Raw genomic sequence first — 144,179 nt, forward strand, 5'->3', positions numbered from 1 at the left:
GGCAAAACGTTTGGATTTGTTTCGTAACGTTTGTAAACGTTTGGTTAAATCGCGAAAAAGGCGAAAGTTCGGACTTGTTCCGTATCGTTTGTAAACGTTTGGCTTAAACATTTGGATTTGTTTTGTAACCTTTGTAAATGTTTGGCTTAAATTGCTAAAAAGGTGAAACGCTTTGATTTTTTTCGTAACATTTGTAAACGTTAGGCTTATATTACTAAAAAGAAGAAACGCTTTGATTTGTTTCGTAGCGTTTGTAAACGTTTGGCTTAAATCGCTAAAAAGGGGAAACGTTTGGATTAGTTTGGTAACGTTTGCAAACGTTTGGCTTAAATCACAATAAAGGCGAAACGTTTTGATTTGTTTCGTAACGTTTGTAAACGTTTGGCTTAAATCACTAAATAGGTGAAATGTTGGATTTGTTTCGTAACGTTTGTAAACGTGTGGCTTAATTTGCTAAAAAGGTGAAACGCTTGTATTTGTTTCGGAACGTTTGTAAATGTTTGGCTTAAATTGGCAAAAAGGTTAAGCGCTTGGATTTGTTTCTTAATGTTTGTAAACGTTTGGCTTACATTTCTAAAAAGGTGAAATGTTTGGATTTGTTTCGTAACATTTGTAAGGGTTTGGCTTAAATCGCCAAAAATGTGCAACGTTTGGATTTGTTTTGTAACGTTTTTAACGTTTGGTTTTGTTTCGTAACGTTTGAAAAGGTTTGTCTTAAATCGGTAAAAATGTGAAACGTTTTGATTTGTTTCGTAACGTTTAAACGTTTGGTTTTGTTTCGCAATGTTTGTGAACATTTGGCTTAAATTGCTAAAAAGGGGAAACGTTTGGATTTGTTTCGTAATGCTTGTAAACGTTTGGGTTAAATTGCTAAAAAAGGTGAAACTCTTGGATTTGTTTCGCAACGTTTGTAAACGTTTGCCTTAAATTGGTAAAAAGGTGAAACACTTGTATTTATTTTCGTAACATTTCTAAACGTTTGGCTTAAATTTCTAAAAATGTGAAACGCTTGGATTTGTTTTGTAACGTTTGTAAACGTTTTTCTTAAATAGCTAAAAAGGTGAAACATTTGGATTTGTTTCATAACCTTTGTAAACGTTTGGCTTAAACCGCTAAAAAGGTGAAAAGTTTTGATTTGTTTCGTAACGTTTGTAAATGTTTGGCTTCAATCACTGAAAAGGGGAAACATTTGTGTTGGTCCAAATTGAGCGCAATGTATGGGAGAATACATTCATGAGGCCCAGAATGTGAAGCATATAACCGTGGGCCGGACACCACATTAAACCCAAAACCCTAAGGTAATGGGTTAGGTAGTCCATCCCACTTATATATTCCACATTCTACTCATATCTTTCCAATGTGGGATTTCCATCACACTTAATATTCAACAATCTCCCCCTTAAGTGTGATACCCTTCCACATTAGATCGCTTAACTTACCTCGGAACTAGACTCCAACCCTTTCGGGATGGCTACCCGGAGTCACCAAGTTCCACCCAACCGAACCGGGCTTTGATACCAATTGTTGGTCCAAATTGAGCGCAATGTATGGGAGAATACATTCATGAGGCCCAGAATGTGAAGCATATAACCGTGGGCCGGACACCACATTAAACCCAAAACCCTAAGGTAATGGGTTAGGTAGTCCATCCCACTTATATATTCCACATTCTACTCATATCTTTCCAATGTGGGATTTCCATCACACTTAATATTCAACAATTTGGATTTGTTTCATAACGTTTGTAAACGTTTGGCATAAATCGCTAAATAGGTGAAATATTTGGATTTGTTTCGCAACGTTTTAAACGTTTGGCTTAAATCACTAAAATGGGGAAACATTTGGATTTATTTCGTAACATTTGTATACGTTTGGCTTAAAGTGCTGAAAAGGTGAACTATTTTGTTTTGTTTCGAAATATTTTGTTTTATTTCGTAATGTTTGTAAACATTCAGCTTAAATCGTTAAAATGGGGAAACATTTGGATTTGTTTTGTAAGTTTGTAAACGTTTGACTTAAATTTCTAAAAAGGTGAAACGCTTGGATTTATTTCATAACGTATGTAAACGTTTGGATTTGTTTCGTAAGTTTGTAAACGTTTGGATTAAACCGCTAAAAAGGTGAAACGTTTGGATTTGTTTCGTAACGTTTGTAAACGTTTGGCTTAAATCACTAAAAAGTTGAAACGTTTGGATTTTTTTTGTAACGTTTGTAAACGTTTGGCTTAAATCGCTAAAAAGGGGAAACATTTGGATTTGTTTCATAACGTTTGTAAACGTTTGGCATAAATCGCTAAAAAGGTGAAATGTTTTGATTTGTTTCGTAACGTTTTAAACGTTTGGCTTAAATCACTAAAATGGGGAAACATTTGGATTTGTTTCGCAACGTTTGTATACGTTTGGCTTAAATTGCTGAAAAGGTGAAATATTTTGTTTTGTTTCGTAATGTTTGTAAACTTTCAGCTTAAATCGCTAAAAAGGTAAAACGTATGGATTTGTTTCGTAAGTTTGTAAACGTTTGACCTAAATTTCCAAAAAGGAGAAACACTTGGATTTATTTCATAACGTTTGTAAACGTTTGGCTTAAATTACTAAAAAGGTGAAACGCTTGGATTTGCTTCGGAACATTTGTAAACCTTCGGCTTAAATTGCTAAAACGGTGAAACGCTTGGATTTGTTTCGTAACGTTTGTAAACGTTTGGCATAAATTCCTAAAAAGGTGAAACGCTTGGTTTTGTTTCGTAACGTTTGTAAACATTTCGCTTCAATCGCTAAAAAGGGGAAACGTTTGAATTTGTTTCGTAACGTTTGTAAACGTTTGGCATAAATTCTAAAAAGGTGAAATGCTTGGATTTGTTTAGTAACGTTTTAAACGTTGGGCTTAAATCACTAAAATAGGGAAAAGTTTGGATTTGTTTTGTAACATATGTAAACTTTCGGCTTAAATCGCTAAAAAGGTGAAACGTTTGGATTTGTTTTGTAACGTTTGTAAACGTTTGGCTTCAATCGCTAAAAAGGGGAAACGTTCGGATTTGTTTCGTAACGTTTGTAAACGTTTGGCATAAATCACTAAAAAGGTGAAATGCTTGGATTTATTTCGTAATGTTTTAAACGTTTGGCTTAAATCACTAAAATGGGGAAACATTTGGATTTGTTTCGTAACATTTGTATGCGTTTGGCTTAAATTGCTGAAAAGGCGAAATATTTGGTTTTGTTTCGTAACATTTGTAAACATTTGGCTTAAATCGCTAAAAGTTTAAATGCTTGGATTTGTTTCGTAACGTTTGTAAACGTTTGGCTTAAATTGCAAAAAAGGTGAAACACTTGGATTTATTTCGTAACATTTGTAAACGTTTAGCTTAAATTACTAAAAAGGTGAAACAGTTGGATTTGTTTCAGAACGTTTCTAAACGTTTGGCTTATATTGCTAAAAAGGGGAAACGCTTGGATTTGTTTCGTAACGTTTGTAAACGTTTGGCTTAAATTCCTAAAAAGGTGAAACACTTGGTTTTGTTTCGTAACGTTTGCAAACGTTTGGCTTCAATCGCTAAAAAGGAAAAACGTTTGGATTTGTTTCGTCACGTTTGTAAACGTTTGGCATAAATCGCTAAAAAGGTGAAATGTTTGGATTTGTTTCGTAGCGTTTTAAAAGTTTTGGTTAAATCAATAAAATGGGGAAACATTTGAATTTGTTTCGTAACTTTTCTAAGGTTCGGCTTAAATCGCTAAAAAGGTGAAACGTATGGATTTGTTTTGTAACGTTTGTAAATGTTTGGCTTTAATTGCAAAAAAGGTGAACCCCTCGGATTTATTTCGTAACGTTTGTAAACGTTTGGCTTAAATTGCTAAAAAGGTGAAACGATTGGTTTTGTTCCGTAACGTTTGTAAAGGTTTGGCTTAATTTGATGAAAAGGTGAAACGTTTGGATTTGTTTCTCATCATTTTAATCGTTTAGTTTTGTTTCGTAACGATTGTAAACGTTTGGCTTAAATCGCTAAAAAGTTGAAACGTTTGGATTTGTTTCGTAACGTTTGTAAATGTTTGGCTTAAGTGGCTAAAAAGGCGAAACGTTTGGATTTGTTTCGTAACGTTTATAAACGTTTGGTTTAAATCGCTAAAAATACGAAATGTTTGGATTTTTTTGTAACGTTTGTAAACGTTTCGCTTAAATCGCTAAAAAGGTGAAATGTTTGGATTTGTTCTGTATCGTTTGTACACGTTTGGCTTAAATCGCTAAAAAGGTGAAACGTTTGCATTTTTTGCGTAACCTTTGTAAATGTTTGGCTTAAATTGCTTAAAAGGTGAAATGCTTTGATTTGTTTTGTAACATTTGTAAACGTTAGGCTTAAATTGCTAAGAAGGAGAAACGCTTTGATTTGTTCCGTAACGTTTGTAAACGTTTGGCTTAAATCGCTAAAAAGGGGAAACGTTTGGCTTAAATAACTATAAAGGCGAAACATTTGGATTTGTTTGGTAACGTTTGTAAACGTTTGGCTTAAATCGCTAAAAAGGTAAAACGTTTGGATTTGGTTTATAACGTTTGTAAATGTGTGGCTTAATTTGTTAAAAAGGTGAAACGCTTGGATTTGATTCGAAACGTTTGTAAACGTTTGGCTTAAATTGCTATAAAGGTTAAATGCTTGGATTTGTTTCTTAATGTTTGGAAACGTTTTGCTTAAATTTCTAAAAAGGTGAAACGCTTGGTTTTGTTTCATAACGTTTGTAAGGGTTTGGCATAAATTGCTAAAAATGTGCAACGTTTGGATTTGTTTCGTAACGTTTTTAACGTTTGGTTTTGTTTCGTAACGTTTGTAAGGTTTGTCTTAAATCGGTAAAAATGTGAAACGTTTGGATTTGTTTCGTAACGTTTTAAACTTTTTGTTTTGTTTCGTAATGTTTGTAAACATTTGGCTTAAATCGCTAAAAAGGGGAAACGTTTGGATTTGTTCATAACGTTTGTAAACGTTTGACATAAATTGCTAAAAAGGTGAAACTCTTGGATTTGTTTCATAATGTTTTAAACGTTTGCCTTAAATTGGTAAAAAGGGAAAACGCTTGGATTTGTTTTGGAACATTGGTAAACGTTTGGCTTAAATTGCTAAAAAGATGAAACGCTTGGAATTGTTTCGTAACATTTGTAAAAGTTTTGCTTAATTTGCTAAAAAGGTGAAACATTTGGATTTGTTTCATAACCTTTGTAAACGTTTGGCTTAAACCGCTAAAAAGGTGAAACATTTGGATTTGATTCGTAACGTTTGTAAACGTTTGGCTTAAATCAATAAAAAGTTGAAACATTTGGATTTGTTTCGTAACGTTTGTAAACGTTTGGCTTCAATCGCTAAAAAGGTGAAACGTTTGGATTTGTTTCGTACGTTTGCAAACGTTTGGCATAAATCGCTAAAAAGTTGAAATGTTTGGATTTATTTCGTAACGTTTTAAACGTTTGGCTTAAATCACTAAAATTGGTAAACGTTTGGATTTGTTTCGTATAGTTTGTAAACGTTTGGCTTAAATTGCTAAAAAGGTGAAGTGTTTGGTTTTGTTTCGTAACGTTTGTAAACGTTCAGCTTAAATCACTAAAAAGGTGAAACGTTTGGATTTGTTTCTTAACGTTTGTAAACTTTTGGCTTAAATCGCTAAAAAGGGGAAACGTTTGGATTTGTTTCGTAACATTTGTAAACGTTTGGGTTAAATTGCTAAATAGGCGAAACGTTTGGATTTGTTTCGTAACGTTTGTAAACGTTTGGCTTAAATCGCTAAAAAGGCGAAACGTTTGGATTGGTTTCGTAACGTTTGTAAACGTTTGGCTTAAATCGTTAAAAAGGTGAAACATTTGGATTTGTTTCGTATCGTTTGTAAATGTTTGGCTTAAATCGCTAAAAAGGTGAATCATTTGGTTTTGTTTCGTATCCGTTGTAAACGTTTGGCTTAAATTTCTAAAAAAGTGAAACGTTTGGATTTGTTTTATATCCTTTGTAAACAGTTGGCTTAAATTGCTAAGGGTTAATTCCTAAAAAAATCACAAACTTTACATGAAGTTTCATTTTAACCATGACCCTTAAAAGTTGCCATTTAAAGGCACGAACTTTCATATTGTTTCAAATTCATCATTTCAGTGTATTTGTATTGACTAAATTTTTCACTAAGCCATTAATGAAAGATCCAAATTATTAATCATCATCAAAACTTATTATCTTTTAGTTAGAGTATTTAGGATTGGGAATTTTTAGTCAGATAAAATACGCCGAATTTTACATTGGTGATAGATTTAAAATAAAATCAAAGTTCATTCCTTTAAATGACAACTTTTAAAGATCATGATTAAAATGAAATTTCGTGTAAAGTTCTTGATTTTCTTAAGAATTAGCCCAATTGCTATAAAGGTGAAACGCTTTAATTTGTTTCGTAACCTTTGTAAACGTTTGGCTTAAATTGCTAAAAAGGAGAAACGCTTGGATTTGTTTCGTAATGTTTGTAAACGTTTGGCTTAAATCACTAAAAAGGTGAAATATTTGAATTAGTTTCGTAACGTTTGTAAACGTTTGGCTTAAACCGCTAAAAGGTCAAACGTTTGGATTTGTTTCGTAACGTTTGTAAACGTTTGGCTTAAATCGCTAAATGTTTCACCTTTTTAGCGATTTAAGAAAAACGTTTCACCTTTTTAGCGATTTAAGGCAAACAATTTCAAACGCTACGAAACAAATCCAAACGTTTCCCCTTTTTAGCAATGTAAGCCAAACGTTTACAAACTTTACAAAACAAATCAAAGCGTTTCACCTTTTTAGCAATTTAAACCAAACGTTTACAAACATTACAAACCAAATCCAAGCGTTTCACCTTTTTAGCGATTTAAGCCATACGTTTACAAAGGTAATGAAACAAATCCAAATGTTTCACCTTTTTAGCGATTTAAGCCAAACGTTTACAAACGTTACGAAACAAATCCAAGGTTTTCACCTTTTTTGCAATTTAAGCCAAACGTTTACAAACGTTACGAAACAAATCCAAGCATTTCACCTTTTTTGAAATTTAAGCCAAGCATTGACAAACTTTACGAAACAAATCCAAGCGTTTCACCTTTTTAGTAATTTAAGCCAAACGTTTACAAACGTTACGAAACAAATCCAAGCGTTTCACCTTTTTAGCGATTTAAGCGGAACGTTTACAAACGTTACCAAACAAAACCAAACGTTAACCTTTTTAGCGATTTTAGCCTAACGTTTATAAAGGTTACGAAACAAATTCAAACGTTTCCCCATTTTAGCGATTTAAGCCAAACGTTTAAAACGTTACGAAACAAATTCAAATGTTTCAACTTTTTAGCAATTTAAACCAAACGTTTTCAAACGTTATGAAACAAATCCAAACACTTCACCTTTTTAGCGATTTAAGCCAAACGTTTCCCAGTTTTAGAAAATTAAGACGAACGTTTACAAACTCTACGAAAGAAATGCAAGCGTTTCACCTATTTGGAAATTTAGGCCAAACGTTTACAAACGCTACGAAAGAAATCCAAGCGTTTTACCTTTTTATCAATTTACGACATACGTTTACAAACGTTACGAAACAAATCCAAGCGTTTCACCGTTTTTGAAATTTACGCCATATGTTTACAAACGTTACGAAACAAATCTAAATGTTTCACCATTTTAGCAATTTAAGCCAAACGTTTACAAATGTTACGAAACAAACACAATTTTAGCCAATTTAAGCCAAACGTTTATAAACGCAATGAACTAAATCCAAATGTTTCACCTTTTTAGCGATTTTAAGCCAAACGTTTACAAACGTTACGAAACAAATCAAAACGTTTCCCCTTTTTAGCAATTTAAGCCAACCGTATACAAACGTTACGAAACAAATCCAAGCGTTTCTCCTTTCTAGCAATTTAAGCCAAACGTTTACAAAGGTTACGAAACAAATCAAAGCGTTTAACCTTTTTAGCAATTTAAGCCAAACGTTTACAAAGGTTACGAAAAAAATCCAAGCGTTTTTCCTTTTTAGCAATTTAAGTTATATGTTTACAAACGTTACAAAACAAATCCAAGGGTTTTACCTGTTTAGCAATTTAAGCCAAACGTTTACAAACGTTTCGAAACAAATCTAAACGTTTCACCATTCTAGCGATTAATCCAAACGTTTACAAACGGTACGAAACAAATCCAAACGTTTCACTTTTTTAGCGATTTAAGCCAAACATTTACTAACGCTATGAAACAAATCCAAACGTTTACAAACGTTACGAAACAAATCCAAGCGTTTCTCCTTTTTAGCAATTTTAGCCAAACCTTTACAAATGTTCCGAAACAAATTAAAGTGTTTCACCTTTTGTCACGACCCATTTTCACAAATCGTGACCGGCGCTAGGATATTTGTATGGTTGTACCAAAACCCGTAGCAAGCCTTGCGGATAACAGTTAAATATCATTAACAACTATTTACCTTCATAAAACCACATGCTCGGGGGCAACCGAGACTTCAGCCTAGTCTAACAGTACATATAAACAACATATATTTAAAGTACCCTTATCTCAAAATAATTTCAAAAAAGCATGGCAATATATAAAATACCATAAACACTATAATCATGCCAAAGCTGATAAAATAATAGTTCGACCAATCCAACAAACAATAGTCTAAAATATAAACGTTAGACTATGACATGAATAATCTGATACTACTACTGCAGTCAAAGAGTTTAAAACAGTTCGACTCTTTTATTTTAAAAATAAAATAAAGAACCTCCGAGAATGAAGAAACGGAGATCGACCAATGCTCAAATCATAAACCTGGAAAATTTGGGAAAGCACCGGGGTCAGATTTACTGAGTAGAGTTTATATAACCATTTACATTTATTAAGTTGAAAACCTTTAAAACGTTTAATAATACATTAGTTCATTATGGATTATCAATAAAACCCTAAACCACAATTCTAAATCCATTGTCGTGTCGGTGAGGCGTATCTCAATAATCAATCCCCGACTACCACTTAATAAAAATCGTGAGCCCAGGAGACGAAACTTCCACCTGTGCCCTCACTAAGGTGAGACGCATCTCAAACCTACCTCGATACCATAATAATCATTACCGGTGCGCACGCAGTCCCGATGATGCGCATCGAGTAGCACGTTCCAAATCAAATCCACAATGCCGAAAGATAGTTTAAAAACTTTTTAGACATATACATATAAAATATATAATATTTATTTAATAAAGAGGTAAATAGAGATATAAACTCACTGCTTGCTATTCCACGTGAAACCTGGCAAGCAATCTAACTCTTGTTCGCCTCTGATGTACGAACATTCGACGGGTCTAGACAATGTATAAAATCATAATTAAAAACAGACCCTAACTCTATAGAGTACTAGACACCACATAGGACTAGCACAAACAAAAAGTCAAGGTAAAACCAATCATAGTAAACGCAATACTCAAACAATTATACAGTCAACAAAAAGTCAAACTTATTGAGTTCTCGCTTTAATGTCCTTTTCAGAAAATATTATTAAAATATTTATTAGATAGTAACCCAAGTTAAAATCAATATCAGTGAGTCAGCCGAGCTATCAAAACTAACAAGCTGCTTCCCACTTGTCGGGCGACCAAAATATATCACCCAAATTATAAACCATAATTTGTAGTTAACAACACTTTGATAAAATAATAATCAAATTCAAATAAGAACTAAATAGATTTAAATCCAAGTAACCCAAGTTACAATCAATTACATAACTAAAATAATTATCTATTTTAAAATAGAATTCAATAACTTCAATTTCAAGTAACCCAAGTTACAAATTAAAAACTTAACTTAAATAAGATTTTAGAAAACTTTAGGGGCTAAATTGTAAACTAGCCAAGTTGACATTTCAATCAAAATTAAATATAATTACCCGAGTAATTATATAATTGGGTTACAAAATATTTATCGTTTTCAAATTGCCCATTTAAAATCAAAACAAGTTCAAGTTATAATCGAAACAATAACAATAGGTGAAGTTTAACTTGAGAGATTTAATCCATTTAAACAAAACATTTTAGGAACTTATCTAGCCTATTAGCCATCTTTATCAATTCAAACAAAACTACACCCCGCCTAAACATATACAACATGAAACCATTTATCTTAAGCCATGAACAATTCTATAATTTATTGCACAATAATAAGTATAAAACTTAACCCAATAATCATTAAATAGAGTCCAATCTTCACAAGTTAAACTCAATTAATTGCAAGGAAACCTACTGCTTAAACTAGTATCAAATTCATCACCATTTTCTAACATGGCAAGATACAGCAACTACACAAACCATGATCAATTAATATGAACCCAAATCATAACCTAACAATCAGCTAACCCTTATGATCATATGCTGAAATAGAGCACGGCATGGTAGTATCAAATCATAAAGAGCAACAGTCAACCATCGAGGGTACGGAAGCCAAGAAATCAATTGAAAGTTCAAGAATTCAACATAAGATTTCGAAGTACAGCGTCTGACAAATCAGCAACGAGTTAAGTTGTATAAGGCGTGAGTCAGGGCATAATAACAACAAGGTTTATGCCTAAGAAGATTAGAATCTCAGCAACAAATAACCCAAAAAGAACGACATCAACTAATGTATGAACACGGTGAACCGAAACGGCTACAATCGAAGGAATCTTTACGTACCTTAATCAATTTCGAAACATAAGGATTAAAGGGATTGATGAGTAATGATGAAATGTCGAAACCCACCTCGGATGTATGCCTAAACAATAGAGATAGGAATCAAGAACTGTTTTTGACGATATCGAAACCAAATAACCAAGTTTAACGATTACTTACTGAATTCGAACGATTAAAAGGAGAAGATGATATGCTTAGAAGGAGTGTGGTGGCTAGGGTTTGTGTTTAGTGATGGAAAGTTTAGGTTAGAAGCAAGGAAACGTGAAAGAATACGTTTAAATAGGGTTTAAAAGAAACGTTTATATAAAAAGAATAAGGAGATACTTTGCTGCTGTTACATAGTTTATGAACAAAAACATGGCTTTTCATTTATACAGGTAATGGGTTTTTATGTTCAAAGAGTAGGCCAAGTACTTGGATGCATTGTTTTTCATGCATGAAACAAAAACAATTCATTTATATATTTTGTTTTAAAAAAATGCATAAATTAGAATTTAATAATACAAATCAAACACGAATTGAATCAACGAACGACTAATATAAAATTTAATAAAAATATATAATAATAATAATAATAATAGCAATAAATTAACTAAAACTTGACGGATTGTAAAAATTATAATTAAAATTTATAATAATTTTTTTTTAAAAAATACGGGATATTACATTCTCCCCAACTTATTAAAAATTTGTCCTCGAATTTAGAACGCAAAAAAAAAACTCAAAGCATAATAACACAGAAGGCGCACTAGATCAAACAACGATAACACATAATCAAAAATACACGTAAATCAAGCAAAGAGAAAAGGGTAACGTTTTCGCATATCGGACTCCGTCTTCTAAGTGCACTCCTCAACAGAATGATTCCCCCACAGAACCTTGACCATCAGAATCTCCTTGTTCTGCAACCTACGCACTTGCGTATCAACAACCTCAACTGGTTGTTCCTCATAAGAAAACTCTTGGTCAATCTCAACGCTCTGAGGCACAATCACAGGTGAAGGATCTGAGATGCACTTCCTCAACATAGAAATAATAACACCATATCTAGGTGACATCAACGAGGGAAAACAAACTCTCCCACTAAAGTTTTGACTCAAAAACTTAAAATGATCTAGAACGAAACCTCGAATCTCTCGCAATTAGAACTCCAAACAAAATTCCCACTAGGGAAGGTCAACAAAAGACGAAACACGCCGAAAATATATGGCGTATTACCTTTTCTCCCCAACCTATGAAGAACTCCACCTCGAATTTTTTTTTTAAATTTGAAACTGACTGGCAGTTAAACGGTCACAACACACTTATGCGCAAAATTCTGATTCTAACAAATTAGTGCCCCAACGATCACTCGATCAACATAATGTAAATAATCAACAATTATCCAATTGAGAGCCACAATTACTCTTTAACAAGTTGGCTTCCAAAACTAACTCGAAACTCATCTATTATAAAATCATCAATATCAAATACAAGATAAAGCACTAAGCTCGACTACAGTTCTATAATTCCAAACTTTATCGCCTCAACAAGAATACTGTTACTCCCTCCGTCCCACTCTAATTGACAAAATAACTATATTTCAATAACCAAGACAAGTTAATAAATGACATAGAAAATTATTTATATACCCTTCTATTGATAATAGAGCTAATTAATGCTATTAGTATATATTAGTCAAATTTTCATTAAATACTCACCATTTTTCATAAAAGACATGGTTTTAAATGAGGCTAAAGATGAAAAATTAAAGAATAAAATTATAGTTATGTTAGTTTTGTCAATTAGAATGGGACACCAAAAACTCCATATTTTGTCAATTAGAGTGGGACGGAGGGAGTATATAATATTTCGGTTCCAAACAAACACTACAAGGAATCATCCCAATCAACGTTTTATACAACTCGATAATACTATTAACTTGTGAATAACAAAATAAAACTCATATCGCAATTCAAAGAAAAGCGAACTTCTCTCTTGATAACAAAAATTTCTAGATCACTAATAAACAAAATCAATCATAATGATTCTTCCAATCACTCAGAAACGTAACGCCACGACTACATTGAACATTGACTGCATCTCACAATTTAAAATTTTGTCGCCCACACCAAGGGTTCAACCACTTACCCGTACGATATTTAGACAATACAATAACACCATCGATCAACAACATCGATCAACCATTCCTGGTTGTCGAAAACCTATTAACCGCGATTCTCGATTATCAATTCAACTAACTCATATTTCCAAATCAAACTCAAATTTTCAAAAAAATTCAATCAAATGACTATTACCTTGTATACAACGAGAGATCATTACGACCAGTTTACTACAACCGGATTGTTAGTTATGCTTAAAACTAACCCCGGGGGTATAAAATACAAAATAATTTATATAAAAAATTTTCCACTCCTGTTTAAAAGACTCTACGTCTTACACCTTTTTTTGCATTCAAAATCAAAATACCTTTACCGTTGAAAAACCATCAGTTTTGTAACCCTTGAAAATTTTCAAATTACTCGCACTTGAATCCACAAATTCTCTTTACTTTTAAATATGTCTGCAAATTTATGAAACAATTCAACTGAAAAAATTCATGTTATCCATAAATCAAACTTACTAAAACACTTGTTAAATAGTTTATACTTTCCTCGTAAAATTCAAACTGTGGAAAAATTCTCTGTATACAAAATACACATGATTGATTCAAAACATTAAAATTTAAACCGTATCTAAATTTTTGCTCATAAACAAAAACACAATGGAAGAGATTGTTAAACGAAATATTTATCATTCCTTGAATCAAATTTTGACAACAATTTTTCCTTTTTTCAAAAGGGTAAAATTTAACAACGCAAATCTCTTTATTTATGAAAATACCTTTATATCCATATACCCAAAGTACTTGGACAAAATCTACTCTGAAAAATAAAGTCTCGTTAAAAACAAAAATATAGCATATACACACATGGAGCATAACCAACATTTTTAATCCACAAATCCCTAAATCACCAATCGAAAACTATCACGAAAACTTCCTAATCTGAAACTAACCATGCGTCGCACTTGGCACAACTATATCTCGAGCACAACCTCAAATTCAATTTCACGTTCCATGAAACACACGATTCTGACAACTTTATAAATACATTTATCACAATGTGACTCGCGAGCTCGTTGAAAAACATCTTTCTCAAAACACTTTATCAAAAAATTCATTTCACATAATTGCGCGCCAGAGTGATGACATCTCTCATCCCCAAAGAGTTGCATCCAACCCTAATCATTTCTATACACGTGATGAATTTACTATTATGCATGTATCAATTTTTTTTTATCTTTTGTTTAGTGATCATACTCAGTGCTCAATGCAATCCTATTCGTGACATTCAAAATGCATGTTAATGATATGTCAGGGCACAATTATGTTTTAAAAATATTTCAAATATTTTAACAAATCAACCTTTGAAATCCATTTCTAAATAAAACATTTGCTAGACTTTACATTCTGTGAGATGGGCACTCGATAACCTCAAAATATTCCTCAAACTCCGTACTTACAACCTACCAACATTCTATGCTAAATAACAACTCAACCTAATAACTTCGTTACAACTCTTCTGTATAAAGTATGCAACTAACCATAATCCTAATTTAAACTCATTCCCAAAGAAATAACACATCAATACGTTCCTACAAAATTTTCCGCCAGCTCCCGCATCGCATCTTCAGACTTAATGGAAACGCCAGTGTATAATACACCGATCAATCTTCTTGGTTCAGGGTTTCCAATAATCATTCTAGGATAATCAGAAATCATCGACCAATCCAAGGTAATATTTCACTCATCTTCCTCGATATCGAAACCCAAAGATTTTGATCCACGAATTATATATCAAGGTAAGCCAACCTTGACCATGTGAATAAATCATCTCACGTGCTACTCAACACGAAGAGACAAACAAATACAATCAACTTAGTCCAATAGACAAGTGAGTTATAGAACAAATTTTACAATCAACGAATTACGAATTCTATGAACCAACAATTCACTGAAGCATGCCATTGAAAACAATTAACCCCACACATAGTTAAAAGACAAATTAGGACATGCCACAACATTTTTTTTAAATCTCATTCCAAAATCACCATGTAATTATATCATCCTTTAATAGTACGCTTTAAAATTTATTTTGAAATTTAAAGTCAAATACGAAAACTTCCAAATTTTTAGTTGAGCCCCACATTTAAAACAAAATCACTATCTGTAAAAGTTTCTTCTTATTAATCAATTGTTTTAAAACGGATACCCAAATATCTCAAATCATAAAATCATCGAGTTAGCTGAATCATTACAACTACAAGGCTCACTCTTAAATTTGGGTGACCCAAGTCGTACCCAAAACAAACGTTTCTAAAACGTATTCAAAATATTTGCAAATCCGAAAAATATTTTAATAAAATTTTCATCATTTCAAAATTTAGAGCTCAACGTAAACCAACCGCTAAACGGTAATTTAAAACTCAATTGGGAAATCTTTAATTTCAAACGGCCATTCCGTAAATCCCAAAATTCAAACACAAGAAATCCTTTTCCCTGATAACTTAACCAAAAATTAAACTTTTAAAGAATTAGAATCAAACTTCTCTTCTAATTATGTGTCAAAACACAAATCGAATAAAAATAATTTTCTCAATGAAAATCCTTAAAGCAACACGTGGTAAAACCATGTGTGACCACAAAACACATTTTAAATTTTAACCCAAAATTTCTTTACTAGAAAACAAGGCCAACGCCCAAATGTATCCTCATAGGTGCTAGCGTATATAGCACTGAACAATTTCGGCCCAAGTCAAAGTGTACCACCATATAATACATCGTTATTTGAAATCATTAATGACATAAAGCAAAAGTTTTTCAAACAACATCACACCCAAGTATGAATTTAGAAAGCATCATCCATAAAAGATTTTCCGAGAAATCAGAAGCAATTAAAAATCACCCAAGTGAAATAACCTCAACAAGATAAAACATAACAAGTAACATCCAAGTGAAATAAATTACTTAACTAAAATAATTATCTATTTAAAAATAGAATTCAATAACTTCAATTTCAAGTAACCCAAGTTACAAATCAAAAACTTAACTTAAATAAGTTTTTAGAAAATTTTAGGGGCTAAATTGTAAATTAGCTAAGTTGACATTTCAATCAAAATTAAATATAATTATCCAAGTAACTATATTAATTAGGTTACAAAATATTTATCGTTTTCAAATTGCCCATTTAAAATCAAAACGAGTTCAAGTTATAATCGAAACAATAACAATATGTGAAGCTTAACTTGAGGGATTTAATCCATTTAAAAAAAACACTTTAAGAACTTATCTAGCCTATTAGCCATCTTTATCAATTCAAACAAAACTACATCCCGCCTAAACAGATACAACATGAAACCATTTATCTTAAGCCATTAACAACTTCAATATCATTTATTGCACAATAACAAGTATAAAACTTAACCTAATAACCATTAAATAGAGTCCAATCCTCACAAGTTAAACTCAATTAATTGCAAGGAAACCTACTACTTAAACTAGTATCAAATTCATCACCATCTCTAACATGGCAAGATACAGCAACTACACAAACCATGATCAATTAATAAGAACCAAAATCATAACCTAACAATCAGCTAACCCTTATGATCATATGCTTAAATAGAGCAAGCAATGGTAGTATCAAATCATAAAGAGCAACAGTCAACCATCGAGATTAACGGCAGCCAAGAAATCAATTGAAAGTTCAAGAATTCAACATACTGTTCCGAAGTACAGCGTCCGACAAATCAGCGACGAGTTAAGTTGTATAAGGTGTGAATCAAGGGCCTATTAACAACAAGGTTTATGACTAAGAAGATTAGAATCTCCGCAGCAAGTAACCCAAAAAGAACGACATCAACTAATGTATGAACACGGCGAATCGAAACGGCGACAAACGGAGGAATCTTTACGTACCTTAATCAATTTCGAAACATAAGGATTAAAGGGATTGATGAGTAATGATGAAACGTCGAAACCCACCTCAGATTTATGCCTAAACAATAGAGATAGGAATCAAGAACCATTTTTGACGATATCGAAACCAAATAACCAAATTTAACGATACTTACTGAATTCGAACGATTAAATGGAGAAGATAATATGCTTAGAAGGAGTGTGGCGGCTAGGGATTGTGTTTAGTGATAAAATGATTAGGTTAGAAGCAAGGAAACGTGAAAGAATACGTTAAAATAGGGTTTAAAAGAAACGTTTATATAAAAAGAATAAGAAGATAATTTATTGCTGCTACATAATTTATGAACAAAAATATTGCTTTTCATTTACACAGGTAATGGGTTTTTATGTTCAAAGAGTGGGCCAAGTACGTGGATGCATTGTTTTTCATGCATGAAACAAAAACAATTCATTTATATATTTTGTTTTAAAAAAAATGTATAAGTTAGAATTTAATAATACAAACCGAACACGAATTAAATCAACGAACGACTAAAATAAAATTTAATAAAAATATAATAATAATAATAATAATAATAATAATAATAATAATAAATTACCTAGAACTTGAAAGAATGGAAAAATTATAAGTAAAATTTATTATAATGTTTTTTTTTTTAAATACGGGATATTACATTCTCCCGAACTTATTAAAAATTCATCCTCGAATTTAAAACGCAAAAAATTCTCAAAGCATAATAACACACAAGGCGCACAAGATCAAACAACGATAGCACATTTCAAAGATACACGTACCTCAAGGAAAGAGGAAATGGTAACGTTTCCGCATATCGGACTCCGTCTCCTAGGTGCACTCCTCAACAGAATGATTCCCCCACAGAACCTTGACCATCGGAATCTCCTTGTTCCGCAACCTACGCACTTGCGTATCAACAACCTCAACTGGCTGTTCCTCATAAGAAAGCTATTGGTCAATCTCAACGCTCTGAGGCACAATCACATGTGAAGGATCTGAGATGCACTTCCTCAACATAGAAATGATAACACCATATCTAGGTGACATCAACGAGGGAAAACAAACTCTCCCACTAAAGTTTTGACTGAAAAACTTAAAATGATCTAGAACGAAATCTCGAATCTCTCGCAATGAGAACTCCAAACAAAATTCCCAATCGGGAAGGTCAACAGAAGACGAAACACGCTGAAAAATATATGAAGTATTACCTTTTCTCCCCAACCTATGAATAACTGGACCTTGATTTTTTTTTTTTAAATCTGAAACTGACTCACAGTTAAACGGTCAATACACACTTATGCGCAAAATTCTGATTCTAACAATTTAGTGCCCCAACGATCACTCGATCAACATAATGTAAAAAATCAACAATTATCCAATTGAGAGCCACAATTACTCTTTAACAATTTGGCTTCCAAAACTAACTCGAAACTCATCTATTATAAAATACTCAATATCAAATACACGATCAAGCACTAAGCTCGACTACAGTTATATAATTCCAAACTTTATCGCCTCAACAAGAAAACTGTTCTATAATATTTCGGTTCCAAACAAACACTACAAGGAATCATCCCAATCAACGTTTTATACAACTCGATAATACTATTAACTTGTGATTCACAAAATAAAACTCATATCTTAATTCAAAGAAAAGTGAACTTCTCTCATGATAACAAAAATTTATAGATCACTAATAAACAAAATAGATCATAATGATTCTTCCAATCACTCAGAAATGTAACGCCACGACTACATTGAACATTGACGGCATCTCACAATTTAAAATTTTGTCGCCCACACCAAGGGTTCAACCACTTACCCGTACGATACTTAGACATTATAATAACACCATCGATCAACAACATCGATCAACCATTCCTAGTTGTCGAAAACCTATTAACCGCGATTCTCGATTATCAATTCACGTAACTCATATATCCAAATCAAACTCAAATTTTCAAAAAAATTCAATCAAATGACTATTACCTTGTATACAACGAGAGATCATTACGACCAGTTTACTACAACCAGATTGTTAGTTATGCTCAAAACTAACCCCTAGGGGTAAAAAATATAAAATATGTTATATACAAAATTTTCCAATCCTGTTTAAAAGACTCTACGTCTTACACCTTCTTTTGCATTCAAAATCAAAATACCTTTACCTTTGAAAAACCATCGGCTTTGTAAACCCTTGAAATTTTTTAAATTTCTCGCACTTGAATTCACAAATTCTCTTTACTATTAAATATGTCTGCAAATTTAAGGAACAGTTCAACTGACAAAATTTATGTTATCTATAAATCAAACTTACTAAAACACTTGTTAAATACTTTATACTTTCCTCGTAAAAGTCAAACTGTGGCAAATACATATGATTGTTTCAAAACATTAAAATTTAAACCGTATCTAAATTTTGGCTCTTAAACAAAAACACAATTGAAGAGATTGTTAAACGAAATATTTATCATTCCTTTGAATCAAATTTTGACAAAAACTTCTCCTTTCATCAAAACGGTAAAATTTAACAACGCTAATCTCTTTCTTTATGAAAATACCTTTATATCCATATACCCAAAGTACTTGGACAAAATCTAATATGAAAGATAAAGTCTTGTTAAAAACAAAAATATAGCGTATACACACATGGAGCATAACCAACATCCTTAATCCACAAATCCCTAAATCACCAATCGAAAACTATCACGAAAACTTCCTAATATGAATCTAACCATACGCCGCACTTGGCACAACTATATCTCGAGCGCAACCTCAAATTCAATTTCATGTTCCATGAAACACACGATTCTGACAACTTTATAAAGACATTTATCACAATGTGACTCGCGAACTCGTTGCAAAACATCTTTCTCAAAACACTTTATCAAAATATTCATTTCACATAATTGCGGGCCAGGGTGATGACATATCTCATCCCCAAAGAGTTGCATCCAACCCTAATCATTTCTATACACGTGATGAATGTAGTATTATGTATGTATCAATTTTTTTTAACTTTTGATTAGTGAACATATTCAGTGCTCAATGCAATCCTATTCGTGACATTTAAAATGCATGTTAATGATATGTCCGGGCACAATTACATTTTAAGAATATTTCAAATATTTTAACAAATCAACCTTTGAAATCTATTTCTCAATAAAATATTTGCTAGACTTTACACTCTGTGAGATGCGCACTCGATAACCTCATAATATTCCTCAAACTTCGTACTTACAACCTACCAACATTCGATGCTAAATAACAACTCAACCTAATAACTTCGTTACAACTCTTCTGTATAAAGTATGCAACTAACCTCAATCCTAATTTAAACTCATTCCCAAAGAAATAGCACATCAATACGTTCCTACAAAATTTTCTGCCAGCTCCCGCATCGCATCATCAGACTTGATGGAAAAAACGCCAGTGTATTAATACACCGATCAATCTTCTCGGTTCAGGGTTTCCAATAATCATTCTAGGATAATCAGAAATCATCGACCAATCCAAGGGAATATTTCCCTCATCTTCCTCGATATCGAAACCCAAAGATTTGGATCCACGTATTATATATAAAGGTAAGCCAACCTTGACCATGTGAATAAATCATCTCACGTGCTACTCAACACGAAGAGACAAACAAATACAATCAACTTAGTCCAATAGACAAGCGAGTTATAGAACGAATTTTATTACCAACGAATTACGAATTCTATGAACCAACAATTCACCCAAGCATGCCATTGAACACAATTAACCCCACACATAGTTAAAAGACAAATTAGGACATGCCAAAACATTTTTTTTAAATCTCATTACAAAATCACCATGCAATTATATCATCCTTTAATAGTACGCTTCAAAATGTGTTTTGAAATTTAAAGTCAAATACGAAAACTTCCAAATTTTTAGTTGAGCCCCACGTTTAAAACAAAATCACTATCTGTAAAAGTTTCTTTTTATTAATCAATTGTTTTAAAACGGATACCCAAATATCTCAAATCATAAAATCATCGAGTTAGCCGAGCCATTACAACTACAAGGCTCACTCCTAAATTTGGGTGACCCAAGTCGTACCCAATACAAACGTTTGTAAAACGTATTCAAAATATTTGCAAATCCGAAAAATATTTTAATAAAATTTTCATCCTTTCAAAATTTAGAGCTCAACGTAAACCAACCGCTAAACGGTAATTTAAAACTCAAATGAGAAATCTTTAATTTCAAACGGCCATTCCGTAAATCTCAAAATTCAAATACAAGAAATCCTTTTCACTGGTAACTTAACCAAAAATCAAACTTAACTTAAATAAATTTTTAGAGAATTTTAGGAACTAAATTGTAAATTAGCCAAGTTGACATTTCAATCAAAATTAAATATAATTATCCGAGTAATTATATTAATTAGGTTACACAATATTTATCGTTTTCAAATTGCCCATTTAAAATCAAAACGAGTTCAACTTATAATCGAAACAATAACAATAGGTGAAGTTTAACTTGAGGGATTTAATCCATTTAAACAAAACACTTTAGGAACTTATCTAGCCTATTAGCCATCTTTATCAATTAAAACAAAACTACACCCCACCTAAACAGATACAACATGAAACCATTTATCTTAAGCCATTAACAATTCCAATATCATTTATTGCACAACAACAAGTATAAAACTTAACCCAATAACCATTAAATAGAGTCCAATCTTCACAAGTTAAACTCAATTAATTGCAAGGAAATCTATTGCTTAAACTAGTATCAAATTCATTACCATCTCTAACATGGCAAGATCAGCAACTACACAAACCATGATCAATTAATATGAACTCAAATCATAACCTAAAAATCAGCTAACCCTTATGATCATATGTTGAAATAGAGCAATGCATGGTAGTATCAAATCATAAAGAGCAACAGTCAACCATCAAGGGTACGGCAGCCAAGAAATCAATTGAAAGTTCAAGAATTCAACATACTGTTTCGAAGTACAGCGTCCGACAAATCAGCGACGAGTTAAGTTGTATAAGGCGTGAATCAAGCGCCTATTAACAACAAGGTTTATGCCCAAGAAGATTAGAATCTCAGCAGCAAATAACCCAAAAAGAACGACAGCAACTAATGTATGAACACAGCGAATCGAAACGGCGACAAACAGAGGAATCTTTACGTACCTTAATCAATTTCAAAACATAAGGATTAAAGGGATTGATGAGTAATGATGAAACGTCGAAACCCACCTCAGATTTATGCCTATACAATAGTAAATACCTAAAACTTGACGGAATGCAAAAATTATAATTAAACTTTATAATAATTTTTTTTAAGAAAAAATACGGGATATTATATTTTCAAAGAGTGGGCCAAGTACGTGGATGCATTGTTTTTCATGCATGAAATAAAAACAATTCATTTATATATTTTGTTTAAAAAAAATGCAAAGTTAGAATTTAAAAGTACAAACTGAACACGAATTGAATCAACGAACGACTAAAATAAAATTTAATAAAAATATGTAATAATAATAATAATAATAATAATAATAAATTACCTAAAACTTGACGGAATGCAAAAATTATAATTACAATTTATAATAAATGTTTTTTAAAAAAATACAGGATATTACACCTTTTTAGCAATTTAAGCCAAACATTTACAAAGCTTAAGAAACAAATCTAAACGTTTCACTTTTTTAGCAATTTCAGCCAAACGTTTACAAACGTTACGAAACAAATCCAAATATTTCACCTTTTTAGCGATTTAGGCCAAACGTTTACAAACGTTACGAAACAAATCCAAACGTTTCGCCTTTTTAGCGATTCAAGCCAAACGTTTACAAACGTTACGAAACAAATCCAAATGTTTCCCCTTTTTAGCGATTTAAGCGAAACGTTTACAAACGGTACAAAACAAATCCAAACGTTTCAACTTTTTCAACTTTTTAGTGATTTAAGCCAAACGTTTACAAATGTTACAAAACAAAACCAAACGTTTAAAATGTTACGAAACAAATCCAAACGTTTCACATTTTGAGCGATTTAACCCAAACCTTTACAAAAGTTACGAAATAAAACCAAATGTTTCACCTTTTTAGCAATTTAAGCCCAACGTTTACAAACTTTCCGAAATAAATCCAAGCGTTTCACCTTTTTAGGAATTTAAGAGAAACATTTACAAACGTCACGAAACAAATCCAAGCGTTTCCCTTTTTTAGCAATTTAAGCCAAACGTTTACAAACGTTGCGAAACAAATCATAGCGTTTCACCTTTTTAGTAATTTAAGCCAAACGTTTACAAACGTTAAGCAACAAATCCAAACGTTTCACCTTTTTAGCGATTTAAGCTGAACGTTTACAAACGTTACGAAACAAAACAAAACATTTCATCATTTTATCAATTTAAGCCAAACGTTTACAAACGTTACGAAGCAAATCCAAATGTTTCCCCATTTTAGCAATTTAAGCCAAACGTTTAAAATGTTACAAAACAAATCCAAACATTTTATCTTTTTAGTGATTTATGCCAAACGTTTACAAACGTTACGAAACAAATCCAAACGTTTCACCTTTTTAGCGATGGAAGCCAAACGTTTACAAACGTTACGAAACAAATCCAAACATTTCACCGTTTTAGCGATCGAAGCCAAACTCTTACAAACGTTACGAAACAAATCCAAACATTTCACCTTTTTAGCGATTTAAGCCAGACGTTTACAAAGGTTAGGAAATATTACGAAACAAATACAAGTGTTTTACCTTTTTAGCAATTTAAGCCAAACGTTTACAAACGTTACGAAACAAATCCAAGTGTTCTACCTATTTAGCAATTTAGGACAAACGTTTAAAACGTTACGAAACAAATCCAAACATTTCAAATTTTTAGCGATTTAAGCCAAACCTTTACAAACGTTATGAAACAAAAGCAAGTGTTTCACCTTTTTAGCAATTTAAGCCCAACCTCTACAAACGTTACGAAAAAAATCCAAGCGCTTCAATTTTTTAGGAATTTAAGACAAAAGTTTACAAACGTTACAAAACAAATTAAGCGTTTCACCTTTTTAGCAATTTAAGCCAAACGTTTACAAACGTTACGAAACAAATCCAAGCGTTTCACCTTTTTAGGAAGTTAAGCAAAACGTTTACAAACGTTACGAAACACATCCAAGCGTTTCACCTTTTCAGCAATTTAAGCCAAACGTTTACAAACGCTCCGAAACAAATCCAAGCGTTTCACCTTTTCAATAATATAAGCCAAACGTTTACAAATGTTCCGAAACAAATCCAAGTGTTTCACCTTTTTAGCAATTTAAGCCAAACATTTACAAACGTTACGAAACAAATCCAAGCGTTTCACCTTTTTAGCAATTTAAGCCAAACGTTTACAAACATTACAAAACAAATCAGAGCGTTTCACCTTTTTAGCAATTTAAGCCAAACATTTACAAATGTTATGAAACAAATCCAAATATTTCACCTTTTTAGCGGTTCAAGTCGAACGTTTACAAACGTTACGAAACAAATCCAAACATTTCACCGTTTTAGCGATCGAAGCCAAACTTTTACAAACTTTACGAAACAAATCCAAACGTTTCACCTGTTTAGCGATTTAAGCCAGAAGTTTACAAAGGTTATGAAACATTACGAAACAAATACAAGTGTTTTACCTTTTTAGCAATTTAAGCCAAACGTTTACAAATGTTACGAAACAAATCCAAGTGTTCTACCTTTTTAGCAATTTAGGTCAAACGTTTTCAAACGTTACAAAACAAAACCAAAAGTTTAAAACGTTACGAAACAAATCCAAACATTTCATATTTTTAGCGATTTAAGCCAAACCTTTACAAACGTTATGAAACAAAACCAAGCGTTCCACCTTTTTAGCAATTTAAGCAAAACGTCTACAAATGTTACGAAACAAATCCAAGCGCTTCAATTTTTTAGGCATTTAAGCCAAAAGTTTACAAACGTTACGAAACAAATTGAGCGTTTCACCTTTTTAGCAATTTAAGCCAAACGTTTACAAACGTTACAAAACAAATCCAAGCGTTTCACCTTTTTAGCAATTTAAGCCAAACGTTTACAAACGTTACGAAACACATCCAAGCGTTTCACATTTTCAGCAATTTAAGCTAAACGTTTACAAACCTTTTGAAACAAATCCAAGCGTTTCACCTTTTCAGCAATATAAGCCAAACGTTCCGAAACAAATCCAAGTGTTTCACCTTTTTAGCAATTTAAGCCAAACATTTACAAACGTTATGAAACAAATCCAAGCATTTCACCTTTTTCGCAATTTAAGCCAAACGTTTACAAACGTTATGAAACAAATCAAAGCGTTTCACCTTTTTAGCAATTTAAGCCAAACGTTTACAAATGTTACGGAACAAATCCAAACATTTCATCTTTTTAGCGATTTAAGTCGAACGTTTACAAACTTTACGAAACAAAGTCAAACATTTCACTTTTTTAGCAATTTAAGCCAAACGTTTACAAAGGTTACGAAACAAAACCAAACATTTCACCTTTTTAGAAATTTATGCCAAAAGTTTACAAATGATACGAAACAAATCCAAACATTTTACCTTTTTAGCGATTTAGGCCGAACGTTTACAAACGTTACGAAACAAAATCAAACATTTAACCTTTTTAGCGATTTAAGCCGAACGTTTACAAACATTACGAAACAAAACCAAACATTTCACATTTTTAGCAATTTAAGCCAAACGTTTACAAATGTTACGGAACAAATCCAAACATTTCATCTTTTTAGCGATTTAAGTCGAACGTTTACAAACTTTACGAAACAAAGTCAAACATTTCACTTTTTTAGCAATTTAAGCCAAACGTTTACAAAGGTTACGAAACAAAACCAAACATTTCACCTTTTTAGAAATTTATGCCAAAAGTTTACAAATGTTACGAAACAAATCCAAACATTTTACCTTTTTAGCGATTTAGGCCGAACGTTTACAAACGTTACGAAACAAAATCAAACATTTAACCTTTTTAGCGATTTAAGCCGAACGTTTACAAACATTACGAAACAAAACCAAACATTTCACATTTTTAGCAATTTAAGCCAAACGTTTACAAATGTTACGAAACAAATCCAAACGTTTCACCTTTTCAGCGATTTAAGCCAGACGTTTACAAATTCTATGAAACAAATCCAAAAGTTTCACCTTTTTAGCAATTTAAGCCAAACATTTACAACCGTTACGAAACAAATCAAAGTGATTCACCTTTTTAGCAATTTATGCCAAACGTTACAAAAAAATCCAAGCGTTTCACCTTTTTAGAAATTTAAGCCAAACGTTTACAAACTTTAAGAAACAAATCCAAGCGTTTCACCCTTTTAGCAATTCAAGCAAAACTTTTACAAACGTAACGTAGCAAATCCAAACATTTCCCCTTTTTAGCGATTTAAGCCAAATGTTTACAAACGTTAGGCAACAAAACCAAATGTTTAAAACGTTACGAAAAAAATCCAAACGTTTCACATTTTTAGCGATTTAAGCCAAGCCTTTACAAACGTTACGAAAAAAAAACCAAACGTTTAAAACTTTTCGAAACAAATCCAAACGTTTCACATTTTTAGCGATTTAAGCCAAACGTATACAAACGTTTCCCCTTTTTAGCAATTTAAGCCAAATGTATACAAACATTACGAAGCATATTGAAGCGTTTCACCTTTTTAGCAATTTAAGCCCAACGTTTATAAACTTTACGAAACAAATCCAAGCGTTTTTCCTTTTTAGAAATTTAAGCCAAACATTTACAAACATTACAAAACAAATCCAAGAGTTTCACCTTTTTAGAAATTTAAGGCAAACGTTTACAAACGTTACGAAACAATCCAAACGTTTCACCTTTTTAGCGATATAAGCAGAATGTTTCAAAACGTTACGAAACAAAACTAATGGATTCACCTTTTTAGCTATTTTAGCCAAACGTTACAAACGTTACGAAATAAATTCAAAAATTTCCACATTTTAGCGATTTCAGCCAAACGTTTAAAATGTTACGAAACAAAACCAAATGTACCATATAAAATCACCACCTTTACACGTTTTTTCATTTTAATCAGGTCCTTTAAAAAGTGTCAAATAAAATAACCACCTTTCATTTTTTTGCAAATCTATTATCGATGAGTAAAATTTGATGACTTTTTTCCTTTCAAATAAATGTTTTAATTTGACTAATGCTCTATTAACACACAAAATAAATTTCTCTTACTCTTCTCTTGTTGATTCCGGTTGTTTAGTCAATAAATATACACCGAATTTTCACAATCGTGATAGATTTGTAAAAAAATTAAAGGTGGTGATTTTGTTTGACACTTTTTAAAGGACGTGATTAAAATGAAAAAACGTATAAACGTGGTGATTTTATATGAAATTAACCCTTAGCGATTTAAGTCAAACGTTTACAAAGGTTACGAAATAAATCGAAACGTTTCACCTTTTTAGCGATTGAAGTCGAACGTTTACAAACCTTACGAAACAAATCCAAACGTTTCACATTTTTGCAAATTAAGCCAAACTATTACAAACGTTACGAAACAAAACCAGGCGTTTCACCTTTTTAGCGATTTAAACCAAACGTTTAGAAACGTAATGAAACAAATCCAAGCGTTTCACCTTTTTAGCAATTTAAGCCAAACATTTACAAACGTTACGGAACAAATCCAAGCGTTTCACCTTTTTAGCAATTTAAGCCAAACGTTTACAAACGTTACGAACTAAATCTAAACGTTTCTCCATTTTAGAGATTTAAGCCAAACATTTACAAACGGAACGAAACAAATCCAAACGTTTCACCTTTTTAGCGATTTAAGCAAAACGATTATAAATGGTACGAAACAAATCCATAGGTTTAACCTTTTTAGCAATTTAAGCCAAACGTTTACATACGTTGCGAAACAAATCCAAGTGTTTTTCCTTTTTAGAAATTTAAGCCAAAGGTTTACAAACGTTGCGTAAAAAATACAAACGTTTCACCTTTTTAGCGATTGAAGCCAAACGTGTACAAACGATACGAAACAAATCCAAACGTTTCACCTTTTTAGCGATTTAAGCCAAACGTTTACAAACGTTACGAAACAAATCCAAACGTTTACCCTTTTTAGCGATGTAAGCCAAATGTTTACAAATGTTACGAAACAAATCCAAATGTTTCGCCTTTTTAGCGATTTAAGTAAAACATTTACAAACGTTACGAAACAAATCCAAACGTTTCATCTTTTTAGCGATTTAACCCAAACATTTACAAACTTTATGAAACAAAACCAAATGTTTAAAACGTAATGAAACTAATCCAAACGTTTCATATTTTTAGTGATTAAAGCCAAACCTTTACAAACATTACGAAAAAAACCAAGCGTTTCACCTTTTAAGCAATTTAAGCCAAACGTTTACAAACGTTACGAAACAAATCCAAGTGTTTCACATTTTTAGCAATTTAAGCCAAACGTTTACAAACTTTCCGAAACAAATCCAAGCGTTTCACCTTTTTAGTAATTTAAGCCAAATATTTACAAACATTACGGAACAAATCCAAGCGTTTCACCTTTTTAGCAATATAAGCCAAACGTTTACAAACGTTACGAAACAAATCCAAGCGTTTCACCTTTTTAGGAAGTTAAGCCAAACGATTACAAATGTTCCGAAACAAATCCAAGTGTTTCGCCTTTTTAGTAATTTAAGCCAAACATTTACAAACATTACGGAATAAATTCAAGTGTTTCACCTTTTTAGCAATTTAAGTCAAACGTTTACAAACGATATGAAACAAATCCAAGCGTTTCACCTTTTTAGCAATTTAAGCCAAACGTTTACAAACGATATGAAACAAATCCAAGTGTTTCACCTTTTTAGTAATTTAAGCCAAACGTTTACAAACGTTATGAAACAAATCCAAACATTTCACCTTTTTAGCGATTTAAGCTGATCGTTTACAAACTCTATGAAACACAACCAAACATTTCACCATTTTCGCAATTTATGCCAAACATTTACAAACGTTACGAAACAAATTCAAACGTTTCCCCTTTTTAGTGATTTATGCCAAACGTTTGCAAACGTTACAAAACAAATCTAAATGTTTCACCTTTTTAGCAATTTAAGCCAAACATTTACAAACATTACGGAACAAATCCAAGTGTTTCACCTTTTTAGCAATTTAAGCCAAACGTTTACAAACGATATGAAACAAATCCAAGTGTTTCACCTTTTTAGCAATTTAAGCCAAACGCTTACAAACGATATGAAAAAAATCCAAGTGTTTAACTTTTTTAGTAATTTAAGCCAAACGTTTACAAACATTATGAAACAAATCCAAACATTTCACCTTTTTAGCGATTTAAGCTGATCGTTTACAAACGCTGTGAAACACAACCAAACATATCACCATTTTCGTAATTTATGCCAAACATTTACAAACGTTACGAAACAAATTCAAAGGTTTCCCCTTTTTAGTGATTTATGCCAAACGTTTGCAAATGTTATGAAACAAATCTAAACGTTTCACCTTTTTAGCGATTTAAGCCAAACGTTTACAAACGCTACAAAACAAATCCAAACGTTTCTCATTTTTATCCATTTAAGCCAAACGTTTACAAAAATTTACGAAACCAATCCAAGCGTTTCACCTTTTTAGCGATTTAAGACAGACGTTTGCAAAGGTTACGAAACAAATCCAAACGTTTCACCTTTTTAGCGATTTAAGCCACACGTTTACAAACGTTTCAAAACAAATCCAAATGTTTCACCTTTTTAGCAATTTAAGCCAAACGTTTACAATCATTACGAAACAAATCCAAGCATTTCACCTTTTTAGTAATTTAAGCCAAACGTTTACAAACGTTACGAAACAAATTTAAGCGTTTCACCTTTTTAGCAATTTAAGCCAAACGTTTACAAACGTTACCAAACAAATCCAAACATTTCCCTTTTTAGCGACTTAAGCAAAACGTTAACAAATGTTACGAAACAAAACCAAATGTTTAAAACATTACGAAACAAATCCAAACGTGTCACATTTTTAGCGATTTAAGCCAAACCTTTACAAACGTTACGAAACAAAACCAAACGTTTAAATCTTTACAAACCAATTCCAAATATTTCATATTATTAGCGATTTAAGCCAAACCTTTACGAACGTTACGAAACAAAACCAAGTGTTTCACCTTTTTAGGAATTTAAAAGCCAAACGTTTACAAACGTTTCGAAACAAATCGAAGCGTTTCACCTTTTTAGCAATTTAAGCCCAACGTTTACTAACTTTACGAAACAAATCCAAGCGTTCCTCCTTATTAGCAATTTAAGCCAAACATTTACAAACGTTACGATACAAATCCAACAGTTTCACCCTTTTAGCAATTTAAGCCAAACATTTACAAACGTTACGAAACAAATCCAAACGTTTCACCTTTTTAGCGATTTAAGCGGAATGTTTACAAACCTTACTAAACAAAACCAAACGTTTCACCTTTTTAGCAATTTTAGCCAAACGTTACAAACGTTACGAAACAAATTCAAACATTTCCCCATTTTAGCGATTTCAGCCAAACGTTTAAAACGTTACGAAATAAATCCAAATGTTTCACCTTTTTAGCGATTGGGTTAATTCCATATAAAATCACCACCTTTACACATTTTTTCATTTTAATCACGTCCTTTAAAAAGTGTCAAATAAAATCACCACCTTTCATTTTTTTGGCAAATCTATCATCGATGAGTAAAATTTGATGTCTTTTTTCTCCCAAATAAATGTTTTAATTTAAGTGATGCTCTATTAACACACAAAATAAATTTCTCTTACTCTTTTCTTGTTGATTCCGGTTGTCGAGTCAATAAAAATACAAACCTTACGAAACAAATCTAAACGTTTGCGATTTGAGTAAACGTGGTGATTTTATATGGTATTAACCCTTAGCGATTTGAGTCAAACATTTACAAACGTTACGAAACAAATCTAAACGTTTCATCTTTTTAGCGATTGAAGTCAAACGTTTACAAACCTTACGAAACAAATCCAAACGTTTCCCATTTTTGCAAATTATGCCAAACTATTACAAACGTTACGAAACAAAACCAAGCGTTTCACCTTTATAGCAATTTAAGCCAAACGTTTATAAACGTAACGAAAAAATCCAACTGTTTCACCTTTTTAGCAATTTAAGCCAAACGTTTACAAACGTTATGAAACAAATCCAAGCATTTGACCATTTTAGCAATCTAAGCCAAACGTTTATAAACGTTATGAAACAAATCTAAATGTTTCCCCATTTTAGCGATTTAAGCCAAACAATTACAAAAGGTACGAAACAAATCCAAATGTTTCACCTTTTTAGCGATTTAAGCCAAACGTTTATAAACGCTACGAAACAAATCCATACGTTTAACCTTTTTAGCAATTTAAGTCAAATGTTTACAAACGTTACGAAACAAATCCAAGCGTTTCTCCTTTTTAGCAATATAAGCCAAATGTTTACAAACGTTACGAAATAAATGAAAGCATTTCACCTTTTTAGCAATTTAAGCCAAACGATTACAAAGGTTATGAAACAAATCCAAACATTTCACCTTTTTAGTAATTGAATCCAAACGTTTACAAACGATACGAAACAAATCGAAAGTTTCCCCTTTTTAGCGATTTAATCCAAAAGTTTTACAAACATAAAAAAACAAATCCAAACGTTTTTCCTTTTCAGCGATTTAAGCCAAACGTTATGAAACAAATCCAAACGTTTCGCCTTTTTAGCGATTTAAGCGAAACGTTTACAAACGTTACGAAACAAATCCAAACGTTTCCCATATTTCACAATTTAAGCCAAACGTTTACAAAAGTTACGAAACAAATCCAAATGTTCCGCCTTTTTAGCAATTTAAGCCGAACGTTTACAAACATTACGAAACAAAACCAAACATTTCACTTTTATAGCAATTTAAGCCCAACATTTACAAATGTTACCAAACAAATCCAGACGTTTCCCCATTTTTGCGATTTAAGCCGAACGTTTAAAACATTATGAAACAAATCCAAACATTTCACCTTTTTAGCGATTTATGCGAAACGTTCACAAACGTTACGAAACAAATCCAGACATTTCATATTTTTTGCAATTAATGCCAAATGTTTACAAATGTTACGAAACAAATCCAAATGTTTCACATTTTTAGCGATTTAAGCCAAACATTTACAAAAATTACGAAACAAATCCAAACCTTTCACCTTTTTAGCTATTTAAACCAGAAGTTTACAAATGTTACGAAACAAAATCTAAACGCTTCACCTTTTTAGCGATTTAAGCCAGACGTTTACAAATGTTAGGAAACAAATCCAAATGTTTCACCTTTTTAGCAATTTAAGCCAAACGTTACGAAACAAAACCAAAATATTTCACCTTTTTAGCAATTTAAGCCAAACGTTTACAAACGTTACGAAACAAATCTAAGCGTTTAACCTTTTTAGTAAATTAAGCAAAACGTTACAAACGTTACGAAACATATCCAAGTGTTTCACCTTTTTAGCAATTTAAGCCAAAGGTTTACAAACGTTACGAAACAAATCCAAACGTTTCTCCTTTTTAGCGATTTAAGCCAAACGTTTCAAAACGTTATGAAACAAAACCAAACGTTTCACCTTTTTAGCGATTTAAGCCAGACGTTTACAAAGGTTAGGAAATATTACGAAACAAATACAAGTGTTTTACCTTTTTAGCAATTTAAGCCAAATGTTTACAAACGTTACGAAACAAATCCAAGTGTTCTACCTATTTAGCAATTTAGGCCAAAAGTTTAAAACGTTACGAAACAAATCCAAACATTTCAAATTTTTAGCGATTTAAGCCAAACCTTTACAAACGTTATGAAACAAAAGCAAGTGTTTCACCTTTTTAGCAATTTAAGCCAAACGTCTACAAACGTTACGAAAAAAATACGAGCGCTTCAATTTTTTAGGAATTTAAGACAAAAGTTTACAAACGTTACGAAACAAATTAAGCGTTTCACCTTTTTAGCAATTTAAGCCAAACGTTTACAAACGTTACGAAACAAATCCAAGCGTTTCACCTTTTTAGGAAGTTAAGCCAAACAATTACAAATGTTCCGAAATAAATCCAAGTGTTTCACCTTTTTAGCAATTTAAGCCAAACATTTACAAACATTACGGAACAAATCCAAGCATTTCACCTTTTTAGCAATTTAAGCCAAACGTTTACAAATGTTACGAAACAAATCCAAATATTTCACCTTTTTAGCGATTTAAGTCGAACGTTTACAAACGTTACAAAACAAATCCAAACATTTCACCGTTTTAACGATCGAAGACAAACTTTTACAAACTTTACGAAACAAATCCAAACGTTTCACCTTTTTAGCGACTTAAGCCAGACGTTTACAAAGGTTATGAAACATTACGAAACAAATACAAGTGTTTTACCTTTTTTGAAATTTAAGCCAAACGTTTACAAATGTTACGAAACAAATCCAAGTGTTCTACCTTTTTAGCAATTTAGGTTAAACGTTTTCAAACGTTACAAAACAAAACCAAACGTTTAAAACGTTACGAAACAAATCCAAACATTTCAAATTTTTAGCGATTTAAACCAAACCTTTACAAACGTTATGAAACAAAACCAAGCGTTCCACCTTTTTAGCAATTTAAGCGAAACGTCTACAAATGTTACGAAACAAATCCAAGCGCTTCAACGTTTTTAGGAATTTAAGCCAAAAGTTTACAAACGTTACGAAACAAATTAAGTGTTTCACCTTTTTAGCAATTTAAGCCAAACGTTTACAAACGTTACAAAACAAATCCAAGCGTTTCACCTTTTTAGCAATTTAAGCCCAACATTTACAAACGTTACGAAACACATCCAAGCGTTTCACATTTTCAGCAATTTAAGCCAAACGTTTACAAACGTTCTGAAACAAATCCAAGTGTTTCACCTTTTCAGCAATATAAGCCAAACGTTTACAAACGTTCCGAAACAAATCCAAGTGTTTCACCTTTTTAGCAATTTAAGCCAAACATTTACAAACGTTATGAAACAAATCCAAGCATTTCACCTTTTTAGCAATTTAAGCCAAACGTTTACAAACGTTACGAAACAAATCAGAGCGTTTCACCTTTTTAGCAATTTAAGCCAAACGTTTACAAATGTTACGAAACAAATCCAAACATTTCATCTTTTTAGCGATTTAAGTCGAACGTTTACAAACTTTACGAAACAAAGTCAAACATTTCACTTTTTTAGCAATTTAAGCCAAACGTTTACAAAGGTTACGAAACAAAACCAAACATTTCACCTTTTTAGCAATTTAAGCCAAAAGTTTACAAATGTTACGAAACAAATCCAAACATTTTACCTTTTTAGCGATTTAAGCCGAACGTTTACAAATGTTACGAAACAAAACCAAACATTTAAACTTTTTAGCGATTTAAGCCGAACGTTTACAAACATTACGAAACAAAACCAAACATTTCACATTTTTAGCGATTTAAGCCAAACGTTTACAAATGTTACGAAACAAATCCAAACGTTTCACCTTTTCAGCGATTTAAGCCAGACGTTTACAAATTCTATGAAACAAATCCAAAAGTTTCACCTTTTTAGCAATTTAAGCCAAACATTTACAACCGTTACGAAACAAATCAAAGTGATTCACCTTTTTAGCAATTTATGCCAATCGTTTACAAACGTTACAAAAAAATCCAAGCGTTTCACCTTTTTAGAAATTTAAGCCAAACGTTTACAAACGTTAAAAAACAAATCCAAGCGTTTCACCCTTTTAGCAATTCAAGCCAAACTTTTACAAACGTAACGTAGCAAATCCAAACGTTTCCCCTTTTTAGCGATTTAAGCCAAATGTTTACAAACGTTAGGCAACAAAACCAAACATTTAAAACGTTACGAAAAAAATCCAAACGTTTCACATTTTTAGTGATTTAAGCAAAGCCTTTACAAACGTTACGGAAAACAACCAAACGTTTAAAACTTTTCGAAACAAATCCAAACGTTTCACATTTTTAGCGATTTAACCCAAACGTATACAAACGTTTCCCCTTTTTAGCAATTTAATCCAAATGTATACAAACATTACGAAGCATATTGAAGCGTTTCACCTTTTTAGCAATTTAAGCCCAACGTTAACAAATTTTACGAAACAAATCCAAGCGTTTTTCCTTTTTAGAAATTTAAGCCAAACATTTACAAACGTTACAAAACAAATCCAAGAGTTTCACCTTTTTAGAAATTTAAGGCAAACCTTTACAAACTTTACGAGACAATCAAAACGTTTCACCTTTTTAGCGATATAAGCGGAATGTTTCAAAACGTTACGAAACAAAACCAAAGGATTCACCTTTTTAGCTATTTTAGCCAAACGTTACAAACGTTACGAAATAAATTCAAACATTTCCACATTTTAGCGATTTCAAGCAAACGTTTAAAACGTTACGAAACAAAACCAAATTTACCATATAAAATCACCACCTTTACACATTTTTTCATTTTAATCAGGTCCTTTAAAAAGTGTCAAATAAAATCACCACCTTTCATTTTTTTGCAAATCTATTATCGATGAGTAAAATTTGATGACTTTTTTCTTCCAAATAAATGTTTTAATTTGACTAATGCTCTATTAACACACAAAATAAATTTCTCTTACTATTCTCTTGTTGATTCCGGTTGTTGAGTCAATAAAGATACACAGAATTTTCACATTCGTGATAGATTTGTAAAAAAATGAAAGGTGGTGATTTTGTTTGACACTTTTTAAAGGACGTGATTAAAATGAAAAAACGTATAAACGTGGTGATTTTATATGAAATTAACCCTTAGCGATTTAAGTCAAACGTTTACAAAGGTTACGAAATAAATCGAAACATTTCACCTTTTTAGCGATTGAAGTCGAACGTTTACAAACCTTACGAAACAAATCCAAACGTTTCACATTTTTGCAAATTAAGCCAAACTATTACAAACGTTACGAAACAAAACCAGGCGTTTGACTTTTTTAGCAATTTAAACCAAACGTTTAGAAACGTAATGAAACAAATCCAAGCGTTTCACCTTTTTAGCAATTTAAGCCAAACATTTACAAATGTTACGGAATAAATCCAAGCGTTTCACCTTTTTATCAATTTAAGCCAAACGTTTACAAACGTTACAAAATAAATCTAAAAGTTTCTCCATTTTAGAGATTTAAGCCAAACATTTACAAACGGAACGAAACAAATCCAAACTTTTCACCTTTTTAGCGATTTAAGCAAAACGATTATAAACGCTACGAAACGAATCCATAGGTTTAACCTTTTTAGCAATTTAAGCCAAACGTTTACATACGTTGCGAAACAAATCCAAGTGTTTTTCCTTTTTAGAAATTTAAGCCAAACGTTTACAAACATTGCGTAAAAAATACAAACGTTTCACCTTTTTAGCGATTGAAGCTAAACGTGTACAAACGATACGAAACAAATCCAAACGTTTCACCTTTTTAGCGATTTAAGCCAAACGTTTACAAACCTTACGAAACAAATCCAAACGTTTACCCTTTTTAGCGATGTAAGCCAAATGTTTACAAATGTTACGAAACAAATCCAAATGTTTCGCCTTTTTAGCAATTTAAGTAAAACATTTACAAACGTTACGAAACAAATCCAAACGTTTCATCTTTTTAGCGATTTAACCCAAACATTTACAAACTTTATGAAACAAAACCAAATGTTTAATACGTAACGAAACAAATCCAAACGTTTCACATTTTTAGTGATTAAAGCAAAACCTTTACAAACATTTCGAAAAAAACCAAGCGTTTCATCTTTTTAGCAATTTAAGCCAAACGTTTACAAACTTTCCGAAACAAATCCAAGCGTTTCACCTTTTTAGTAATTTAAGCCAAACATTTACAAACATTACGGAACAAATCCAAGTGTTTCACCTTTTTAGCAATTTAAGCCAAACGTTTACAAACAATATGAAACAAATCCAAGCGTTTCACCTTTTTAGCAATTTAAGCCAAACGTTTACAAACGATATGAAACAAATCCAAGTGTTTCACCTTTTTAGAAATTTAAGCCAAACATTTACAAACATTACGGAAAAAATTCAAGTGTTTCACCTTTTTAGCAATATAAGCTAAACGTTTACAAACGATATGAAACAAATCCAAGCATTTCACCTTTTTAGCAATTTAAGCCAAACGTTTACAAACGATATGAAACAAATCCAAGTGTTTCACCTTTTTAGTAATTTAAGCCAAACGTTTACAAACGTTGTGAAACAAATCCAAACATTTCACCTTTTTGCAAATTAAGCCAAACTATTACAAACGTTACGAAACAAAACCAGGCGTTTCACTTTTTAAGCAATTTAAACCAAACGTTTAGAAACGTAATGAAACAAATCCGAGCGTTTCACCTTTTTAGCAATTTAAGCCAAACATTTACAAATGTTACGGAATAAATCCAAGCGTTTCACCTTTTTATCAATTTAAGCCAAACGTTTACAAACGTTACGAAATAAATCTAAACGTTTCTCCATTTTAGAGATTTAAGTCAAACATTTACAAACGGAACGAAACAAATCCAAACGTTTCACCTATTTAGCGATTTAAGCAAAACGATTATAAACGCTACGAAACAAATCCATAGGTTTAACCTTTTTAGCAATTTAAGCCAAACGTTTACATACGTTGCGAAACAAATCCAAGTGTTTTTCCTTTTTAGAAATTTAAGCCAAACGTTTACAAACGTTGCGTAAAAAATACAAATGTTTCACCTTTTTAGCGATTGAAGCCAAACGTGTACAAACGATACGAAACAAATCCAAACGTTTCACCTTTTTAGCGATTTAAGCCAAACGTTTACAAACGTTACGAAACAAATCCAAACGTTTACCCTTTTTAGCGATGTAAGCCAAATGTTTACAAATGTTACGAAACAAATCCAAATGTTTCGCCTTTTTAGCGATTTAAATAAAACATTTACAAACGTTACGAAACAAATCCAAACGTTTCATCTTTTTAGCGATTTAACCCAAACATTTACAAACTTTATGAAACAAAACCAAATGTTTAAAACGTAACGAAACAAATCCAAACGTTTCACATTTTTAGTGATTAAAGCCAAACCTTTACAAACATTTCAAAAAAAACCAAGCGTTTCACCTTTTTAGCAATTTAAGCCAAACGTTTACAAACTTTCCGAAACAAATCCAAGCGTTTCACCTTTTTAGTAATTTAAGCCAAACATTTACAAACATTACGGAACAAATCCAAGTGTTTCACCTTTTTAGCAATTTAAGCCAAACGTTTACAAACAATATGAAACAAATCCAAGCGTTTCACCTTTTTAGCAATTTAAGCCAAACGTTTACAAACGATATGAAACAAATCCAAGTGTTTCACCTTTTTAGAAATTTAAGGCAAACATTTACAAACATTACGGAACAAATTCAAGTGTTTCACCTTTTTAGCAATATAAGCTAAACGTTTACAAACGATATGAAACAAATCCAAGCATTTCACGTTTTTAGCAATTTAAGCCAAACGTTTACAAACGATATGAAAAAAATCCAAGTGTTTCACCTTTTTAGTAATTTAAGCCAAACATTTACAAACGTTGTGAAACAAATCCAAACATTTCACCTTTTTGCAAATTAAGCCAAACTATTACAAACGTTACGAAACAAAACCAGGCGTTTCACTTTTTTAGCAATTTAAACCAAACGTTTAGAAACGTAATGAAACAAATCCACGCGTTTCACCTTTTTAGCAATTTAAGCCAAACATTTACTAATGTTACGGAATAAATCCAAGCGTTTCACCTTTTTATCAATTTAAGCCAAACGTTTACAAACGTTACGAAATAAATCTAAACGTTTCTCCATTTTAGAAATTTAAGCCAAACATTTACAAACAGAACGAAACAAATCCAAACGTTTCACCTATTTAGCGATTTAAGCAAAACGATTATAAACGCTACGAAACAAATCCATAGGTTTAACCTTTTTAGCAATTTAAGCCAAACGTTTACATACGTTGCGAAACAAATCCAAGTGTTTTTCCTTTTTAGAAATTTAAGCCAAACGTTTACAAACGTTGCGAAAAAAACCAAGCGTTTCACCTTTTTAGCGATTGAAGCCAAAAGTGTACAAACGATACGAAACAAATCCAAACGTTTCACCTTTTTAGCGATTTAAGCCAAACGTTTACAAACGTTACGAAGCAAATCCAAACATTTACCCTTTTTAGCGATGTAAGCCAAATGTTTACAAATGTTACGAAACAAATCCAAATGTTTCGCCTTTTTAGCGATTTAAGTAAAACATTTACAAACGTTACGAAACAAATCCAAACGTTTCATCTTTTTAGCAATTTAAGCCAAACGTTTACAAACTTTCCGAAACAAATCCAAGCGTTTCACCTTTTTAGCAATTTAAGCCAAACGTTTACAAACGATATGAAACAAATCCAAGCATTTCACCTTTTTAGCAATTTAAGCCAAACGTTTACAAACGATATGAAACAAATCCAAGTGTTTCACCTTTTTAGTAATTTAAGCCAAACGTTTACAAACGTTGTGAAACAAATCCAAACATTTCACCTTTTTAGCGATTTAAGCTGATCGTTTACAAACTCTATGAAACACAACAAAACATTTCACCATTTTCGCAATTTATGCAAAACATTTACAAACGTTACGAAACAAATTCAAACGTTTCCCCTTTTTAGTGATTTATGCCAAACGTTTGCAAACGTTGCGAAACAAATCTAATTGTTTCACCTTTTCAGCAATTTAAGCCAAACATTTACAAACATTACGGAACAAATCCAAGTGTTTCACCTTTTTAGCAATTTAAGCCAAACGTTTACAAACGATATGAAACAAATCCAAGCGTTTCACCTTTTTAGCAATTTAAGCCACACGTTTACAAACGATATGAAACAAATCCAAGTGTTTCACTTTTTTAGTAATTTAAGCCAAACGTTTACAAACGTTATGAAACAAATCCAAACATTTCACCTTTTTAGCGATTTAAGCTGATCGTTTACAAACGCTATGAAATACAACCAAACATATCACCATTTTTGTAATTTATGCCAAACATTTACAAACGTTACGAAACAAATTCAAATGTTTCCCCTTTTTAGTGATTTATGCCAAACGTTTGCAAATGTTATGAAACAAATCTAAATGTTTCACCTTTTTAGCGATTTAAGCCAAACGTTTACAAACGCTACAAAACAAATCCAAACGTTTCTCATTTTATCCATTTAAGCCAAACGTTTACAAAAATTTACGAAACCAATCCAAGTGTTTCATCTTTTTAGCGATTTAAGCCAGACGTTTGCAAAGGTTACGAAACAAATCCAAACGTTTCACCTTTTTAGCGATTTAAGCCAAACGTTTACAATCATTACGAAACAAATCCAAGCATTTCACCTTTTAAGTAATTTACGCCAAACGTTTACAAACGTTACGAAACAAATCCAAGCGTTTCACCTTTTTAGCAATTTAAGCCAAACGTTTACAAACGTTATCAAACAAATTCAAACATTTCCCTTTTTAGCGACTTAAGCAAAACGTTAACAAATGTTACGAAACAAAACCAAACATTTAAAACATTACGAAACAAATCCAAACGTTTCACATTTTTAGCGTTTGGAGCAAAACCTTTACAAACGTTACGAAACAAAACCAAACGTTTAAATCTTTACAAACAAGTTCCAAATATTTCATATTATTAGCTATTTAAGCCAAACCTTTACGAACGTTACGAAACAAAACCAAGTGTTTCACCTTTTTAGGAATTTAAGCCAAACGTTTACAATCGTTTCGAAACAAATCGAAGCATTTCACCTTTTTAGCAATTTAAGCCCAACGTTTACTAACTTTACGAAACAAATCCAAGCGTTCCTCCTTATTAGCAATTTAAGCCAAACATTGACAAACGTTACGAAACAAATCCAACAGTTTCACCCTTTTAGCAATTTAAGCCAAACATTTACAAACGTTACGAAACAAATCCAAACGTTTCACCTTTTTAGCGATTTAAGCGGAATGTTTACAAACCTTACTAAACAAAACCAAACGTTTCACCTTTTTAGCAATTTTAGCCAAACGTTACAAACGTTACGAAATAAATTCAAACATTTCCCCATTTTAGCGATTTCAGCCAAACGTTTAAAACGTTACGAAATAAATCCAAATGTTTCACCTTTTTAGCGATTGGGTTAATTCCATATAAAATCACCACCTTTACACATTTTTTCATTTTAATCACGCCCTTTAAAAAATGTCAAATAAAATCACCACCTTTTATTTTTTTGGCAAATCTATCATCGATGAGTAAAATTTGATGTCTTTTTTCTCCCAAATAAATGTTTTAATTTAAGTGATGCTCTATTAACACACAAAATAAATTTCTCTTACTCTTTTCTTGTTGATTCCGGTTGTCGAGTCAATAAAAATACAAACCTTACGAAAAAAATCTAAACGTTTGCGATTTGAGGTAACGTTGTGATTTTATATGGTATTAACCCTTAGCGATTTGAGTCAAACATTTACAAACGTTACGTAACAAATCTAAACGTTTCACCTTTTTAGCAATTGAAGTCAAACGTTTAGAAACCTTACGAAACAAATCCAAACGTTTCACATATTTTGCAAATTATGCCAAACTATTACAAAGTTACGAAACAAAACCAAGCGTTTCACCTTTATAGCAATTTAAGCCAAACGTTTATAAACGTAACGAAAAAATCCAAACGTTTTTTCATTTTAATCAGGACCTTTAAAAAGTGTCAAATAAAAACACAACCTTTCATTTTTTTGCAAATCTATTGTCGATGAGTAAAATTTGATGACTTTTTTCTTCCAAATAAATGTTTTAATTTGACTAATGCTCTATTAACACACAAAATAAATTTCTCCTTTTTAGCAATTTAAGCCAAAGGTTTACAAACGTTACGAAACAAATCCAAACGTTTCTCCTTTTTAGCGATTTAAGCCAAACGTTTCAAAACGTTATGAAACAAAACCAAACGTTTCACCTTTTTAGCGATTTAAGCCAAACGTTTACAATGGTTAGGAAATATTACGAAACAAATACAAGTGTTTTACCTTTTTAGCAATTTAAGCCAAACGTTTACAAACGTTACGAAACAAATCAAAGTGTTCTACCTATTTAGCAATTTAGGCCAAACGTTTAAAACGTTACGAAACAAATCCAAACATTTCAAATCTTTAGCGATTTAAGCCAAACCTTTACAAACGTTATGAAACAAAAGCAAGTGTTTCACCTTTTTAGCAATTTAAGCCAAACGTCTACAAACGTTACGAAAAAAATCCAAGCGCTTCAATTTTTTAGGAATTTAAGACAAAAGTTTACAAACGTTATGAAACAAATTAAGCGTTTCACCTTTTTAGCAATTTAAGCCAAACGTTTACAAACGTTACGAAACAAATCCAAGCGTTTCACCTTTTTAGGAAGTTAAGCCAAACGATTACAAATGTTACGAAACACATCCAAGCGTTTAACCTTTTCAGCAATTTAAGCCAAACGTTTACAAACGTTCCGAAACAAATCCAAGCGTTTCACCTTTTCAGGAATATAAGCTAAACGTTTACAAATGTTCTGAAACAAATCCAAGTGTTTCACCTTTTTAGCAATTTAAGCCAAACATTTACAAACGTTACGAAACAAATCCAAGCGTTTCACCTTTTTAGCAATTTAAGCCAAACGTTTACAAATGTTACGAAAAAAATCAGAGCGTTTCACCTTTTTAGAAATTTAAGCCAAACGTTTACATATGTTACGAAACAAATCCAAATATTTCACCTTTTTAGCGATTTAAGTCGAACGTTTACAAACGTTACGAAACAAATCCAAACATTTCACCGTTTTAGCGATCGAAGCCAAACTTTTACAAACTTTACGAAACAAATCCAAACGTTTCACCTTTTTAGCAATTTAAGCCAGACGTTTACAAAGGTTATGAAACATTACGAAACAAATACAAGTGTTTTACCTTTTTAGCAATTTAAGCCAAACGTTTACAAATGTTACGAAACAAATCCAAGTGTTCTACCTTTTTAGCAATTTAGGTCAAATGTTTTCAAACGTTACAAAACAAAACCAAACGTTTAAAACGTTACGAAACAAATCCAAACATTTCAAATTTTTAGCGATTTAAGCCAAACCTTTACAAACGTTATGAAACAAAACCAAGCGGTCCACCTTTTTAGCAATTTAAGCGAAACGTCTACAAATGTTACGAAACAAATCCAAGCGCTTCAATTTTTTAGGAATTTAAGCCAAAAGTTTACAAACGTTACGAAACAAATTAAGCGTTTCACCTTTTTAGCAATTTAAGCCAAACGTTTACAAACGTTACAAAACAAATCCAAGCGTTTCACCTTTTTAGCAATTTAAGTCAAACGTTTACAAACGTTACGAAACACATCCAAGCGTTTCACATTTTCAGCAATTTAAGCCAAACGTTTACAAACGTTCTGAAACAAATCCAAGCGTTTCACCTTTTCAGCAATATAAGCCAAACGTCTACAAACGTTCCGAAAAAAATCCAAGTGTTTCACCTTTTTAGCAATTTAAGCCAAACATTTACAAACGTTAGGAAACAAATCCAAGCATTTCACCTTTTTAGCAATTTAAGCCAAACGTTTACAAACGTTACGAAACAAATCAGAGCGTTTCACCTTTTTAGCAATTTAAGCCAAACATTTACAAATGTTACGAAACAAATCCAAACATTTCATCTTTTTAGCGGTTTAAGTCGAACGTTTACAAACTTTAGGAAACAAAGTCAAACATTTCACTTTTTTAGCAATTTAAGCCAAACGTTTACAAACTTTACGAAACAAAACCAAACATTTCACCTTTTTAGCAATTTAAGCCAAAAGTTTACAAATGTTACGAAACAAATCCAAACATTTTACCTTTTTAGCGATTTAAGCCGAACGTTTAAAAACGTTACGAAACAAAACCAAACATTTAACCTTTTTAGCGATTTAAGCCGAACGTTTACAAATGTTACGAAACAAAGCCAAACATTTCACATTTTTAGCGATTTAAGCCAAACGTTTACAAACGTTACGAAACAAATCCAAACGTTTCACCTTTTCAGCGATTTAAGCCTGACGTTTACAAATTCTATGAAACAAATCCAAAATTTTCACCTTTTTAGCAATTTAAGCCAAACATTTACAACGTTATGAAACAAATCTAAGTGATTCACCTTTTTAGCAATTTATGCCAAACGTTTACAAACGTTACAAATAAATCCAAGCGTTTCACCTTTTTAGAAATTTAAGCCAAAGGTTTACAAACTTTAAGAAACAAATCCAAGCGTTTCACCCTTTTAGCAATTCAAGCCAAACTTTTACAAACGTAACGTAGCAAATCCAAACGTTTCCCCTTTTTAGCGATTTAAGCCAAATGTTTAGAAACGTTAGGCAACAAAACTAAACGTTTAAAACATTACGAAAAAAATCCAAATGTTTCACATTTTAAGCGATTTAAGCCAAGCCTTTACAAACGTTACGAAAAAAAACCAAACGTTTAAAACTTTTCGAAACAAATCCAAACGTTTCACATTTTTAGCGATTTAAGCCAAACGTATACAAACGTTTCCCCTTTTTAGCAATTTAAGCCAAATGTATACAAACGTTACGAAGCATATTGAAGCGTTTCACCTTTTTAGCAATTTAAGCCAAACGTTTACAAACTTTACGAAACAAATCCAAGCGTTTTTCCTTTTTAGAAATTTAAGCCAAACATTTACAAACGTCACAAAACAAATCCAAGAGTTTCACCTTTTTAGAAATTTAAGGCAAACGTTTACAAACGTTACGAAACAATCCAAACGTTTCACCTTTTTAACGATATAAGCGGAATGTTTCAAAACGTTACGAAACAAAACCAAAGGATTCACCTTTTTAGCTATTTTAGCCAAACGTTACAAACGTTACGAAATAAATTCAAACATTTCCACATTTTAGCGATTTCAGCCAAACGTTTAAAACGTTACAAAACAAAACCAAATGTACCATATAAAATCACCACCTTTACACGTTTTTTCATTTTAATCAGGACCTTTAAAAAGTGTCAAATAAAAACACCACCTTTCATTTTTTTGCAAATCTATTATCGATGAGTAAAATTTGATGACTTTTTTTCTTCCAAATAAATGTTTTAATTTGACTTTTTTGTTTGACACTTTTTAAAGGACGTGATTAAAATGAAAAAACGTATAAACGTGGTGATTTTATATGAAATTAACCCTTAGCGATTTAAGTCAAACGTTTACAAAGGTTACGAAATAAATCGAAACGTTTCACCTTTTTAGCGATTGAAGTCGAACGTTTACAAACCTTACGAAACAAATCCAAACGTTTCACATTTTTGCAAATTAAGCCAAACTATTACAAACGTTACGAAACAAAATCAGGCGTTTTACTTTTTTAGCAATTTAAACCAAACATTTAGAAATGCAATGAAACAAATCCAAGCGTTTCACCTTTTTAGTAATTTAAGCCAAACATTTACAAACGTTACGGAACAAATCCAAGCGTTTCACCTTTTTAGCAATTTAAGCCAAACGTTTACAAACGTTACGAAATAAATCTAAACGTTTCTCCATTTTAGAGATTTAAGCCAAACATTTACAAATGGAACGAAACAAATCCAAACGTTTCACCTTTTTAGCGATTTAAGCAAAACGATTATAAACGCTACGAAACAAATCCATTGGTTTAACCTTTTTAGCAATTTAAGCCAAACGTTTACATACGTTGCGAAACAAATCCAAGTGTTTTTCCTTTTTAGAAATTTAAGCCAAAGGTTTACAAACGTTGCGTAAAAAATACAAACATTTCACCTTTTTAGCGATTAAAGCCAAACGTGTACAAACGATACGAAACAAATCCAAACGTTTCACCTTTTTAGCGATTTAAGCCAAACGTTTACAAATGTTATGAAACAAATCCAAACGTTTCCCCTTTTTAGCGATGTAAGCCAAATGTTTACAAATGTTACGAAACAAATCCAAATGTTTCGCCTTTTTAGCGATTTAAGTAAAACATTTACAAACGTTACGAAACAAATCCAAACGTTTCATCTTTTTAGCGATTTAACCCAAACATTTACAAACTTTATGAAACAAAACCAAATGTTTAAAACGTAACGAAACAAATCCAAACGTTTCACATTTTTAGTGATTAAAGCCAAACCTTTACAAACATTACGAAAAAAACTAAGCGTTTCACCTTTTTAGCAATTTAAGCCAAACGTTTACAAACGTTACGAAACAAATCCAAGCGTTTCACTTTTTTAGCAATTTAAGCCAAACGTTTAGAAACTTTCCGAAACAAATCCAAGCGTTTCACCTTTTTAGTAATTTAAGCCAAACATTTACAAACATTACGGAACAAATCCAAGTGTTTCACCTTTTTAGCAATTTAAGCCAAACATTTACAAACGATATGAAACAAATCCAAGCGTTTCACCTATTTAGCAATTTAAGCCAAACGTTTACAAACGATATGAAACAAATCCAAGTGTTTCACCTTTTTAGTAATTTAAGCCAAACATTTACAAACATTACGGAACAAATTCAAGTGTTTCACCTTTTTTGCAACTTAAGCCAAACGTTTACAAACGATATGAAACAAATCCAAGCGTTTCACCTTTTTAGAAATTTAAGCCAAACGTTTACAAATGATATGAAACAAATCCAAGTGTTTCACCTTTTTAGTAATTTAAGCCAAACGTTTACAAACGTTATGAAACAAATCTAAACATTTCACCTTTTTAGCGATTTAAGCTGATCGTTTACAAACTCTATGAAACACAACCAAACATTTCACCATTTTCGCAATTTATGCCAAACATTTGCAAACGTTACGAAACAAATTCAAACATTTCCCATTTTTAGTAATTTATGCCAAACGTTTGCAAACGTTACGAAACAAATCTAAATGTTTCACCTTTTTAGCAATTTAAGCCAAACATTTATAAACATTACGGAACAAATCCAAGTGTTTCACCTTTTTAGCAATTTAAGCCAAACGTTTACAAACGATATGAAACAAATCCAAGCGTTTCACCTTTTTAGCAATTTAAGCCAAACGTTTACAAACGATATGAAACAAATCCAAGTGTTTCACCTTTTTAGTAATTTAAGCCAAACGTTTACAAACGTTATGAAACAAATCCAAACATTTCACCTTTTTAGCGATTTAAGCTGATCATTTACAAACGCTATGAAACACAACCAAACATATCACCATTTTCGTAATTTATGCCAAACATTTACAAATGTTACGAAACAAATTCAAACGTTTCCCCTTTTTAGTGATTTATGCCAAACGTTTGCAAATGTTATGAAACAAATCTAAACGTTTCACCTTTTTAGCGATTTAAGCCAAACGTTTACAAACGCTACAAAACAAATCCAAACGTTTCTCATTTTTATCCATTTAAGCCAAACGTTTACAAAAATTAACGAAACTAATCCAAGCGTTTCACCTTTTTAGCGATTTAAGCCAAACGTTTGCAAAGGTTACGAAACAAATCCAAACGTTTCACCTTTTTAGCGATTTAAGCCACACGTTTCCAAAGGTTTCGAAACAAATCCAAATGTTTCACCTTTTTTGCAATTTAAGCCAAACGTTTACAATCATTACGAAACAAATCCAAGCATTTCACCTTTTTAGTAATTTAAGCCAAACGTTTACAAACGTTAAGAAACAAATCCAAGCGTTTCACCTTTTTAGCAATTTAAGCCAAACGTTTACAAACGTTACCAAACAAATCCAAACATTTCCCTTTTTAGCGACTTAAGCAAAACGTTAACAAATGTTACGAAACAAAACCAAACGTTTAAAACATTACGAAAAAAATCCAAACGTTTCACATTTTTAGCGATTTAAGCCAAACCTTTACAAACGTTACGAAACAAAACCAAACGTTTAAATCTTTACAAACAAATTCCAAATATTTCATATTATTAGCGATTTAAGCCAAACCTTTACGAACGTTACGAAACAAAACCAAGTTTTTCACCTTTTTAGGAATTTAAGCCAAACGTTTACAAACGTTTCGAAACAAATCGAAGCGTTTCACCTTTTTAGCAATTTAAGCCCAACGTTTACTAACTTTACGAAACAAATCCAAGCGTTCCTCCTTATTAGCAATTTAAGCCAAACATTTACAAACGTTATGAAACAAATCCAACAGTTTCACCCTATTAGCAATTTAAGCCAAACATTTACAAACGTTACGAAACAAATCCAAACGTTTCACCTTTTTAGCGATTTAAGCGGAATGTTTACAAACCTTACTAAACAAAACCAAACGTTTCACCTTTTTACCAATTTTAGCCAAACGTTACAAACGTTACGAAACAAATTCAAACATTTCCCCATTTTAGCGATTTCATCCAAACGTTTAAAACGTTACGAAATAAATCCAAATGTTTCACCTTTTTAGCGATTGGGTTAATTCCATATAAAATCACCACCTTTACACATTTTTTCATTTTAATCACGCCCTTTAAAAAATGTCAAATAAAATCACCACCTTTCATTTTTTTGGCAAATCTATCATCGATGAGTAAAATTTGATGTCTTTTTTCTCCCAAATAAATGTTTTAATTTAAGTGATGCTCTATTAACACACAAAATAAATTTCTCTTACTCTTTTCTTGTTGATTCCGGTTGTCGAGTTAATAAAAATACAAACCTTACGAAAAAAATCTAAACGTTTGCGATTTGAGTACACGTTGTGATTTTATATGGTATTAACCCTTAGCGATTTGAGTCAAACATTTACAAACGTTACGTAACAAATCTAAACGTTTCACCTTATTAGCAATTGAAGTCAAACGTTTAGAAACCTTACGAAACAAATCCAAACGTTTCACATATTTTGCAAATTATGCCAAACTATTACAAAGTTACGAAACAAAACCGAGCGTTTCACCTTTATAGCAATTTAAGCCAAACGTTTATAAACGTAACGAAAAAATCCAAACATTTTTTCATTTTAATCAGGACCTTTAAAAAGTGTCAAATAAAAACACCACCTTTCATTTTTTTGCAAATCTATTATCGATGAGTAAAATTTGATGACTTTTTTTCTTCCAAATAAATGTTTTAATTTGACTAATGCTCTATTAACACACAAAATAAATTTCTCCTTTTTAGCAATTTAAGCCAAAGGTTTACAAACGTTACGAAACAAATCCAAACGTTTCTCCTTTTTAGCGATTTAAGCCAAACGTTTCAAAACGTTATGAAACAAAACCAAACGTTTCACCTTTTTAGCGATTTAAGCCAAACGTTTACAAAGGTTAGGAAATATTACGAAACAAATACAAGTGTTTTACCTTTTTAGCAATTTAAGCCAAACGTTTACAAACGTTACGAAACAAATCAAAGTGTTCTACCTATTTAGCAATTTAGGCCAAACGTTTAAAACGTTACGAAACAAATCCAAACATTTCAAATTTTTAGCGATTTAAGCCAAACCTTTACAAACGTTATGAAACAAAAGCAAGTGTTTCACCTTTTTAGAAATTTAAGCCAAATGTTTACAAACATTACGGAACAAATTCAAGTGTTTCACCTTTTTAGCAATATAAGCTAAACGTTTACAAATGATATGAAACAAATCCAAGCATTTCACCTTTTTAGCAATTTAAGCCAAACGTTTACAAACGATATGAAACAAATCCAAGTGTTTCACCTTTTTAGTAATTTAAGCCAAACGTTTACAAACGATATGAAACAAATCCAAGTGTTTCACCTTTTTAGAAATTTAAGCCAAACATTTACAAACATTACGGATTAAATTCAAGTGTTTCACCTTTTTAGCAATATAAGCTAAACGTTTACAAACGATATGAAACAAATCCAAGCATTTCACCTTTTTAGCAATTTAAGCCAAACGTTTACAAACGATATGAAACAAATCCAAGTGTTTCACCTTTTTAGTAATTTAAGCCAAACGTTTACAAACGTTGTGAAACAAATCCAAACATTTCACCTTTTTGCAAATTAAGCCAAACTATTACAAACGTTACGAAACAAAACCAGGCGTTTCACTTTTTTAGCAATTTAAACCAAACGTTTAGAAACGTAATGAAACAAATCCAAGCGTTTCACCTTTTTAGCAATTTAAGCCAAACATTTACAAATGTTACGGAATAAATTCAAGCGTTTCACCTTTTTATCAATTTAAGCCAAACGTTTACAAACGTTACGAAATAAATCTAAACGTTTCTCCATTTTAGAGATTTAAGCCAAACATTTACAAACGGAACGAAAAAATCCAAACGTTTCACCTATTTAGCGATTTAAGCAAAACGATTATAAACGCTACGAAACAAATCCATAGGTTTAACCTTTTTAGCAATTTAAGCCAAACATTTACATACGTTGCGAAACAAATCCAAGTGTTTTTCCTTTTTAGAAATTTAAGCCAAACGTTTACAAACGTTGCGTAAAAAATACAAATGTTTCACCTTTTTAGCGATTGAAGCCAAACGTGTACAAACGATACGAAACAAATCCAAACGTTTCACCTTTTTAGCGATTTAAGCCAAACGTTTACAAACGTTACGAAACAAATCTAAACGTTTACCCTTTTTAGCGATGTAAGCCAAATGTTTACAAACTTTCCGAAACAAATCCAAGCGTTTCACCTTTTTAGTAATTTAAGCCAAACATTACGGAACAAATCCAAGTGTTTCACCTTTTTAGCAATTTAAGCCAAACGTTTACAAACAATATGAAACAAATCCAAGCGTTTCACCTTTTTAGCAATTTAAGCCAAACATTTACAAACGATATGAAACAAATCCAAGTGTTTCACCTTTTTAGAAATTTAAGGCAAACATTTACAAACATTACGGAACAAATTCAAGTGTTTCACCTTTTTAGCAATATAAGCTAAACGTTTACAAACGATATGAAACAAATCCAAGCATTTCACCTTTTTAGCAATTTAAGCCAAACGTTTACAAACGATATGAAAAAAATCCAAGTGTTTCACCTTTTTAGTAATTTAAGCCAAACATTTACAAAGGTTGTGAAACAAATCCAAACATTTCACCTTTTTGCAAATTAAGCCAAACTATTACAAACGTTACGAAACAAAACCAGGCGTTTCACTTTTTTAGCAATTTAAACCAAACGTTTAGAAACGTAATGAAACAAATCCAAGCATTTCACCTTTTTAGCAATTTAAGCCAAACATTTACTAATGTTACGGAATAAATCCAAGCGTTTCACCTTTTTATCAATTTAAGCCAAACGTTTACAAACGTTACGAAATAAATCTAAACGTTTCTCCATTTTAGAAATTTAAGCCAAACATTTACAAACAGAACGAAACAAATCCAAACGTTTCACCTATTTAGCGATTTAAGCAAAACGATTATAAACGCTACGAAACAAATCCATAGGTTTAACCTTTTTAGCAATTTAAGCCAAACGTTTACATACGTTGCGAAACAAATCCAAGTGTTTTTCCTTTTTAAAATTTAAGCCAAACGTTTACAAACGTTGCGAAAAAAACCAAGCGTTTCACCTTTTTAGCGATTGAAGCCAAAAGTGTACAAACGATACGAAACAAATCCAAACGTTTCACCTTTTTAGCGATTTAAGCCAAACGTTTACAAACGTTACGAAGCAAATCCAAACGTTTACCCTTTTTAGCGATGTAAGCCAAATGTTTACAAATGTTACGAAACAAATCCAAATGTTTCGCCTTTTTAGCGATTTAAGTAAAACATTTACAAACATTACGAAACAAATCCAAACGTTTCATCTTTTTAGCAATTTAAGCCAAACGTTTACAAACTTTCCGAAACAAATCCAAGCGTTTCACCTTTTTAGCAATTTAAGCCAAACGTTTACAAACGATATGAAACAAATCCAAGCATTTCACCTTTTTAGCAATTTAAGCCAAACGTTTACAAACGATATGAAACAAATCCAAGTGTTTCACCTTTTTAGTAATTTAAGCCAAACGTTTACAAACGATATGAAACAAATCCAAGTGTTTCACCTTTTTAGTAATTTAAGCCAAACATTTACAAACGTTACGAAACAAATCAAAGTGTTCTACCTATTTAGCAATTTAGGCCAAACGTTTAAAACGTTACGAAACAAATCCAAACATTTCAAATTTTTAGCGATTTAAGCCAAACCTTTACAAACGTTATGAAACAAAAGCAAGTGTTTCACCTTTTTAGAAATTTAAGCCAAACGTTTACAAACATTACGGAACAAATTCAAGTGTTTCACTTTTTTAGCAATATAAGCTAAACGTTTACAAACGATATGAAACAAATCCAAGCATTTCACCTTTTTAGCAATTTAAGCCAAACGTTTACAAACGATATGAAACAAATCCAAGTGTTTCACCTTTTTAGTAATTTAAGCCAAACGTTTACAAACGATATGAAACAAATCCAAGTGTTTCACCTTTTTAGAAATTTAAGCCAAACATTTACAAACATTACGGATTAAATTCAAGTGTTTCACCTTTTTAGCAATATAAGCTAAACGTTTACAAACGATATGAAACAAATCCAAGCATTTCACCTTTTTAGCAATTTAAGCCAAACGTTTACAAACGATATGAAACAAATCCAAGTGTTTCACCTTTTTAGTAATTTAAGCCAAACGTTTACAAACGTTGTGAAACAAATCCAAACATTTCACCTTTTTGCAAATTAAGCCAAACTATTACAAACGTTACGAAACAAAACCAGGCGTTTCACTTTTTTAGCAATTTAAACCAAACGTTTAGAAACGTAATGAAACAAATCCAAGCGTTTCACCTTTTTAGCAATTTAAGTCAAACATTTACAAATGTTACGGAATAAATCCAAGCGTTTCACCTTTTTATCAATTTAAGCCAAACGTTTACAAACGTTACGAAATAAATCTAAACGTTTCTCCATTTTAGAGATTTAAGCCAAACATTTACAAACGGAATGAAAAAATCCAAACGTTTCACCTATTTAGCGATTTAAGCAAAACGATTATAAAAGCTACGAAACAAATCCATAGGTTTAACCTTTTTAGCAATTTAAGCCAAACGTTTACATACGTTGCGAAACAAATCCAAGTGTTTTTCCTTTTTAGAAATTTAAGCCAAACGTTTACAAACGTTGCGTAAAAAATACAAATGTTTCACCTTTTTAGCGATTGAAGCCAAACGTGTACAAACGATACGAAACAAATCCAAACGTTTCACCTTTTTAGCGATTTAAGCCAAACGTTTACAAACGTTACGAAACAAATCTAAACGTTTACCCTTTTTAGCGATGTAAGCCAAATGTTTACAAACTTTCCGAAACAAATCCAAGCGTTTCACCTTTTTAGTAATTTAAGCCAAACATTTACAAACATTATGGAACAAATCCAAGTGTTTCACCTTTTTAGCAATTTAAGCCAAACGTTTACAAACAATATGAAACAAATCCAAGCGTTTCACCTTTTTAGCAATTTAAGCCAAACGTTTACAAACGATATGAAACAAATCCAAGTGTTTCACCTTTTTAGAAATTTAAGGCAAACATTTACAAACATTACGGAACAAATTCAAGTGTTTCACCTTTTTAGCAATATAAGCTAAACGTTTACAAACGATATGAAACAAATCCAAGTATTTCACCTTTTTAGCAATTTAAGCCAAACGTTTACAAACGATATGAAAAAAATCCAAGTGTTTCACCTTTTTAGTAATTTAAGCCAAACATTTACAAACGTTGTGAAACAAATCCAAACATTTCACCTTTTTGCAAATTAAGCCAAACTATTACAAACGTTACGAAACAAAACCAGGCGTTTCACTTTTTTAGCAATTTAAACCAAACGTTTAGAAACGTAATGAAACAAATCCAAGCATTTCACCTTTTTAGCAATATAAGCCAAACATTTACTAATGTTACGGAATAAATCCAAGCGTTTCACCTTTTTATCAATTTAAGCCAAACGTTTACAAACGTTACGAAATAAATCTAAACGTTTCTCCATTTTAGAAATTTAAGCCAAACATTTACAAACAGAACGAAACAAATCCAAACGTTTCACCTATTTAGCGATTTAAGCAAAACGATTATAAACGCTACGAAACAAATCCATAGGTTTAACCTTTTTAGCAATTTAAGCCAAACGTTTACATACGTTGCGAAACAAATCCAAGTGTTTTTCCTTTTTAAAATTTAAGCCAAACGTTTACAAACGTTGCGAAAAAAACCAAGCGTTTCACCTTTTTAGCGATTGAAGCCAAAAGTGTACAAACGATACGAAACAAATCCAAACGTTTCACCTTTTTAGCGATTTAAGCCAAACGTTTACAAACGTTACGAAGCAAATCCAAACGTTTACCCTTTTTAGCGATGTAAGCCAAATGTTTACAAATGTTACGAAACAAATCCAAATGTTTCGCCTTTTTAGCGATTTAAGTAAAACATTTACAAACGTTACGAAACAAATCCAAACGTTTCATCTTTTTAGCAATTTAAGCCAAACGTTTACAAACTTTCCGAAACAAATCCAAGCGTTTCACCTTTTTAGCAATTTAAGCCAAACGTTTACAAACGATATGAAACAAATCCAAGCATTTCACCTTTTTAGCAATTTAAGCCAAACGTTTACAAACGATATGAAACAAATCCAAGTGTTTCACCTTTTTAGTAATTTAAGCCAAATGTTTACAAACGTTGTGAAACAAATCCAAACATTTCACCTTTTTAGCGATTTAAGCTGATCGTTTACAAACTCTATGAAACACAACAAAACATTTCACCATTTTCGCAATTTATGCCAAACATTTACAAACGTTACGAAACAAATTCAAACGTTTCCCCTTTTTAGTGATTTATGCCAAACGTTTGCAAACGTTGCGAAACAAATCTAATTGTTTCACCTTTTCAGCAATTTAAGCCAAACATTTACAAACATTACGGAACAAATCCAAGTGTTTCACCTTTTTAGCAATTTAAGCCAAACGTTTACAAACGATATGAAACAAATCCAAGGGTTTCACCTTTTTAGCAATTTAAGCCACACGTTTACAAACGATATGAAACAAATCCAAGTGTTTCACTTTTTTAGTAATTTAATCCAAACGTTTACAAACGTTATGAAACAAATCCAAACATTTCACCTTTTTAGCGATTTAAGCTGATCGTTTACAAACGCTATGAAATACAACCAAACATATCACCATTTTTGTAATTTATGCCAAACATTTACAAACGTTACGAAACAAATTCAAATGTTTCCCCTTTTTAGTGATTTATGCCAAACGTTTGCAAATGTTATGAATCAAATCTAAATGTTTCACCTTTTTAGCGATTTAAGCCAAACGTTTACAAACGCTACAAAACAAATCCAAACGTTTCTCATTTTTACCCATTTAAGCCAAACGTTTACAAAAATTTACGAAACCAATCCAAGTGTTTCACCTTTTTAGCGATTTAAGCCAGACGTTTGCAAAGGTTTCGAAACAAATCCAAGCATTTCACCTTTTAAGTAATTTACGCCAAACGTTTACAAACGTTACGAAACAAATCCAAGCGTTTCACCTTTTTAGCAATTTAAGCCAAACGTTTACAAACGTTATCAAACAAATTCAAACATTTCCCTTTTTAGCGACTTAAGCAAAACGTTAACAAATGTTACGAAACAAAACCAAACATTTAAAACATTACGAAACAAATCCAAACGTTTCACATTTTTAGCGTTTTGAGCAAAACCTTTACAAACGTTACGAAACAAAACCAAACGTTTAAATCTTTACAAACAAGTTCCAAATATTTCATATTATTAGCTATTTAAGCCAAACCTTTACGAACGTTACGAAACAAAACCAAGTGTTTCACCTTTTTAGGAATTTAAGCCAAACGTTTACAAACGTTTCGAAACAAATCGAAGCATTTCACCTTTTTAGCAATTTAAGCCCAACGTTTACTAACTTTACGAAACAAATCCAAGCGTTCCTCCTTATTAGCAATTTAAGCCAAACATTTACAAACGTTACGAAACAAATCCAACAGTTTCACCCTTTTAGCAATTTAAGCCAAACATTTACAAACGTTACGAAACAAATCCAAACGTTTCACCTTTTTAGCGATTTAAGCGGAATGTTTACAAAGCTTACTAAACAAAACCAAACGTTTCACCTTTTTAGCAATTTTAGCCAAACGTTACAAACGTTACGAAACAAATTCAAACATTTCCCCATTTTAGCGATTTCAGCCAAACGTTTAAAACGTTACGAAATAAATCCAAATGTTTCACCTTTTTAGCGATTGGGTTAATTCCATATAAAATCACCACCTTTACACATTTTTTCATTTTAATCACGCCCTTTAAAAAATGTCAAATAAAATCACCACCTTTCATTTTTTTGGCAAATCTATCATCGATGAGTAAAATTTGATGTCTTTTTTCTCCCAAATAAATGTTTTAATTTAAGTGATGCTCTATTAACACACAAAATAAATTTCTCTTACTCTTTTCTTGTTGATTCCGGTTGTCGAGTCAATAAAAATACAAACCTTACGAAAAAAATCTAAACGTTTGCGATTTGAGTAAACGTTGTGATTTTATATGGTATTAACCCTTAGCGATTTGAGTCAAACATTTACAAACGTTACGTAACAAATCTAAACGTTTCACCTTTTTAGCAATTGAAGTCAAACGTTTAGAAACCTTACGAAACAAATCCAAACGTTTCACATATTTTGCAAATTATGCCAAACTATTACAAAGTTACGAAACAAAACCAAGCGTTTCACCTTTATAGCAATTTAAGCCAAACGTTTATAAACGTAACGAAAAAATCCAAACGTTTTTTCATTTTAATCAGGACCTTTAAAAAGTGTCAAATAAAAACATCACCTTTCATTTTTTTGCAAATCTATTATCGATGAGTAAAATTTGATGACTTTTTTTCTTCCAAATAAATGTTTTAATTTGACTAATGCTCTATTAACACACAAAATAAATTTCTCCTTTTTAGCAATTTAAGCCAAAGTTTTACAAACGTTACGAAACAAATCCAAACGTTTCTCCTTTTTAGCGATTTAAGCCAAACGTTTCAAAACGTTATGAAACAAAACCAAACGTTTCACCTTTTTAGCGATTTAAGCCAAACGTTTACAAAGGTTAGGAAATATTACGAAACAAATACAAGTGTTTTACCTTTTTAGCAATTTAAGCCAAACGTTTACAAACGTTACGAAACAAATCAAAGTGTTCTACCTATTTAGCAATTTAGGCCAAACGTTTAAAACGTTACGAAACAAATCCAAACATTTCAAATCTTTAGCGATTTAAGCCAAACCTTTACAAACGTTATGAAACAAAAGCAAGTGTTTCACCTTTTTAGCAATTTAAGCCAAACGTCTACAAACGTTACGAAAAAAATCCAAGCGCTTCAATTTTTTAGGAATTTAAGACAAGTTTACAAACGTTATGAAACAAATTAAGCGTTTCACCTTTTTAGCAATTTAAGCCAAACGTTTACAAACGTTACGAAACAAATCCAAGCGTTTCACCTTTTTAGGAAGTTAAGCGAAACGATTACAAATGTTACGAAACACATCCAAGCGTTTAACCTTTTCAGCAATTTAAGCCCAACGTTTACAAACGTTCCGAAACAAATCCAAGCGTTTCACCTTTTCAGGAATATAAGCTAAACGTTTACAAATATTCTGAAACAAATCCAAGTGTTTCACCTTTTTAGCAATTTAAGCCAAACATTTACAAACGTTACGAAACAAATCCAAGCGTTTCACCTTTTTAGCAATTTAAGCCAAACGTTTACCAATGTTACGAAAAAAATCAGAGCGTTTCACCTTTTTAGAAATTTAAGCCAAACGTTTACAAATGTTACGAAACAAATCCAAATATTTCACCTTTTTAGCGATTTAAGTCGAACGTTTACAAACGTTACGAAACAAATCCAAACATTTCACCGTTTTAGCGATCGAAGCCAAACTTTTACAAACTTTACGAAACAAATCCAAACGTTTCACCTTTTTAGCAATTTAAGCCAGACGTTTACAAAGGTTATGAAACATTACAAAACAAATACAAGTGTTTTACCTTTTTAGCAATTTAAGCCAAACGTTTACAAATGTTACGAAACAAATCCAAGTGTTCTACCTTTTTAGCAATTTAGGTCAAATGTTTTCAAACGTTACAAAACAAAACCAAACGTTTAAAACGTTACGAAACAAATCCAAACATTTCAAATTTTTAGCGATTTAAGCCAAACCTTTACAAACGTTATGAAACAAAACCAAGCGGTCCACCTTTTTAGCAATTTAAGCGAAACGTCTACAAATGTTACGAAACAAATCCAAGCGCTTCAATTTTTTAGGAATTTAAGCCAAAAGTTTACAAACGTTACGAAACAAATTAAGCGTTTCACCTTTTTAGCAATTTAAGCCAAACGTTTACAAACGTTACAAAACAAATACAAGTGTTTCACCTTTTTAGCAATTAAAGCCAAACGTTTACAAACGTTACGAAACACATCCAAGCGTTTCACATTTTCAGCAATTTAAGCCATACGTTTACAAACGTTCTGAAACAAATCCAAGCGTTTCACCTTTTCAGCAATATAAGCCAAACGTCTACAAACGTTCCGAAACAAATCCAAGTGTTTCACCTTTTTAGCAATTTAAGCCAAACATTTACAAACGTTAGGAAACAAATCCAAGCATTTCACCTTTTTAGCAATTTAAGCCAAACGTTTACAAACGTTACGAAACAAATCAGAGCGTTTCACCTTTTTAGCAATTTAAGCCAAACATTTACAAATGTTACGAAACAAATCCAAACATTTCATCTTTTTAGCGATTTAAGTCGAACGTTTACAAACTTTACGAAACAAAGTCAAACATTTCACTTTTTTAGCAATTTAAGCCAAACGTTTACAAACTTTACGAAACAAAACCAAACATTTCACCTTTTTAGCAATTTAAGCCAAAAGTTTACAAATGTTACGAAACAAATCCAAACATTTTACCTTTTTAGCGATTTAAGCCGAACATTTAAAAACGTTACGAAACAAAACCAAACATTTAACCTTTTTAGCGATTTAAGCCGAACGTTTACAAATGTTACGAAACAAAGCCAAACATTTCACATTTTTAGCGATTTAAGCCAAACGTTTACAAACGTTACGAAACTAATCCAAACGTTTCACCTTTTCAGCGATTTAAGCCTGACGTTTACAAATTCTATGAAACAAATCCAAAATTTTCACCTTTTTAGCAATTTAAGCCAAACATTTACAACGTTACGAAACAAATCTAAGTGATTCACCTTTTTAGCAATTTATGCCAAACGTTTACAAACGTTACAAATAAATCCAAGCGTTTCACCTTTTTAGAAATTTAAGCCAAAGGTTTACAAACTTTAAGAAACAAATCCAAGCGTTTCACCCTTTTAGCAATTCAAGCCAAACTTTTACAAACGTAACGTAGCAAATCCAAACGTTTCCCCTTTTTAGCGATTTAAGCCAAATGTTTAGAAACGTTAGGCAACAAAACTAAACGTTTAAAACATTACGAAAAAAATCCAAATGTTTCACATTTTAAGCGATTTAAGCCAAGCCTTTACAAACGTTACGAAAAAAAACCAAACGTTTAAAACTTTTCGAAACAAATCCAAACGTTTCACATTTTTAGCGATTTAAGCCAAACGTATACAAACGTTTCCCCTTTTTAGCAATTTAAGCCAAATGTATACAAACGTTACGAAGCATATTGAAGCGTTTCACCTTTTTAGCAATTTAAGCCAAACGTTTACAAACTTTACGAAACAAATCCAAGCGTTTTTCCTTTTTAGAAATTTAAGCCAAACATTTACAAACGTCACAAAACAAATCCAAGAGTTTCACCTTTTTAGAAATTTAAGGCAAACGTTTACAAACGTTACGAAACAATCCAAACGTTTCACCATTTTAACGATATAAGCGGAATGTTTCAAAACGTTACGAAACAAAACCAAAGGATTCACCTTTTTAGCTATTTTAGCCAAACGTTACAAACGTTACGAAATAAATTCAAACATTTCCACATTTTAGCGATTTCAGCCAAACGTTTAAAACGTTACGAAACAAAACCAAATGTACCATATAAAATCACCACCTTTACACGTTTTTTCATTTTAATCAGGACCTTTAAAAAGTGTCAAATAAAAACACCACCTTTCATTTTTTTGCAAATCTATTATCGATGAGTAAAATTTGATGACTTTTTTTCTTCCAAATAAATGTTTTAATTTGACTTTTTTGTTTGACACTTTTTAAAGGACGTGATTAAAATGAAAAAACGTATAAACGTGGTGATTTTATATGAAATTAACCCTTAGCGATTTAAGTCAAACGTTTACAAAGGTTACGAAATAAATCGAAACGTTTCACCTTTTTAGCGATTGAAGTCGAACGTTTACAAACCTTACGAAACAAATCCAAACGTTTCACATTTTTGCAAATTAAGCCAAACTATTACAAACGTTACGAAACAAAATCAGGCGTTTTACTTTTTTAGCAATTTAAACCAAACATTTAGAAACGCAATGAAACAAATCCAAGCGTTTCACCTTTTTAGTAATTTAAGCCAAACATTTACAAACGTTACGGAACAAATCCAAGCGTTTCACCTTTTTAGCAATTTAAGCCAAACGTTTACAAACGTTACGAAATAAATCTAAACGTTTCTCCATTTTAGAGATTTAAGCCAAACATTTACAAATGGAACGAAACAAATCCAAACGTTTCACCTTTTTAGCGATTTAAGCAAAACGATTATAAACGCTACGAAACAAATCCATTGGTTTAACCTTTTTAGCAATTTAAGCCAAACGTTTACATACGTTGCGAAACAAATCCAAGTGTTTTTCCTTTTTAGAAATTTAAGCCAAAGGTTTACAAACGTTGCGTAAAAAATACAAACATTTCACCTTTTTAGCGATTAAAGCCAAACGTGTACAAACGATACAAAACAAATCCAAACGTTTCACCTTTTTAGCGATTTAAGCCAAACGTTTACAAATGTTATGAAACAAATCCAAACGTTTCCCCTTTTTAGCGATGTAAGCCAAATGTTTACAAATGTTACGAAACAAATCCAAATGTTTCGCCTTTTTAGCGATTTAAGTAAAACATTTACAAACGTTACGAAACAAATCCAAACGTTTCATCTTTTTAGCGATTTAACCCAAACATTTACAAACTTTATGAAACAAAACCAAATGTTTAAAACGTAACGAAACAAATCCAAACGTTTCACATTTTTAGTGATTAAAGCCAAACCTTTACAAACATTACGAAAAAAACCAAGTGTTTCACCTTTTTAGCAATTTAAGCCAAACGTTTACAAACGTTACGAAACAAATCCAAGCGTTTCACTTTTTTAGCAATTTAAGCCAAACGTTTAGAAACTTTCCGAAACAATTCCAAGCGTTTCACCTTTTTAGTAATTTAAGCCAAACATTTACAAACATTACAGAACAAATCCAAGTGTTTCACCTTTTTAGCAATTTAAGCCAAACGTTTACAAACGATATGAAACAAATCCAAGCGTTTCACCTATTTAGCAATTTAAGCCAAACGTTTACAAACGATATGAAACAAATCCAAGTGTTTCACCTTTTTAGTAATTTAAGCCAAACATTTACAAACATTACGGAACAAATTCAAGTGTTTCACCTTTTTTGCAATTTAAGCCAAACGTTTACAAACGATATGAAACAAATCCAAGCGTTTCACCTTTTTAGAAATTTAAGCCAAACGTTTACAAATGATATGAAACAAATCCAAGTGTTTCACCTTTTTAGTAATTTAAGCCAAACGTTTACAAACGTTATGAAACAAATCCAAACATTTCACCTTTTTAGCGATTTAAGCTGATCGTTTACAAACTCTATGAAACACAACCAAACATTTCACCATTTTCGCAATTTATGCCAAACATTTGCAAACGTTACGAAACAAATTCAAACATTTCCCCTTTTTAGTAATTTATGCCAAACGTTTGCAAACGTTACGAAACAAATCTAAATGTTTCACCTTTTTAGCAATTTAAGCCAAACATTTATAAACATTACGGAACAAATCCAAGTGTTTCACCTTTTTAGCAATTTAAGCCAAACGTTTACAAACGATATGAAACAAATCCAAGCGTTTCACCTTTTTAGCAATTTAAGCCAAACGTTTACAAACGATATGAAACAAATCCAAGTGTTTCACTTTTTTAGTAATTTAAGCCAAACGTTTACAAACGTTATGAAACAAATCCAAACATTTCACCTTTTTAGCGATTTAAGCTGATCATTTACAAACGCTATGAAACACAACCAAACATATCACCATTTTCGTAATTTATGCCAAACATTTACAAATGTTACGAAACAAATTCAAACGTTTCCCCTTTTTAGTGATTTATGCCAAACGTTTGCAAATGTTATGAAACAAATCTAAATGTTTCACCTTTTTAGCGATTTAAGCCAAACGTTTACAAACGCTACAAAACAAATCCAAACGTTTCTCATTTTTATCCATTTAAGCCAAACGTTTACAAAAATTAACGAAACCAATCCAAGCGTTTCACCTTTTTAGCGATTTAAGCCAAACGTTTGCAAAGGTTACGAAACAAATCCAAACGTTTCACCTTTTTAGCGATTTAAGCCACACGTTTACAAAGGTTTCGAAACAAATCCAAATGTTTCACCTTTTTAGCAATTTAAGCCAAACGTTTACAATCATTACGAAACAAATCCAAGCATTTCACCTTTTTAGTAATTTAAGCCAAACGTTTACAAACGTTAAGAAACAAATCCAAGCGTTTCACCTTTTTAGCAATTTAAGCCTAACGTTTACAAACGTTACCAAACAAATCCAAACATTTCCCTTTTTAGCGACTTAAGCAAAACGTTAACAAATGTTACGAAACAAAACCAAACGTTTAAAACATTACGAAAAAAATCCAAACGTTTCACATTTTTAGCGATTTAAGCCAAACCTTTACAAACGTTACGAAACAAAACCAAACGTTTAAATCTTTACAAAAAAATTCCAAATATTTCATATTATTAGCGATTTAAGCCAAACCTTTACGAACGTTACGAAACAAAACCAAGTTTTTCACCTTTTTAGGAATTTAAGCCAAACGTTTACAAACGTTTCGAAACAAATCGAAGCGTTTCACCTTTTTAGCAATTTAAGCCCAACGTTTACTAACTTTACGAAACAAATCCAAGCGTTCCTCCTTATTAGCAATTTAAGCCAAACATTTACAAACGTTATGAAACAAATCCAACAGTTTCACCCTATTAGCAATTTAAGCCAAACATTTACAAACGTTACGAAACAAATCCAAACGTTTCACCTTTTTAGCGATTTAAGCGGAATGTTTACAAACCTTACTAAACAAAACCAAACGTTTCACCTTTTTAGCAATTTTAGCCAAACGTTACAAACGTTACGAAACAAATTCAAACATTTCCCCATTTTAGCGATTTCAGCCAAACGTTTAAAACGTTACGAAATAAATCCAAATGTTTCACCTTTTTAGCGATTGGGTTAATTCCATATAAAATCACCACCTTTACACATTTTTTCATTTTAATCACGCCCTTTAAAAAATGTCAAATAAAATCACCAGCTTTCATTTTTTTGGCAAATCTATCATCGATGAGTAAAATTTGATGTCTTTTTTCTCCCAAATAAATGTTTTAATTTAAGTGATGCTCTATTAACACACAAAATAAATTTCTCTTACTCTTTTCTTGTTGATTCCGGTTGTCGAGTCAATAAAAATACAAACCTTACGAAAAAAATCTAAACGTTTGCGATTTGAGTAAACGTTGTGATTTTATATGGTATTAACCCTTAGCGATTTGAGTCAAACATTTACAAACGATACGTAACAAATCTAAACGTTTCACCTTTTTAGCAATTGAAGTCAAACGTTTACAAACCTTACGAAACAAATCCAAACGTTTCACATTTTTTGCAAATTATGCCAAACTATTACAAACGTTACGAAACAAAACCAAGCGTTTCACCTTTATAGCAATTTAACCCAAACGTTTATAAACGTAACGAAAAAATCCAACCGTTTCACCCTTTTAGCAATTTAAGCCAAATGTTTACAAACGTTATGAAACAAATCCAAGCATTTGACCATTTTAGCAATTTAAGCCAAACGTTTACAAACGTTATGAAACAAATCTAAACGTTTCCCCATTTTAGTGATTTAAGAAAAACAATTACAAAAGGTACGAAACAAATCCAAACGTTTCACCTTTTTAGCGATTTAAGCCAAACGTTTATAAACGCTACGAAACAAATCCATACGTTTAACCTTTTTAGCAATTTAAACCAAATGTTTACAAACGTTACGAAACGAATCCAAGCGTTTCTCCTTTTTAGCAATATAAGCCAAATGTTTACAAACGTTACGAAATAAATGAAAGCATTTCACCTTTTTAGCAATTTAAGCCAAACGATTACAAAGGTTACGAAACAAATCCAAACATTTCACCTTTTTAGTAATTGAATCCAAACGTTTACAAACGATACGAAACAAATCGAAACGTTTCCCCTTTTTAGCGATTTAATCCAAAAGTTTTACAAACATAACGAAACAAATCCAAACGTTTTGCCTTTTCAGCGATTTAAGCCAAACGTTATGAAACAAATCCAAACATTTCGCCTTTTTAGCGATTTAAGCGAAACGTTTACAAACGTTACGAAACAAATCCAAACGTTTCCCATATTTCACAATTTAAGCCAAACGTTTACAAACGTTACGAAACAAATCCAAATGTTCCGCCTTTTTAGCAATTTAAGCCGAACGTTTACAAACATTACGAATCAAATCCAAACATTTCACTTTTATAGCAATTTAAGCCCAACATTTACAAACGATACCAAACAAATCCAGACGTTTCCCCATTTTTGCGATTTAAGCCGAACGTTTAAAACATTATGAAACAAATCCAAACATTTCACCTTTTTAGCGATTTATGCGAAACGTTCACAAACGTTACGAAACAAATCCAGACATTTCATATTTTTTGCAATTAATGCCAAACGTTTACAAACGTTACGAAAAAAATCCAAATGTTTCACATTTTTAGCGATTTAAGCCAAACGTTTACAAACGTTACGAAACAAATCCAAACCTTTCACCTTTTTAGCTATTTAAACCAGACGTTTACAAATGTTACGAAACAAAATCTAAACGCTTCACCTTTTTAGTGATTTAAGCCAGACGTTTACAAATGTTAGGAAACAAATCCAAATGTTTCACCTTTTTAGCAATTTAAGCCAAACGTTACGAAACAAAACCAAGTATTTCACCTTTTTAGCAATTTAAGACAAACGTTTACAAACGTTATGAAACAAATCTAAGCGTTTAACGTTTTTAGTAAATTAAGCAAAACGTTTACAAACGTTACGAAACATATCCAAGTGTTTCACCTTTTTAGCAATTTAAGCCAAAGGTTTACAAACGTTACGAAACAAATCCAAACGTTTCTCCTTTTTAGCGATTTCAGCCAAACGTTTAAAACGTTACGAAATAAATTCAAATGTTTCACCTTTTTGGCGATTGGGTTAATTCCATATAAAATCACCACCTTTACACATTTTTTCATTTAATCACGTCCTTTAAAAAGTGTCAAATAAAATCACCACCTTTCATTTTTTTGGCAAATCTATCATCGATGAGTAAAATTTGATGTCTTTTTTCTCCCAAATAAATGTTTTAATTTAAGTGATGCTCTATTAACACACAAAATAAATTTCTCTTACTCTTTTCTTGTTGATTCCGGTTGTCGAGTCAATAAAAATACAAACCTTACGAAACAAATCTAAACGTTTGCGATTTGAGTAAACGTGGTGATTTTATATGGTATTAACCCTTAGCGATTTGAGTCAAACATTTACAAACGTTACGAAACAAATCTAAACGTTTCACCTTTTTAGCGATTGAAGTCAAACGTTTACAAACCTTACGAAACAAATCCAAACGTTTCACATTTTTTGCAAATTATGCCAAACTATTACAAACGTTACGAAACAAAACCAAGCGTTTCACCTTTATAGCAATTTAAGCCAAACGTTTATAAACGTAACGAAAAAATCCAACCGTTTCACCCTTTTAGCAATTTAAGCCAAATGTTTACAAACTTTATGAAACAAATCCAAGCATTTGACCATTTTAGCAATTTAAGCCAAACGTTTACAAACGTTATGAAACAAATCTAAACGTTTCCCCATTTTAGCGATTTAAGCCAAACAATTACAAAAGGTACGAAACAAATCCAAACGTTTCACCTTTTTAGCGATTTAAGCCAAACGTTTATAAACGCTACGAAACAAATCCATACGTTTAACCTTTTTAGCAATTTAAGCCAAATGTTTACAAACGTTACGAAACAAATCCAAGCGTTTCTCCTTTTTAGCAATATAAGCCAAATGTTTACAAACGTTACGAAATAAATGAAAGCATTTCATGTTTTTAGCAATTTAAGCCAAACGATTACAAAGGTTACGAAACAAATCCAAACATTTCACCTTTTTAGTAATTGAATCCAAACGTTTACAAACGATACGAAACAAATCGAAACGTTTCCCCTTTTTAACGATTTAATCCAAAAGTTTTACAAACATAACGAAACAAATCCAAACGTTTTGCCTTTTCAGTGATTTAAGCCAAACGTTAGGAAACAAATCCAAACATTTCGCCTTTTTAGCGATTTAAGCGAAACGTTTACAAACGTTACGAAACAAATCCAAACGTTTCCCATATTTCACAATTTAAGCCAAACGTTTACAAACGTTACGAAACAAATCCAAATGTTCCTCCTTTTTAGCAATTTAAGCCGAACGTTTACAAACATTACGAAACAAAACAAAACATTTCACTTTTATAGCAATTTAAGCCCAACATTTACAAACGTTACCAAACAAATCCAGACGTTTCCCCATTTTTGCGATTTAAGCCGAACGTTTAAAACATTATGAAACAAATCCAAACATTTCACCTTTTTAGCGATTTATGCGAAACGTTCACAAACGTTATGAAACAAATCCAAACATTTCATATTTTTCGCAATTAATGCCAAATGTTTACAAACGTTACGAAACAAATCCAAATGTTTCACATTTTTAGCCATTTAAGCCAAACGTTTACAAACGTTACGAAACAAATCCAAACCTTTCACCTTTTTAGCTATTTAAACCAGACGTTTACAAATGTTACGAAACAAAATCTAAACGCTTCACCTTTTTAGCGATTTAAGCCAGACGTTTACAAATGTTAGGAAACAAATCCAAATGTTTCACCTTTTTAGCAATTTAAGCCAAACGTTACAAAACAAAACCAAGTATTTCACCTTTTTAGCAATTTAAGACAAACGTTTACAAACGTTACGAAACAAATCTAAGCGTTTAACGTTTTTAGTAAATTAAGCAAAACATTTACAAACGTTACGAAACATATCCAAGTGTTTCACCTTTTTAGCAATTTAAGCCAAAGGTTTACAAACGTTACGAAACAAATCCAAACGTTTCTCCTTTTTAGCGATTTAAGCCAAACGTTTCAAAAAGTTATGAAACAAAACCAAACGTTTCCCCTTTTTAGCGATTTAAGCCAGACGTTTACAAAGGTTAGGAAATATTACGAAACAAATACAAGTGTTTTACCTTTTTAGCAATTTAAGCGAAACGTTTACAAATGTTAAGAAACAAATCCAAGTGTTCTACCTATTTAGCATTTTAGGCCAAACGTTTAAAACGTTACGAAACAAATCTAAACATTTCAAATTTTTAGCGATTTAAGCCAAACCTTTACAAACGTTATGAAACAAAAGCAAGTGTTTCACCTTTTTAGCAATTTAAGCCAAACGTCTACAAACGTTACGAAAAAAATCCAAGCGCTTCAATTTTTTAGGAATTTAAGACAAAAGTTTACAAACGTTACGAAACAAATTAAGCGTCTCACCTTTTTAGCAATTTAAGCCAAACGTTTACAAATGTTACGAAACAAATCCAAGCGTTTCACCTTTTTAGGAAGTTAAGCCAAACGTTTACAAACGTTACGAAACACATCCAAGCGTTTCACCTTTTCAGCAATTTAAGCCAAACGTTTACAAACGTTCCGAAACAAATCCAAGCGTTTCACCTTTTCAGCAATATAAGCAAAACGTTTACAAATGTTCCGAAACAAATCCAAGTGTTTCACCTTTTTAGCAATTTAAGCCAAACATTTACAAACGTTACGAAACAAATCCAAGCGTTTCACCTTTTTAGCAATTTAAGCCAAACGTTTACAAACGTTACGAAACAAATCAGAGCGTTTCACCTTTTTAGCAATTTAAGCCAAACGTTTACAAATGTTACGAAACAAATCCAAATATTTCACCTTTTTAGCGATTTAAGTCGAACGTTTACAAACTTTACGAAACAAAGTCAAACATTTCACTTTTTTAGCGATCGAAGCCAAACGTTTACAAACGTTACGAAACAAATCAGAGCGTTTCACCCTTTTAGCAATTTAAGCCAAAAGTTTACAAATGTTACGAAACAAATCCAAACATTTCACCTTTTTAGCGATTTAAGCCGAACGTTTACAAACGTTCGAAACAAAACCAAACATTTAACCTTTTTAGCGATTTAAGCCGAACGTTTACAAACATTACGAAACAAAACCAAACATTTCACATTTTTAGCGATTTAAGCCAAACGTTTACAAATGTTACGAAACAAATCCAAACGTTTCACCTTTTCAGCGATTTAAGCCAGACGTTTACAAATTCTATGAAACAAATCCAAAAGTTTCACCTTTTTAGCAATTTAAGCCAAACATTTACAACCGTTACGAAACAAATCAAAGTGATTCACCTTTTTAGCAATTTATGCCAAACGTTTACAAACGTTACAAAAAAATCCAAGCGTTTCACCTTTTTAGAAATATAAGCCAAACGTTTACAAACTTTAAGAAACAAATCCAAGCGTTTCACCCTTTTAGCAATTCAAGCCAAACTTTTACAAACGTAACGTAGCAAATCCAAACGTTTCCCCTTTTTAGCGATTTAAGCCAAATGTTTACAAACGTTAGGCAACAAAACCAAACGTTTTAAACGTTACGAAAAAAATCCAAACGTTTCACATTTTTAGCGATTTAAGCCAAGCCTTTACAAACGTTACGAAAAAAAACCAAACATTTAAAACTTTTCGAAACAAATCCAAACTTTTCACATTTTTAGAGATTTAAGCCAAACGTATACAAACGTTTCCCCTTTTTAGCAATTTAAGCCAAATGTATACAAACGTTACGAAGCATATTGAAGTGTTTCACCTTTTTAGCAATTTAAGCCCAACGTTTACAAACTTTACGAAACAAATCCAAGCGTTTTTCCTTTTTAGAAATTTTAGCCAAACATTTACAAACGTTACAAAACAAATCCAAGAGTTTCACCTTTTTATAAATTTAAGGCAAACGTTTACAAACGTTACGAAACAATCCAAACGTTTCACCTTTTTAGCGATATAAGCGTAATGTTTCAAAACGTTACGAAACAAAACCAAAGGATTCACCTTTTTAGCTATTTTAGCCAAACGTTACAAAATAAATTCAAACATTTCCACATTTTAGCGATTTCAGCCAGACATTTAAAACGTTACGAAACAAAACCAAATGTACCATATAAAATCACCACCTTTACACGTTTTTTCATTTTAATCAGGTCCTTTAAAAAGTGTCAAATAAAATCACCACCTTTCATTTTTTTGCAAATCTATTATCGATGAGTAAAATTTGATGATTTTTTTCTTCCAAATAAATGTTTTAATTTGACTAATGCTCTATTAACACACAAAATAAATTTCTCTTACTCTTCTCTTGTTGATTCCGGTTGTTGAGTCAATAAAGATACACCGAATTTTCACATTCATGATAGATTTGTAAAAAAATGAAAGGTGGTGATTTTGTTTGACACTTTTTAAAGGACGTAATTAAAATGAAAAAACGTATAAACGTGGTGATTTTATATGAAATTAACCCTTAGCGATTTAAGTCAAACGTTTACAAAGGTTACGAAATAAATCGAAACGTTTCACCTTTTTAGCGATTGAAGTCAACGTTTACAAACCTTACGAAAAAAATCCAAACGTTTCACATTTTTGCAAATTAAGCCAAACTATTACAAATGTTACGAAACAAAACCAGGCGTTTCACTTTTTTAGCAATTTAAACCAAACGTTTAGAAACGTAATGAAACAAATCCAAGCGTTTCACCTATTTAGCAATTTAAGCCAAACATTTACAAACGTTACGGAACAAATCCAAGCGTTTCACCTTTTTAGCAATTTAAGCCAAACGTTTACAAACGTTGTGAAACAAATCCAAATGTTTTTCCTTTTTAGAAATTTAAGCCAAACGCTTACTAACGTTGCGTAAAAAATACAAACGTTTCACCTTTTTAGCGATTGAAGCCAAACGTGTACAAACGATACGAAACAAATCCAAACGCTTCACCTTTTTAGCGATTTAAGCCAAACGTTTACAAACGTTACGAAACAAATCCAAACGTTTCCCCTTTTTAGCGATGTAAGCCAAATGTTTACAAATGTTACGAAACAAATCCAAATGTTTCGCCTTTTTAGCGATTTAAGTAAAACATTTACAAACGTTACGAAACAAATCCAAACGTTTCATCTTTTTAGCGATTTAACCCAAACATTTACAAACTTTATGAAACAAAACCAAATGTTTAAAACGTAACGAAACAAATCCAAACGTTTCACATTTTTAGTGATTAAAGCCAAACCTTTACAAACATTACGAAAAAAACCAAGTGTTTCACCTTTTTAGCAATTTAAGCCAAACGTTTACAAACGTTATGACACAAATCCAAGTGTTTCACTTTTTTAGCAATTTAAGCCAAAAGTTTAGAAACTTTCCGAAACAAATCCAAGCGTTTCACCTTTTTAGTAATTTAAGCCAAACATTTACAAACATTACGGAACAAATCCAAGTGTTTCACCTTTTTAGCAATTTAAGCCAAACGTTTACAAACGATATGAAACAAATCCAAGCGTTTCACTTTTTTAGCAATTTAAGCCAAACGTTTACAAACGATATGAAATCAATCCAAGTGTTTCACCTTTTTAGTAATTTAAGCCAAACATTTACAAACATTACGGAACAAATTCAAGTGTTTCACCTTTTTTGCAACTTAAGCCAAACGTTTACAAACGATATGAAACAAATCCAAGCGTTTCACCTTTTTAGAAATTTAAGCCAAACGTTTACAAACGATATGAAACAAATCCAAGTGTTTCACATTTTTAGTAATTTAAGCCAAACGTTTACAAACGTTATGAAACAAATCCAAACATTTCACCTTTTTAGCGATTTAAGCTGATCGTTTACAAACTCTATGAAACACAACCAAACATTTCACCATTTTCGCAATTTATGCCAAACATTTGCAAACGTTACGAAACAAATTCAAACATTTCCCCTTTTTAGTAATTTATGCCAAACGTTTGCAAACGTTAAATGTTTCACCTTTTTAGCAATTTAAGCCAAACATTTATAAACATTACGGAACAAATCCAAGTGTTTCACCTTTTTAGCAATTTAAGCCAAACGTTTACAAACGATATGAAACAAATCCAAGCGTTTCACCTTTTTAGCAATTTAAGCCAAACGTTTACAAACGATATGAAACAAATCCAAGTGTTTCACTTTTTTAGTAGTTTAAGCCAAACGTTTACAAACGTTATGAAACAAATCCAAACATTTCACCTTTTTAGCGATTTAAACTGATCGTTTACAAACGCTATGAAACACAACCAAACATATCACCATTTTCGTAATTTATGCCAAACATTTACAAATATTACGAAACAAATTCAAACGTTTCCCCTTTTTAGTGATTTATGCCAAACGTTTGCAAATGTTATGAAACAAATCTAAACGTTTCACCTTTTTAGCGATTTAAGCCAAACGTTTACAAACGCTACAAAACAAATCCAAAGTTTCTCATTTTTATCCATTTAAGCCAAACGTTTACAAAAATTAACGAAACCAATCCAAGCGTTTCACCTTTTTAGCGATTTAAGCCAGACGTTTGCAAAGATTAAGAAACAAATCCAAACGTTTCACCTTTTTAGCGATTTAAGCCACACGTTTACAAAGGTTTCGAAACAAATCCAAATGTTTCACCTTTTTAGCAATTTAAGCCAAACGTTTACAATCATTACGAAACAAATCCAAGCATTTCACCTTTTTAGTAATTTAAGCCAAACGTTTACAAACGTTAAGAAACAAATCCAAGCGTTTCACCTTTTTAGCAATTTAAGCCAAACGTTTACAAACGTTACGAAACACATCCAAGCGTTTCACATTTTTAGCGATTTAAGCCAAACCTTTACAAACGTTACGAAACAAAACCAAACGTTTAAATCTTTATAAACAAATTCCAAATATTTCATATTATTAGCGATTTAAGCCAAACCTTTACGAACGTTACGAAACAAAACCAAGTGTTTCACCTTTTTAGGAATTTAAGCCAAACGTTTACAAACGTTTCGAAACAAATTGAAGCGTTTCACCTTTTTAGCAATTTAAGCCCAACGTTTACTAACTTTACGAAACAAATCCAAGCGTTCCTCCTTATTAGCAATTTAAGCTAAACATTTACAAACGTTACGAAACAAATCCAACAGTTTCACCCTTTTAGCAATTTAAGCCAAACATTTACAAACGTTACGAAACAAATCCAAACGTTTCACCTTTTTAGCGATTTAAGCGGAATGTTTACAAACCTTACTAAACAAAACCAAACGTTTCACCTTTTTAGCAATTTTAGCCAAACGATACAAACGTTACGAAACAAATTCAAACATTTCCCCATTTTAGCGATTTCAGCCAAACGTTTAAAACGTTACGAAATAAATCCAAATGTTTCACCTTTTTGGCGATTGGGTTAATTCCATATAAAATCACCACCTTTACACATTTTTTCATTTTAATCACGTCCTTTAAAAAGTGTCAAATAAAATCACCACCTTTCATTTTTTTGGCAAATCTATCATCGATGAGTAAAATTTGATGTCTTTTTTCTCCCAAATAAATGTTTTAATTTAAGTGATACTCTATTAATACACAAAATAAATTTCTCTTACCCTTTTCTTGTTGATTCCGGTTGTCGAGTCAATAAAAATACAAACCTTACGAAACGAATCTAAACGTTTGCGATTTGAGTAAACGTGGTGATTTTATATGGTATTAACCCTTAGCGATTTGAGTCAAACATTTACAAACGTTACGAAACAAATCTAAACGTTTCACCTTTTTAGCGATTGAAGTCAAACGTTTACAAACCTTACGAAACAAATCCAAACGTTTCACATTTTTTGCAAATTATGCCAAACTATTACAAACGTTACGAAACAAAACCAAGCGTTTCACCTTTATAGCAATTTAAGCCAAACGTTTATAAACGTAATGAAAAAATCCAACTGTTTCACCCTTTTAGCAATTTAAGCCAAATGTTTACAAACGTTATGAAACAAATCCAAGCATTTGACCATTTTAGCAATTTAAACCAAACGTTTACAAACGTTATGAAACAAATCTAAACGTTTCCCTATTTTAGCGATTTAAGCCAAACAATTTCAAAAGGTACGAAACAAATCCAAACGTTTCACCTTTTTAGCGATTTAAGCCAAACGTTTATAAACGCTACGAAACAAATCCATACGTTTAACCTTTTTAGCAATTTAGGCCAAATGTTTACAAACGTTACGAAACAAATCCAAGCGTTTCTCCTTTTTAGCAATATAAGCCAAATGTTTACAAACGTTGCGAAATAAATGAAAGAATTTCACCTTTTTAGCAATTTAAGCCAAACGATTACAAAGGTTACGAAACAAATCCAAACATTTCACCTTTTTAGTAATTGAATCCAAACGTTTACAAACGATACGAAATAAATCGAAACGTTTCCCCTTTTTAGCGATTTAATCCAAAAGTTTTACAAACATAACGAAACAAATCCAAACGTTTTGCCTTTTCGGCGATTTAAGCCAAACGTTATGAAACAAATCCAAACATTTCGCCTTTTTAGCGATTTAAGCGAAACGTTTACAAACGTTACAAAACAAATCCAAACGTTTCCCATATTTCACAATTTAAGCCAAACGTTTACAAACGTTACGAAACAAATCCAAATGTTCCGCCTTTTTAGCAATTTAAGCCGAACGTTTACAAACATTACGAAACAAAACCAAACATTTCACTTTTATAGCAATTTAAGCCCAACATTTACAAACGATACCAAACAAATCCAGACGTTTCCCCATTTTTGCGATTTAAGCCGAACGTTTAAAACATTATGAAACAAATCCAAACATTTCACCTTTTTAGCGATTTATGCGAAACGTTCACAAACGTTACGAAACAAATCCAAACATTTCATATTTTTTGCAATTAATGCCAAATGTTTACAAACGTTACGAAACAAATCCAAATGTTTCACATTTTTAGCGATTTAAGCCAAACGTTTACAAACGTTACGAAACAAATCCAAACCTTTCACCTTTTTAGCTATTTAAACCAGACGTTTACAAATGTTACGAAACAAAATCTAAACGCTTCACCTTTTTAGCGATTTAAGCCAGACGTTTACAAATGTTAGGAAACAAATCCAAATGTTTCACCTTTATAGCAATTTAAGCCAAACGTTACGAAACAAAACCAAGTATTTCACCTTTTTAGCAATTTAAGACAAACGTTACGAAACAAATCTAAGCGTTTAACGTTTTTAGTAAATTAAGCAAAACGTTTACAAACGTTACGAAACATATCCAAGTGTTTCACCTTTTTAGCAATTTAAGCCAAAGGTTTACAAACGTTACAAAACAAATCCAAACGTTTCTCCTTTTTAGCGATTTAAGCCAAACGTTTCAAAAAGTTATAAAACAAAACCAAACGTTTCACCTTTTTAGCGATTTAAGCCAGACGTTTACAAAGGTTAGGAAATATTACGAAACAAATACAAGTGTTTTACCTTTTTAGCAATTTAAGCTAAACGTTTACAAACGTTACGAAACAAATCCAAGTGTTCTACCTATTTAACAATTTAGGCCAAACGTTTAAAACGTTACGAAACAAATCTAAACATTTCAAATTTTTAGCGATTTAAGCCAAACCTTTACAAACGTTATGAAACAAAAGCAAGTGTTTCACCTTTTTAGCAAATTAAGCCAAACGTCTACAAAAGTTACGAAAAAAATCCAAGCGCTTCAATTTTTTAGGAATTTAAGACAAAAGTTTACAAACGTTACGAAACAAATTAAGCGTTTCACCTTTTTAGCAATTTAAGCCAAACGTTTACAAACGTTACGAAACAAATCCAAGCGTTTCACCTTTTTAGGAAGTTAAGCCAAACGTTACGAAACACATCCAAGTGTTTGACCTTTTCAGCAATTTAAGCCAAACGTTTACAAACGTTCCGAAACAAATCCAAGCGTTTCACCTTTTCAGCAATATAAGCCAAACGTTTACAAATGTTCCGAAAAAAATCCAAGTGTTTCACCTTTTTAGCAATTTAAGCCAAACATTTACAAACGTTACGAAACAAATCCAAGCGTTTCACCTTTTTAGCAATTTAAGCCAAACGTTTACAAACGTTACGAAACAAATCAGAGCGTTTCACCTTTTCAGCAATTTAAGCCAAACATTTACAAACGTTACGAAACAAATCCAAGCGTTTCACCTTTTTAGCAATTTAAGCCAAACGTTTACAAACGTTACGAAACAAATCAGAGCGTTTCACCTTTTTAGCAATTTAAGCCAAACCTTTACAAACGTTACAAAACAAATCAAAGCGTTTCACCTTTTTAGCAATGTAAGCCAAACGTTTACAAATGTTACGAAACAAATCCAAACATTTCATCTTTTTAGCGATTTAAGTCGAACGTTTACAAACTTTACGAAACAAAGTCAAACATTTCACTTTTTTAGCAATTTAAGCCAAACGTTTACAAAGGTTATGAAACAAAACCAAACATTTCACCCTTTTAGCAATTTAAGCCAAAAGTTTACAAATGTTACGAAACAAATCCAAACATTTTACCTTTTTAGCGATTTAAGCCGAACGTTTACAAACGTTACGAAACAAAACCAAACATTTAACCTTTTTAGCGATTTAAGCCGAACGTTTACAAACATTACGAAACAAATCCAAACGTTTCACCTTTTCAGCGATTTAAGCCAGACGTTTACAAATTCTATAAAACAAATCCAAAAATTTCACCTTTTTTGCAATTTAAGCCAAACATTTACAACCGTTACGAAACAAATCAAAGTTATTCACCTTTTTAGCAATTTATGCCAAACGTTTACAAACGTTACAAAAAAATCCAAGCGTTTCACCTTTTTAGAAATTTAAGCCAAACGTCTACAAACTTTAAGAAACAAATCCAAGCGTTTCACCCTTTTAGCAATTCAAGCCAAACTTTTACAAACGTAACGTAGCAAATCCAAACATTTCCCCTTTTTAGCGATTTAAGCCAAATGTTTACAAACGTTAGGCAACAAAACCAAACGTTTTAAACGTTACGAAAAAAATCCAAACGTTTCACATTTTTAGCAATTTAAGCCAAGCCTTTACAAACGTTACGAAAAAAAACCAAACGTTTAAAACTTTTCGAAACAAATCCAAACTTTTCACATTTTTAGCGATTTAAGCCAAACGTATACAAACGTTTCCCCTTTTTAGCAATTTAAGCCAAATGTATACAAACGTTACGAAGCATATTGAAGCGTTTCACCTTTTTAGCAATTTAAGGCCAACGTTTACAAACTTTACGAAACAAATCCAAGCGTTTTTCCTTTTTAGAAATTTAAGCCAAACATTTACCAACGTTACAAAACAAATCCAAGAGTTTCACCTTTTTAGAAATTTAAGGCAAACGTTTACAAACGTTACGAAACAATCCAAACGTTTCACCTTTTTAGCGATATAAGCGGAATGTTTCAAAACGTTACGAAACAAAACCAAAGGATTCACCTTTTTAGCTATTTTAGCCAAACCTTACGAAATAAATTCAAACATTTCCACATTTTAGCGATTTCAGCCAAACGTTTAAAACGTTACGAAACAAAACCAAATGAACCATATAAAATCACCACCTTTACACGTTTTTTCATTTTAATCAGGTCCTTTAAAACTTGTCAAATAAAATCACCACCTTTCATTTTTTTGCAAATCTATTATCGATGAGTAAAATTTGATGATTTTTTTCTTCCAAATAAATGTTTTAATTTGACTAATGCTCTATTAACACACAAAATAAATTTCTCTTACTCTTCTCTTGTTGATTCCGGTTGTTGAGTCAATAAAGATACACCGAATTTTCACATTCGTGATAGATTTGTAAAAAAATAAAAGGTGGTGATTTTGTTTGACACCTTTTAAAGGACGTGATTAAAATGAAAAAACGTATAAACGTGGTGATTTTATATGAAATTAACCCTTAGCGATTTAAGTCAAACGTTTACAAAGGTTACAAAATAAATCGAAACGTTTCACCTTTTTAGCGATTGAAGTCAACGTTTACAAACCTTATGAAACAAATCCAAACGTTTCACAGTTTTGCAAATTAAGCCAAACTATTACAAATGTTACGAAACAAAACCAGGCGTTTCACTTTTTTAGCAATTTAAACCAAACGTTTAGAAACGTAATGAAACAAATCCAAGCGTTTCACCTTTTTAGCAATTTAAGCCAAACATTTACAAACATTACGGAACAAATCCAAGCGTTTCACCTTTTTAGCAATTTAAGCCAAACGTTTACAAACGTTACGAAATAAATCTAACCGTTTCTCCATTTTAGAGATTTAAGCCAAACATTTACAAACGGAACGAAACAAATCCAAACGTTTCACCTTTTTAGCGATTTAAGCAAAACGATTATAAACGCTACGAAACAAATCCATAGGTTTAACCTTTTTAGCAATTTAAGCCAAATGTTTACATACGTTGCGAAACAAATCCAAGTGTTTTTCCTTTTTAGAAATTTAAGCCAAACGTTTACAAACGTTGCATAAAAAATACAAACGTTTCACCTTTTTAGCGATTGAAGCCAAACGTGTACAAACGATACGAAACAAATCCAAATGCTTCACCTTTTTAGCGATTTAAGCCAAACGTTTACAAACGTTACGAAAAAAATCTAAACGTTTCCCCTTTTTAGCGATGTAAGCCAAATGTTTACAAATGTTACGAAACAAATCCAAATGTTTCGCCTTTTTAGCGATTTAAGTAAAACATTTACAAACGTTACGAAACAAATCCAAACGTTTCATCTTTTTAGCGATTTAACCCAAACATTTACAAACTTTATGAAACAAAACCAAATGTTTAAAACGTAACGAAACAAATCCAAACGTTTCACATTTTTAGTGATTAAAGCCAAACCTTTACAAACATTACGAAAAAAACCAAGCGTTTCACCTTTTTAGCAATTTAAGCCAAACGTTTCGAACGTTACGAAACAAATCCAAGTGTTTTACTTTTTTAGCAATTTAAGCCAAACGTTTAGAAACTTTCCGAAACAAATCCAAGCGTTTCAACTTTTTAGTAATTTAAGCCAAACATTTACAAACATTACGGAACAAATCCAAGTGTTTCACCTTTTTAGCAATTTAAGCCAAACGTTTACAAACGATATGAAACAAATCCAAGCGTTTCACCTTTTTAGCAATTTAAGCCAAACGTTTACAAACGATATGAAACAAAGCCAAGTGTTTCACCTTTTTAGTAATTTAAGCCAAACATTTACAAACATTACGGAACAAATTCAAGTGTTTCACCTTAAGAAATTTAAGCCAAACATTACAAACATTACGGAACAAATCCAAGTGTTTCACCTTTTTAGCAATTTAAGCCAAACGTTTACAAACGATATGAAACAAATCCAAGCGTTTCACCTTTTTAGCAATTTAAGCCAAACGTTTATAAACTATATGAAACAAATCCAAGTGTTTCACCTTTTTAGTAATTTAAGCCAAATGTTTACAAACGTTATGAAACAAATCCAAACATTTCACCTTTTTAGCGATTTAAGCTGATCGTTTACAAACGCTATGAAAGACAACCAAACATATCACCATTTTTGTAATTTATGCCAAACATTTACAAACGTTACGAAACAAATTCAAACGTTTCCCCTTTTTAGTGATTTATGCCAAACGTTTGCAAATGTTATGAAACAAATCTAAACGTTTCACCTTTTTAGAGATTTAAGCCAAACGTTTACAAACGCTACAAAACAAATCCAAACGTTTCTCATTTTTATCCATTTAAGCCAAACGTTTACAAAAATTTACGAAACCAATCCAAGCGTTTCACCTTTTTAGCGATTTAAGCCAGACGTTTGCAAAGGTTACGAAACAAATCCAAACGTTTCACCTTTTTAGTGATTTAAGCCACACGTTTACAAACGTTTCGAAACAAATCCAAATGTTTCACCTTTTTAGCAATTTAAGCCAAACGTTTACAATCATTACGAAACAAATCCAAGCATTTCACCTTTTTAGTAATTTAAGCCAAACGTTTACAAACGTTACGAAACAAATCCAAGCGTTTCACCTTTTTAGCAATTTAAGCCAAACGTTTACAAACATTACCAATCAAATCCAAACATTTCCCTTTTTAGCGACTTAAGCAAAACGTTAACAATACGAAACAAAACCAAACGTTTAAAACATTACGAAACAAATCCAAACATTTCACATTTTTAGCGATTTAAGACAAACCTTTACAAACGTTATGAAACAAAACCAAACGTTTTAAATATTTACAAACAAATTCCAAATATTTCATATTATTAGCGATTTAAGCCAAACCTTTACGAACGTTACGAAACAAAACCAAGTGTTTCACCTTTTTAGGAATTTAAGCCAAACGTTTACAAACGTTTCGAAACAAATCGAAGCGTTTCACCTTTTTAGCAATTTAAGCCCCAACGTTTACTAACTTTACGAAACAAATCCAAGCGTTCCTCCTTATTAGCAATTTAAGCCAAACATTTACAAACGTTACGAAACAAATCCAACAGTTTCACCCTTTTAGCAATTTAAGCCAAACATTTACAAACCTTACGAAACAAATCCAAACGTTTCACCTATTTAGCGATTTAAGCGGAATGTTTACAAACCTTACTAAACAAAACCAAACGTTTCCCCTTTTTAGCAATTTTAGCCAAACATTACAAACGTTACGAAACAAATTCAAACATTTCCCCATTTTAGCGATTTCAGCCAAACGTTTAAAACGTTACGAAATAAATCCAAATGTTTCACCTTTTTAGCGATTGGGTTAATTCCATATAAAATCACCACCTTTACACATTTTTTCATTTTAATCACGTCCTTTAAAAAGTGTCAAATAAAATAACCACCTTTCATTTTTTTGGCAAATCTATCATCGATGAGTAAAATTTGATGTCTTTTTTCTCCCAAATAAATGTTTTAATTTAAGTGATGCTCTATTAACACACAAAATAAATTTCTCTTACTCTTTTCTTGTTGATTCCGGTTGTCGAGTCAATAAAAATACAAACCTTACGAAACAAATCTAAACGTTTGCGATTTGAGTAAACGTGGCGATTTTATATGGTATTAACCCTTAGCGATTTGAGTCAAACATTTACAAACGTTACGAAACAAATCTAAACGTTTCACCTTTTTAGCGATTGAAGTCAAACGTTTACAAACCTTACGAAACAAATCCAAACGTTTCACATTTTTTGCAAATTATGCCAAACTATTACAAACGTTACGAAACAAAACCAAGCGTTTCACCTTTATAGCAATTTAAGCCAAACGTTTATAAACGTAACGAAAAAATCCAACTGTTTCACCTTTTTAGCAATTTAAGCCAAACGTTTGCAAACGTTATGAAACAAATCCAAGCATTTGACCATTTTAGCAATTTAAGCCAAACGTTTACAAACGTTATGAAACAAATCTAACCGTTTCCCCATTTTAGCAATTTAAGCCAAACAATTACAAAAGGTACGAAACAAATCCAAACGTTTCCCCTTTTTAGCGATTTAAGCCAAATGTTTATAAACTCTACGAAACAAATCCATACGTATAACCTTTTTAGCAATTTAAGTCAGACGTTTACAAATGTTAGGAAACAAATCCAAATGTTTCATCTTTTTAGCAATTTAAGCCAAACGTTACGAAACAAAACCAAGTATTTCACCTTTTTAGCAATTTAAGCCAAACGTTTACAAACGTTATGAAACAAATCTAAGCGTTTAACCTTTTTAGTAAATTAAGAAAAACGTTTACAAACGTTACGAAACATATCCAAGTGTTTCACCTTTTTAGCAATTTAAGCCAAAGGTTTACAAACGTTACGAACCAAATCCAAACGTTTCTCCTTTTTAGCGATTTAAGCCAAACGTTTCAAAACGTTATGAAACAAAACCAAACGTTTAAAACATTACAAAAAAATCCAAACGTTTCACATTTTTAGGATTTACGCCAAACCTTTACAAACGTTACGAAACAAAACCAAACAATTCCAAACGTTTCACGTTTTTAGCGATTTAAGCCAAACCTTTACAAACGTTACGAAACAAAACCAAGCGTTTCACCTTTTTAGCAATTTAAGCCAAACGTTTACAAACATTACGAAACAAATCTAAACGTTTCACCTTTTTAGCGATTTAAGCCAAACGTTTACAAACGTTACGAAAAAAATCCAAACGTTTCGCCTTTATAGCGATTTAAACCAAACGTTTACAAACGTTACAAAACAAAGCCAAACGTTTCCCCTTTTTAGCAATTTAAGCCAAACGTTTACAAATTTTACGAAACAAAACCAAATGTTTAAAACGTTACGAAACAAATCCAAACGTTTCATATTTATAGCGATTAAAGCCAAACCTTTACAAACGTTACGAAAAAAAAACCAAGCATTTCACCTTTTTAGCAATTTAAGCCAAACGTTTACAAATGTTACGAAACGAATCCAAGTGTTTCACCTTTTTAGCAATTTTAAGCCACACGTTTACAAACATTCCGAAACTAATCCAAGCATTACACCTTATTAGTAATTTAAGCCAAACGTTTACAAACGTTACGAAATAAATCCAAGCGTTTCACCTTTTAAGCAATTTAAGCCAAATGTTTACAAACCTTACAAAAGAAATCCAAACATTTCACCTTTTTTACAATTTAAGCTGAACGTTTACAAACGTTACGAAACAAAACCAAACATTTCACCTTTTTAGCAATTTAAGCCAAACATGTACAAACGTTACAAAACAAATCCAAAGGTTTCCCCATTTTAGCTATTTAAGCCAAACGTTTAAAACGTTACGAAACAAATCCAAACATTTCCCCTTTTTAGCGATTATGACAAACATTTACAAACGTTACGAAACAAATCAAAATGTTTCACCATTTTAGCGGTTGAAGCCAAACGTGTACAAACATTATGAAACAAATCCAAATGATTCACATTTTTAGTGATTTAAGCCAAACGTTTACAAATGTTATGAAACAAATCCAAATGTTTCACCTTTTTAGCAATTTAAGCCAAACGTTTACAAACGTTACAAAAAAATCCAAGCGTTTCATCTTTTTAGCAATCTAAGCCAAACGTTTACAAACGTTACGAAAAAAATCCAAGCGTTTCACCTTTTTAGCAATTTAAGTGAAACGTTTACAAGCGTTACGAAACAAATCAAATTGTTTCACATTTCTAGCGATTTAAGCCAAACGTCACAAACGTTACAAAACAAATCCAAACGTTTCACCTTTTTAGCGATTTAAGCCAAACGTTTACAAACATTACGAAACAAATCCACACGTTTAACCTTTTTAGCGATTTAAGCCAACTGTTTATAAACGTTACGAAACTAATCGAAACGTTTCCACTTTTTAGCGATTTAAGCCAAATCTTTAAAACGTTACGAAATAAATCCAAACGTTTATGAACATTACGGAACAAAAACAAATGTTTCACATATTTAGCAATTTAAGCCAAAACGTTTACAAACGTTACGAAACAAATCCTAACGTGTCACCTTTTTAGCCATTGAAGCCAAACGTTTACAAACATTACGAAACAAGTCCAAACTTTTCGCCATTTTAGCAATTTAAGCCAAACGTTCAAAAACGGTACAAAATAAAACTAAACGTTTACAAACGCTACGAAACAAATCCAAGCATTTAGAAACGTTACGAAACAAATGCATACATTTACAAACGTTACGAAAAAAATCTAAATGTTTCCCCATTTGAACAATTTAAGCCAAACGTATACAAAAGTTACGAAACAAATCCAAACGTTTCACTTTCTTAGTGATTTAAGCCAAACGTTTACAAACGTTACGAAACAAATACAAACGTTTACAAACATTACGGAACAAAAACAAACTTTTCACATTTTTAGCAATTTAAGCCAAACATTTACAAATGTTACGAAACAAATCCAAACATTTCCCCTTTTTAGCGATTGAAGCCCAAATTTTACAAACTTTACAAAAAAAAAAATACAAACGTTTCCCCATTTTAGCGATTTAAGCCAAATGTTTATAAACGTTACGAAACAAAACCAAACGTTTACAAACGTTACGAAACAAATCGAAATGTTTACAAACAATACGAAACAAGTCCAAACGTTTCCCCATTTTAGCGATTTCAACCAAACGTTTAAAACGCTATGAAACAAATCCAAACGTTTCTCCTTTTTAGCGATTTATGCCAAACGTTTACAAACGTTACGAAACAAATCCAAACGTTTCACCTTTTTAAGCTATTTAAGCCGAACGTTTACAAACGTTACGAAACAAAACCAAATGTTTCACCTTTTTAGCGATTTAAGCCAAACCTTTACAAACGTTACAAAACAAATCCAAATGTTTCACCTTTTTAGCGATTTAAGCAAAACGTTTACAAACGTTTACAAACGTTACAAAACAAATCCAAACGTATATAAATATTACGGAAAAAAAAACAAACTTTTCACATTTTTAGCGATTTTAGCCAAACGTTTACAAACGTTAGGAAATAAATCCAAACATTTCACTTCTTTAGCGATTGAAACCAAACGTTTACAAACGTTACGAAACAAATCCAAACATTTCCCCATATTAGCGTTTTAAGCCAAACGTTTATTAACGTTACGAAACAAAACAAAACATTTACAAACGTTATGAAACAAATCCAAATGTTTACAAACGTTACGAAACAAATCCACACGTTTCCCATTTTAGCAATTTAAGCCAAACGTTTATAAACGTTACGAAACAAAACCAAACGTTTACAAACGTTACGAAACAAATCCAAATGTTTACAAACGTTACGGAACAAGTCCAAACGTTTCCCCATTTTAGCGATTTAAACAAACGTTTAGAAACGTTACAAAACAAATCCAAACGTTTCACCTTTTTCGCGATTAAGCCAAACGTTTACAAACATTACGAAACAAATCCAAACATTTCCCCATTTTAGCGATTTAAGCCAAAAATTTACAAACGTTACGAAATAAATCCATACGTTTCCCCTTTTTTGCGATTGAAGCCAAACTTTTACAAAAATTACGAAACAAATCCAAATGTTTCACCTTTTTAACGATTTAAGCCAAACGTTTACAAACGTTTCGAAACAAATCCAAGCGTTTCACCTTATTAGCAATATAAGCCGAACGTATACAAACGTTCCGAAACAAATCCAAACGTTTCACCTTTTTAGCGATTTAAGTCAAACGTTTACAAATTTTACCAAACAAATCAAAATATTTCCTCAATTAAGCGATTTAAGCCAAACGTTTAAAACGTTACGAAACAAATCCAAACGTGTCACCTTCTTATCGATTTAAGCCAAATGTTACGAAACAAATCCTAACGTTTCTTCATTTTAGTTATTTAAGCCAAAGTTTACAAACGTTACGAAACAAATCCAAACGTTTCCCTGTTTTTGCAATTGAAGTCAAACGTTTACAAACATTACGAAACAAATCCAAACGTTTTATCTTTTTAGCGATTTAAGCCAAACGTTTACAAACGTTACGAAACTAATCCAAGCGTTTCACCTTTTTAGCAATATAAGCCAAACGTTTACAAACGTTACGAAACAAATCCAAACGTTTCACCTTTTTTGCGATTTAAGTCAAACAATTGCAAACATTACGAAAAAAATCCAAATGTTTCCCCATTTTAGAGATTTAAGACAAACATTTAAAACTTTACGAAACAAATGCAAATGTTTCACCTTTTTAGCGATTTAAGCTAAACGTTTACAAACGTTACGAAACAAATCCAAACGTTTCACCTTTTTAGTGATTGAAGCCAAACGTTTACAAATGTTAAAAATCAAATCCAAATGTTTCACCTTTTTAGCAATTTAAGCCAAACGTTTACAAATGTTACGAAACAAATCCAGAGGTTTCACCTTCTTAGCAATTTTAGCCAAACGTTTAGAAACGTTACGAAACAAAACCAAACGTTTAACACGTTTCCAAAAAAATTCAAACGTTTCACATTTTTAGCAATTTAATCCAAACGTTTACAAATATTACGAAACAAAACCAATCGTTTACAACCATTACGAAACAAATCCAAACGTTTCACCTTTTTAGCGATTTAAGAAAAATATTTAATAATGTTACGAAACAAAACCAAGCGTTTCACCTTTTTAGCGATTTAAGCCGAACGTTTACAAACGTTACAAAATAAAACAAAACGTTTCACCTTTTTAGCAATTTTAGCCAAACGTTTACAAACGTTAAGAAACAAATCCAAGCATTTCACCATTTTAGTAATTTAAGACGAAAGTTTACAACTATTACGAAACAAATCCAAGCGTTTCACCTTTTTTAGCAATTTAAGCCAAATGTTTGCAAACGTTACGAAACAAATCCAAACGTTTCACCTTTTTAGCGATTGAAGCCAAACGTTTACAAATGTTAGGAAACAAATTTAAACGTTTCACCTTTTTAGCAATTTAATCCAAACCTTTACAAACGTTACGAAACAAATCCAAACGTTTCACCCTTTTAGCGATTTAAGCGAAACGTTTAGAAACATTACGAAATAAAACGAAACATTTAAAACGTTTCAAAAAATCCACACGTTTCTCATTTTTAGCGATTTAAGCCAAACGTTTACAAACATTACAAAGCAAAACCAATCGTTTACAAACGTTACGAAACAAATCCAACCGTTTCACCTTTTCAGCGATTTAACAACAACTCAATTCTCACATACATAAAACAACAACTCAATTCTCAAACAAATTACCACTTACATAAAACAACAACTCAATTCTCACACCACGCATGCGCAAGATTATAAATTTGACAGTTCAGTGCTCCAACCTATTACTTGAATATACAAAATATAAACCTCCAAGATTATTCAACTATAAACATTAAACATGCTCACAAGGGAGGTTACCAGAACTTGCTCGAGTTTTAACAGCTATCATAATAACCTTAACAATGTGCAAGGACAAGCCCGAAACTCAAATCGTAATTCTTACAATACTAAAATCTAACACTTCAAAATGGAAATCTTGAAATCCCCATTAATAACATCATGCAACCCTCGCCACCTACTTAACATCTCTACACCTATTTTCCCATATCAAAGAATATAATTAAACTCGTTATATCAAACAAACTATCTAGTCCAAATGTAACTAGATAAGGTTCTCGCCAAAATATACCAGCAAACTTTAAAACATCATGAGAATCGAGCTGTACACACGACAAGGACTAAGCTCGACAAAACAATTAACCTTAACGAATCCATAAACACGTACTACATACTGACATTTCAAGGAGTATATAATTTTAACTAATGATAACAAAATCTCCAAGCTATATACAAACCGACTCATTTAGAAAAATTCTTCCACTCATACCATAAGCAAGCATACAGCCTGAAGTTACCTAAGGTAATTAGATACCAACATACATACCAATTTTGTACAAACCAAATTTTATTCTGCACACAAAAGGTTCAACACCCAAATGAAACAATATCCCACTTTCAATAGCAAAAATTTACAATCACCAGTATCGATCAACCAACCTTTATTGTCGAAACCTACTCATTACGATTCATGAATCAGCTAACTCATAAATCCGAACCAAACTGGAATTCTCAAAATTATTTCACCAAATATAACAGTAACCTTGCTAACAAGAGATCACCTAAATCACATTCACCAGTAATCGGGTCATTGGTTATGCTCAAAACAAAATTTATAGGGAAATAATTCAAATCACAAAACATTACAACTTCCCACTTCTCTTTAAAAGACTTTAATATCTTATAACTCCTTTTATATTTAAAACCAAAATACTTTTACTGTTGGAAAAACCTTCTATTTTGGAAACACTATAAAATTTTAAAACATACGAATTTTGGATTTTGCAGTTATACCTTACTTTTAAGTAAGTTTGAAAATCTATAAAACCGTTCAATTAATAAAATTATTATTCTCTTTAATTCAAACTTGATAAACTTTTATCCTTTTGTCAAAATAGAAAATATTTGTAAGGAAAATCTCTTTTTCCACACAATATTTTTATACAAGTATATTAAAATATTTATAAAAAAATGAATATGTAAATACAAACTTCTTTTAAAATCACGGCGTAACACACACGTCGAGCATAACCAAGTCCCTTAATCAAATAATCCTGAAATCATAAATCGGAAGCTAACACGTAAGCCTTCCAATCCGACCTAAAAATCCTATCACATTTATTACAACAGTAATTCGAGTAAACCCTTATATCCAATACTAATTCCTACGAAACACAAAATTATGATACTACAGACCAATCACTCATAATGTAATCGTCCTCAATTCACCACCATCATCACAAAGTATTTGTCTAGCTACCTTTCGGTAATAGTTTAAAAATCATTTGAAATACATTTATCCCAAGGTGACTTGCGAGTTCGTTTCAAAACATTTTCCTCAAAACACTTTATTGATAAAATCCATTTTACATAATTGTGCGCCAGGGTGATGACATCTCTCATCCCCAAAAGTTGCATCCAACTCAAATCATTTCTATGCACGTGATGCATGTACTATAATGCATGTATCAGTTACTTATTTTCTATTTATTTAGTGAACATACTCAGTGCTCAATGCAATTCCCTATTCGTGACATACAAAAATGCATGTTCATGATATGTCTAGGCACAATTACGTGATAAAATAAATATAAAGAAAACATTTCAAATATTTTCACAATTTTTTTTGAAATCAATTTCTCAAAAAAACATTTGGTAGACGTTAAACTCTGTGAGATGTGCACTCAATAAAACATTTGTTAGACGTTACCTTTTTAGCAATTTAAACCAAACGTTTACAAACGACGAAACAAATCCAAGCGTTTCACCTTTTTAGCGATTTAAGCCAAACGCTTACAAACATTACGAAAAAAATCCAAAAGTTTCACCTTATTAGCGATTTAAGCCAAACGTTTACAAAGGTGAAGAAAAAAATCCAAATGTTTCACCTTTTTAGGAATTTAAGCCAAACGTTTACAAAGGTTATGAAACCAATCCATGCGTTTCACCTTTTTAGTAATATAAGCCAAACGTTTACAAACTTTACGAAACAAATCCAAGCGTTTCACCGTTTTAGCAAATTAAGCCAAATGTTTACAAACGTTAGAAAAGAAATCCAATCGTTTCACCTTTTTAGCAATTTAAGCCAAACGTTTACAAACGTTACAAAACAAAACCAAACGTTCACCTTTTTAGCGATTTTAGCGAAATGTTTACAAACGTTACGGAACAAATTCAAACGTTTCCCCATTTTAGCGATTAAGCCAAACGTTTAAAACGTTACGAAACAAATCCAAGCGTTTCACCATTTTAGCGATTTAAGCCAAACGTTTATAAACATTACGAAACAAATCCAAACGATTCGCCTTTTAGCGATTGAAGCGAAACGTTTACAAACGTTTCGAAACAAATCCAAACGTTTCTTATTTTTAGCAATTTAAGTCAAACATTTACAAACGATACGAAACAAAATCAAGCGTTTCACCTATTTAGTAATTTAAGCCAAACGTTTATAAACGTTAAGAAACAAATCCAAGTGTTTCCACCTTATTAGAAATTTAAGCGAAACATTATCACCGTAACAAAACAAATCGAAACGTTTCACCTTTTTAGCGATTTAAGCCAAACGTTTACTAACGGTACGAAACAAATCCAAACGTTTCACCTTTTTAGCGATTTAAGCCAAATGTTTAGAAACGCTACGAAATAAATCCAAACATTTAACCTTTTTAGCAATTTAAGCCAAACGTTTGCAAACGTTACGCAACAAATCCAAGCATTTCTCCCTTTTAGCAATTTAAGCCAAAGGTATACAATCGTTACGAAACAAATCAAAGTGTTTCACCTTTTTAGCAATTTAAGCCAAACGTACAAAGGTTATGAAACAAAACCAAACGTTTTACCTTTTTAACGATTTAAGCCAAACGTTTACGAACGCCACGAAACAAATACAAACGTTTCCCCTTTTTAGCCATTTATGCCAAACGTTTACAAACGTTACGAAACAAATCCAAACGTTTCACCTTTTTAGCGATTTAAGCGAAATGTTTACAAATGTTACGAAACAAATCCAAATGTTTCACCTTTTTAGCGATTTAAGCCAAACGTTTACAAACGTTACGAAACAAATCGAAACTTTTTCGCGATTTAGGCAAAACGTTTACAAACGTTACGAAAGAAAACAAAACGTTTAAAACGTTATGAAACAAATCCAAACGTTTCACATTTTTAGCGATTTAAGCCAAACGTTTACAAACATTACGAAATAAAACTAAGCGTTTCACCTTTTTAGCAATTTAAGCTAAACGTGTACAAACGTTACGTAACAAATCCAAGCGTTACACCTTTTTAGCAATTTACGCCAAATGTTTACAATCGTTTCGAAACAAATTCAATAGTTTCACCTTTTTAGTAATTTAAGCAAAACATTTACAAACGTTACAACAAAAATCCAAGCTTTTCACCTTTTTAGCAAAATAAGCCAAACATTTACAGACGTTATGAAACAAATCCAAACATTACAATTTTTTTAGCGATTTAAGCCAAACGTTTAAAAAGGTAGGAAACAAATACAAACATTTCACCTTTTTAGCGATATAAGCCAAACTTTTACAAAGGTTATGAAACAAATCCAAATTTTTCACCTTTTTAGCAATTAATGCCAAACGTTTACAAACGTTACGAAACAAATCCAAGCGTATGACCTTTTTAGCAATTTAAGCCAAACATTTACAAACGTTAGGAAACAAATCCAAGCATTTCACATTTATATCAATTTAAGCCAAACGTTTACAAATGTTACGAAACAAATCCAAACGCTTACAACCGTTACAAAAAAACACCAAACGTTTCCCCATTTTAGCGATTTAAGCCAAACGTTTATAAACGTTACGAACCAAATCCAAACGTTACGAAACAAATCCAAACGATTCACCTTTTTAGTGATTGAATAACGTTTACAAATTTACGAAACAAATCCAATCTTTTAAAACGTTACGAAACAAATTCAATCGTGTCACATTTTTAGCGATTTAAGCCGAACGTTTACAAAGGTTACGAAACAAAACCAAACGTTTCACCTTTTAGCGATTTAAGCCAAACGTTTACAAATTTTGCAAAACAAATCCAAACGTTTCCCCTTATTAGCGATTTAAGACAAACGTTAACAAAAGTTACGAAACAAATTTAAGCGTTTCAACTTTTTAGCAATTTAAGCCAAACGTTTACAAACGTTAAGAAGAAAATCCAAGGGTTTCCTTTTTAGCGATTTAAGCCAAACGTTTACAAATTTTGCAAAACAAATCCAAATTTTTCACCTTTTTAGCAATTTAAGCCAAACGTTTACAAACGTTACGAAACAAATCCAAGCGTATGACCTTTTTAGCAATTTAAGCCAAACATTTACAAACGTTACGAAACAAATCCAAGCATTTCACATTTTTATCAATTTAAGCCAAACGTTTACAAATATTACGAAACAAATCCAAACGTTTCTCCTTTTTAGCGATTTAAGCCAAACGTTTACAAACGTTACGAAACAAATCCAAAGGTTTCGCCTTTTTAACGATTTAAGCCAAACGTTTACAAACGTTCCGAAACAAATCTACACGTTTCACCTTTTTAGCGATTTAAGTCAAACGTTTACAAACGTTACAAAACAAATCCAAACGTTTCTCCTTTTAAGCGATTTAAGCCAAACGTTTACATATGTTACGAAACAAAACCAAACGTTTCAACTTTTTAGCGATTTAAGCCAATCGTTTATAAACATTATGAAACAAAGCTAAACGTTTAAAACGTTAAGAACCAAACATTTAAAACATTGAGAAACAAACATTACGGAACAAACCCAAAAGATTACAAACGTTATGAAACATAAACAAACATCTCACCTTTTTAGTGATTTAAGCCAAACGTTTACAAATGTTAAGAAATAAAACCAAACGTTTCACCTTTCTATCGATTCAAGCCAAACGTTTACAAATATTGCGAAACAAATCCAAACGTTTCACCTTTCTAGCGATTTGAGCCAAACGTTTATAAACGTTACAAAACAAATCCAAACGTTACGAAACAAAACCCAATGTTTCACCTTTTTAGTGATTTAATCCAAACGTTTACAAACGTTACGAAACAAAACCAAACGTTTAAAAGGTTACGAAACAAATCCAAACGCTTACAACCGTTACAAAAAAACACCAAACGTTTCCCCATTTTAGCGATTTAAGCCAAACGTTTATAAACGTTACGAAACAAAACCAAACGTTTGTAAACGTTACGAAACAAATCCAAACGATTCACCTTTTTAGTGATTGAATAACGTTTACAAATTTACGAAACAAATCCAATCTTTTAAAACGTTACGAAACAAATTCAATCGTTTCACATTTTTAGCGATTTAAGCTGAACGTTTACAAAGGTTACGAAACAAAACCAAACGTTTCACCTTTTAGCGATTTCAGCCAAACGTTTACAAATTTTGCAAAACAAATCCAAACGTTTCCCCTTTTTAGCGATTTAAGACAAACGTTAACAAAAGTTACGAAACAAATTTAAGCGTTTCAACTTTTTAGCAATTTAAGCCAAACGTTTACAAACGTTAAGAAGAAAATCCAAGGGTTTCCTTTTTAGCGATTTAAGCCAAACGTTTACAAATTTTGAAAAACAAATCCAAATTTTTCACCTTTTTAGCAATTTAAGCCAAACGTTTACAAACGTTACGAAACAAATCCAAGCGTATGACCTTTTTAGCAATTTAAGCCAAACGTTTACAAACGTTACGAAACAAATCCAAGCATTTCACATTTTTATAAATTTAAACCAAACGTTTACAAATATTACGAAACAAATTCAAACGTTTCCCCTTTTTAGCGATTTAAGCCAAACGTTTACAAACGTTACGAAACAAATCCAAACGTTTCACCTTTTTAACGATTTAAGCCAAACGTTTACAAACGTTCCGAAACAAATCTACACGTTTCACCTTTTTAGCGATTTAAGTCAAACGTTTACAAACGTTACAAAACAAATCCAAACGTTTCTCCTTTTAAGCGATTTAAGCCAAACGTTTACATATGTTACGAAACAAAACCAAACGTTTCAACTTTTTAGCGATTTAAGCCAATCGTTTATAAACATTATGAAACAAAGCTAAACGTTTAAAACGTTAAGAACCAAACATTTAAAACATTGAGAAACAAACATTACGGAACAAACCCAAAAGATTACAAACGTTATGAAACATAAACAAACATCTCACCTTTTTAGTGATTTAAGCCAAACGTTTACAAATGTTAAGAAATAAAACCAAACGTTTCACCTTTCTATCGATTCAAGCCAAACGTTTACAAATATTGCGAAACAAATCCAAACGTTTCACCTTTCTAGCGATTTGAGCCAAACGTTTATAAACGTTACAAAACAAATCCAAACGTTACGAAACAAAACCCAATGTTTCACCTTTTTAGTGATTTAATCCAAACGTTTACAAACGTTACGAAACAAAACCAAACGTTTAAAAGGTTACGAAACAAATCCAAACGTTTACAACCGTTACAAAACACCAAACGTTTCCCCATTTTAGCGATTTAAGCCAAACGTTTATAAACGTTACGAAACAAAACCAAACGTTTGTAAACGTTACGAAACAAATCCAAACGATTCACCTTTTTAGTGATTGAATAACGTTTACAAATTTACGAAACAAATCCAATCTTTTAAAACGTTACGAAACAAATTCAATCGTTTCACATTTTTAGCGATTTAAGCTGAACGTTTACAAAGGTTACGAAACAAAACCAAACGTTTCACCTTTTAGCGATTTCAGCCAAACGTTTACAAATTTTGCAAAACAAATCCAAACGTTTCCCCTTTTTAGCGATTTAAGACAAACGTTAACAAAAGTTACGAAACAAATTTAAGCGTTTCAACTTTTTAGCAATTTAAGCCAAACGTTTACAAACGTTAAGAAGAAAATCCAAGGGTTTCCTTTTTAGCGATTTAAGCCAAACGTTTACAAATTTTAAAAAACAAATCCAAATTTTTCACCTTTTTAGTAATTTAAGCCAAACGTTTACAAACGTTACGAAACAAATCCAAGCGTATGACCTTTTTAGCAATTTAAGCCAAACGTTTACAAACGTTACGAAACAAATCCAAGCATTTCACATTTTTATAAATTTAAGCCAAACGTTTACAAATATTACGAAACAAATTCAAACGTTTCCCCTTTTTAGCGATTTAAGCCAAACGTTTACAAACGTTACGAAACAAATCCAAACGTTTCACCTTTTTAACGATTTAAGCCAAACGTTTACAAACGTTCCGAAACAAATCTACACGTTTCACCTTTTTAGCGATTTAAGTCAAACGTTTACAAACGTTACAAAACAAATCCAAACGTTTCTCCTTTTAAGCGATTTAAGCCAAACGTTTACATATGTTACGAAACAAAACCAAACGTTTCAACTTTTTAGCGATTTAAGCCAATCGTTTATAAACATTATGAAACAAAGCTAAACGTTTAAAACGTTAAGAACCAAACATTTAAAACATTGACAAACAAACATTACGGAACAAACCCAAAAGATTACAAACGTTATGAAACATAAACAAACATCTCACCTTTTTAGTGATTTAAGCCAAACGTTTACAAATGTTAAGAAATAAAACCAAACGTTTCACCTTTCTATCGATTCAAGCCAAACGTTTACAAATATTGCGAAACAAATCCAAACGTTTCACCTTTCTAGCGATTTGAGCCAAACGTTTATAAACGTTACGAAACAAATCCAAACATTACGAAACAAAACCCAATGTTTCACCTTTTTAGCGATTTAAGCCAAACGTTTACAAACGTTACGAAACAAAACCAAACGTTTAAAACGTTGTGAAACAAATCCAAACGCTTACAACCGTTACAAAAAAACACCAAACGTTTCCCCATTTTAGCGATTTAAGCCAAACGTTTATAAACGTTACGAAACAAAACCAAACGTTTGTAAACGTTACGAAACAAATCCAAACGATTCATCTTTTCAGTTATTGAATAATGTTTACAAATTTACGAAACAAATCCAATCTTTTAAAACGTTACGAAACAAATTCAATCGTTTCACATTTTTAGCGATTTAAGCCGAACGTTTACAAAGGTTACGAAACAAAACCAAACGTTTCACCTTTTAGCGATTTAAGCCAAACGTTTACAAATTTTGCAAAACAAATCCAAACGTTTCCCCTTTTTAGCGATTTAAGACAAACGTTAACAAAAGTTACGAAACAAATTTAAGCGTTTCAACTTTTTAGCAATTTAAGCCAAACGTTTACAAACGTTAAGAAACAAATCCAAGGGTTTCACCTTTTTAGCGATTTAAGCCAAACGTTTACAAATTTTGCAAAACAAATCCAAATTTTTCACCTTTTTAGCAATTTAAGCCAATCGTTTACAAACGTTACGAAACAAATCCAAGCATTTCACATTTTTATCAATTTAAGCCAAATGTTTACAAATATTACGAAACAAATCCAAACGTTTCCCCTTTTTAGCGATTTAAGCCAAACGTTTACAAACGTTACGAAACAAATCCAAACGTTTCACCTTTTTAGCGATTTAAGCCAAACGTTTACAAACGTTCCGAAACAAATCTAAACGTTTCACCTTTTTAGCGATTTAAGTCAAACGTTTACAAACGTTACAAAACAAATCCAAACGTTTCTCCTTTTAAGCGATTTAAGCCAAACGTTTACATATGTTACGAAACAAAACCAAACGTTTCAACTTTTTAGCGATTTAAGCCAATCGTTTATAAACATTATGAAACAAAGCCAAACGTTTAAAACGTTAAGAACCAAACATTTAAAACATTGAGAAACAAACATTACGGAACAAACCCAAAAGATTACAAACGTTATGAAACATAAACAAACATCTCACCTTTTTAGTGATTTAAGCCAAATGTTTACAAATGTTAAGAAATAAAACCAAACGTTTCACCTTTCTAGCGATTTAAGCCAAACGTTTACAAATATTGCGAAACAAATCCAAACGTTTCACCTTTCTAGCGATTTGAGCCAAACGTTTATAAACGTTACGAAACAAATCCAAACGTTACGAAACAAAACCCAATGTTTGACCTTTTTAGTGATTTAAGCCAAACGTTTACAAACGCTACGAAACAAAACCAAACGTTTAAAACGTTACGAAACAAATCCAAACGCTTACAACCGTTACAAAAAAACACCAAACGTTTCCCCATTTTAGCGATTTAAGCCAAACGTTTATAAACGTTATGAAACAAAACCAAACGTTTGTAAACGTTACGAAACAATCCAAACGTTACGAAACAAATCCAAACGATTCACCTTTTTAGTGATTGAATAACGTTTACAAATTTACGAAACAAATCCAATCTTTTAAAACGTTACGAAACAAATTCAATCGTTTCACATTTTTAGCGATTTAAGCCGAACGTTTACAAAGGTTACGAAACAAAACCAAACGTTTCACCTTTTAGCGATTTAAGCCAAACGTTTACAAATTTTGCAAAACAAATCCAAACGTTTCCCCTTTTTAGCGATTTAAGACAAACGTTAACAAAAGTTACGAAACAAATTTAAGCGTTTCAACTTTTTAGCAATTTAAGCCAAACGTTTACAAACTTTAAGAAGCAAATCCAAGGGTTTCATCTTTTTAGCGATTTAAGCCAAACGTTTACAAATTTTGCAAAACAAATCCAAAATTTTCACCTTTTTGGCAATTTAAGCCAAACGTTTACAAACGTTACGAAACAAATCCAAGCGTATGACCTTTTTAGCAATTTAAGCCAAACGTTTACAAACGTTACGAAACAGATCCAAGCATTTCACATTTTTATCAATTTAAGCCAAACGTTTACAAATATTACGATACAAATCCAAACGTTTCCCCTTTTTAGCGATTTAAGCCAAACGTTTACAAACGTTACGAAATAAATCCAAAAGTTTCACCTTTTTAGCGATTTAAGCCAAACGTTTACAAACGTTCCGAAACAAATCTAAACGTTTCACCTTTTTAGCGATTTAAGTGAAACGTTTACAAACGTTGCAAAACAAATCCAAACGTTTCTCCTTTTAAGGGATTTAAGCCAAACATTTACAAATGTTACGAAACAAAACCAAACGTTTCAACTTTTTAGCGATTTAAGCCAAACGTTTAAAACATTGAGAAACAAACATTACGGAACAAACCCAAAATATTACAAACGTTATGAAACATAACCAAACATCTCACCTTTTTAGTGATTTAAGCCAAACGTTTACAAATGTTAAGAAATAAAACCAAACGTTTACAAATATTACGAAACAAATCCAAACGTTTCATCTTTCTAGCGATTTGAGCCAAACGTTTATAAACGTTACGAAACAAATCTAAACGTTACGAAACAAAACCCAATGTTTCACCTTTTTAGCAATTTAAGCCAAACGTTTACAAACGTTACGAAACAAAACCAAACGTTTAAAACGTTACGAAACAAATCCAAGCGCTTACAACCGTTACAAAAAAAACACCAAATGTTTCCCCATTTTAGCGATTTAAGCCAAACGTTTATAAACGTTACGAAACAAAACCAAACGTTTGTAAATGTTATGAAACAAATCCAAACGTTACGAAACAAATCCAAACGTTTCACCTTTTTAGTGATTGAATAACGTTTACAAATTTACGAAACAAATCCAATCTTTTAAAATGTTACGAAATAAATTAAATCATTTCATATTTTTAGCGATTTAAGCCGAACGTTTACAAAGGTTACGAAACAAAACCAAACGTTTCACCTTTTAGCGATTTAAGCCAAACGTTTACAAATTTTGCAAAAGAAATCCAAACGTTTCCCCTTTTTAGCGATTTAAGACAAACGTTAACAAAAGTTACGAAACAAATTTAGGCGTTTCAACCTTTTAGCAATTTAAGCCAAACATTTTCAAACGTTAAGAAGCAAATCCAAGGGTTTCACCTTTTTAGCAATTTAAACCAAACATTTAAAACGTTACGAAACAAATGCAAACGTTTCACATTTTTAGCAATTTAAGCCAATCATTTACAAACGTTACGAAACAAATCTAAACGTTTCACCTTTTTAGCGATTTAAACCAAATGTTTACAAACGTTTACAAAATAAATCCAAACTTTTCACCTTTTTAGAGATATAAGTCAACGTTTACAAACGTTACGAAACAAAACCAAACGTTTTGCCTTTTTTGCGATTTAAGCCAAACGTTTTCAAACGTTATAGAACAAATCCAAACGTTTCACCTTTTTAGAGATTTAAGCCAAACGTTTACAAAAGTTATGAAACAAATCCAATGTTTCACCTTTTTAGCGATTTAAGCCAAAAGTTTACAAATGTTACAAAACAAATCCCAACGTTTCCCATTTTTAGCGATTTAAGCCAAACGTTTACAAATGTTACGAAACAAATCCAAACTTGTCACCTTTTTAGCAATTTAAGCAAAACATTTACAAACATAACGAAACAAATCGAAATGTTTCACCTTTTTAGCAATTTAAGCCAAACAATTACAAAGACTAAGAAACGATACCAAAAATTTCACCTTTTTATAGATTTAAGCTAAACGTTTACACAAGTTACGAAATAAATCCAAATGTGTCACTCTTTTAGCAATTTAAACGAAACGTTTGCAAACGTTACGAACAAATCTAAATGTTTCACCTTTTTAGTAATTTAAGCCAAATGTTTACAAAGGTTACGAAATAATTACAAACGTGTCACATTTTTAGCGATTTAAGCCGAACTTTTACAAACGTTATGAAACAAAACCAAACCTTTAAAACGTTACGAAACAAATCCAAACGTTTCCCCATTTTAGCAATTTACGCCAAACGTTTACAAATGTAACGAAACAAATCTTAGCGTTACACCTTTTTAGCAATTTAAGTCAAACCTTTACAAACGTTACGAAACAAATCCAAACATTTCACCTTTTTAGCGATTTAAGCCAAACGTTTACAAACATTACGAAACAAATACAAACGTCTCACCTTTTTAGCAATGTAAGCTAAACGTTTACAAACGTTACGAAACAAATCCAAGCGTTTCACCTTTTTAGCAAATAAAGCCAAACGTTTACAAACGATACGAAACAAACCCAAGCGCTTCACCTTTTTAGCAATTTAAGCCAAACGTTGACAAACGTTACGAACAAAATCCATACTTTTCACCTTTTTAGAGATTTAAGCCAAACGTTTAGAAAGGTTATGAACCAAATCCAAATGTTTTACCTTTATAGCAATTTAAGCCAAAAATTTACAAACGTTACGAAGCAAATCCAAGCGTTTTACCTTTTTATCAATTTAAGCCAAACGTTTATAAATGTTACATAACAAATCCAAGCGTTTCACCTTTCTAGCAATTTCAGCGAAACGTTTACAAATGATACGAAACAAATCCAAACGTTTCACCTTTTTAGCGATATATGTCGAACGTTTACAAACGTTACGAAACAAAACCAAACGTCTCACCTTTTTAGCGATTTTAGCCAAACGTTTACAAATGTTACGAAACAAATTCAAACGTTTCACCTTTTTAGCGATTTTAGCCAAACATCTAAAACGTTACGAAACAAATTCAAACGTCTCCCCATTTTAGTGATTTTAGCCAAAAGTTTACAAACGTTACGAAACAAATCCAAACGTTTTACGTTTTTAGCGATTTAAGCCAAACGTTTACAAACGTTACGAAACAAATCCAAACATTTCACATTTTTAGCAATTGAAGCCAAACGTTTACAAATGTTACGAAACAAAACAAAGCGTTTCACCTTTATAGCAATTTAAGCCAAATGTTTACAAACGGAACGAAACAAATCAAAGTGTTTCACCTTTCTAGCAATTTAATCCAAACGTTTAAAAACGTTACGAAACAAATCCAAGCATTTTACCTTTTTAGCAAGATAAGCTAAACGTTTACAAAAGTTACGAAACAAATCCAAACATTTAACCTTTGTAGCAATTTAAGCCAAATGTTTACAAACGGTACGAAACAAATCCAAAAGTTTCAACTTTTTAGCGAATTAAGCCAAACGTTTATAAACTCTACGAAATAAATTCAAACATTTCGCCTTTTTAGCAATTTAAGCCAAACGTTTACAAACGTTACGAAACAAAAACCAAGCGTTTCCCTTTTGTAGCAATTTAAGCCAAACGTTACGAACGTTACGAAACAAATCCAAGCGTTTCACCTCTTTAGCAATTTAAGCCAAACGATACGAAACAAAAACCAAGTGTTTCCCTTTTTCAGCAATTTAAGCCAAACGTTTACAAACGTTACGAAACATATCCAAACATTTCACCTTTTCAGCGACTTAAGCCATACGTTTACAAACGGTACAAAAAATTCAAACGTTTCCCCTTTTTTGCGATTTAAGCCAAACGTTTACAAACGTTACGAAACAAATCCAAACGTTTCATCTATTAAGCAATTTAAGCCAAACGTTTACAAACGTTACGAAACAAATCCAAACATTTCACATTTTTAGCGATTTAAGCCAAACATTTACAAACATTACGAAACAAATCCAAACGTTTCGCCTTTTTAGCAATTTAAACCAAACGTTTACAAACGTTACGAAACAAATCGAAACGTTTCCCCTTTTTAGCGATTTAAGCCAAACGTTTACAAATGTTACGAAACAAAACCAAACGTTTAAAACGTTACGAAACAAATCAAACGTTTCACATTATTAGCGAGTTAAGCCAATCCTTTACAAACATTACGAAACAAAACCAAGCGTTTCACCTTTTTAGAAATTTAAGCCAAACGTTTACAAACGTTCTGAAACAAATCCAAGCGTTTCACCTTTCTAGTAATTTAAGCCAAACATTTACAAACGTTTCAAAAAAAATCCAAACGTTTCACATTTATAGCAATTTAAGCCAAATATTTACAACTGTTTCATCTTTTTAGCGATTTAAGACGAACGTTCACAAACGTTACGAAATAAAACCAATCGTTTCCCCTTTTTAGCAATTTAAGCCAAACGTTTACAAACGTTATGAAACAAATTGGAACGTTTCCCCATTTTAGAGATTTAAGCAAAACGTTTAAAACGTTACGAAACAAATCCAAACGTTTCACCTTTTTAGCGACATATGCCAAACGTTTATAAACATTACGAAACAAATCTAAACATTTCCCATTTTTAGCGATTGAAGCCAAACGTTTACAAACGCTACAAAATAAATCCAAACGTTTTGCCTTTCTAGCGATTTAATCCAAACGTTTATAGATGTTACGAAACAAATTCAAACGTTTCATATTTTTAGCAATTTAAACCAAACAATGACAAACGTTACGAAACAAAAACCAAGCGTTTCACCTTTTTAGCAATTTAAGCCAAACGTTTACAAATGTAACGAAACAAATCCAAGAATTTCACCTTTTTAGTGATTTAAGCCAAACGTTTACAAATGGTACGAAACAAATCCAAACGTTTAAAACGTTACGAAACAAATCCAAATGTTTCACATTTTTAGCAATTTAAACCAAACGTTGACAAACGTTACAAAACAAAAATCCAAGCGTTTCACCTTTTTAACAATTTAAGCCAAACGTTTACAAACGTTACGAAACAAATCCAAACATTTCACCTTTTTAGCAATTTAAGCTAAACGTTTACAAACGGTACGAAACAAATCCAAATGTTTCCCCTTTTTAGCGATTTAAGCCAAACGTTTACAAATGCTACGAAACAAATCCAAACGTTTCACATTTTTAGCAATGTAAGCCAAACGTTTACAAACGTTACGAAACAATTCCAAGTGTTTCACCTTTTTTAGCAATTTAAGCCAAAGGTTACGAAACAAATTCAATCGTTTTACCTTTTTAGCAATTTAACCCAAACGTTTACAAACGTTACGAAAAAAATCCAAACATTTCACATTTTTAGCGATTTAAGCCAAACGTTTACAAAGATTAAGAACCAAAACCAAACGTTTCACCTTTTAGCAATTTAAGCCAAACATTTATAAATATTACGAAACAAAACCAAGCGTTTCACCTTTATAGCAATTTAAGCCAAACATTTACAAAAGTAATGAAACAAATCCAAGCGTTTAATCGTTTTAGCAATTTGAGCCAAACATTTACAATCCTAACGAATCAAGTCCAAGCGTTTCACCGTTTTTGCAATGTAAGCCAAACGTTTAACAACGTTATGAAACAGATCCAAGAGTTTCACCTTTTTAGCAATTTAAGCCAAATGTATACAAACGTTACGAAACAAATCCAAACATTTAACTTTTTTAGCAATTTAAGCCAAACGTTTAGAAACGCTACGAAACAAATCCAAACGTTGCACCGTTATAGCAATTTAAGCCAAACGTTTACAAACGTTACGAAACAAATCAAAGCGTTTCACCTTTTTAGTGATTTAGGCCAAACGTTTACAAACATTACGAAACAAATCCAAACGTTTCACCTTTATTGCGATTTAAGCCAAACGTTTACAAACGGTACGAAACAAATCCAAACGTCTCGCCTTTTTAGCGATTTAAGGCAAACGTTTACAAACGGTACGAAACAAATCCAAATGTTTCCCCTTTATAGCGATTTAAGCTAAACGTTTGCAAACGTTACGAAACAAATCCAAATGTTTCACCTTTTTAGCGATTTAAGCCAAACGTTTACAAACGTTACGAAACAAATCCAAAGGTTTCGCCTTTTTAGCGATTTAAGCCAAACGTTTACAAAAGTTACGAAACAAATCCAAACGTTTCGCCTTTTTAGCAATTTATGCAAACAAACGTTACGAAACAAATCCAAACGTTTTACCTTATTAGCAATTTAAGCCAAACGTTTACAAATGTTACGAAACAAAACCAAGCGTTTCACCTTTTTAGCAATTTAAGCCAAACGTTTACAAACGTTACAAAAACAAATCCAAACGTTTAAATCATTACGATACAACACCAAACGTTTAAAACGTTACGAAACAAATCCAAATGTTTAAAACGTTACGAAAGAACACTAAACGTTTAAAAAGTTACGAAACAACACCAAACGTTTAAAACATTACGAAACAACACCAAACGTTCAAAACGTTACGAAACAACACCGAACGTTACGAAACAAATCCAAACATTTAAAATGTTACGAAACAACATTAAACGTTACAAACGTTACGAAACAACACGAAACGCTTAAACGATACGATACAAATCCAACCGTTTGACATTTTTAGCGATTTAAGCCAAACCTTTACAAACGTTACGAATCAAAACCAAGCATTTCACCTTTTTAGAAATTTAAGTCAAACGTTTACAAATGTTACCAAACAAATCCAAGCATTTCATCTTGTTAGCAATTTAAGCCAAACGTTTACAAACGTTTCGAAACAAATCCAAGCAGTTCACCTTTTTAGAAATTTAAGCCAAACGTTTACAAACGTTACGAAACAAATCCAAGTGTTTCACCTTTTTAGCGATTTAAGCCGAACGTTTGCAAACGTTACGAAACAAATCCAAACGTTTCCCCTTTTTAGCGATTTAAGCCGAACATTTACAAACGTTACGAAACAAATCCAAACGTTTCCCCTTTTTAACAATTTAAGTCAAACGTTTACAAACATTACAAAACAAATCCAAACATTTCCTCATTTTAACAATTTAAGCCAAACATGTAAAACGTTACGAAATAAATCCAAACATTTCACCTTTTTAGCGATTTATGCCAAGCGTTTACAAACGTTACGAAACAAATCAACGTTTCACCTTTTTATCGATTGAAGCCAAACGTTTACAAACGCAACGAAATTAATCCAAACGTTTCGCCTTTTTAGCGATTTAAGCCAAACGTTTCGAAACAAATCCAAACGTTTCACGTTTTTAGCGATTTAAGCCAAACGTTTACCAAGGTTACAAAACAAATCCAAACGTTTCCCCATTTTAGCGATTTAAGCCAAACGTTTAAAACGTTACAAAACAAATCCAGACATTTCACCTTTTTAGCGATTTATGCCAAATGTTTACAAACGTTACAAAACATATCCAAACCTTTCTCCTTTTTAGCGATTGAAGCAAAACGTTTAAAACGTTACAAAAAAATCCAAACGTTTCACCTTTTTAGCGCTTTAAGCCAAACGTTTACAAACGTTGCAAAACAAATCCAAACGTTTCTCCTTTTTAGCAATTTAAGCGAAACGTTTACAAACGTTCCAAAACAAATCCAAGGGTTTCACCTTTTTAGCAATTTAAGCGAAACGTTTACAAACGTTACGAAACAAATCCAAGCGTTTCACCGTTTTAGAAATTTAAGCCAAACGTTTCACCTTTTGAGCGATTTAAACCGAACGTTTACAAATGTTGCGAAAAAAACCAAACGTTTCACCTTTTTAGCAATTTAAGCCAAACGTTTACAAACGTTATGAAACAAATCCAAACCTTTCCCCAATTTATCGATTTAAGCCAAACGTTTAAAACGTTAGGAAACAAATCCAAACTTTCACCTTTTTATCGATTTATGCCAAACGTTTACAAACGTTACGAAACAAATCCAAACGTTTCATCTTTTTAGCGATTGAAGCCGAGCGTTTACAAACGTTATGAAACAAATCCAAACGTTTCACCTTTTTAGCGATTGAAGCAAACGTTTACAGACGTTACGAAATAAATCCAAACGTATCACATTTTTAGCCATTTATGCCAAACATTTACAAACGTGGCGAAACAAAAACCAAGTGTATCACCTTTTTTACAATTTAAGCCAAACATTTACAAAAGTTATGAAACAAATCCAAGCGTTTCCCCTTTTTAGCGATTTAAGTCAAACGTTTCCCCTTTTTAGTGATTTAAGCCGAACGTTTACAAACGTTACGAAACAAAACCAAACATTTTACCTTTTTAACAATTTAAGCCAAATGTTTACAAACATTACGAAACAAATCCAAACATTTCCCCATTTTAGGGATTTAAGCCAAACATTTACAAACACTACGAAATAAATCCAAACGTTTCGCCATTTTAGCGATTTAAGCCGAACGTTTACAAACGTTACGAAACTAAACTAAATAGTTCACCTTTTTAACAATTTAAGACAAACGTTTACAAACATTACGAAACAAATAGTAACATTTTCCCATTTTAGCGATTTAAGCCAAACGTTTAAAACGTTAACAAACAAATCCAAACATTTCACCTTTTTAGCGATTTATGCCAAACATTTACAAACATTACGAAACAAATCCAAATGTTTCATCTTTTTAGCTATTGAAGCGAAACGTTTACAAATGCTACGAAATAAATCCAAACGCTTCGCCTTTTTAGCGATTTAAGCCAAACGTTTCGAAAAAAATCCAAATGCTTCACGTTTTTAGCGATTTAAGCCAAACATTTACAAAGGTTGCAAAACAAATCCAAACGTTTTCCCATTTTAACGATTTAAGCCAAACGTGTAAACCGTTACAAAACAAATCCAAACATTTCACCTTTTTAGCGATTTATGCCAAACGTCCACAAACGTTACGAAACAAATCCAAACGTTTCACCTTTTTAGAGATTGAAGCCAAACATTTACAAACGTTACGAAACAAATCCAAACGTTTCAACTTTTTAGCGCTTTAAGCTAAACGTTTACAAACGTTACGAAACAAATCCAAACGTTTCTCCTTTTTAGCAATTTAAGTCAAACGTTTACAAACGTTACGAAACAAATCCAAGCATTTCACCTTTTTAGCAATTCAAGCCAAACGTTTACACACGTTCTGAAACAAATCCAAGCGTTTCACCTTTTTAGCAATTTAAGCGAAACGTTTACAAACGTTGCGAAACAAATTCAAGCGTTTCCCCTTTTTAGAAATTTAAGCCAAACGTTTACAAATATTACGAAATAAATCCAAAAGTTTCACCTTTTTAGTGATTTAAACCTAACATTTACACACGTTACGAAACAAACCCAAACGTTTCACATTTTTAGCAATCTAACCCAAACGTTTACGAACGTGATGAAACAAATTCGAACATTTCCCCATTTTATCGATTTAAGCCAAACGTTCAAAATATTAGGAAACAAATCCAAACATTTCACCTTTTTAGCAATTTATGCCAAACGTTTACAAACGTTACGAAAAAAATCCAAAAGTTTCACCTTTTTAGCGATTGAAGGCAAATGTTTACAAATGTTACGAAACAAAAACCAACCGCATCACCCTTCTAGCAATTTAAGCCAAACGTTTACAAACGTTATGAAATAAATCCAAACGTTTCCCCTTTTTAGCGATTTAAGCCGAACGTTTACAAATGTTATGAAATAAAACCAAACATTTCTCCTTTTAAACAATTTAAGCAAAACGTTTACAAACATTACGAAACAAATCCAAACATTTCACCTTATTAGCGATTTATGCCAAACGTTTACAAACGTTACGAAAAAAATCCAAACGTTTCCCCTTTTTAGCGATTGAAGCCAAACGTTTACAAACGCTACGAAATAAATCCAAACGTTTCGCCATTTTATCGATTTAAGCCAAAAGTTTATAAACGTTTCGAAACAAATCCAAACGTTTCACATTTTTAGCGATTTAAGCCAAACGTTTACAAAGGTTACAAAACAAATCCAAACGCTTCCTCATTTTAGCGATTTAAGGCAAACGTTTAAAACCTTATGAAACAAATCCAAACATTTCACCTTTTTAGCTATTTATGCAAAACGTTTACAAACGTTATGAAACAAATCCAAGCGTTTCACCTTTTTAGCGATTTAAGCCAAACACTACGAAACAAATCTAAACGTTTCATCTTTTTAGAAATTTAAGCCAAACGTTTACAAACGGTATAAAACAAATCCAAACGTTTCGCCTTTTTAGCGATTTAAGCCAAACGTTTACAAAGGTTACAAATCAAATCCAAATGTTTCCCCATTTTAGCGATTTAAGCCAAACGTTTAAAACATTACGAAACAAATCCAAACATTTCACGTGTTTAGCGATTTATGCCAAACGTTTACAAACGCTACGAAACAAATCCAAACGTTTACACACATTACGAAACAAATCCAAACGTTTCACCTTTTTAGCGATTGAAGCCAAACGTTTACAAACGTTACAAAACAAATCTAAACAGTTCGCCTTTTTAGCAATTTAAGCCAAACGTTTACTAACGTTACGAAACAAAACCAAGCGTTTCACCTTTTTAGCAATTTAAGCCAAACGTTTACAAACGTTACGAAACAAATCCAAACGTTTCCCCTTTTTAGCGATTTAAGCCGAACGTTTACAAACGTTATGAAATAAAACCAAACATTTCACCTTTTTAACAATTTAAGCAAAACGTTTACAAACATTACGAAATAAATCCAAACATTTCACCTGATTAACGATTTATGCTAAACGTTTACAAACGTTACGAAAAAAATCCAAACGTTTCACCTTTTTAGCGATTGAAGCCAAACGTTTACAAACGCTACGAAATAAATCCAAACGTTTCGCCATTTTTTCGATTTAAGCCAAAAGTTTACAAACGTTTCGAAACAAATCCAAACGTTTCACATTTTTAGCGATTTAAGCCAAGCGTTTACAAAGGTTACAAAACAAATCCAAACGCTTCCCTATTTTAGCGATCTAAGCCAAACATTTAAAACGTTATGAAACAAATCCAAACACCTTTTTAGCTATTTATGCAAAACGTTTGCAAACGTTATGAAACAAATCCAAGCGTTTCACCTTTTTAGCGATTTAAGCCAAACATTACGAAACAAATCTAAACGTTTCACCTTTTTAGAAATTTAAGCCAAACATTTACAAACGGAATAAAACAAATCCAAACGTTTCGCCTTTTTAGCGATTTACGCTAAACGTTTACAAAGGTTACAAATCAAATCCAAACGTTTCCCCATTTTAGCGATTTAAGCCAAACGTTTAAAACATTACGAAACAAATCCAAACATTTCACGTGTTTAGCGATTAATGCCAAACGTTTACAAACGCTACGAAACAAATCCAAACGTTTACACACATTACGAAACAAATCCAAACGTTTCCCCTTTTTAGCGATTGAAGCCAAACGTTTACAAACGTTACAAAACAAATCCAAACAGTTCGCCTTTTTAGCAATTTAAGCCAAACGTTTACAAACGTTACGAAACAAAACCAAGCGTTTCACCTTTTTAGCAATTTAAGCCAAACGTTTACAAACGTTATGAAAAAAATCCAAACGTTTAAAATGTTACGAAACAAAACCAAACGTTTAAAACGTTACGAAACAACACCAAACGTTTAAAACGTTATGAAACAACACAAAATGTTTAAAACGTTACATAACAACACCTAATGTTTAATACGATACGAAACAACACCAAACGTTACAAAACAAATCCAAAAATTTAATACGTTACGAAACAACACTTAACGTTACAAACGTTACGAAACAACACCAAACGCTTAAAATATAACAAAACAAATCCAAATGTTTCACATTTTTAGCGACTTAAGCCAAACCATTACAAACGTTACGAAACAAACCCAGCGTTTCACCTTTTTAGCAATTGAAGCCAAACGTTTACAAACGTTGGGAAACAAATCCAAGCGTTTCACCTTTTTAGCAATTGAAGCCAAACGTTTACAAACGCTACGAAATAAATCCAAACGTTTCGCCATTTTATCGATTTAAGCCAAAAGTTTACAAACGTTTCGAAACAAATCCAAACGTTTCATATTTTTAGCGATTTAAGCCAAACGTTTACAAAGGTTACAAAACAAATCCAAACGCTTCCCCATTTTAGCGATTTAATCCAAACGTTTTAAACGTTATGAAACAAATCCAAACATTTCACCTTTTTAGCTATTTATGCAAAACGTTTACAAACGTTATGAAACAAATCCAAGCGTTTCACCTTTTTAGCGATTTAAGCCAAACATTACGAAACAAATCTAAACGTTTCACCTTTTTAGAAATTTAAGCCGAACGTTTACAAACGGTATGAAACAAATCCAAACGTTTCGCCTTTTTAGCGATTTAAGCCAAACGTTTACACAGGTTACAAATCAAATCCAAACGTTTCCCCATTTTAGCGATTTAAGCTAAACGTTTAAAACATTACGAAACAAATCCAAACATTTCACGTGTTTAGCGATTTATGCCAAACGTTTACAAACGCTACGAAACAAATCCAAACGTTTACACAAGTTACGAAACAAATCCAAACGTTTCACCTTTTTAGCGATTAAAGCCAAATGTTTACAAATGTTACGAAACAAATCCAAACAGTTTCACGTTTTTAGCGATTTAAGCCTAACGTTTACAAAGCTTACAAAACAAATCCAGACGTTTCCCCATTTTAGAGAATGAAGCCAAACGTTTAAAACGTTGCGAAACAAATCCAAAGGTTTCACCTTTTTAGCGATTTATGGCAAACGTTTACAAATGTTTAGAAATGTTTTATCTTTTTAACAATTTAAACCAACATCAAACGTTTAAAACGTTATGTAACAACACCTAATGTTTAATACGATACGAAACAACACGAAATGTTACAAACGTTACGAAACAACACCAAACGCTTAAAATGTTACGAAACAAATCCAAAAGTTTCACATTTTTAGCGACTTAAGCCAAACCTTTACAAACGTTACGAAACAAAACCAAGCGTTTCACCTTTTTAGCAATTGAAGCCAAACGTTTATAAACGTTAGGAAACAAATCCAAGCGTTTCACCTTTTTAACAATTTAAGTCAAACGTTTACAAACGTTCCAAAACATATCCAAGCGTTTCACCTTTTTAGCAATTTAAGCTAAACGTTTACAAACTTTACGAAACTAATCTAAGCATTTCACCTTTATAGTGATTTAAGCCGAACGTTCACAAACTTTACGAAACAAATCCAAACGTTTACCCTTTTTAGCGATTTAAGCCGAACGTTTACAAATGTTACGAAACAAAACCAAACATTTCACCTTTTTAACAATTAAGCCGAACCTTTACAAACATTACTAAACAAATCCAAACATTTCCCCATTTTAGCGATTTAAGCCAAAAATTTAAAACGTTACGAAGCAATCCAAACATTTCACCTTTTTATTGATTTATGCCAAACGTTTACAAACGGTACGAAACAAATCCAAACGTTTCACCTTTTTAGCGATTGAAGCCAAACGTTTACAAACGGTACGAAACAAATCCAAAAGTTTCACGTTTTTAGCGATTTAAGCCTAACGTTTACAAAGCTTACAAAACAAATCCAAACGTTTCCCCATTTTAGCGAATGAAGCCAAACGTTTAAAACTTTGCGAAACAAATCCAAAGATTTCACCTATTTAGCGATTTATGCCAAACGTTTACAAACGTTTACAAATGTTTTAACAATTTAAGCCAAATGTTTACAAACATTACGAAACAAATCCAAACGTTTCCCCTTTTTAACGATTTAAGCCAAACGTTTACAAACGTTACGAAACAAAACTAAACATTTCTCCTTTTTAGCGATTTGTGCCAAACATTTACAAACGTTACGAAGCAAATCCAAATGTTTCACATTTTTAGCGATTGAAGCCAAACGTTTACAAACTCTACGAAATAAACCCAAATGTTTTGCCTTTTTAGCAATTTAAGCCAAGCGTTTCGAAACAAATCCAAACGTTTCACGTTTTTAGCGATTTAAGCCAAATGTTTACTAAGGTTACAAATCAAATCCAAACGTTTCCCAATCTTAGCGATTTAAGCCAAACATTTAAAACATTACAAGACAAATCTAAACATTTCACCTTTTTAGCGATTTATGCCAAACGTTACGAAAAAAATCCAAATGTTTCACCTTTTAAGCGATTGAAGCCAAACGTTTACAAACGTTACGAAACAAATCCAAACGCTTCCCCTTTTTAGCGATTTAAGCCAAACGTTTACAAACATTATGAAACAAATCCAAACGTTTCTCCTTTTTAGCAATTTAAGCCAAATGTTTAAACGTTATGAAACAAATCCAAAAGTTTCCCCTTTTTAGCAATTTAAGCCAAACGTTTACAAACGTTCCGAAAAAAATCAAGTGTTTCACCTTTTTAACAATTTAAGCGACACGTTTACAAACGTTACAAAACAAATCCAAGCGTTTCCCCTTTTTAGAAATTTAAGCCAAATGTTTATAAATGTTACGAAATAAATCCAAACGTTTACCTTTTTAGCTATTTAAACCGAACGCTTACAAACAATACGAAACAAAACCAAACATTTTACCTTTTGAGCAATTTAAGCCAAACGTTTACACACGTTATGAAACAAATCCAAACATTTCCCCATTTTATCGATTTAAGCCAAATGTTAAAAACGTTATGAAACAAATCCAAACGTTTCACCTTTTTAGCGATTTATGTCAAACGTTTATAAACGTTACAAAACAAATCCAAACGTTTCACCTTTTTAGCGATTGAAGCCTAACGTTTACAAACGTTATAAAACACATCCAAACGCTTCACAATTTTAGCCATTTATGCCTAAATATTACAAATGTTACGAAACAAAAACCAAGCGTATCATCTTTTTAGCAACTTAAACCAAACTATTACAAACGTAACAAAAAATCCATGCGTTTCACCTTTGAAGCAATTTCAGCCAAACGTTTACAGACGTTACGGAACAAATCCAAACGCTTCCCCTTTTTAGCGATTTAAGCCGAACGTTTACAAACGTTACGAACCAAAACCAAACATTTCATCTTTTTAACAATTTAAGCCAAACATTTACAAACTTTAGGAAACAAATCCAAACATTTCCCCATTTTAGCGATTTAAGCCAAACGTTTAAAACGTTACGAAACAAATCCAAACATTTCACCTTTTTAGCGATTTATGCCAAACGTTTACAAACGTTACGAAACAAATCCAAACGTTTCACCTGTTTAGCGATTGAAGCCAAACGTTTACAAACGCTACGAAATAAATCCAAACGTTTTGCCTTTTTAGTGATTTATGTCAAACATTTTCAAACGTTTCAAAACAAATCCAAACGTTTCACATTTTTAGCGATTTAAGCCAAAGGTTTACAAAGGTTATAAAACAAATCAAATCCAAACGTTTGACCTTTTTAGCGATTTAAGCCAAACATTTACAAACGTTACGAAACAAATCCAAAGGTTTCCCGATTTTAGTTATTTAAGCCAAACGTTTATAAACGTTACGAAACAAATCCAAACGTTTCACCATTTTATCAATTTAAGCTAAACGTTTACAAACGTTACGAAACAAATAAAAATGCTTCAACTTTTTAGCGATTTAACCCAAACGTTTACAAACGTTACAAAACAAATCCAGACGTTTCCCCTTTTTAGCGATTTGAGAGAAACGTATACATACGTTACGAAACAAAACTAAACGTTTAAAACGTTACGCAACAAATCTAAACGTTTCACATTTTTAGCGATTTAAGCGAAACGTTTACGAAGGTTACGAAACAAAACCAAATGTTTCACCTTTTTAGAAATTTAAGCCAAACGTTTACAAACGTTACGAAACAAATTCAAGCGTTTCACCTTTTTAGCAATTTAAGCCAAACGTTTACAAACGTTACCAAACAAATCCAAGCGTTTCACTTTTTTAGAAATTTAAGCCAAACGTTTACAAATGTTACGGAACAAATCCAAACGTTTCACCTTTTTAGCTATTTAAGCCAAACGTTTACAAGCGTTACGAATAAAATTCAAACGTTTCACCTTTTTAGTGATTTAAGCCAAACGTTTAAAAAGGTTATAAAACAAATCCAAATATTTCACCTTTTTAGCAATTTAAGTAAACATTTACAAACGTTACGAAATAAATCCAAGCGTTTCACCGTTTTAGCAATTTAAGCCAAACGTTTACAAACATTACGAAATAAATCCAAACGTTTCCCCTTTTTTGCGATTGAAGAAAAACATTTACAAATGTTACGAAACAAATCCAAATTATTAGAAACAAATCCAAACGTTTAGAAACAAATCCAAACGTTTAAACGTTACGGAGCAAATCCAATCCTTTACAAATTTTACTTTTACGAAAGAAATCCAAGCTTTTCACCTTTTTAGCAATTTAACCCAAACGTTTACAAACGTTACGAAAGAAATCCAAACGTTTCACCTTTTTAGCGATTTAAGCCGAACGTTTACAAACGCTACAAAACAAATCCAAACGTTTCACCTTTTTAACGATTTAAGCCAATAGTTTACAAGCGATAAGAAACAAAACCAAACGTTTACAAACGTTAGGAAACACATCCAAACGTTGCACCTGTTTAGCGATTTAAGCGAAACGTTTACAATAGTTACGAAACAAATCCAAGCGTTTCACTTTTTAATCAATTTAAAAGAAGCGTTTATAAACGTTGCGAAACAAACCCAAACGTTTCACCTTTTTAGCGATTTAAGCCAAACGTTTACAAACGTTACGAAATAAAACCAAAAGTTTAACCTTTTTAGCGATTTAAGCCAAATCTTTAAAACGTTAAGAAATAAATCCAAATGTTTACAAACATTACGGAACAAAAACAAACGTTTCATATTTTTAGCAATTTAAGCCAAACGTTTACAAACGTTACGAAACAAATCCAAACGTTTCACCTTTTTACCAATTGAAGCCAAGCGTTTACAAACATTACGAAACAAATCTAAACGTTTCCCCATTTTAGCGAATGAAGCCAAACGTTTAAAACTTTGCGAAACAAATCCAAAGATTTCACCTATTTAGCGATTTATGCCAAACGTTTACAAACGTTTACAAATGTTTTAACAATTTAAGCCAAATGTTTACAAACATTACGAAACAAATCCAAACGTTTCCCCTTTTTAACGATTTAAGCCAAACGTTTACAAACGTTACGAAACAAAACTAAACATTTCTCCTTTTTAGCGATTTGTGCCAAACATTTACAAACGTTACGAAGCAAATCCAAATGTTTCACATTTTTAGCGATTGAAGCCAAACGTTTACAAACTCTACGAAATAAACCCAAACGTTTTGCCTTTTTAGCAATTTAAGCCAAGCGTTTCGAAACAAATCCAAACGTTTCACGTTTTTAGCGATTTAAGCCAAATGTTTACTAAGGTTACAAATCAAATCCAAACGTTTCCCAATCTTAGCGATTTAAGCCAAACATTTAAAACATTACAAGACAAATCTAAACATTTCACCTTTTTAGCGATTTATGCCAAACGTTACGAAAAAAATCCAAATGTTTCACCTTTTAAGCGATTGAAGCCAAACGTTTACAAACGTTACGAAACAAATCCAAACGCTTCCCCTTTTTAGCGATTTAAGCCAAACGTTTACAAACATTATGAAACAAATCCAAACGTTTCTCCTTTTTAGCAATTTAAGCCAAATGTTTAAACGTTATGAAACAAATCCAAAAGTTTCCCCTTTTTAGCAATTTAAGCCAAACGTTTACAAACGTTCCGAAAAAAATCAAGTGTTTCACCTTTTTAACAATTTAAGCGACACGTTTACAAACGTTACAAAACAAATCCAAGCGTTTCCCCTTTTTAGAAATTTAAGCCAAACGTTTATAAATGTTACGAAATAAATCCAAACGTTTACCTTTTTAGCTATTTAAACCGAACGCTTACAAACAATACGAAACAAAACCAAACATTTTACCTTTTGAGCAATTTAAGCCAAACGTTTACACACGTTATGAAACAAATCCAAACATTTCCCCATTTTATCGATTTAAGCCAAATGTTAAAAACGTTATGAAACAAATCCAAACGTTTCACCTTTTTAGCGATTTATGTCAAACGTTTATAAACGTTACAAAACAAATCCAAACGTTTCACCTTTTTAGCGATTGAAGCCTAACGTTTACAAACGTTATAAAACAAATCCAAACGCTTCACAATTTTAGCCATTTATGCCTAAATATTACAAACGTTACGAAACAAAAACCAAGCGTATCATCTTTTTAGCAACTTAAACCAAACTATTACAAACGTAACAAAAAATCCATGCGTTTCACCTTTGAAGCAATTTCAGCCAAACGTTTACAGACGTTACGGAACAAATCCAAACGCTTCCCCTTTTTAGCGATTTAAGCCGAACGTTTACAAACGTTACGAACCAAAACCAAACATTTCATCTTTTTAACAATTTAAGCCAAACATTTACAAACTTTAGGAAACAAATCCAAACATTTCCCCATTTTAGCGATTTAAGCCAAACGTTTAAAACGTTACGAAACAAATCCAAACATTTCACCTTTTTAGCGATTTATGCCAAACGTTTACAAACGTTACGAAACAAATCCAAACGTTTCACCTGTTTAGCGATTGAAGCCAAACGTTTACAAACGCTACGAAATAAATCCAAACGTTTTGCCTTTTTAGTGATTTATGTCAAACGTTTACAAACGTTTCAAAACAAATCCAAACGTTTCACATTTTTAGCGATTTAAGCCAAAGGTTTACAAAGGTTATAAAACAAATCAAATCCAAACGTTTGACCTTTTTAGCGATTTAAGCCAAACATTTACAAACGTTACGAAACAAATCCAAAGGTTTCCCGATTTTAGTTATTTAAGCCAAACGTTTATAAACGTTACGAAACAAATCCAAACGTTTCACCATTTTATCAATTTAAGCTAAACGTTTACAAACGTTACGAAACAAATAAAAATGCTTCAACTTTTTAGCGATTTAAGCCAAACGTTTACAAACGTTACAAAACAAATCCAGACGTTTCCCCTTTTTAGCGATTTGAGAGAAACGTATACATACGTTACGAAACAAAACTAAACGTTTAAAACGTTACGCAACAAATCTAAACGTTTCACATTTTTAGCGATTTAAGCGAAACGTTTACGAAGGTTACGAAACAAAACCAAATGTTTCACCTTTTTAGAAATTTAAGCCAAACGTTTACAAACGTTACGAAACAAATTCAAGCGTTTCACCTTTTTAGCAATTTAAGCCAAACGTTTACAAACGTTACCAAACAAATCCAAGCGTTTCACTTTTTTAGAAATTTAAGCCAAACGTTTACAAATGTTACGGAACAAATCCAAACGTTTCACCTTTTTAGCTATTTAAGCCAAACGTTTAAAAAGGTTATAAAACAAATCCAAATATTTCACCTTTTTAGCAATTTAAGTAAACATTTACAAACGTTACGAAATAAATCCAAGCGTTTCACCGTTTTAGCAATTTAAGCCAAACGTTTACAAACATTACGAAATAAATCCAAACGTTTCCCCTTTTTTGCGATTGAAGAAAAACATTTACAAATGTTACGAAACAAATCCAAATTATTAGAAACAAATCCAAACGTTTAGAAACAAATCCAAACGTTTAAACGTTACGGAGCAAATCCAATCCTTTACAAATTTTACTTTTACGAAAGAAATCCAAGCTTTTCACCTTTTTAGCAATTTAACCCAAACGTTTACAAACGTTACGAAAGAAATCCAAACGTTTCACCTTTTTAGCGATTTAAGCCGAACGTTTACAAACGCTACAAAACAAATCCAAACGTTTCACCTTTTTAACGATTTAAGCCAATAGTTTACAAGCGATAAGAAACAAAACCAAACGTTTACAAACGTTAGGAAACACATCCAAACGTTGCACCTGTTTAGCGATTTAAGCGAAACGTTTACAATAGTTACGAAACAAATCCAAGCGTTTCACTTTTTAATCAATTTAAAAGAAGCGTTTATAAACGTTGCGAAACAAACCCAAACGTTTCACCTTTTTAGCGATTTAAGCCAAACGTTTACAAACGTTACGAAATAAAACCAAAAGTTTAACCTTTTTAGCGATTTAAGCCAAATCTTTAAAACGTTACGAAATAAATCCAAATGTTTACAAACATTACGGAACAAAAACAAACGTTTCATATTTTTAGCAATTTAAGCCAAACGTTTACAAACGTTACGAAACAAATCCAAACGTTTCACCTTTTTACCAATTGAATCCAAGCGTTTACAAACATTACGAAACAAATCTAAACGTTTCCCCATTTTTGCGAATTAAGCCAAACGTTTATAAACATTACGAAATAAAACCAAACGTTTACAAATGATACGAAATAAATCCAAATGTTTACAACAGCTACGAAACAAATCCCAACGTTTCCCCATTTTAGCGATTTAAGCCAAACGTTTACAAACGTTACGAAAAAAATCCAAAAGTTTCACCTTTTTAGCAATTTAAGCCAAACGTTTACAAACGTTACGAAACAAAACCAAACGTTTAAAATGTTACTAAACAAATCCAAACGTTTCACATTTTTAGCGATTTAAGCCAAACGTTTACAAACATTACGAAACAAAACAAATTGTCTACAAACGTTACGAAATAAATCCAAACGTTTCACCTTTTTTGCAATTTAAGCCAACCATTTACAAACATTACGGAACAAATCCAAATGTTTCCCCTATTTAGCGATTTAACCCAAACGTTTACAAACGTTACGAAAGAAAACCAAACGTTTCACCTTTTTAGCTATTTAAGCCGAACGTTTACAAACGTTACGAAACAAAACCAAACGTTTCACCTTTTTAGCTATCTAAGCCGAACGTTTACAAACGTGACGAAACAAATCCAAACGTTTCACCTTTTTAGCGATTTAAGCCGAACGTTTACAAACGTCACGAAACAAATCCAAACGTTTCACCTTTTTACCGATTTAAGCCAAATATTTACAAACGCTACGTAACAAATCCAAGCGTTTCACCTTTTTAGCAATTTAAACCAGAAGTTTATAAACGTTACAAAATAAATCCAAACGTCTACAAACGTTACGAAACAAATCCAAACATTTCCCCATTTTAGCGATTTAAGCCAAACGTTTACAAACATTACGGAACAAATCCAAACGTTTCACCTTTTTAGCGTTTGAAGCCAGACGTTTACAAATATTAAGAGTCAAATCCAAATGTTTCCCCATTTTAGCGATTTAAGCAAAACGGTTATAAACGTTACGAAATAAAACCAACCTCTTACAAACGTTACGAATAAATCCAAATGTTTGCAAACGTTACGAAACAAATCCAAATGTTTCCCCATTTTGGCGATTTAAGACAAACGTTTACAAACGTTATGAAAAGAATCCAAACGTTTCACCTTTTTAGCGATTTATGCCAAACGTTTACAAACGTTACGAAACAAATCCAAACGTTTAACGTTTTTAGCGATTTAAGCCGAACGTTTACAAATGTTACGAAAAAAACCAAATGTTTCAACTTTTAGCTATTGAAGCCAAACGTTTACAAACTTTACGAAATCAATCCAAATGTTTACCTTTTTTTAAGCCAAACATTTAAAACGTTATGAAAAAAATTCAAACGTTTACAAACATTAGGAAACAAATCCAAATGTTTACAAACATTACGAAACAAAACCAAACGTTTCAAATGTTACGAAAAAAATCCAAGAGTTTGACCTTTTTAGCAATTTAAACCAAACGGTTATAAACCTTGCGAAACAAATCCAAACATTTCCCATTTTTAGCGATTTAAGCCAAAACGTTTACAAACATTACCAAACAAATCCAAACGTTTCACCTTTTTAGCTATTTATGCCAAACGTTTACAAATGTTACGAAACAAAATCAAACTCTTACAAACGTTACAAAACAAATCCAAGCGTTTTACCTTATTAGTAATTTAAGCCAAACGTTTACAAACGTTACAAAAAAAATCCAAACATTTCACCTTTTTAGCAATTTAAGCCAATCGTTTGGCTTAAATTACTAAACGTTTACAAATGTTACGAAACAAATCCTAACATTTTCCCTTTTTAGCGATTTAAGACAAACGTTTACAAACGGTACGAAACAAATCCAAATGTTTCTCCTTTTAAGCGAATGAAGCCAAACGTTTACAAACGCTACGAAACAAATCCAAACGTTTCACCTTTTTAGCGATTTAAGCCAAACGTTTACAAACGCTACGAAACAAATCCAAACGTTTCCTCTTTTTAGCAATGTAAGCCAAACGTTTACAAACGTTTCGAAAAAAATCCAAGCGTTTCACCTTTTTAGCAATTTAAGCCAAACGTTTAAAAACGTTACGAAACAAATCCAAGCGTTTCACCTTTTTAGCAATTTAAGCCAAACGTTTAAAAACGTTACGAAACAAATCCAAGCGTTTCACCTTTTTAGCAATTTAAGCCAAACGTTTACAAACCTTACAAAAAAATCCAAACGTTTCACCTTTTTAGCGATTTGGGTCATATGTTTACGAAGATTATGAAACAAATCCAGATTTTTTCACCTTTTTAGCTATTTAAGCCAAACGTTTACAAAGGTTACGAAACAAATCCAAACGTTTAACCTTTTTAGCAATTTAAGCCAAACGTTTACAAACGTTATGAAACAAATCCAAGCATTTCACCTTTTTAGCAGTTTAAGCCAAACGTTTACAAACGTTATGAAACCAATCCAACCGTTTCACCGTTTTAGCAATTTAAGCCAAATGTTTACAAACTTTACGAAACAAATCCAAACTTTTCACCTTTTTAGCGATTTAAGCCGAACATTTACAAACGTTACGAAACAAAAGCAAACGTTTCCCCTTTTTAGCGATTTTAGCCAAACGTTTAAAAATGTTACGAATAAATTCAAACGTTTCCCCATTTTAGCGATTTAAGCAAAACGTTTAAAACGTTACAAAATAAATCCAAATGTTTCACATTTTTAGCAATTTAAGCCTAACGTTTACAAATGTTATGAAAAAATCCAAACGTTTCCTCTTTTTAGCGATTGAAGCTAAACATTTGCGAACATTACGAAACAAATCCAAACGTTTCCCATTTTTACCAATTTAAGCCAAATGTTTACAAATGTTACGAAACAAAACCAAGCGTTTCCCCTATTTAGCAATTTAAGCTAAACGTTTAAAAACGCTACAAAACAAATCAAAGTGTTTCCACCTTTTTAGATATTTTAGCTAAACGTTTACAAACGTTACGAGACAAAACCAAACGTTTCACCTTCTTAGCGATTTAAGCCAAACATTTACAAATGGTACGAAACAAATCCAAACGTTTCACCTTTGTAGCGATTTAAGCCAAACGTTTAGAAATTCCACGAAACAAATCCAAACGTTTCGCCTATTTAGCAATTTAAGCCAAACGTTTACAAACGCTACGAAACAAATCCAAACGTTTCACCTTTTTAGCAATGTAAGCCAAACGTTTTGAAACAAATCCAAGCGTTTCACCTTTTTAGCAATGTAAGCCAAACGTTTACAAACGTTACGACACAAATCCAAGCGTTTCACCTTTTTAGCAATTTAAGCCAAACGTTTACAAACCATACAAAAAAATCCAAACATTTCACCTTTTTAGCAATTTAAGCCATATATTTACTAAGATTATGAAACAAATCCAAATTTTTCACCTTTTTAGCAATTTAAGCAAAACATTTACAAAGGTTACGAAACAAATCCAAGCGTTTAACCTTTTTAGCAATTTAAGCCAAACGTTTACAAACGTTACGAAACAAATCCAAGCATTTCACCTTTTTAGCAATTTAAGCAAAACGTTTACAAACGTTACGAAACAAATCCAACCGTTTCACCTTTTTAGAAATTTAAGCCAAACGTTTACAAACGTCACTAAACAAATCCAAACTTTTCACCTTTTTAGCGATTTAAGCCGAACATTTACAAACGTTACGAAACAAAACCAAATGTTTCCCCTTTTTAGCGATTTTAGTCAAACGTTTAAAAACGTTACTAATAAATTCAAACGTTTCCCCATTTTAGCGATTTAAGCAAAACGTTTAAAACGTTACGAAATAAATCCAAACGTTTTACCTTTTTAGGGATTTAAGCCTAATGTTTACAAACGTTACAAAACAAATCCAAACGTTTAGCGATTGAAGCCAAACATTTACGAACGTTACGAAACAAATCCAAACGTTTCCCATTTTTAGCAATTTAAGCCAAATGTTTACAAACGTTACGAAACAAAACCAAGCGTTTCACCTATTTAGCAATTTAAGCCAAACATTTACAAACGTTACGAAACAAATCCAAGTGTTTCCACCTTTTTAGCAATTTAAGCTAAACGTTTACAAACGTTACGAGACAAAACCAAATGTTTCACCTTTGTAGCGATTTAAGCCAAACATTTACAAATGGTACGAAACAAATCCAAACGTTTCACCTTTTTAGCAATTTAAGCCAAACGTGTAGAAATGCTACGAAAAGAATCCAAACGTTTCACCTTTTTAGCAATTTAAGCAAAACTCTTACAAACGATACGAAACAAATCCAAGCGTTTCTCCTTTTTAGCAATCTAAGCAAAACGTATACAAACGTTACGAAACAAATCAAAGCGTGTCACCTTTTTAGCAATTTAAGCAAAACGTTTACAAAGGTTACGAAACAAATCCAAACGTTTCACATTTATAGCGATTTAAGCCAAACGTAAACGTTACGAAACAAATCCAAACGTTTCAGCTATTTAGCGATTTAAGCCAAACGTTAAGAAACAAATCCAAACGTTTCACCTTTTTAGCGATTTAAGCCAAACATTTAGAAACGTTACGAAACAAAACCAAATGTATAAAACGTTACGAAACTAATCCAAACGTTTCATATTTTTAGCGATTTAAGTCAAACGTTTACAAACATTACGAAACAAAACTAAACGTTTCACCGTTTTAGAAATTTAAGACAAACGTTTATAAACATTACGAAACAAATCCAAGCGATTCACCTTTTTAGCAATTTAAGCCAAACATTTATAAACGTTACGAAACAAATCCAAGCGTTTCAACTTTTTAGCAATTTAAGCCGAACGTTTACAAACGTTACGAAACAAATACAAACATTTCATCTTTTTAGCGACTTAAGCCAAACTTTAACAAACGTATGAAACAAATCCAAACGTTTCACCTTTTTAGCGATTTATGCCAAACGTTTACAAAGGATGCGAAACAAATCACGTTTTTTCACCTTTTTAGATATTTAAGCCAAACGTTTACAAACGTAATGAAACAAATCTAAGCACCAAACGTTTCTCCTTTTTAGCGATTTAAGCCAAACGTTTACAAACGTTACGAAACAAAACCAAACGTTTCATCTTTTTAGCGATTTAAGCCAAATGTTTACAAACGTCACGAAAAAAATTCAAACGTTTCACCTTTAGAGTGATTTAAGCCAAACGTTTACAAACGTTACGAAATAAATCCAAACGTTACACCTTTTTAATGATTTAAGCGAAAAGTTTACAAACGTTACGAAACAAAACCAAATGTTTCACCTTTTTAGCGATTTAAGACAAAAGTTTACAAATGCTACGAAACAAAACAAAACTTTTAATATGTTACGAAAAAATACAAACGTTTCCAAACGTTACAAAACAACACCAAATGTTTCCCCATTTTAGCAGTTTAAGCCAAACGTTTATAAACGTTACAAAACAAAATAAAATGTTTGTAAACGGTAAGAAACAATTCCAAACGTTTCAAATTTTTAGTGATTTAAGGCAAAAGTTTACAAACGTTATGAAAAAAATCCAAACGTTTCAATTTTTTAGCGATTGAAGCCAAGCGTTTACAAACGTTACGAAACAAATCCAAACGTTTCGAAAAAAATACAAACGTTTAAAACGATACGAAATAAATCCAACCTTTTCACCTTTTTAGCGATTTAAACCGAACGTTTACAAAGGTTACGAAACAAATCCAAATGTTTCACCTTTTTAGCGAATTAAGCCAAATGTTTACAAACGTTATTAAACAAATCCAAGCGTTTCAACATTTTAGCAATTTAAGACAAACGTTTAGAAACGTTACGAAACAAATCCAAGCGTTTCACCTTTTTAGCGATTTAAGCTAAACGTTCATAAACGTTACAAAACAAAACCAAATGTTTACAAACATTACGAAAAAAATCCAAACGTTTCACCTTTTAAGCGATATAAGCCAAACCTTTACAAACGTTACGAAACAAATCCAAACGTGTCACCTTTTTAGCATTGAAGCCAAATGTTTGCAAACGTTACGAAACAAATAGAAACGTTTACAAACATTACGAAACAAATCCAAACGTTTACAAAAGTTACGAAACAAAATCCAAACGTTTCCCTATTTTAGCGATTTAAGACAAACGTTTACAAACGTTACGAAAAAAAATCCAAACGTTGCACATTTTTAGCGATTTAAGCAAAACGTTTACAAACGTTACGAAACAAATCCACACGTTTACAAACATTTCATAACAAAAACAAACTTTTAACAATATTAGAAATTTAAGCAAAACATTTACAAACGTTACGAAACAAATCCAACGTTTCGCCTTTTTAGCAATTTAAGCCAAACGTTTACAAACGTTAAGAAACAAATTCAAATGTTTCCCTATTTTTGCAATTTAAAGACAACATTTATAAACGTTACGAAACAAAACCAAACGTTTACTAACGTTACAAAGGAAATCCAAATGTTTTCAAACGCTACGAAACAAATCCAAATGTTTCCCCATTTTAGCTATTTAAGACAAACGTTTACAAATGTCACGATACAAATCCAAACATTTCACCTTTTTAGCGATTTAAGACTAACGTTTACAAACGTTACGAAACAAATCCAAACGTTTCCCCATTTTAGCGATTGAAGACAAACGTTTACGAAACAAATCGAACGTTCCTTTTTTGCGATTGAAGCCGAAAGTTTACTGACATCACAAAACAAATCCAAATGTTTCACCTTTTTAGCGATTTAAGCCAAACGCTTACAAACGTTACGAAACAAATCCAAGCGTTTCACCTTTTTAGCAATATAAGTCAAACGTTTACAAACTTAACAAAACAAATCCAAATGTTTCACCTTTTAGGGATTTAAGTCAAACGTTTACATGCGTTATAAAACAAATCCAAATATTTCCCCATTTTAGCGATTTAAGCCAAACGTTTAAAACATCATGAAACAAATCTAAACGTTTCACCTTTTTAGCGATTTAAGCCAAACGTTAACAAATGTTAGGAAACAAATCCAAATGTTTGACCTTTTCGGAGATTGAAGCCAAACGTTTACAAATGCTACAAAACAACAAGCGTTGCAATAAATCCAAATGTTTCACCTTTTTAGCGATTTAATCCAAATGTTTACAAACATTACGAAACAAATCAAAACGTTTCACCTTTTTAGCAATTTAAGCCAAACATTTACAAACGTTACGAAATAAATCCAAACGTTTCACTTTTTTAGCGATTTGAGCAAAACGTTTACAAACGTTATGAAACAAAACGAAACGTTTAAAATGTTACGAAAAAAATCCAAACATTTCACTTTTTTAGCGATTTAAGCCAAACATTTACAGACATTACGAAACAAAACCAATCGTTTACAAATGCTACGAAACAAATCTAAACGTTTCTCCTTTTTAGCAATTAAAGCCAAACATTTTCAAACGTTACGGAACAAATCCAAACCTTTCCCCTTTTTAGCGATTTAAGCTGAACGTTTCACCTTTTTAGCAATTTAAGCCAAACGTTTCATCTTTTCAGCGATTTAAGCCAAACGTTACGAAACAAATCCAAATGTTTCACCTTTTTAGAGATTTAAGCCAAACATTTACAAATGTTACCAAACTAATCCAAACGTTTAAAACTTTACGAATCCCTTTTTAGCAATTTAAGCCAAACGTTTACAAATGTTACTAAAAAAATCCAAACGTTTCACGTTTTTAGCGATTTAAAACAAACGTTATGAAACAAATCAAAACGTTTCACCTTTTTAGCGATTTAAGCCAAACGTTTACAAGCGTTACGAGATCAAACCAAACGTTTCACCTTTTTGGCGATTTAAGCCAAACGTTTATAGACGTTACGAAACAAATCCAAACGTTTCGCGTTTTTACCGATTTAAGCCAAACATTTACAAACGTTTCACCTTTTTTGCCATTTAATCCAAAAGTTTACAAGCCTTACAAAAAAAATCTAAGCGTTTCACCTTTTCAGCGATTGAAGCCAAACGTTTAAAAACGTTACGAAACAAATCCAAATGTTTCCCCTTTTTAGTGATTTCAGCAAAACGTTTACAAATGCTACGAAACAAATCCAAACGTTTCACCTTTTTAGCGATTTAAGCCAAACGTTTACAAACGTTATGAAACAAAACGAAACATTTAAAATGTTACGAAAAAAATCCAAACATTTCACATTTTTAGCGATTTAAGCCAAACATTTACACACATTATGAAACAAAACCAATCGTTTACAAACACTACGAAACAAATCCAAACGTTTCACCTTTATAGCAATTATAGCCAAACATTTTCAAACGTTTCCCCTTTTTAGCGATTTAAGCCGAACGTTTAACCTTTTTAGCGATTTAAGCCAAACGTTTCATCTTTTTAGCGATTTAAGCCAAACGTTACGAAACAAATCCAAATGTTTCACCTTTTTAGAGATTTAAGCCAAACGTTTACAACTGTTACAAAACTACTCCAAACGTTTAAAACTTTACGAATCCCTTTTTAGCAATTTAAGCCAAACGTTTCACGTTTTTAGCGATTTAAAACAAACGTTTACAAACGTTACGAAACAAATCCAAATATTTCACCTTTTTAGCGATTTAAGCCAAATGTTTACAAGCGTTACGAAACCAAACCAAACGTTTCACCTTTTTGGCGATTTAAGCCAAACGTTTATAGACGCTACGAAACAAATCCAAACGTTTCGCGTTTTTAGCGATTTAAGCCAAACATTTACAAACGTTTTGCCTTTTTAGCAATTTAAACCAAAAGTTTACATACTTACAAATTAAATCCAAGCGTTTCACCTTTTTAGCGATTTAAGCAGAACGTTTAAAAAAATTACGAAACAAATCCAAATGTTTCCCCTTTTTAGCGATTTCAGCAAACCGTTTACAAACGTTACGAAACAAATCCAAATGTAACCCCTGTTTAGCGATTTAAGCCAAACGTTTAAAACGTTACGAAACAAATACAAACGTTTCACCTTTATAGTGATTTAAGCCAAATGTTTACAAACGTTACAAAACAAATCCAAACGTTTCCCATTTTTAGCGATTGAAACCAAACGTTTACAAACGTTACGAAAGAAATCCAAACGTTTCTCATATTTAGCAATTTAAGCGAAACATTTACAAACGCTACGAAAAAAAACCAAGGGTTTCACATTTTAAGCAATTTAAGTCAAACGCTTACAAACGTTACGAAACAAATCCTAACGTTTCCCCTTTTTAGCTATATAAGCCAAACGTTTACAAACGGTACGAAACAAATCCAAACGTTTCACCTTTTTAGCGATTTAAGTAAAACGTTTACAAACGCTACGAAACAAATCCTAACGTTTCACCTTTTTAGCAATTTAAGCCAAACGTTTACAAACGCTACGAAACAAATCCAAACGTTTTCCCTTTTTAGTGATTTAAGCAAAACGTTTACAAACGTTACGAAACAAATCTAAACGTTTCATCTTTTTAGCGATTTAAGCCAAACGTTTACAAACGTTGCAAAACAAATCCAAACGTTTCACCTTTTTAGCGATTTAAGCAAAACGTTTACAAACGTTACGAAACAAATCCAAACGTTTACAAACATTACGGAACATAAAAAAACCTTTCACATTCTTAGCAATTTAAGCCAAACGTTTACAATAGTTACGAAACATATACAAACGTTTCACCTTTTTAGCAATTTAAGCCAAACGTTTACAAACGTTAAGAAACAAATCCAAATGTTTTCCTATTTTAGCGATTTAAAGCAAAGGTTTATAAACGTTACGAAGCAAAACCAAACGTTTACAAAAGTTACGAAACAAATCCAAATGTTTACAAATGCTACGAAACAAATCCAAATGTTTTCCCATTTTAGCTATTTAAGCCAAACATTTACAAATGTTACGAAAGAAATCTAAACGTTTCACCTTTTTAGCTATTTAAGATAAACGTTTACAAACGTAACGAAACAAATCCAAACGTTTCGCCATTTTAGCGATTGAAGCCAAATGTTTACAAACATTACGAAACAAATCCAAATGTTTCCTCTTTTAGCGATTTAAGCCAAACGTTTAAAACATCAGGAAATAAATCTAAACGTTTCACCTATTTAGCGATTTAAGCCAAACGTTAAAAAATGTTAGGAAAGAAATCCAAATGTTTGACCTTTTCAGCGATTGAAGCCAAACGTTTACAAATGTTACAAAACAACAAGCGTTGTAATAAATCCAAATGTTTCCCCATTTTAGCGATTTAAACCAAACGTTTAAAACGTCAGGAAACAAATCTAAACGTTTCACCTTAATAGCGATATAAGCCAAATGTTAACAAATTTTAGGAAACAAATCCAAATGTTTCACCTTTTCAGCGATTGAAGCCAAACGTTTACAAATGTTACTAAACAAATCCAAACGTTTCCCCTTTTTAGCAATTTAAGCCAAACGTTTACAAACGTTACGAAACAAATCCAAACGTTTACAAACGTTATGAAACAAAACGAAACGTTAAAAATGTTACGAAAAAAATCCAAACATTTCACATTTTTAGCGATTTAAGCCAAACATTTACAGACATTACGAAACAAAACCAATCGTTTACAAACGCAACGAAACAAATCCAAGCGTTTCACCTTTTTAGCAATTAAAGCCAAACATTTTGAAACGTTTCGGAACAAATCCAAACGTTTCCCCTTTTTAGCGATTAAAGCCGAACATTTCACCTTTTTAGCGATTTAATCCAAACGTTTCATCTTTTTAGCGATTTAAGCCAAACGTTACCAAACAAATCCAAATGTTTCACCTTTTTAGAGATTTAACCCAAACGTTTACAATTGTTACGAAACTAATCTAAACGTTTAAAACTTTACGAATCCCTTTTTAGCAATTTAAGCCAAACGTTTACAAACGTTACTAAAAAATCCAAACGTTTCACGTTTTTAGCGATTTAAAACAAGCGTTTACAAACGTTACGAAACAAATCCAAACGTTTCCCCTTTTTAGAGATTTAAGCCAAACGTTAACAAGCGTTACGAAACCAAACCAAACGTTTCACCTTTTTGGCGATTTAAGCTAGACGTTTATAGACGTTACGAAACAAATCCAAACGTTTCGCGTTTTTAGCGATTTAAGCCAAACATTTACAAACGTTTCGCCTTTTTAGAAATTTAAGCAAAAAATTTACAAACCTTACAAAACAAATTCAAGCGTTTCACCTTTTTAGCGATTTAAGCAGAATGTTTAAAAACATTACAAAACAAATCCAAATGTTTCACCATTTTAGCGATTTAAGCAAAATGTTTAAAACGTTACGAAATAAATCCAAACGTTTCACCTTTTTAGCGATTTAAGCCTAACGTTTACAAACGTTACGAAACATATCCAAACGTCTCCCCTTTTTAGCGATTGAATCCAAACATTTACAAAAGTTACGAAACAAATCCAAACGTTTCCCATTTTTAGCAATTTAAGCCAAATGTTTACAAACGTTACGAAACATAACCAAGCGTTTCACCTATTTAGCAATTTAAGCCAAACGTTTACAAACGTTACGAAACAAATCCAAGTGTTTCCACCTTTTTAGCAATTTAAGCTAAACGTTTACAAACGTTATGAGACAAAACCAAACGTTTCACCTTTATAGCGATTTAAGCCAAACATTTACAAATGGTACGAAACAAATCCAAACGTTTCACCTTTTTAGCGATTTAAGCCAAACGTTTAGAAACGCTACGAAACAAATCCAAACGTTTCCCCTTTTTAGCAATTTAAGCAAAACTCTTACAAACGATACGAAACAAATCCAAGCGTTTCTCCTTTTTAGCAATCTAAGCAAAACGTATACAAACGTTACGAAACAAATCAAAGTGTTTTACCTTTTTAGCAATTTAAGCCAAATGTTTACAAAGGTTACGAAACAAATCCAAACGTTTCACCTTTTTAGCGATTTAAGCCAAATGTAAACGTTACGAAACGAATCCAAACGTTTCAGCTATTTAGCGATTTAACCCAAACGTTGACAAACTTTACGAAACTAATCCAAACGTTTCACCTTTTTAGCAATTTAATCCAAACATTTAGAAACGTTACGAAACAAAATCAAATATATAAAACGTTACGAAACTAATCCAAACGTTTCATATTTTTAGCGATTTAAGTCAAACGTTTACAAACATTACGAAACAAAACCAAGCGTTTCACCGTTTTAACAATTTAAGACAAACGTTTACAAACATTACGAAACAAATCCAAGCGATTCACCTTTTTAGCAATTTAAGCCAAACATTTATAAACGTTACGAAACAAATCCAAGCGTTTCCCCTTTTTAGCAATTTAAGCCAAACGTTTACAAACGTTACGAAACAAATCCAAACGTTTTGCCTTTTTAGCAATTTAAGCCAGACGTTTACAAACGTTAAGAAACAAATTCAAATGTTTCCCTATATTAGCAATTTAAAGACAACATTTATAAACGTTACAAAACAAAACCAAACGTTTATAAACGTTAAGAAATAAATCCAAATGTTTTCAAACGCTTCGAAACAAATCCAAATGTTTCCCCATTTTAGCTATTTAAGACAAACGTTTACAAAAGTCACGATACAAATCCAAACATTTCACCTTTTTAGCGATTTAAGACTAACCTTTACAAACGTTACGAAACAAATCCAAACGTTTCCCCATTTTTGCGATTGAAGCCGAAGGTTTACAGACATCACGAAACAAATCCAAATGTTTCACCTTTTTAACGATTTAAGCCAAACGTTTACAAACGTTACGAAACAAATCCAAGCGTTTCACCTTTTTAGCAATATAAGCCAAACGTTACAAAACAAATCCAAATGTTTCACCTTTTAGGGATTTAAGTCAAACGCTTACATGCGTTACAAAACAAATCCAAATGTTTTACCCTTTTAGCGATTTAAGCCAAACGTTAACAAATGTTAGGAAACAAATCCAAATGTTTGACTTTTTCGGCGATTGAAGCCAAACGTTTACAAATGCTACGAAACAACAAGCGTTGCAATAAATCCAAATGTTTCACCTTTTAAGTGATTTAATCCAAATGATTACAAACGTTACGAAACAAATCCAAACGTTTCCCCTTTTTAGCAATTTAAGCCAAACATTTACAAACGCTACGAAACAAATCCAAACGTTTCACCTTTTTAGCGATTTTAGCCAAACGTTTACAAAAGTTATAAAACAAAACGAAACGTTTAAAATGTTACGAAAAAAATCCAAACATTTCAAATTTTTAGCGATTTAAGCCAAACATTTACAGACATTACGAAACAAAACCAATCGTTTACAAACGCTACAAAACAAATCCAAACGTTTCACCTTTTTAGCAATTAAATCCAAACATTTTCAAACGTTACGGAACAAATCCAAACGTTTCCCATTATTAGCGATTTAAGCCGAACGTTTCACCTTTTTAGCGATATAAGCCAAACGTTTCATCTTTTTAGCGATTTAAGCGAAACGTTACGAAACAAATCCAAATGTTTCACCTTTTTAGATATATAAGCCAAACGTTTACAAATGTTACGAAACTAATCCAAACGATTAAAACTTTACGAATCCCTTTTTAGCAATTTAAGCCAAACGTTTACAAACGTTACTAAAAACATACAAACGTTTCGCGTTTTTAGTGATTTAAAACAAACGTTACGAAACAAATCCAAATGTTTGACCTTTTTAGCGATTTAAGCCAAACGTTTACAAGCGTCACGAAACCAAACCAAACGTTTCACCTTTTTGGCGATTTAAGCCAAACGTTTATAGACGTTACGAAACAAATCCAAACGTTTCGCGTTTTTACCAATTTAAGCCAAACATTTACAAACGCTTCGCCTTTTTTGCAATTTAAGCCAAAAGTTTACAAACCTTACAAAACAAATCCAAGCGTTTCACCTTTTCAGCGATTGAAGCCAAACGTTTAAAAACGTTACGAAACAAATCCAAATGTTTCCCCTTTTTAGCGATTTCAGCAAAAACATTTACAAACGCTACGAAACAAATCCAAACGTTTCACCTTTTTAGCGATTTAAGCCAAACGTTTACAAACGTTATGAAACAAAACGGAACGTTTAAAATGTTACAAAAAATCCAAACATTTCACATTTTTAGCGATTTAAGCCAAACATTTACACACATTACGAAACAAAACCAATCGTTTACAAACGCTACGAAACAAATCCAAATGTTTCACCTTTATTGCAATTAAAGCCAAACATTTTCAAACGTTACGGAACAAATCCAAACGTTTCCTCTTTTTAGCGATTTAAGCCGAACGTTTCACCTTTTTCGCGATTTAAGCCAAACGTTTCATCTTTTTAGCGATTTAAGCCAAACGTTACGAAACAAATCCAAATGTTTCACCTTTTTAGAGATTTAAGCCAAACGTTACGAAACAAATCCAAATGTTTCACCTTTTTAGAGAATTAAGCCAAACTATTACAAATGTTACGAAACTAATCCAAACGTTTAAAACTTTACGAATCCCTTTTTAGCAATTTAAGCCAAACGTTTCACGTTTTTAGCGATTTAAAACAAACGTTTACAAACGTTACGAAACAAATCCAAATGTTTCACCTTTTTAGCGATATAAGCGAAATGTTTACAAGCGTTACGAAACCAAACCAAACGTTTCACCTTTTTGGCGATTTAAGCCAAACGTTTATAGACGTTACGAAACAAATCCAAACGTTTCGCGTTTTTAGCGATTCAAGCCAAACATTTACAAACGTTTTGCCTTTTCAGCAATTTAAACCAAAAGTTTACAAACTTACAAATTAAATCCAAGCGTTTCACCTTTTTAGTGATGTAAGCATAACGTTTAAAAACGTTACGAAACGAATTCAAATATTTCCCCTTTTTAGCGATTTCAGCAAACCGTTTACAAACGTTACGAAACAAATCCAAACGTTTCCCCAGTTTACCGATTTAAGCCAAATGTTTAAAACGTTACGAAACAAATACAAACGTTTCACCTTTATAGTGATTTAAGCCAAATGTTTACAAACGTTACAAAACAAATCCAAACGTTTCCCATTTTTAGCGATTGAAACCAAACGTTTACAAACGTTACGAAACAAATCCAAACTTTTCTCATATTTAGCAATTTAAGCTAAACATTTACAAACGCTACGAAAAAAACTAAGGGTTTCACATTTTAATCAATTTAAGTCAAAAGCTTACAAACATTACGAAACAAATCAAAACGTTTCCCCTTTTTAGGGATATTACCCAAACGTTTACGAACCGTACGAAACAAATCCAAACGTTTCACCTTTTTAGTGATTTAAGTAAAACGTTTACAAACGCTACGAAACAAATCCTAACGTTTCACCTTTTTAGCTATTTAAGCTAGACGTTTACAAACGCTACGAAACAAATCCAAACGTTTTCCTTTTTAGTGATTTAAGAAAAACGTTTGCAAACGTTACGAAACAAATCTAAACGTTTCATCTTTTTAGCGATTTAAGCCAAATGTTTACAAACGTTGCAAAACAAATCCAAACGTTTCACCTTTATAGCGATTTAAGCAAAACGTTTACAAACATTACTAAACAAATCCAAACGTTTACAAACATTACGGAACAAAAAAAACTTTTAACATTTTTAGCAATTTAAACCAAACGTTTACAATAGTTACGAAACAAATACAAACGTTTCGCTTTTTTAGCAATTTAAGCCAAACGTTTACAAACGTTAAGAAACAAATCCAAATGTTTTCCTATTTTAGCGATTTAAAGCAAACGTTTATAAACGTTACGAAGCAAAACCAAACGTTTACAAAAGTTACGAAACAAATCCAAACGTTTCACCTTTTTAGCTATTTAAGACTAACGTTTAGAAACGTTACGAAACAAATCCAATTATTTTCCCATTTTGGCGATTGAAGCCAAACGTTTACAAACATTACGAAACAAATCCAAATGTTTCCTCTTTTAGCGATTTAAGCCAAACGTTTAAAACATCAGGAAATAAATCTAAACGTTTCACATTTTTTGCGATTTAAGCCAAACGTTAACAAATGTTAGGAAATAAATCCAAATGTTTGACCTTTTCAGCGATTGAAGCCAAACGTTTACAAACGTTACGAAACAACAAGCGTTGCAATAAATCCAAAAGTTTCCCCATTTTAGCGATTTAAGCCAAACGTTTAAAACGTCAGGAAACAAATCTAAACGTTTCACCTTAATACGATTTAAGCCAAATGTTAACAAATTTTAGTAAACAAATCCAAATGTTTCACCTTTTCAGCGATTGAAGCCAAACGTTTACAAACGTTACGAAACAACAAGCGTTGCAATAAATCCAAATGTTTCTTCATTTTAGCGATTTAAGCCAAACGTTTAAAACGTCAGGAAACAAATCTAAACGTTTCACCTTAATAGCGATTTAAGCCAAATGTTAACAAATTTTAGGAAACAAATCCAAATGTTTCACCTTTTCAGCGATTGAAGCCAAACGTTTACAGACGTTACGAAACAAACGTTTCACCTTTGTAGCAATTTAAGCCAAACGTTTACAAACGTTACGAAACAAATCCAAACGTTTCACCTTTTTAGCGATTTAAGTCAAGCGTTTACAAACGTTATGAAACAAAACGAAACGTTTAAAATGTTACGAAAAAAATCCAAACATTTCACATTTTTAGCGATTTAAGCCAAACATTTACAGACATTACGAAACAAAACCAATCGTTTACAAACGCTACGAAACAAATCCAAGCGTTTCACCTTTTTAGCAATTAAAGCCAAACATTTTTAAACTTTACGGAACAAATCCTAACGTTTCCCGTTTTTTGCGATTTAAGCCGAACATTTCACCTTTTTAGCGATTTAATCCAAACGTTTCATCTTTTTAGCGATTTAAGCCAAACGTTACGAAACAAATCCAATGTTTCACCTTTTTAGAGATTTAAGCCAAACGTTTACAATTGTTACGAAACTAATCTAAACGTTTAAAACTTTACGAATCCCTTTTTAGCAATTTAAGCCAAACGTTTACAAACGTTACTAAAAAAATCCAAACGTTTCATGTTTTTAGCGATCTAAAACAAACGTTTACAAACGCTACGAAACAAATCCAAACGTTTCACCTTTTTGGCGATTTAAGCCAAACGTTTACAAGTGTTACGAAACCAAACCAAACGTTTCCCCTTTTTGGCGATTTAAGCTAGACGTTTATAGACGTTTCGAAACAAATCCAAACGTTTCGCGTTTTTAGCGATTTAAGCGAAACATTTACAAACGTTTCGCCTTTTTAGCAATTTAAGCCAAAAGTTTACAAACCTTACAAAACAAACCAAGCGTTTCACCTTTTTAGCGATTTAAGCAGATTGTTTAAAAACATTACGAAACAAATCTAAATGTTTCCCCTTTTTAGCGATTTCAGCAAACCATTTACAATTGTTACGAAACAAATACAAACGTTTCACCTTTATAGTGATTTAAGCCAAATGTTTACAAACATTACAAAACAAATCCAAATGTTTCCCATTTTTAGCGATTGAAACCAAACGCTTACAAACGCTACGAAAGAAATCCAAACATTTCTCATATTTAGCAATTTAAGCCAAACATTTACAAACGCTATGAAACAAAACCAAGGGTTTCACATTTTAAGCAATTTAAGTCAAACGCTTACAAACGTTACGAAACAAATCAAAATGTTTCCCCTTTTTAGCGATTTAAGCGAAACGTTTGCAAACGGTGCCAAACAAATCCAAATGTTTCACCTTTTTAGCGATTTCAGTAAAACGTTTACAAACGACGAAACAAATTCTAACGTTTCACCTTTTTAGCAATTTAAGCCAAACGTTTACAAACATTACGAAACAAATCCAAACGTTTTACCTTTTTAGCGATTTAAGCCAAACGTTTGCAAATGTTACGAAACAAATCTAAATGTTTCACCTTTTTAGCGATTTAAGCAAAACGTTTGCAAACGTTACGAAACAAATCGAAACGTTTACAATCATTACGGACCAAAAACAAACTTTTCACATTTTTAGCAATTTAAGCGAAACGTATACAATAGTTACGAAACAAATCCAAACGTTTCACCTTTTTAGCAATTTAAGCCAAACGTTTACAAACGTTAAGAAAAAAATCCAAATGTTTTCCTATTTTAACGATTTAAAGCAAACGTTTATAAACGTTACTAAGCAAAACCTAACGTTTCCAAATGTTACGAAACAAATCCAAGTGTTTACAAACGCTACGAAACAATTCCAAATGATTTCCCATTTTATCTATTTAAGCCAAACGTTTACAAAAGTTACGAAACAAATCCAAACGTTTCACCTTTTTAACGATTTAAGACTAACGTTTACAAACGTTACGAAACAAATCCAAACGTTTCCCCATTATAGCGATTAAAGCCAAACGTACAAACGTTACGAAACAAACGCAAATGTTTCCCCTTTTTTGTGATTGAAGCCAAACATTTACAAACATCACGAAACAAATCCAAAAGTTTCACCATTTTAGCGATTTAAGCCAAACGCTTACAAACGTTAGAAAACAAATCCAAGCGTTTCACCTTTTTTAGCAATATAAGCCAAACGTTTACAAACGGTACGAAACAAATCCAAACGTTTCACCTTTTTAGCGATTTGAGTCAAACATTTACAAGCGTTACAAAACAAATCCAAATGTTTCCCCATTTTAGCGATTAAAGCCAAACATTTCAATCGTTAGGAAACCAATCTAAACGCTTCACCTTTTTAGCGATTTAAGCCAAACGTTAACAAACGTTTGGAAACAAATCCAAATGTTTCACCTTTTCAGCGATTGAAGCTAAACGTTTACAATTGCTACGAAACAAATCGAAACGTTTCACCTTTATAGCAATTTAAGCCAAACCTTTACAAACGTTACGAAACAAATCCAAACGTTTCACCTTTTTAGCGATTTAAGCCAAACGTTTCACCTTTTTAGCGATTTAAGCCAAACATTTACAAACGTTACGAAACAAATACAAATGTTTCACCTTTCTAGAGATTTAAGCCCAACGTTTACAAATGTTACGAAACTAATCCAAACGTTTAAAACTTTGCCAAACGTTTAAAACGTTACGAAAAAAATCCAAACGTTTCACCTTTTTAGCGATTTAAAAGAAACGTTACGAAAAAAATCCAAACGTTTCCCCTTTTTAGCGATTTTAGCCAAACGTTTACAAGTGTGACAAAACAAAACCAAACGTTTCACCTTTTTAGTGACTGAAGCCAGAAGTTTAAAGACGTTACGAAACAAATCCAAACGTTTCACGTTTTTAGCGATTTAAGCCAAACATTTACAAACGTTTCACCTTTTTTGCAATGTAAGCCAAAAGTTTACAAACGTTACGAAACAAATCCAAACAAACGTTAAGCAAAACGTTTTAAACGTTACGAAATAAATACAAACGTTTCACTTTTATAGCGATTTAAGACAAACGTTTACAAACGTTACGAAACAAATCCAAATGTTTCCCATTTTTAGCGATTGAAGCCAAACGTTTACAAACGTTACGAAATAAATCCAAACGTTTCCCATATTTAGAAATTAAAGCCAAACGTTTACAAACGCTACGAAACAAAACCAAGTGTTTCACCTTTTAAGCAATTTAAGCCAAGCGTTTACAAACGTTACGAAACAAATCCAAACGTTTCCCCATTTTAGCGATTGAAGCCAAACGTACAAACGTTACGAAACAAATGCAAATGTTTCCCCTTTTTTGCGATTGAAGCCAAACATTTACAAACATCACGAAACAAATCCAAAAGTTTCACCATTTTAGCGATTTAAGCCAAACGCTTACAAACGTTAGAAAACAAATCCAAGCGTTTCACCTTTTTTAGCAATATAAGCCAAACGTTTACAAACGGTACGAAACAAATCCAAACGTTTCACCTTTTTAGCGATTTGAGTCAATCATTTACAAGCGTTACAAAACAAATCCAAATGTTTCCCCATTTTAGCGATTAAAGCCAAACATTTCAATCGTTAGGAAACAAATCTAAACGCTTCACCTTTTTAGCGATTTAAGCCAAACGTTAACAAACGTTTGGAAACAAATCCAAATGTTTCACCTTTTCAGCGATTGAAGCTAAACGTTTACAATTGCTACGAAACAAATCGAAACGTTTCACCTTTATAGCAATTTAAGCCAAACCTTTACAAACGTTACGAAACAAATCCAAACGTTTCACCTTTTAAGCGATTTAAGCCAAACCTTTACAAACGTTACGAAAAAAAACCAAACGTTTAAAATGTTACAAAAAAATCCAAACGTTTCCCATTTTTAGCGATTTAAGCCAAACATTTACAAACATTACGAAACAAAACCAATCGTTTACAAAAGTTATGAAACAAATCCAAACGTATCACCTTTTTAGCAATTAAAGCCAAACATTTTTAAACGTTATGGAACAAATCCAAACGTTTCCCCTTTTAGCGATTTAAGCCGAACGTTTCGCCTTTTTAGTGATTTAAGCCAAACGTTTCCCCTTTTTAGCGATTTAAGCCGAACGTTTCGCCTTTTTAGCGAATTAAGCAAAACGTTTCCCCTTTTTAGCGATTTAAGCCAAACGTTTCACCTTTTTAGCGATAAAAGCCAAACATTTACAAACGTTACGAAACAAATACAAATGTTTCACCTTTCTAGAGATTTAAGCCAAACGTTTACAAATGTTACGAAACTAATCCAAACGTTTAAAACTTTGCCAAACGTTTAAAAACGTTACGAAAAAAATCCAAACGTTTCACCTTTTTAGCGATTTAAAAGAAACGTTACGAAAAAAATCCAAACGTTTCCCCTTTTTAGCGATTTTAGCCAAACGTTTACAAGTGTGACAAAACAAAACCAAACGTTTCACCTTTTTAGTGATTGAAGCCAAACGTTTACAGACGTTACGAAACAAATCCAAACATTTCACGTTTTTAGCGATTTAAGCCAAACATTTACAAACGTTTCACCTTTGTTGCAATGTAAGCCAAAAGTTTACAAACGTTACGAAACAAATCCAAACATTTACAGACGTTACGAAACAAATCCAAACGTTTCCCCAGTTTAGCGATATAAGCAAAACGTTTAAAACGTTACGAAATAAATACAAACGTTTCACTTTTATAGCGATTTAAGACAAACGTTTACAAACGTTACGAAATAAATCCAAATGTTTCCCATTTTTAGCGATTGAAGCCAAACGTTTACAAACGTTACGAAATAAATCCAAACGTTTCCCATATTTAGAAATTAAAGCCAAACGTTTACAAACGCTACGAAACAAAACCAAGTGTTTCACCTTTTAAGCAATTTAAGCCAAGCGTTTACAAACGTTACGAAACAAATCCAAACGTTTCACCTTTTTAGCGATTTAAGGCAAACGTTTACAAATGTTACGAAACAAATCCAAACGTTTCATCTTTTTAGCGATTTAAGCCAAACGTTTCTAAACGTTAGGAAAAAAATCCAATCGTTTTACCTTTTTAGCGATTTAAGCAAAACGTTTACAAACGTTACGAAACAAATCTAAAAGTTTCACGTTTTTAGCAATTTAAGCCAAACATTTACAAACGTAACTAAACAAAACCAAACGTTTAAAACTTTACGAAACAAATTCAAACGTTTCACATTTTTAGCGATTTAAGCCAAATGTTTACAAACGTTACGAAACAAAACCAAGCGTTTCACCTTTTTAGAAATTTAAGCCAAACATTTACAAACATTATGAAACAAATCCAAGCGTTTCACCTTTTTAGCAATTTAAGCCAAACGTTTATAAACGTTATGAAATAAATCCAAGCATTTCACCTTTTTAGCAATTTAAGCCAAACTTTTAAAGACGTTACGAAACAAATCCAAGCGTTCCACGTTTTTAGTGATTTAAGCCAAACGTTTACAAACATTACGAAAACAAATCCAAGCGTTTATACTTTTTAGCGATTTAAGCCAAACATTTACAAAGGTTACAAAACAAATCCAAACATTTAACCTTTTTAGCGATTTAAGCCAAACATTTACAAAGGTTACAAAACAAATCCAAACGTTTCACCTTTTCAGCAATTTAAGCCAAACATTTACAAACGTTACAAACAAATCCAAACATTTCACCTTTTTAACGATTTAAGCCAAACGTTTACAAATGTTAAGAAACAAATCCAAACGTTTCACCTTATTAGCAATTTAAGCCAAACGTTTACAAATGTTACAAAACAAATCCAAACGTTGAACCTTTTTAGTGATTTAAGCCAAACGTTTACAAATGTTACGAAACAAATCCAAACGTTTCACCTTTTTAGTGAATTAGGACAAACGTTTACAAACGATACGAAACAAATCCAAACTTTTTGTCTTTTTAACGATTTAAGCCAAACGTTTACAAACGATACAAAACAAATCCAAATGTTTCCCCTTTATAGCGATTTAAGCCAAACGTTTACAAACGTTATGAAACAAAACCAAACGTTTAAAACATTACGAAACAAATCCAAACGTTTCACATATTTAGCATTTTAAGCCAAAGCTCTACAAATGTTACGAAACAAAACCAAGCGTTTCACCTTTTTAACAATTTAAGCCAAACGTTTACAAACATTATGAAAAAAATCCAAGCGTTTCACCTTTTAGCAATTTAAGCCAAATGTTTAAAAACGTTACAACACAAATCCAAACGTTACACCATTTTAGTGATTTAAGCGAAACATTCTCAAATGTTACGAAATAAATCCAAATGTTTCACCTTTTTAGCGATTTAAGCCAAATGTTTACAAAGGTTATGAAACAAATCCAAATGTTTCACCTTTTTAGCGATTTAAGCCAAACACTTACAAACGTTACGAAATAAATCCAAGCGTTTCACCTTTTTAGCAATTTAAGCCAAACGTTTACAAACGTTACGAAACAAATCCAAGCGTTTCACCTTTTTAGCAATTTAAGCCAAACGTTTACAAACGTTACTAAACAAATCCAAGCGTTTCACCTTTTTAGCAATTTAAGCCAAACGTTTACAAACGTTACGAAACAAATCCGAACATTCAACATTTTTAGCGATTTATGGTAAATGTTTACAAACGTTACGAAACAAATCCAAACGTTTCACCTTTTAGCGATTTAAGCTAAACGTTTACAAACGTTACAAAACAAATCCAATCGTTGAACCTTTTTAGCGATTTATGCCAAACGTTTACAAACGTTACGAAACAAATCCAAACGTTTCACCTTTTTAGAGATTTAAGCCAAATGTTTACAAACGTTACGAAACAAATCAAACATTTCGTCTTTTTAGCAATTTTATGCCAAATGTTTACAAACGTTACAAAACAGATCTAAGCGTTTCACCTGTTTAGCGAATTAAGCCAAACATTTACAAACGTTACGAAACAAAACCAAATGTTTAAAACGTTACAAAACAAATCCAAACGTTTCACATTTTTAGCGATTTACGCCAAACCATTAAAAATGTTACGAAACAAAACCAAGCATTTCACCTTTTTAGTGATTTAAGCCAAATGTTTACAAACGTTACAAAACAAATTCAAACGTTTCCCATTTTTAGCGATTGAATCCAAAAGTTTACAAACGTTACGAAAGAAATCCAAACGTTTCTCATATTTAGCAATTTAAGCGAAACATTTACAAACGCTACGAAAAAAAACAAAGGGTTTCACATTATAAGCAATTTAAGTCAAACGCTTACCAACGTTATAAACGTTACGAAGCAAAACCAAACGTTTACAAACGTTACGAAACAAATCCAAATGTTTACAAACGCTACGAAACATATCAAAATGTTTTCCCTTTTTAGCGATATAAGCCAAACGTTTACAAACGGTACGAAGTAAATCCAAACGTTTCACCTTTTTAGCGATTTACGTAAAACATTTACAAACGCTACGATACAAATCCTAACGTTTCACCTTTTTAGCAATTTAAGCCAAACATTTACAAACGCTACGAAACAAATCCAAACGTTTTCCCTTTTTAGTGATTTAAGCGAAACGTTTACAAACGTTACGAAACAAATCTAAACGTTTCATCTTTTTAGCGATTTAAGCCAAACGTTTACAAACGTTGCCAAACAAATCCAAACGTTTCACCTTTTTAGCGATTTAAGCAAAACGTTTACAAACGTTACGAAACAAATCCAAACGTTTACAAACATTACGGAACAAAAAAAAACTTTTAACATTTTTAGCAATTTAAGCCAAACGTTTACAATAGTTACGAAACATATACAAACGTTTCACCTTTTTAGCAATTTAAGCCAAACATTTACAAACGTTAAGAAACAAATCCAAATGTTTTCCTATTTTAGCGATTTAAAGCAAATGTTTATAAACGTTACGAAGCAAAACCAAACGTTTACAAACGTTACGAAACAAATCCCAATGTTTACAAACGCTACGAAACAAATCCAAATATTTTTCCATTTTAGCTATTTAAGCCAAACGTTTACAAAAGTTACGAAACAAATCCAAACGTTTCACCATTTTAGCTATTTAAGACTAACGCTTACAAACGTTACGAAACAAATCCAAACGTTTCCCCATTTTAGCGATTGAAGCCAAACGTTTACAAACATTACGAAACAAATCCAAATGTTTCCTCTTTTAGCAATTTAAGCCAAACGTTTAAAAGAATCAGGAAATAAATATAAACGTTTCACCTTTTTAGCGATTTAAGCAAAACGTTAACAAATGTTAGGAAACAAATCCAAATGTTTGACCTTTTCAGCGATTGAAGCCAAACGTTTACAAATGCTACGAAACAACAAGCGTTGCAATAAATCCAAACGTTTCCCCATTTTAGCGATTTAAGCCAAACGTTTAAAACGTCATGAAACAAATCTAAACGTTTCACCTTAATAGCGATATAAGCCATATGTTAACAAATTTTAGGAAACAAATCCAAATGTTTCAACTTTTCAGCGATTGAAGTCAAACGTTTACAAATGTTACGAAACAAATCCAAATGTTTCCCCTTTTTAGCAATTTAAGCCAAACGTTTACAAACGTTACGAAACAAATCCAAACGTTTCACCTTTTTAGCGATTTAAGCCAAACGTTTACAAACGTTATGAAACAAAACGAAACGTTTAAAATGTTATGAAAAAAATCCAAACATTTCATATTTTTAGCGATTTAAGCCAAACATTTACAAATATTACGAAACAAAACCAATCGTTTACAAACGCTACGAAACAAATCCAAGCGTTTCACCTTTTTAGCAATTAAAGCCAAACATTTTCAAACGTTACGGAACAAATCCAAACGTTTCCCCTTTTTAGCGATTTAAGCCGAACATTTCACCTTTTCAGCGATTTAATCCAAACGTTTCATCTTTTTAGCGATTTAAGCCAAACATTACGAAACAAATACGAATGTTTCACCTTTTTAGAGATTTAAGCCAAACGTTTACAATTGTTACGAAACTAATCTAAACGTTTAAAACTTTACGAATCCCTTTTTAGCAATTTAAGGCAAAAGTTTACAAATCTTACAAAACAAATCCAAACGTTTTATCTTTTAAGCAGAATGTTTAAAAACATTACGAAACAAATCCAAATGTTTCACCATTTTAGCGATTTAAGCAAAACGTTTAAAGCGTTACGAAACCAAACCAAACGTTTCACCTTTTCAGCGATTTAAGCCTAACGTTTACAAACGTTACGAAACAAATCCAAACATTTTCCCTTTTTAGCGATTGAAGCCAAACATTTACAAACGTTACGAAACAAATCCAAACGTTTCCCATTTTTAGCAATTTAAGCCAAATGTTTACAAACGTTACGAAACAAAACCAATCGTTTCACCTATTTAGCCATTTAAGTCATACGTTTACAAACGTTACGAAACAAATCCAAGTGTTTCCACCTTTTTAGCAATTTAAGCTAAACGTTTACAAACGTTACGAGACAAAACCAAACGTTTCACCTTTGTAGCGATTTAAGCTAAACTCTTACAAACGATACGAAACAAATCAAAGCGTTTCTCCTTCATAGCAATCTAAGCAAAACGTATACAAACGTTACGAAACAAATCAAAGCGTTTCACCTTTTTAGCAATTTAAGCCAAACGTTTACAAAGGTTACGAAACAAATCCAAACGTTTCACCTTTTTAGCGATTTAAGCCAAACGTAAACGTTGCGAAACAAATCCAAAAATTTCAGCTATTTAGCGATTTAAGCTAAACGTTGACAAACGTTAAGAAACAAATCCAAACGTTTCACCTTTTTAGCGATTTAATCCAAACATTTTGAAACGTTACGAAACAAAACCAAATGTATAAAACGTTACGAAACTAATCCAAACGTTTCATATTTTTAGCGATTTAAGTCAAACGTTTACAAACATTACGAAACAAAACCAAGCGTTTCACCGTTTTGGCAATTTAAGACAAACGTTTACAAACATTACGAAACAAATCCAAGCGATTCACCTTTTTAGCAATTTAAGCCAAACATTTATAAACTTACGAAACAAATCCAAGCGTTTCACCTTTTTAGCAATTTAAGCCAAACGTTTACAAACGTTACGAAACAAACCCAAACATTTCATCTTTTTAGCGACTTAAGCAAAACTTTAACAAACGTATGAAACAAATCCAAACGTTTCACCTTTTTAGCGATTTAAGCCAAATGTTTACAAACGTTATGAAAAAAAATCCAAACGTTTTCCCTTTTTAGGGATTTAAGCCAAACGTTTACAAACGTTACGAAACAAATCGAAACGTTTCACCTTTTTAGCGATTTAAGCCAAAAGTTTACAAACGTTACGAAACCAAACCAAATGTTTCACCTTTTTAGCGATTTAAGACAAAATTTTACAAATGTTACGAAACAAAACCAAACATTTAATATGTTACGAAAAAATCCAAACGTTTCCAAACGTTACAAAACAACACCAAATGTTTCCCCATTTTAGCAGTTTAAGCCAAACATTTATAAACGTTACGAAACAAAACAAAATGTTTTTAAACGTTAAGAAACAAATGCAAACGTTTCATATTTTTAGTGATTTAAGGCAAAAGTTTACAAACGTTACGAAACAAATCCAAACGTTTCAATTTTTTAGCGATTGAAGCCAAGAGTTTACAAACGTTACGAAACAAATCGAAACGTTTCCAAAAAAATCCAAACGTTTAAAACGATACGAAATAAATCCAACCTTTTCACCTTTTCAGCGATTTAAGCCGAATGTTTACAAAGGTTACGAAACAAATCCAAATGTTTCACCTTTTTAGCGATTTAATCCAAACGTTTACAAACGTTACGAAACAAATCCAAGCGTTTCATTTTTTTAGCGATTTAAGACAAACGTTTAGAAACGTTACGAAACAAATCCAAGCGTTTCACCTTTTTAGCGATTTAAGCTAAACGTTCATAAACGTTACAAAACAACACCAAATGTTTACAAACATTACGAAAAAAAATCCAAAAGTTTCACCTTTTAAGCGATATAAGGCAAACCTTTACAAACGTTCGAAACAAATCCAAACGTGTCCCCTTTTTAGCATTGAAGCCAAACGTTTGCAAACGTTACGAAACCAATCCAAACGTTTACAAACTTTACGAAACAAATCCAAACGTTTACAAAAGTTATGAAACAAAATCCAAACGTTTCCCTATTTTAGCGATTTAAGACAAACGTTTACAAACGTTACGAAAAAAAATCCAAACGTTACACATTTTTAGCGATTTAAGCAAAACGTTTACAAACGTTACGAAACAAATCCACACGTTTACAAACATTACATAACAAAAACAAACTTTTAACATTATTAGAAATTTAAGCAAAACATTTACAAACGTTACGAAACAAATCCAAACGTTTCGCCTTTTTAG

Source organism: Mercurialis annua, linkage group LG7, assembly GCF_937616625.2.
Source record: "Mercurialis annua linkage group LG7, ddMerAnnu1.2, whole genome shotgun sequence".
In the NCBI taxonomy this organism is placed as follows: domain Eukaryota; kingdom Viridiplantae; phylum Streptophyta; class Magnoliopsida; order Malpighiales; family Euphorbiaceae; genus Mercurialis; species Mercurialis annua.